The sequence below is a fragment of the Anomaloglossus baeobatrachus genome, chromosome 5, assembly GCF_048569485.1.
Source record: "Anomaloglossus baeobatrachus isolate aAnoBae1 chromosome 5, aAnoBae1.hap1, whole genome shotgun sequence".
Lineage (NCBI taxonomy): Eukaryota > Metazoa > Chordata > Amphibia > Anura > Aromobatidae > Anomaloglossus > Anomaloglossus baeobatrachus.
In genome coordinates, this window is record NC_134357.1 from 358,934,215 (window position 1) to 359,078,393 (window position 144,179).

The following is a 144,179-nucleotide window of genomic DNA, read 5'->3' on the forward strand; positions in this document are numbered from 1 at the left end:
GGCAATCTCCCCTCAGGGAAAGAAAAGAGCAAACCACCACAGGAAAAGAAAGGAAACCGAACACAAGGACACATTTTTCTGGCGAAGGGAAGTAAGGAGGGAAGAAAAAACAGGGTATTCCTGAGAATCGCCCCTGGAAGGGATTGTTGCTGGAAAAGCTTTCCGTTAGGCCCCTTTCACACGTCAGTGATTCTGGTATGTTTGTGCTTTTTTTTAAACGTACTAGAATCACTGACATACGCAGACCCATTATAATGAATGGGTCTGCTCACACATCAGTGATTTTTCACTGCACGTGTCTCCGTGCGGCGTACCCGCATGTGCGTGATTGCCGCACGGAGACATGTCCATTTTTTTCTGGCATCACTGATGTCCCACGGACCACGCAGTGGTGTGGTCCGTGAAACACGTGCCAGAAAAAAACGTGCTTCTAAAATAAAAATCATTTTTACTCACCCGGCTTCAGCCGCGCTCTCTGCAGCCCGTTCTGCTTGCTGCTTCTGAGCCGGCTAATTACTGTCGCGCATATTCATGATGCACGACACACCCGACCCGGATGCAGCTGCTGCGGGGGACAGCGTCAGCCGGATGCTGCACAGGTGAGTTAATCTCTAAGTGCAATCACGGGCCACGGAGAACGGATTGCACTTAGACAACCCACGTATGCCGTGATTCACGGCACACGGTGGGACATGTGCGTGTTTTACACGCCAGTGAAAAACGTCAGTGTTTTTCACTGACGTGTGAAACGGGCCTTAAGCAAGGAAAAAAAGACTAGAATGGGCGAAAACATAGGGCTCTATTGAACATTCAATACCAGAAGATTTCCTAGGGATCAAAGGGGGGCCGTCAGGGGATTACCAGGCGTGCCTGCTTTATAGGAATCTTATCCGAGAACGGAAACTAGATTCCTTCAAGAAAATTTAAAGGGAATCTGTAAGCAGATTTTTACTACCTCATCTGAGTGCAGCATTATGTAGGCAAAAAGGGCCTGATTCCAACAATTTATCACGTAGGGCTCATTCAGATTGTCCTGGTCAGTTCCAGTCTCGCGAGTGGCCTGACACTGACTAGCGGTGACGTCACGGGCTCACTTCGCTTGTGAACGTGGCGGACAATGGATGTAAGTGACGAGTGCTGACATCAGGAGTGCAGCGGCATCCAACACTGTAGGTAATGTACCTCTATAACCTCCTAAAGTCAGCGCGGGTCATGCCCTGCAGTGACTTGGGCTGAACACATGATGTTAGCACAGGGCACTGCACTGCTCTCCCAGGCACTGGGGAATATTCTGTTCTTCATTGACTGGGACAGTGAGTATGGATCATCGTGGAATCCCCTTATTGGATTACGCCGGACCTGGATTTGTTTTTTCTTTTCAATAAATTGATGAAAGGGGGAATGTGTTGGGGAGTGTTTTTTCAAATAATTTGTCATCTATTTTATTTTTATTACTGACTGGGATAGTGATGTTGGGTATCTGATAAACGCCGTGACCTTATACAGCTGGTATCAACCCCATATATTACCCCATTTGCCACCGCACCAGGGCATTCTGGATGAGCCGGGTAAGGTCCCAGGACTGTCACATCTAATGGCTGCGGCAATTCCGGCTGGCTGCTGGCTATTTTTAGGCTGTGGGGGGCTCCCAATAACGTGAGTCTCCCCAGCCTGAGAATACCAGCCCTCAGCTATGAGGCTTTATCTTGGCTGGTAGCAAAATCGGGTTGGGGACCGCACGCCGTTTTTTTTTATTATTTATTTATTGTACGATATAGGCCGACCCACCGGCAGTTGTGATGGGTTGCAGTCAGACAGGCATCCTCAGCGTGGGGGCGCGTCTGATTGTAACCAATCACAGACGGGGGGAGGAGTGAATATGTATGAGCCTAACGAGCGTCCGGCTCGGGAAGAACAAAGAGCTGCCAAGGGAGCAGTGTGACAGCCGCCTGGTCATCGGTGAGTATGTAGCGCTTGCTCCTACTCCTTTGCGCCAGATTCTGTTCCCCATAGACTTTATATGGGGACCAGCATCTGGCCAGATAACCCTTGACTGTATGTAACTCTCCTTCCGTTTATTTTTTTGCAGTCCGCAAAAAAGACGTAAGTCACACGGACCGTATACTGAACAGGACGGATGTGGTTGTCACATGGATGCATCCGTGGAAAAACGGGACCGTTGTTTGCGAAACGCAAAAATGAACGGTCATTTGAATGTAGTCTTGGATTGTGTCAAAATGGCTGCACCCAGTAATCTAAGATTTGAGATTTTACATGTAGCAGAGCCCATACAGCTGCCCCCACTCACACCAGGCTTTCAGTGTACATTTCCATAGACAGAAGCTGCTAACCACAGAAAGGTGGGAGGAGTACGACTACAGCCCACATGCTGCTCAGACCCACTAATGACCAAGCTAAGAGGCTAAAAATAACATTGCAAGTAAATAAAAACAGAGTTTGTGATAAGAGACAGGGCGGAGTTCTCCATTTTAACTCTTACAACATGCTGTCTTCACATTACGTAGCAGAAACCTGGTGACAGAGTCCCTTTAAGAGCAGAGACCAGATCTATTAAAAAAGCTGAGGAACAGACAGGTCTCAAGGTTTAAGAGCCAGCAAGGCAGGAATTAAGGGAGAAAGAGGACTTCCTGCTTTGATAAATGTCAATGACCTGATTGGAAAAAACAGAGGCACTTATAAAAATGGAGCCCAGGGAAACAAACTACCTGAAGAAGTGGGAGGCTGCCTCCAAAGACACAAATTCTTTGATCATTGCAGAACTAGGTGAAGATGGATGGAACAGGGATGCATGGTTAGTAAGGAGCCTGCTAGAGCATCAGAGACAACAGATGTGGGACGCTGGGAAACTAAGTTACTTACCGGTAATGGGGTTTTCCAGAGCCACGACAGCGCCACCAGGGCGATAGGTCCGCCCCTCAATTTGGTCAGGAAACCCACTAAAATAAAAGGGCGGCACCTGTCCACCGCATCAGTTAAGTTACAGAGCACAGAGAGGAATACCAGAAAAAGTTAGTCAATCCAACACCAAAAACGCACCCCCTAATTTGGAAAACCATGCGTGAGCAAAAGAGGGAGTGGGAAGCAGTGGCGCTGTCGTGGCTCTGGAAAACCCCATTACCGGTAAGTAACTTTGTTTTCCCTTCACCACAACAGCGCCACCAGAGAGATTTGAAAGAATACTACTAAGGAGGGACCACGCCTTCACTGTGGCAGCGCCACAGCACTTCTGGGTCTCCCATCCTGGGACAGGAAACCGAACTGATGCGGTGGAGAGGTGCCGCCCTTTTATTTTAGTGGGTTTCTTGTCCTAATTGAGGGGCGGACCTCTCTCTCTGGTGGCGCTGTCGTGGCGAAGGGAAAAAAAGAACTGAGGGACCCTGAAACGCACCATGAAGCAAACAGAACAATGTCAAGGGTGCTTTAGTGCCGACGTCCCTGCTCTGCCTCTCCCCAGCAGACTCACTCACCACCGTGGTGGATTGTGCTCTGCCTTGCCTCACTGGAGTCCTCCATGTGGGTCTCTCCTGCCTCCGGGAGTGCACTTAGAGTATGCTCATGTGCTTGCTCTCTTAAAGGACCAGCAGACCTATTTCCAGAAGTGCCTCCCAGCCTGTGGTTGAGGGGCACTAAGTACTTAAGGCATCCTCCACTGGAGAGGTGCCTGAGTAAGATGATCAGCTAATGTCAGTCTAGCTAGCGGTTAGGCTATGTGCCCACGTGTGCGCTCTGCACCGCAGCTAAAAGGTGCGCTTCAGAGCGCAGCTGAACAGCTGCGTTCTGAAGTGCATGGTGCCTGCAGAGAACGTGCGCTCTGCATGCAGCCTCTCCCTATAGACAGCATACAAACCGCACGGAAGAAGTGACATGTCACTTCTTAGAACGCGCGCTTCAGGCAGCAGCCGAAGCGCTGCGCTCTAATACGCCACGTGGGCATGGCTCCTGCACAATCTCCATAGATTGTGCAGGGGACGCAGGACGCATGCAGTTACGCTGCGGTGCAGATCGCAGCGTAACTGCATGTAAACACGCAACGTGGGCACATAGCCTTAGGTTCAGTTTGTTCACTGCCTGTTACCCGTACCCATGTGTCCCATACTTGTATGTATCTGCTCTGCCATCTGTCCCTGTCCTCATCTGCCATCCTGTCTGTACCAGCTGTCCCACCTGCACCTGTCAGCACTAGAGACTCTGCCTGTACCTGAGCCCACTCCTGCCCTTTGGGTTAGCTGTCACACTCCAGGACACTGCCCCAGGGAGTGGCACCTGCATCTACCCAGCATTCTCTTAATCAACCCACTCTCACGTCAGGGACCCATAGAAGAACAGCAGCGTAAAATGGCCATTGTCCTCTGTAGTACCAGCATCTGGTCTCGGATCCGCTCACCTATTATGCATTTATAATAAAGTAAGGACTTTTACATAGCAGCGTGTGCCACGATTCTACCTTCTCTTATGATGATCTTCGCTGGACTTTTTCCCTTCTGGTGAGCACCACTGTACAGAGCCTTGGTGGTTATTGTCGCTCCTCCTGTCTCCTTCAGTATTTAATTAGGTGACCTAGCGGTGCGGTATCGCAACAGTTTTTTCCTGTCTTGAAAAGTTTCTTATATTTGCCTGTACTATTGATTTATATGGCAAACTGAGTATGAATTTGAGGAAACAATAAAAGGTACGTATTTCAGAGAATGCTGCAATCTAACATATAATATCCACAAGTCTATTACTTCATGATGACTTTTTCTGTAACATGTGGTTCACTCCGGGATCGGTGACCGAATCCCCATGCACAAGCATGGTCTTATACAGAAGACCTAAAACTCTTAGCGTTAGTGTGGAACAATAGTGAGCGGATTAACAAAATATATAATGGAGCGTCTATGTAATTAACAAAGTAAACAGGATATTAATAAGTATTTGCTCTCTCTCTGTAATTACCTACATACAATCTGCCATCATCCATGCCTGGATTCTCTGCATGGAGTTTTGGAAGTACATAACCTATGGACATTATATTATAATTATGGCATAACAGAGAGAAAGGGAATGCATTTCAATATTTTTCATTATTAAAAGCAAAAAGTTGAAACTAGTTTGTTTTAATTGTATTTTCAGAAGGTGGATTTTTCTTATATTATTTTCCATACATAATTATGGGGGCAGCAAGCTGCACTGCTGCGAAAACCAGAGCCATGCTTTATACTACAGTAGACTAGAGATGTCCAATGACTTCTGTGGGTGAGTTATAGGCATGCTCTGAGCGGTGCAGAGGTCAGTCTACAGGAGGAGGTTGTAAGCGGTGTCCATCGCTTATTTATTGTGCATCCTGTAACAAAAAGTCAAGGCATTATTGAGGAAAGCTACATGTTTAACACTAGAATTCCCAGAAATTTTGAGCTCCCCCCTGAAGTCCCGAAAGAGGGTCAAATGAACTGAATAGAACTAACTAGAAACTAAATGGCTAAACTCAATGGAAAACAACAACCTCCTGTGGGGCGACAGTAATGGCCTTATTACAGAACAAAAGACTTATTATAGGATGTTAGCTAAAATCCTTCAGGTCATTCGACCCGTCTCTGGGTTCTAAAGGTAGAAATGTTAAATGACCCCTCTCTGGGACTTCTAGTGTTAAAACATCTTGTTTTATTCAATATTGAATATGAACATCTTGAATAAAAGAAGCTGCCAGCAGCATATTTTGATGATTTCAATGTCCAAGTGCATGCAGTGTGGCAGAACACTCCTCAGACCATTAATTACCTCTTTGATAGCAGCCAAGGGGTGTAAGTGCTAGTATTTCTGTATGTGGTGCTCATACTCTATACTAATATATTGATGTTTGTTTGCGCATCATTAACATGTGTAAATCATGTGATTTTAATAGCTCCACAACTTTTCCCACTCAGTGCTGCAATTTCAATATTACCTTTCATTACAATCCAGTATGACAATGAGCTGAGACGTGATCCATAAAAAACAGGGAGCATTCTAGACTACGATAGATGTCAGAAATAAGGGAATGTAAGAGGCAAAATCCTCAATGTGTACCAGAAACCTGGTGTAAACTGGTTTGAAGTGTTGTGAAATTTTTGCACAACTCGCAAAAATTATTATTTCAGCTCTGCCAATGTTTTTCAAAAGCAGGCGAAACAGAAATCCTTCATAATTTCTGCCACAGGAGTGGCAAAGTCAGATGGAAGACTACTTCACGCCAATTAACATACTGAAAGATTTACCAAATTAAACGGCACACATACAAGAAACTACAGCATAGGCTGCCAATAGGCAACGTGGTGTGCTGTTATCCAGAATTACTTTTTCCAGTTCATCAAGTCTAATAGTGGAAGCCTGGAGGTTCATGGTTGAAGCATCTGCCCTTTAGGTTTCTACATTTCCGATAAAGCTGTCAGACCTGCGGCTCCCATTCTCTAAATCGGCAGGGCTCTCATGAAGGACTCACTTCACACTTTTGCAAGTATTCTTGTTTTTCAACATGACTTCGGCAGGACTAGTTTGGATAGTAAGGTGCTGTGAACTGCCATGTGATTGGCAGTAAATGCATAATCAGTTTTTGCTATTGTCCACCTTCTTGGGTTGCTCCAGGACGTCCCATTGTTCTGTAATAACCAACATTAATAACGAGAATAATGATTTTTGTACCTACTGTGGAATCGCTCTCTCGTTGAATACATTGGAGGACATATATGCCACCCTATTCTGGCGTGCTACCTTACCAGGGTCAGAAATGGGGTCAAAATTTTTATGTATTTGCTAGGTTGCACTTCGGCATGACATTCCTGCTGTGTTTTTCCCCACTTATGACCTATTCCTGCTCTCGTGTCTATGTAGCACAGCATTAGAAGCAGCGGCATGAAGGAAATTTTAAAGTAGTACTAAGCAGTGTAGCTGTGCATCCAGAACTGGAGATAAGCACTTACTACCTGCCGGTCACCATAGTCGGCTGTAATGTGATACCTCAGTGAGCTCGAAGTCCGTCTTGCTTTGTCCCAGATGGATTTTAGCTTGTTTTTTTCCTGTGTATATGTTGAGCTCAGGAGGCAGAGAAAAAGTAAAGGCTCATAATTGGAGAAAAACATATTTCTCTGATATTTCCTATATTCATTTGTACTATTGAGCTATACAAAATTAGTTTAAACGATAGTGACCATTTAAGACGCAATGGATCTACAGCTTGAAGAACATAACCAGAAGAAAAACACATACATGTAAGAACACAAATATAATGTTATTGTTCTGTGAATGTTATAATAACTTTAATGTACTTTTGCATTTTACAGAAGTCTGGTTAAAAATGCATTTTCTTCCATTTATCCTCAACACAGCTGGTAAAACATTTTCTGCAAGTGATGCCATTATCAAATGAGCAGCTTCACTGTCGAATTTTTGCAATTCTTTGCGCAAGAACAGAAAAAATTAAGCCAATATTCTCTTGCCCAGTCTCACATCATTCTTTACAATATAAAGGGTTACCACTCCCTGACTGTCAGGTTGTGCCCTGGATCCATAAACAGCACTTGTAAAATCCAACCGGGTGGACAGGCAGGCTAGTTGGCTTTGGCGCGGAGCTGTGCTCTCTTGCCCGTGACAGCCTGGAATCCAGTTTTAATGCTAGCCACAGAACAGCGAGAATGGCAGGTTTCACACTGCAGGAAATATAGCCTGGTGTCCTTCTGCAGGATAGTGTCCGGCGACCGGCAGGTGTGACAAGTCACATACTCCTCTGTTAGACGGGAAACAAAAACAAAACACTCGTTAAAGAATTCATATTTAAAGGATTCCTTCACAACTCAAAAGTGCAAATTGCTGTTCTGTAGTTTATAAAATAGGTCACAAAATTAAGAAAATAGAAAGACAACAGAAAGGACACTTCACTCTGTGCTTTAAACCCTTAGGCTATGTGCCCACGCTGCGGAAAATGCGCGGATTTTGCCGCGGATTCCTCGCGGAAAAGCCGCGGATTTTCCAGAAATCTGCAGCACAGCTACTCCCCAGCCATTTCTATGTGTGGAAATCGTGCGGATTTTCGTGCAGAAAAATCTGCAGCATGTCAATTATTGTTGCGGATTTCTCCGCAGGGTCCCATATACTTACCTGCCTTGATAGACACCCGTGTCACTTTCTCCGTCCGGTGTAGCGGCAGCAGCGCGGTGGATCCAGCCAGGTACAGGAAGGAAGAGGTGGGCGGGGCCTGCACGAGCTCCGGTCATGTGACAGCCGGAGCTAGTTCAGGCCCGCCCACCTCCAGCACAGTGAACCAGACGCTGCCTGACAGTGACCCAGCCGCCGGAAAGCGAGGTGCTGCATGATGGAGGTAAGTATGAGCACCCTGATCACTGCAGCACTTGTTCTGCATTGAGGATGCAGTGCCGAAGCCATGGTACTGTATCCTGAATGCAGAATGCCCGCATCATATCTGCACGACATTCCGCTGTATATCTGCAGCATTGAAACAGAGAAAGTTCTGTTGCGGATTTCTGGGAGCACCTCCGGAATGTCGTGCGGATATATCCGCAGGACAATGTCCCCGTGGGCACATAGGAAAATCACTCAGGGTTGAAGGCTATTTTTTGCTCTCCTTCTTCCAAGAGACGTAACTTTTATATTTTTCCGTCAATCGTGCCATATGATGAGGGCTTGTTTTTTTGCGGGACGAGTTGTACTTTTGAATGAAACCATTAGCTTGCCCATATAGTGTACTTGGAAAATGGAAAAAAATTCCAAGAGCAGTGAAATTGCAAAACAAAAAGTGCAATTTCACGATTGTTTTGGGGGTATTTCATTCACCTGTGCTCACTATATGGTAGGTAAGCCTGACAAGTCAGTATGATGCCTCACGCCAGTACGAGTTCATAGACACCAAACATGTATAGGTTTACTTTTATCTAGGTGACGGAAAAAAATTCAGACGTTCGTACAAAAAAAAAAAAAACAAAAAAAACCAGTTGCGCTTTTGGCACCATATTCCACAACCCGTAGCGTTCTCATTTTTCGGATCTGGAGCTCAGTGATTGCTTATTTTTTGCGTCTTGAGCTGACGTTAATGATATTATTACATTTTAATGCAATGTTGTGGCAATCAAAAAAAGCACGATTCCCATCGTGGCCATTTAAACCGCATTTTGACAGCGCAATCTAAGTGGAAAGCAGGCGTGGGTGGATTGTGTATCCACCTGTGCCTGTTAGCCCACAAGTCTGCTGATCAAATCACCAGTCATGTGCGGGGATCACCGCAGCAGTTGGCGGTGATTACCCCTTCATGATTACCGCGACACAACCAATGACATGCCAATACGTCATTGGTCGTGAAACGGTTAAACAATGGGATGCACAATAATCTGCACCACGCTATCAGACGAGTGAACAAGGATGCAGTTACTTTAGCAAAATGGCTAAGGAGGAAAAGGGGAGAAAAAAAGAAAGGCGGCAAGGGGTTTAAGGGGGGAAAAAGCAGGTGGGGTATGTATATTTACATTTTCTCCTCAAAATGACTACACACCTGCCCATAGGTTGTATCTGGAACCGCAGCTCAGATCTATAGGCTACAATAACACCCTACAACAACATGTGGACAGGTTCAACAACATTTAAAAAAAAAAATAAAAAAAACAAACATACTTGTCTAATCGTGGTCAAACAACTTCAAGTCTACGGGAGTCGGGCTGCTTTCGGACATCAGTGAAACAAGGACCACCCTCAGAACATCGCCACGAAAACTGGATCTCCTGACCTGAGCCAACTGCGACATTTATGCCTATGAGGCAGTGAGCTCAGGTCAGGAGACCCCATGGGCAGGGCGGTTATTTCGATCTGAGCATTGGCCAGGTGTGTGAAGCATATAGGTGAGATTTTAACACCTTCACCCCAAACCTGTTTTCACTTTCCTGACCAGGCCATATCTTAGGATTCTGACCAGTGTCACCGACTCTGGAACGCTTCAACGGATCCCAGTGATTCTGAGTGTTTTTCGTGACATATTCTATTTCAGGATAGTGGTAAATTTAGGATGATATTTTTTGCATTTATTTGTGAAAACACAGGAAATTTGGCAAAAATTTAAATTGTTATACCCTTAAACCAGAGATATGTCACACAAAATAGTTAATAACTAACATTTCCCACATGTCTACTTTACATCAGCGCAATTTTTTAAGCATTTTTTTTTTTGTTAGGAAGTTACAAGAGTTCAAAGTTCATCAGCAATTTCTCATTTTGCCAACAAAATTTACAAAGCCATTTTGTTTTTTAGGGACCACATCATATTTGAAGTGACTTTAAGAGGCCTAGGTGACAGAAAATACCCAAAAGTGACACTATTCTGAAAACTGTACCCCTGCTCAAAACCACATCCAAGAAGTTTATTAACCCTTTGGGTGCTTTACAGGATCTAAAACGCAATGTGGAAGGAAAATATGAAAATTTTTACTTTTCTCCACAAAAATGTTACTTCAGCCCCAAATTTTGCATTTTAACAAGGGTATCAGGAGAAAACACCATACAATTTGTTGTACAGTTTCTTTTAAGTACAGAGATACGCCATAAGTGGAAGGAGCACCATTTGACTTTTAGAACGGAAAATCGTCTGGTCTGGAATCGATAGCGTACGCTATGTCACATTTGGCGAGCCCCTCACGTACTCCCCCTGGAGCTACGTTACAAGTGACCCTGTTTTCGAAACTGAACGCCTCAAGAAATTTATCTAGATGTTTGGTGAGCACTTTTAAAAAAAAAAAAATAGGTAAGTCACAATTTTATAACAATGAGCCATAGAAAAAAAAAATTTCAACCACAAATATGTTGCTTCAACTCAAATTGTTCATATTTGCTAGGATAATAGGAGATAATGGACTGTACGATTTCTCCTGAGTATACCAGTACCCATATGTGGTCAAAAAAGAGAATTCTGTTTTCTTACCGTAAATTCTTTTTCTTATAGTTCCGTAATGGGAGACCCAAACCCAGACCATGGGTGTATAGCTTCTGCCTCCGGAGGACACACAAAGTACTACACAAAAAAAGTGTAGCTCCTCCCTCCGAGCATATACACCCCCTGGATAACCAAATATAGCCAGTTTAGTGCAAAAGCTGAAGGAGAGTAGCCACCCACAAGTAGAGATAGAGCAAGAAGCGGAACAACCGGAGCCTCTGTCTACAACAACAGCCGGTGATAACACGCGGAACAAGAAACTGCCAACAGGCAACAGGGAGGGTGCTGGGTCTCCCATTACGGAACTATAAGAAAAAGAATTTACGGTAAGTAAACAAAATTCTCTTTTTCTTCATCGTTCCTATGGGAGACCCAGACCATGGGACGTCTCAAAGCAGTCCATGGGTGGGAATAAACAGAAAACTGAGAAGTAGGCGAACCTAACTTCACAAATGGGCGACAGCCGCCTGAAGGATGCGTCTGCCCAAGCTTGCATCTGCCGAAGCATGAGCATGCACTTGGTAGTGCTTCGAAAAGGTATGCAGACTAGTCCAAGTGGCAGCCTGACAGACCTGCTGAGCCGTAGCCTGGTGCCTGAAAGCCCAAGAGGCACCGACAGCTCTGGTCGAGTGTGCCTTGATCCCCGGCGGGGGAGGCACTTGAGTACACTGGTAGGCATCAGAAATGGCCGACCTAGTCCAACGAGCTAGGGTCGGCTTAGAAGCAGAGAGGCCCTTACGCCGACCTGTGGTCAGCACAAAAAGAGAGGTGCACCGCCTAAGAACAGCGGTGCGAGACACATAGATCCGGAGCGCCCGCACCAGATCCAGAGTATGCAACGCTTTTTCAAAGCGATGAACAGAAGCCGGACAAAAGGCAGGCAGGGAAATGTCCTGGTTAAGGTGGAAAGGAGAAACCACCTTAGGGAGAAAGTCCGGAGTGGGACGGAGAACCACCTTGTCTTGATCAAAAACCAAAAAAGGTGACTCCGAAGAGAGCGCAGCCAAATCAGAGACTCTCCTGAGGGAGTTATGGCCACTAGAAAGACCACTTTCTGTGAAAGACGAGACAAAGAAACCTCCCTAAGAGGCTCAAAGGGGGGTTTCTGGAAAGCCGTGAGGACCAGATTAAGGTCCCAGGGATCCAAAGGCCGCCGGTAAGGCGGAATGATGTGGGATGCGCCCTGCATGAAGGAGCGCACCTGAGCCAGCCGGGCGATACGCCGCTGGAAAAACACTGACACAGCCGAGACCTGTCCCTTGAGGGATAGTCCTAGCTGCAGACTGGACTGTAGAAAGGACAGGAGGGTCGGCAAGGAAAAAGGCCAAGAAGCATGGCCGGAAGAGCGACACCAGGACAGGAAAATTCTCCATGTCCTGTGATAGATCTTGGCCAAGGAATAGTTCCGAGCCCGAGTCATAGTGGACATGACTTCAGGAGGGATACCAGAAGTCGTCAAGATCCAGGACTCAAGATGAGAGAGGTCTGGACGGTCCGGGAGATGCCACGGCACCTCTACAGACAGATGGAGCAGGTCTGGGTACCAAGCTCGCCTGGGCCAGTCTGGAGCAATGAGAATGACCTGACGGCCCTCCATTCTGATCTTGCGCAGGACTCTGGGCAAGAACTAGAGGGGGAAACACGTAAGACAGACGAAACTGGGACCAATCTTGAACCAGCGCGTCCGCTGCAAAGGCCTGAGGATCGTGGGAGCGAAGATCCACTTCCGGAGTGCCCCACTTGCGGCAGATTGACCGAAACACTGCCGGATGCAGAGCCCACTCCACGCCTGGGATGTGGACTGTGGATATGGTGGACTTGGAGTCCTCCGTCCAGTGAAGGATGCGTTGAACCTCCAACATTGCCAGGCGGCTGAGTGTCCCGCCCTGGTGGTTGATGTAGGCAACCGCTGTCGCGTTGTCTGACTGGACTCGAATGTGCTTGCCTGCCAACAGGTGGTGAAAGGCTAAGAGAGCTAGAAGCACAGCTCTGATTTCCAGCACATTGATCGAGAGGGCTGATTCGGACGGAGTCCAAGTGCCCTGCGCTCTGTGGTGGAGATATACTGCTCCGCAGCCGGATAGACTGGCATCCGTGGTGAGGATCACCCAGGACGCGGCCAGGAAGGAGCGTCCCTGAAGAGAGAGGGGCCGAAGCCACCACTGAAGGGAGCCCCTGGTCTGTGGCGACAGAGCCACTAATCTGTGCAAGGAGGAAGTCCGCTTGTCCCAACAGCGGAGAATGTCCAGCTGCAGAGGACGCAGATGGAACTGGGCAAAGGGAACCGCTTCCATTGACGCCACCATCTGACCCAGCACCTGAATGAGGTGCCTGATGGAATGACGGCGGGGCCTCAACAGAGAGCGCACCGCCAGATGGAGGGACTGCTGTTTGACTAAGGGCAGCTTCACAAGTGCCGGCAGAGTCTCGAATTGCATCCCTAGGTACGTAAGTTTTTGGGTAGGGGTCAGAGTGGACTTGGGCAGAATGACAAGCCACCCGAATTGGACTAGAGTGGCGAGAGTGAGCGAGACACTCCGCTGACAGTCTGCACTGGATGAAGCCTTGACTAGAAGGCCGTCCAGGAAAAGGGATCACTGCCAACCCCTGTAGGTGCAGAACCACAACCACTGCTGCCATGACCTTGGTGAATACTCGAGGGGCCGTGGCTAACCCGAAGGAAAGAGCCACGAATTGGAAATGTTCCTCTCCGATTGCAAAACGTAGCCAACGCTGGTGTGAAACTGCAATTGGCACATGCAGATAGGCATCTCTGATGTCGATGGATGCTAGGAAATCTCCTTGGGTCATTGAGGCAATGACTGATCGCAGAGACTCCTGCGAAAATGCCGCACCTGAACATGCTTGTTGAGAAGCTTGAGATCCAGGATGGGCCGGAAGGAACCGTCCTTTTCGGGGACTAGGAAGAGATTTGAGTAGAAACCTCTGAACCGTTCCCAGGCGGGAACCGGTACAATTACTCCGTTGGCCTACAAGGATGCCACGGCCTGTGAGAAGGTGGCGGCCTTGGAGCAGGGGGGAGTTGACAGAAAAAAATCTGTTTGGCAGGCTGGATAGAATTCTATCCTGTAGCCGTGGGAGATGATATCCCGCACCCACTGATCGGAGACGTGTTGAAACCACACGTCACCAAAGTGGGAGAGCCTGCCACCGATCAAGGACGTTGCTGGCGGGGCCAGATAGTCAAGAGGAGGCTGCCTTAGTGGCAGCAGCTCCTGCGGTCTTCTGAGGACGCGGCTTAGTGCGCCAGTTGGGTTTTTTGGTCCTTGGCTGAGTTAGTGGACGAGGCCGAGGGCTTAGAGGACGACCAGTTGGAGGAACGAAAGGAACGAAACCTCGACTGGTTCCTGCCCTGGACAGGTTTCCTGGTTTTGGTTTGTGGCATGGAAGTACTCTTCCCGCCAGTAGCTTCCTGAATTTCATCCAGTTATTCACCGAACAGCCTGGGCCCAGCAAATGGGGGCCCAGCAAGGTACTTCTTTGAAGAAGCGTCTGCCTTCCACTCTCGAAGCCACAAGATCCTGCGGATAGCGAGGGAATTAGCCGAAGTCACCGCAGTGCGGTGAGAAGCCTCCAGCATGGCAGACATGGCATAGGATGAAAAGGCTGAAGCCTGGAAGTTAAGGCAACCATTTCGGGCATAGAGTCCCTGGTGAGGGAATGCATCTCCCTAGAGAAACAGAGATGGCTTTGAGAGCCCACACTGCTGCAAAAGGTGGGGAGAACGAGGCCCCTGCCGCCTCATATACAGATGGCGGTCAGTGGAATCCTTAAGAGAGGTGCCATCAGCCACTGATACAACTGTCTGGGCTGAGAGTCTAGACACCGGAGGGTCTACCTTTGGTGAATGAGCCCACTCCTTGACCACCTCTGGTGGAAACGGAAAACGGTCATCAGAACCACACTTTGGGAAGCGTCTGTCAGGACAGGCCCTAGGCTTGGTCACAGTGGCCTGAAAACTGGAGTGGTTAAGGAACACACTCCTTGTTCTCTTAGGCAAGGTAAACTGGTGCTTTTCTGCCAGAGAGGGTTGCTCCCCTGATACAGGCGGATTGAGGTTCAGTACAAAATTAATGAACGCAATCAAATCACTAGCATCTGCGTCACTTTCGGACAGAACAATGGGGTACATGGAGGTAGCGTCCGAGCCCCCAGTGAAGGCATCCTCCTCGTCCTGCGAGTCAGCTCGTGAATCAGAGCCGCGGGACGAGGAAGGAGAGGGGACCCTGCGTCTCCTTTTAGGAGGACGGGGTCTGAGACCAGATGAAGAATCCTCTGTGAGCTTTGCTGAGCGAGCCGTCGCAGCAGAAGCGCCCTGAGAAGGGGGCTGATGCATGCTCAGCCGAGTCCGGGACAGCTGTCCCATGGAGAGAAGGATTCTACCCAAGCCGGGGGTTCAGCCACCGGAGCCGGAGCAGCCGGAGGGACCACTGGGGATGAGCCTCCAGGCTGAGGCACCACCATGTTAGAGCAGGCATCACAATGTGGTTATGTGCTCGGTACAGGCAGTACGAGCCTACATGCAGTGCATATTGAGTACAGCCTTGCAGCCTTGCTCCTCGTGTGAGACATGCTGCTGAAGTGGGGGCTCTGAGCCAGAATGACCCCCAGCAGAGTATATAAGCAGGTCCACAACCGGAGGTTGTGGCTTGCCAGACCGTTTGACATTGGGACGTCTCTGTGCCCTCCAGATCTCACAGCCCGGACCCCCAGAGGGATGCTGCAGCCAGCGCCGATCGCTGTGCAGACATGGCATAAAAACGCTGATAAAATAGCGCCGGAGCGAGGAGAGGGGGCGGGGCCTACTCTAAGAGCGGGATCCGGAGGGCCAAGGAGATATACAGGGGAGGGAATATTTCCTCAGAGAGGAGTGTCCCTCCCCTATGTCGAACGGCCGCTGGGCGGAGCCGCACTGTCCCTCTGCATGATTGACATGCAGGGGCAGTGAAATCTAAACTAGGCCTCAGGCAAAGCCGGGGCCTAAATTTAACGATGCGGCCGGCGCGCAGGCACCATCGGCGCGGTTCTCAGGTGAAAACCAGAGAACCGGCCGGAAATGTCAGAATAAGTACACGGCCCACTCTCCCTAACAATAAAGTACAAGGAACCCCCCGACAATAACGTCTCAGATACTTAGCTTGTGAGACGCAGGGACAGGTCCCTGAGGGAAGAGTGCTCCGTCCGCCAGGATCCTGAAAGGGCTGCGGATGGAGACCGGTCTCCTGCAAGGCAGGGAGAACCGTGCTGGCTCCCACTTCAAGCCAGAGCCCGAGGGATGGTGAAGGAGCGCGGCATGTAAGGCTCCAGCCCTGAAATCAACCTTAACAACACCGCCGACACAGTGGGGTGAGAAGGGACATGCCGGGAGTCCTAGGCTTGGACCCGCTTTTCTTTAAACTCTTTCCAAAAATCAAAATCAGATGAGAATGAATGTGTGGATGTGTGCCTCCTGAACACAAAGCATTGAACTGAACTGGCTATATTTGGTTATCCAGGGGGTATATATGCTCGGAGGGAGGAGCTACACTTTTTAGTGTAGTACTTTGTGTGTCCTCCGGAGGCAGAAGCTATACACCCATGGTCTGGGTCTGGGTCTCCCATAGGAACGATGAAGAAAACTACTTTTGGAGGTATACTACAAAGTGAAGAAGGGAAGGAGCACCATATTTGAGTTCAGATATAGTTGGAATGGTTTGCAGATACCATGTCACATTGGCAGAGCCCTTGAGTTGCCAGAAAAGCAGAACTCCCCACAAGTGACCCCATTTTACAAACTGCACCCCTCAATGAGTTTATCTAGGGATACAGTGAGCATAGTAACACTACAGGTGTGTCACAAAGTTTTATATCATTGTGTGGTATAGAATAAAGAATTACATTTTTACCAGTAAAATGTGGTTTTGCTGGATTTTTTTTTGTGGTGGGAGCCATATCCCTTTTGCATTTCCTTTGTGCTGCCAGTAACATGGAAGCCACCTGTATTTCCGTTAACAGACCTGAGTGGGGACTTGTGTTTTTGTGGGTTAAGTTAAATGCTATTTGGTGGCAATTTGGGGTACAGAACATTTTGGATCAGTTCCCATTTATACTACGCTCTATGCTCAACACTTACATCAGGGTTTCTATTACATCTCTGAAATACGTGATTCATTTGAAACCTCCGAAAGATCCATTCACTAATGAGGAAGCAGAATTACTCAGGGCTCCATTTGGCCTCTGTTCAGCGGTTTCCATCTATTCAAAGGCGCACAAAGCTGTTGTCTTTTAAAGGTGTGTACAAAAGCGCAGTCAACAAGTAAAAAGATGGGACACCGCTGCACCACAGGCCAGACAGGAGTTCAAAGTGGCTCCCCCTCTGCTTCATTATAGCAAATTTTCAGGTGGGAATTTTGTCTGAATCCTGTTTTTCAGAGATTTACACGTAATCCTCAATGTAAGTGCGCAGTATAGAGAGCAAAATAAATGTGAGCTTTGGGAGGCAGAATTAACAAATCAACAGCAGTTGAAGAATTGGTTTTATTTTTTACACCGTTCATTTGCGGTATACGTGATTAGGCGGCTTTATTCTTCAGTTCAGTACGATCACAGCGATACCAGATTTATAGTTTTTTTTTTTTAGGTTTGGCTAATACAATAAAAAACACTTTTTTCACATATGAAAATAAGAAAATGGTATCTTGCATCAATTAAATTAGATTTTTTTTTTCCTGCCATGTGAGGGGTTTTTTTTTTGCAGGATGATATGGGAGTTTTTATTTGTACCATTTGGGCCATAATATTATTTGATCGGTTTATATTCTACTTTTTGTGAGCCAGAATCAAGAAAAGATAGCAATTCAGGAATTTGTTTTTTTATGCCGTTCAGAGTGTCAAAAAAGTGATGACAGCTTTATTCTTTGGGTCAGTACAAATACTGCAATACTACATTTATATATTTTTTTCTATGTTTTGCCACTTTTACAACATGAAAACAATTTTATAGAACAAAAAAAAAAAAAGAATTTTGTTTACTTACCGTAAATTCTTTTTCTTATAGTTCCGACATGGGAGGCCCAAACCATGGGTGTATAGCTTCTGCCTCCGGAGGACACACAAAGTACTACACTAAAAAGTGTAGCTCCTCCCTCCGAGCATATACACCCCCTGGATAACCAAATCTAGCCAGTTTAGTGCAAAAGCTGAAGGAGGACATCCACCCACAAGTAGAGACAGAGCAAAACCCGGAACAACCGGAACCTTTGTCTACAACAACAGCCGGTGAAAACACACGGAACAAGAAAACTGCCAACAGGCAACAGGGAGGGTGCTGGGTCTCCCATGTCGGAACTATAAGAAAAAGAATTTACGGTAAGTAAACAAAATTCTCTTTTTCTTCATCGTTCCTTATGGGAGACCCAGACCATGGGACGTCTCAAAGCAGTCCATGGGTGGGAAATAAACAAAACTGAGAAGTAGGCAAAACCTAACTTCACAAATGGGCGACAGCCGCCTGAAGGATGCGTCTGCCCAAGCTCGCATCTGCCGAAGCATGAGCATGCACTTGATAGTGCTTCGAAAAGGTGTGCAGTCTAGTCCAAGTGGCAGCCTGACAGACCTGCTGAGCCGTAGCCTGGTGCCTGAAAGCCCAAGAGGCACCGACAGCTCTGGTCGAATGCGCCTTGATCCCCGGCGGGGGAGGCACCTGAGTGCACTGGTAGGCATCGGATATGGCCGACCTAATCCAACGAGCTAGGGTCGGTTTAGAAGCCGAGAGACCCTTGCGCTGACCTGTGGTCAGCACAAAAAGAGAGGTGCACCGCCTAAGAACAGCGGTGCGTGACACATAGATCCGGAGCGCCCGCACCAGATCTAAAGTATGCAACGCTTTCTCAAAGCGATGCACAGGAGCCGGACTAAAGGAAGGCAATGAAATGTCCTGGTTAAGGTGGAAAGGAGACACCACCTTAGGGAGAAAGTCCGGAGTCGGACGGAGAACCACCTTGTCTTGGTGAAAAACCAAAAAAGGTGACTCCGAAGAGAGCGCAGTTAAATCAGAGACTCTCCTGAGAGAAGTTATGGCCACCAGAAAAACGACCTTCTGTGAAAGTCGAAACAAAGAACCTCCCTAAGAGGCTCAAAGGGGGGTTTCTGTAAGGCCGTGAGGACTAGATTAAGGTCCCAGGGATCCAAAAGGCCGCCGGTAAGGTGGAATGATGTGAGATGCGCCCTGCATGAAGGTGCGCACCTGGGCCAGTCGGGCGATACGCCGCTGGAACAACACTGACAGCGCCGAGACCTGTCCCTTAAGGGAATTGAGGGATAGTCCTAGCTGCAGACCGGACTGTAGAAAGGACAGGATGGTCGGCAAGGAAAAAAGGCCAAGGGGCATGCCCGGAAGAACGACACCAGGACAGGAAAATTCTCCAAGTCCTATGGTAAATCTTGGCCGAGGAAGACTTCCGAGCCTGAGTCATAGTGGAGATGACTTCGGGAGGAATGCCGGAAGCAGTCAGGATCCAGGACTCAAGAGCCACGCCGTCAATCTGAGAGCCGCAGAATTCTGGCGGAAAAACGGACCTTGTGAGAGAAGGTCTGGGCGGTCCGGGAGATGCCACGGCATCTCTACGGACAGACGGAGCAGGTCTGGGTACCAAGCTCGCCTGGGCCAGTCTGGAGCAATGAGTATGACCCGACGGCCCTCCATTCTGATCTTGCGCAGGACTCTGGGCAAGAGAGCTAGAGGAGGAAACACGTAAGACAGACGGAACTGGGACCAATCCTGAACCAGCGCGTCCGCTGCAAAGGCCTGAGGATCGTGGGAGCGAGCCACGTAAACCGGGACCTTGTTGTTGTGCCGGGATGCCATTAGATCCACTTCCGGAGTGCCCCACTTGCGGCAGATCGACCGGAACACTGCCGGATGCAGAGCCCACTCGCCGCTGTCCACTGTTTGACGGCTGAGATAATCTGCCTCCCAGTTTTCTACGCCTGGGATGTGGACTGCGGATATGGTGGACTTGGGAGTCCTCCGTCCACTGAAGGATGCGTTGAACCTCCAACATTGCCAGGCGGCTGCGAGTCCCGCCCTGGTGATTGATGTAGGCAACTGCTGTCGCGTTGTCTGACTGGACTCGAATGTGCTTGCCCGCCAACAGGTGGTGAAAGGCTACGAGAGCTAGGAGCACAGCTCTGATTTCCAGCACATTGATCGAGAGGGCTGATTCGGACGGAGTCCAAGTGCCCTGTGCTCGGTGGTGGAGAAATACTGCTCCCCAGCCGGATAGACTGGCATCCGTGGTGAGAATCACCCAGGACGGGATCAGGAAGGAGCGTCCCTGAGACAGAGAGAGGGGCCGAAGCCACCACTGCAGAGAGCTCTTGGTCTGTGGCGACAGAGCCACCAACTTGTGCAAGGAAGAAGTCCGCTTGTCCCAACAGCGGAGAATGTCCAGCTGCAGAGGGCGCAGATGGAACTGGGCAAAGGGAACCGCTTCAATTGACGCCACCATCTGACCCAGCACCTAAATGAGGTGCCTGATGGAATGACGGCGGGGCCTCAACAGAGAGCGCACCGCCAGATGGAGGGACTGCTGTTTGACTAAGGGCAGCTTCACAAGTGCCGGCAGTCTCGAATTGCATCCCTAGGTACGTAAGTTTTTGGGTCGGGGTCAGAGTGGACTTGGGCAGATTGACAAGAAACCCGAATTGAACAAGAGTGGCGAGAGTGAGCGAGACACTCCGTTGACAGTCTGCACTGGATGAAGCCTTGACAAGAAGGTCGTCCAGGTAAGGAATCACTGCCAACCCCTGGAGGTGCAGAACCGCAACCACTGCTGCCATGACCTTGGTGAATACTCGAGGGTCCGTGGCTAACCCGAAGGGAAGAGCCACGAATTGGAAATGTTCCTCTCCGATTGCAAAACGTAGCCAACGCTGGTGTGAAACTGCAATTGGCACATGCAGATAGGCATCTCTGATGTCGATGGATGTCAGGAAATCTCCTTGGGTCATTGAGGCAATGACCGATCGCAGAGACTCCATGCGAAAATGCCGCACCTGAACATGCTTGTTGAGAAGCTTGAGATCCAGGATGGGCCGGAAGGAACCGTCCTTTTTGGGGACTAGGAAGAGATTTGAGTAAAAACCTCTGAACCGTTCCCTGGCGGGAACCGGTACAATTACTCCGCTGGAAGAGAACTCTATCCTGTAGCCGTGGGAGATGATATCCCGCACCCACTGATCGGAGACGTGTTGAAACCACACGTCACCAAAGTGGGAGAGCCTGCCACCGACCAAGGACGTTGCTGGCTCGGCCAGATAGTCAAGAAGAGGCTGCCTTGGTGGCAGCAGCTCCTGCGGACCTTTGTGGACGAGGCTTCTTGCGCCAGGTGGGCTTCTGGTCCTTGGCTGAGTTAGTGGACGAGGCCGAGGGCTTAGAGGCCGCCCAGTTAGAGGAACGAAAGGAACGAAACCTCGACTGGTTCCTGCCCTGGACAGGTTTCCTGGTTTTAGTCTGTGGCAAGGAAGTACTCTTCCCGCCAGTAGCCTCCTTAATAATTTCATCCAGTTGTTCACCGAACAGCCTGGACCCGGCAAATGGGAGCCCAGCAAGGTACTTCTTTGAAGAAGCATCTGCCTTCCACTCTCGCAGCCACAAAATCCTGCGGATAGCGAGGGAATTAGCGGAGGCCCCCGCAGTGCAGTGAGAAGCCTCCAGCATGGCAGACATGGCGTAGGAGGCTGAAAAGGCTGAAGCCTGGGAAGTTAGGGCAACCAATTCAGGCATAGAGTCCCTAGTGAGGGAATGCATCTCCTCTAGGGAAGCAGAGATGGCTTTGAGAGCCCACACTGCTGCAAAGGATGGGGAGAACGAGGCCCCTGCCGCCTCATAGACAGACTTGGCCAGGAGGTCAACCTGGCGGTCAGTGGGATCCTTAAGGGAGGTGCCATCAGCTACAGATACAACTGTCCGGGCTGAGAGTCTAGACACCGGAGGGTCTACTTTTGGTGAGTGAGCCCACTCCTTGACCACCTCTGGTGGAAAAGGAAAACGGTCATCAGAACCACGCTTTGGGAAGCATTTTGTCAGGACAGACTCTGGGCTTGGACACAGTGGCTTGAAAACTGCAGTGGTTAAAGAACACACTCCTTGTTCTCTTAGGCAAGGTAAACTGGTGCTTTTCTGCCAGAGAGGGTTGCTCCTCTGATACTGGCGGATTGAGGTCCAGTACAGAATTAATGGACGCAATCAAATCACTAACATCCGCATCACCCTCGGTCAGATCAATGGGGCACATGGAGGTAGCGTCCGAGCCCCCAGTAAAGACGTCCTGCGAGTCGGCTCGTGAATCGGAGCCGCGGGACGAGGAAGGAGAGGGGACCCTGCGTCTCCTTTTAGGAGGACGGGGTCTGGGAGCAGATGAAGAATCCTCTGTGAGCTCTGCAGAGCGAGCCGAAGCAGCAGAGGCGCCCTGAGAAGGGGGCTGATGCATGCTCAGCAGAGTCCGGGACAACTCTCCCATGGAGTCGGCAAAGGACTGGGAGATAGCCTTAGAAAACGATTCTACCCAAGCCGGGGGTTCAGCCACCGGGGCCGGAGCAGCCGGAGGGACCACTGGGGAGACTCCAGGCTGAGGCACCACCATGTTAGAGCAGGCATCACAATGTGGATATGTGCTCGGTTCAGGCAGTACGAGCTTACATGCAGTGCATATCGAGTACAGCCTTGCAGCCTTGCTCCTAGTGTGAGACATGCTGCTGAGGTGGAGGCTCTGCAGTAAAGAACACACTCCTTCAGAATGATCCCCAGAGAGTGTATAATAAAGTCCACAACCAGAGGTTGTGGCTTACCAGACCGTTTTGTGTGCCCTCCGGATTCCACAGCTCGGACCCCCAGACAGGTTGCAGAGATGCAGCAGCCAGCGCCGATCAGTGTGAGAACGCTGATAAAATGGCGCTGGAGGGAGGAGGGGGGGCGGGGCCTAGTCCAAGAGCGGGAACCGGAGGGCCAAGGAGATATCCAGGGGAGGGAAACATCTCCTCAAAGAGAGGAGTGTCCTCCCCTGAGCTGAACGGCCGGTGGGCGGCGCCGCACTGTCCCTCTGCATGACTGACATGCAGGGGCAGTGAAAACGAAAGTAGGCTGCAGCCGAAGCCGGGGCCTAAATTTTACAATGCGGCCGGCGAGCAGGCACCCTCGGCGCGGTTCTCAGGTGAAAACCAGAGAACCGGCCGGAAATCACAGCAAAGTTAAATAACACACTCTCCCCACAATAAATGTACAAGGGACCCCTCAATAACGTCTCAAATACTTAGCTTATGAGACGCAGGGCCAGGTCCCTGAGGGATGAGTGCTCCGTCCGGCAGGGTCCTGAAAGGGCTGCGGATGGGGACCGGTCTCCTGCAAAGCAGGGAGAACCGTGCTGGCTCCCACTTCAAGCCAGAGCCCGAGGGATGGTGAAGGAGCGCGGCATGAAAGGCTCCAGCCTTGAAATCAACCTTAACAACACCGCCGACACAGTGGGGTGAGAAGGGACATGCCGGGAGTCCAGCTTGGATCCGCTTTTCTTCCAACTCTTTAAAATCAAAAATCATATGAGAATGCATGTGTGGATGTGTGCCTCCTGAACACAAAGCATTGAACTGGCTAGATTTGGTTATCCAGGGGGTGTATATGTTCGGAGGGAGGAGCTACACTTTTTAGTGTAGTACTTTGTGTGTCCTCCGGAGGCAGAAGCTATACACCCATGGTCTGGGTCTCCCATAAGGAACGATGAAGAAAAAATGTTTTTTTACAGCTGTATTGTGAAAGCTATAGCTTTTTTATTTGCTCACTGACGGAGCTGAATGGCAGTTTTGCTTTTCCGCGACAAGATGACCTTTTCAGCTGTACCATTTTTATTCACATATGACTTTTTGATCACATTTTATTCCAGTCAGCTGTATGATGAAAAGATATAGTTTGTTTTTTATTTAAGGTGTTCACTGAAGGGGTTGACTAGTGTGATGGATCAGATTTGAACCAGATGTGGAGATACCAAAATGTGTGTTATTTTTCAATAAAAATATATTTTTTTCATTGTTTTTGTTCTTTATGGGTTTTTTTTTTTAAATATTGTTTTAATTTTTTCTTTACTTAGTCCCTATACAGCCATTAGCTTTTATTACTCTGAACGCTGGTGTAATGTATTGCAATGTACCAGCATTTCAATACATTATACTTGTCAGTTTTACACAGACATAAGCGTCTTAGACCCAGCGCTCCTGGCATGGTCTAAGATGCTTGCCGTAGGTGGCTGACTGAAGTTGTATTGACGACCTTGGGTTGCCAAGGAAATGTTTGGGCCCCTGTGATCATGTTGCAGGGGTTCTGATCATGGGGGAGACTGAGCGTACTCCCTCTTACAGCCCCTAAATGTTGCGATCGCTACTGAAGTATTTAGGTGGTTAAACTACGAGGCGCGGTGCGGGGACCGTCCATTGCTGTGACAGCCGAAGCTTTACTAACTTACACTGAGCTCCCGGCAACAATTGCGCAAGTCCAGCCTCTGTGCCCAAGCAATCACCATGATGTAAGTTTATGTCATGGGTCGTGAACCCCTATCTGACCATGATGTAAACGTACGTCAAAGGTTGTCAAGGGTTTAATGTAATACTTAGAGGGAAGCAATCACAACACTAATCAATAAATAAATAAAAAGCACTTACTAATATATCTTCTCAACACATTCTCTATCTGTTTCTGTTGGAATCGACCCTTGATGACTAACTGGTTGTTACCATCTATAGAGCCACTGCAGGAAAGAGAAAAAAAACAAGGGAGTTAGAGAATTGATTAGCAGGGACCTGTTAGGCCGGTTTCACACATCCAGCTTTTCGCCAATTTGACGGATGCGGCGCACGCCAGTACAGTGTATACAGTACAGTGGCAGCGCAACAAGCTACGGTCACATGCTGTCATGTGACCGGAGCATGTGACCCAGAAGTTGCGGCACTGCCATTGTACTGTATCATACTGTACTGGCGTGCGCCGTATCCGCCAAACCGGCGAAAAGACGGATGTGTGAAACCGGCCTTAGTAAAGAGGTTTGGATGAAGATTAGCACAAAGTTCAGCCACCTGTTCCATGTTTTGGACCCACTCCTGGTTTCCTCATGTAAAATACTGACAAGTGACATTGTGGTTTATATACTTCCCAGTGTTCTGGAGAGGTCGATGTAAATCAAGATTATTGTGGAAATGACCAACAACAAACAACGTGTATGTTCATAAAATCATCAGTTCTGACCCATGAAAATGTTGTTCTTCCAGTTGCAAGAGGGTCCTTCCCTTATCCCCCTCCAACTACAAGTCTGTACAAAGTCTTGTACTCCTTTCGCACTGTACTCTGCAGTGTCCGTGCCAAACTTCCAGAAGGATTTCCTGTAGGAAACCTTTGATGGTTACTAGGTAGAATATATGTTTGATAAAGGCTAGGACGTAGTCAATATGTCACACCTTTGTGGATTATAATACAATTTTGTTTGCTTCTGACCTGGGGTGCTGACTTGTTCTTTATATTGATGTCTCCTGACAAGTCTGTTGTCATGTGAGTAAGCTCTGGCTTTGCCCACAACATAACACCAAAGCAACCTTTCGTAAAATTCTGTTGAACCATTTGTTATGCCTCATGGAAATGTAAGAATCCATTGTGGAAGTGTTTGGAAAATGTCAGGTCAAGCAGAGTGACCCCTTAGTTATCGGTGAGATGTAAAAATGTATATTTATCCATATATTTCACAGAATTAAAGGGACATACACATCAGAATTACTGTTACATGGAGAATAAAAGTATTTTCTAAGACATGTCATAGATGTGAGATGACTTCTTCAAATCTTAATATCACATTTGTTGCCCTAGCCATATGAGCCCTCTCTGCAGTAGTTGGAGGAAGGATATGCGTGTCCGAGACATACCTGGTACCCAATTCCGCTAATAGGAAAGCCAGTAAATGTTTAGGCTGACGATGTAATCTGAGAACAGTGAAATATACATAGAATTAATAATACTGGCTACTGAAAATGAGATTACAAATACTGCAATGTACTCAAGAAAGGAAGCACTTACAGTTTGCAAATATCTGTGAAGTTCACAAATGACGTTTTCTTGGTGCCTACTCGAACTACTTGGGGAGGCTTCATGACAAATTTTCTTTTTTCTCCGGCTACCATGTCTGGATTTTTCTCCCGCATTATGTTAAAAACTCTGTTAAGAAGCTGAAAAAAACCCAAAACGAATTGATGGTGAGTGACCATGCGGCCCTCATCAGAACATAAACGTCTGTTTCCAGATACTCTACAGTCTAGGTTCTCTAACTTTGGCCTCGTCTCCAGGGGACTTCACCAGTCTTTGCCCTGTAATTGTCACATGCTTTCACACTATACTACATCTTCCACGTGTGTTATTTAGCTGTACATAATTAATTTGCTGTGTATACACTGTATATTGAACGCTGGGAAGGCGTTGACCAGTTTGTTCATCAATGGTGTGAAAGGGAATCTAATTTATAGTTTCCAATCTAAGGCCAGCACAATTTAGAGCCATAGGGCACGATTCATCAAAGCTTTTACAGCAAAGTGAGCAGAGCTGGGGCCGGACAACCACTGCTCATAAAATTAATGATGGATGGTGGCATTTGCTACGCAACAAATCTTACTACAGCAGGGACTGGAAGGAGATTTGTGACGAGGTGCACACCACCCGTCAGACACTCCTGATTCATTAAGAGGTGGATGCCTCTTAATGAATCAAGAGCCTTCCTCTCTAAGCCACCACCTCATCAAGACCAGCGTGAAGATCACTAGTCTTGATGAATTGGGGTCAGAGACCTTTATTCTAGTAAGGCGTCTATTAGGTATTCATTGCTGTAATTCTGATAAAATTCACTGCTCTACTTGCTGTAGCTCTGCTAGTCCTCTCAGTTAGGAGCTCTGTATAACTGTGCCCCTGCCGCTTACTGACAATTTTCCACCTAGGCAGTGTTGGCAGAAGCTGTCAATCAATGGTGGGGTGTGGAGATAGTCAGCGCTCATGCATACAGAGGATATAGTGGGAGTTTCCAGTGAAGTTAAAACTTTAGCAAGGAGTACAGTTAATGACTTTGCACCATTAACCATTATATTAATGTGAACCTAGCTTAACTAGGTCAACTAGTCACTGTCTACCAAGTGTAAAATAAGCTAGCACACTTGTAAACCTTATTCTCATACTGACTACCTTGCAGAATCAATGCTGCTGTGATTGATCACTGGAATTTATAAGCTATACACCGACAGCCTATATTTTATATTTGAAGAGTTTAACCCCTTAAGGACGAAGCCAGTTTTGTCCTTAATGCCCAGGCCATTTTTTGCAATTCTGACCAGTGTCCCTTTATGAGGTTATAACTCTGGAACGCTTCAACGGATCCCAATGATTCTGACATTTTTTCGTGACATATTGGACTTCATGATAGTTATAAATTTAGAACGATATTTTTTGCTTTTGTGAAAAAAATCGGAAATTTGATGAAAATTTTGCAATTTTCAAACTTTTAATTTTTATGCCCTTAACCCAGAGAGTTATGTCACACAAAATAGTTAATAAATAACATTTCCCACATGTCTACTTTACATTAGCGCAATTTCTGAAACAAAATTTTTTGGGGTTAGGAAGTTAGAAGGGGTCAAAGTTCATCTGCAATTTCTCATTTTTTCAACAAAATTCACAAAACCATTTTTTTTAGGGACCACATCACATTTGAAGTGACTTTGAGAGGCCTAAGTGACAGAAAATACCTAAAAGTGACACCATTCTCAAAACAGCACCCCTCAAAGTACTCAAAACCACATCCAAGAAGTTTATTAACCCTTCAGGTGCTTCACAGGAACTAAAGCAAAGTGGAATGAAAAAAAGCAAAAAATAAAATTTTACCTAAAATTTTGCTCTACCCCAAATTTATTCACTTTTAGAAGAAATACAACAAACTGAACCCCAAAACGTGTTACCCACTTTCTTATGAGCGCGCTGATACCCCACATGTGGTCAGAAACCTTTGTTTGGACAAATGGGAGGGCTCGGAACAGAAGGAGCAATATTTGAATTTTGGAAAGCAAATTTGGCTGAAATAGATTGCGGGCACCATGTTGCATTTACATGTCCGCTAAGGTACCTAAGCAGCAGAAACCCCTCACAAGTGACACCATTTTGGAAACTAGACCCCTCAAGGCTTCTATCTAGGGGTATAGTGAGCATTTTGGAACCACAGGTACTTCACAGATTTTGATAACGTTACATTGTCACATTGAAAATTTTCATTTTTTTCTCAAAAATGTTGCTTTAGCATCAATTTTTTCACTTTTTCAAGAGGTAATTCCAAAAATTTGACCCCAATGTTTGTTACCCACTTTTTTATGAGCGCGGTGATACCTCACTTGTGGTCTGAAACCTTTGTTTGGAGAAATGGGAGGGCTTGGAACGAAAGGAGCAATATTTGAATTTTGGAAAGGAAATTTTGCTGAAAAAGATTGCGGGCACCATGTCGCATTTGGAGGACCCCTAAGGTACGTAAACAGCAAAAAAAAGCACCACAAGTGACCCCATATTGGAAACTAGGCCCCTCAAGGAATTTATCTAGATGTTTGGTGAGTACCCTAAACCTCCAGGTGCTTTCCAGAAGTTTATAATTTTGAGCCATGACAATAAAAAAAAAAAAAAAAAAAGAATTTTGTTTACTTACCGTAAATTCTTTTTCTTATAGTTCCGTATTGGGAGACCCAGACCATGGGGTGTTTAGCTTCTGCCTCCGGAGGACACACAAAGTACTACACTTAAAAGTGTAGCTCCTCCCTCTGAGCTTATACACCCCCTGGAGAACCAGATCTAGCCAGTTTAGTGCAAAAGCTGAAGGAGAATAGCCACCCACAAGTAAAACAGAGCAAGAACCGGAACAACCGGAGACTCTGTCCACGACAAAAGCCGGTGATAACACGCGGAACAAGAAATTGCCAACAGGCAACAGGGAGGGAGCTGGGTCTCCCATTACGGAACTATAAGAAAAAGAATTTACGGTAAGTAAACAAAATTCTCTTTTTCTTTATCGTTCCTATGGGAGACCCAGACCATGGGACGTCTCAAAGCAGTCCATGGGTGGGAAATAAACAGAAAAACTAAGAAGTAGGCGGAGCCTAACTTCACAAATGGGCAACAGCCGCCTGAAGGATGCGTCTGCCCAAGCTCGCATCTGCCGAAGCATGAGCATGCACTTGGTAGTGCTTCGAGAAGGTATGCAGGCTAGTCCAAGTGGCAGCCTGACAGACTTGTTGAGCCGTATCCTGGTGCCTGAAAGCCCAAGAGGCACCGACAGCTCTGGTCGAATGTGCCTTGATCCCTGGCGGGGGAGGCACCTGAGTACACTGGTAAACGTCCGAAATGGTCGACCTAATCCAACGGGCTAAGGTCGGCTTAGAAGCAGAGAGGCCCTTGCGCCGGCCTGTGATTAGCACAAAAAGAGAAGTGCACCGCCTAATTGCAGCGGTGCGAGACACATAGATCCGGAGAGCACGCACCAGATCCAGAGTATGCAACGCTTTTTCAAAGCGATGAACAGGAGCCGGACAAAAGGAAGGTAGGGTAATGTCCTGGTTAAGGTGGAAAGGAGAGACCACCTTAGGAAGAAAGTCCGGAGTTGGACGGAGAACCACCTTGTCTTGATGAAAAACCAAAAAAAGGTGACTCCGAAGAGAGCGCAGCCAAATCAGACACTCTCCTGAGGGAAGTTATGGCCACCAGAAAGGCCACTTTCTGTGAAAGACGAAACAAAGAAACCTCCCTAAGGGGCTCAAAGGGGGGTTTCTGCAAAACCGTGAGAACCAAATTAAGGTCCCAGGGATCTAAGGGCCGCCGGTAAGGCGGAATGATGTGAGACGCGCCCTGCATGAAGGTGCGGACCTGAGCCAGCCGAGCGAGACGCCGCTTGAACAGCACTGACAGAGCTGAGACTTGTCCCTTGAGAGAGTTGAGGGACGGTCCTAGCTGCAGACCGGACTGTAGAAAGGACAGAAGGATCGGCAAGGAGAATGGCCAAGGAGGATGGCCGGAAGAGCGACAACAGGACAGGAAAATTTTCCAAGTCCTGTGATAGATCTTGGCGGAGGAAGACTTACGGGCCCGAGTCATAGTGGAGATGACTTCAGGAGGAATACCAGAAGCCGTCAAGATCCAGGACTCAAAAGCCACGCCGTCAATTTGAGAGCCGCAGAATTCAGGTGGAAAAACGGACCTTGCGAGAGAAGGTCTGGACGGTCCGGGAGATGCCACAGCACCTCTACGGACAGATGGAGCAGGTCTGGGTACCAAGCTCGCCTGGGCCAGTCCGGTGCAATGAGGATGACTCGGCGGCCCTCCATTCTGATCTTGCGCAGGACTCTGGGCAAGAGAGCTAGAGGGGGAAACACGTAGGACAGACGAAACTGGGACCAGTCTTGAACCAGAACGTCCGCGGCGAAGGCCTGAGGATCGTGGGATCGAGCCACGTAAACCGGAACCTTGTTGTTGTGACGGGATGCCATTAGATCCACGTCCGGAGTGCCCCACTTACGGCAGATTGACAAACACTGCCGGGTGCAGGGACCACTCGCCACCGTCCACGGTTTGACGGCTGAGATAATCTGCCTCCCAGTTTTCTACGCCTGGGATGTGGACTGCGGATATGGTGGACTTGGAGTCCTCCGCCCAATGAAGAATGCGTTGGACCTCCAACATTGCCAGGCGGCTGCGTGTCCCGCCTTGGTGATTGATGTAGGCAACCGCTGTCGCGTTGTCTGACTGGGCTCGAATGTGCCTGCCCGCCAACAGGTGTTGAAAGACTAGGAGAGCTAGAAGCACAGCTCTGATTTCCAGCACATTGATCGAGAGGGCTGATTCGGACGGAGTCCAAGTGCCCTGTGCTCTGTGGTGGAGATATACCGCTCCCCAGCAGGATAGGCTGGCATCCGTGGTGAGAATCACCCAGGACGCGGCCAGGAAGGAGCGCCCCTCCGACAGAGAGAGGGGCCGAAGCCACCACTGAAGAGAGCTCCTGGTCTGTGGTGACCAACCTGTGCAAGGAGGAAGGCCGCTTGTCCCAACAGCGGAAAATGTCCAGCTGCAGGGGACGCAGATGGAACTGGGCAAAGGGAACAGCCTCCATTGACGCCACCATTTGACCCAGCACCTGCATCAGGCGCCTGAGGGAATAACAGCGGGGTCTCAGCAGAGAGCGCACCGCCAGTTGGAGGGACTGCTGTTTGACTAATGGCAACTTCACAAGTGCCGGCAAAGTCTCGAACTGCATCCCTAGGTAAGTGAGACTCTGGGTCGGAGACAGAGTGGATTTGGGAAGATTGACAAGCCACCCGAACTGGGCTAGAGTGGCGAGAGTGAGCGAGACACTCCGCTGACAGTCCACGCTGGATGACGCCTTGACTAGAAGGTCGTCCAGGTAAGGAATCACTGCCAACCCCTGTAGGTGCAGGACCGCAATCACTGCTGCCATGACCTTGGTGAATACCCGAGGAGCTGTGGCCAACCCGAAAGGAAGAGCCACGAATTGGAAATGATCTTCTCCGATTGCAAAACGTAGCCAACGCTGGTGTGAAACTGCAATTGGCACATGCAGATAGGCATCTCTGATGTCGATGGACGCCAGGAAATCTCCTTGGGTCATTGAGGCAATGACTGATCGCAGAGACTCCATGCGAAAGTGCCGCACCTGAACATGCTTGTTGAGAAGCTTGAGATCCAGGATGGGCCGGAAGGAACCGTCCTTTTTGGGAACTAGGAAGAGATTTGAGTAGAAACCTCTGAACCGTTCCCGTGCGGGAACCGGAACAATTACTCCGTTGGCCTGCAAGGATGCCACGGCCTGTGAGAAGGCGGCGGCCTTGGAGCAGGGGGGAGTTAAGAGAAAAAAATCTGTTTTGCGGGCTGGAAGAGAATTCTATACTGTAGCCGTGGGAGATGATATCCCTTACCCACTGATCGGAGACGTGTTGAAACCACGCGTCGCCAAAGTGGGAGAGCCTGCCACCGACTAAGGACGTTGCTGGCGCGGCCAGATAGTCACGAGGAGGCTGCCTTAGCGGCAGCACCTCCTGCGGTCTTCTGTGGACGCGCTTTTGGGCGCCAGTTGGATTTCTGGTCCTTGGCTGAGCTAGTGGACGAGGCCGAGGGCTTAGAGGACGACCAGTTGGAGGAACGAAAGGAACGAAACCTCGACTGATTCCTACCCTGGACAGGTTTCCTGGTTTTGGTTTGTGGCATGGAAGTACTCTTCCCGCCAGTAGCTTCCTTAATGATTTCATCCAGTTATTCACCGAACAGCCGGGACCCAGCAAAAGGGAGCCCCGCAAGGTACTTCTTAGAAGAAGCATCTGCCTTCCACTCTCGAAGCCACAAGATCCTGCGGATAGCGAGGGAATTAGCCGAAGCCACCGCAGTGCGGTGAGAAGCCTCCAGCATGGCAGACATGGCATAGGATGAAAAAGCTGAAGCTTGGGAAGTTAAGGCAACCAATTCAGGCATAGATTCCCTGGCGAGGGAATGCATCTCCTCTAGAGAAGCAGAGATGGCTTTGAGAGCCCACACTGCTGCAAAAGTCGGGGAAAACGAGGCCCCCGCCGCTTCATATACGGATTTGGCCAGAAGGTCAATCTGGCGGTCAGTGGAATCCTTAAGGGAGGTGCCATCAGCTACAGATACAACTGTCCGGGCTGAGAGTCTAGACACCGGAGGGTCTACCTTTGGGGAATAAGCCCACTCCTTGACCACCTCAGGTGGAAAGGGGAAGCGGTCATCAGAACCACGCTTTGGGAAGTATTTGTCAGGACAGGCCCTGGGCTTGGTCACAGCGGCCTGAAAACTGGAGTGGTTAAAGAACACACTCTTTGCTCTCTTAGGCGAGGTAAACTGGTGCTTTTCTGCCAGAGAGGGTTGCTCCTCTGATACTGGCGGATTGAGATCCAGTACAGAATTAATGGAGGCAATCAAGTCACTAACATCTGAGTCACTTTCGGACAGATCAATGGGGTGCATGGAGGTAGCCTCCGAGACCCCTGTAAAGGCATCCTCCTCATCCTGCGAGTCAGCTCCTGAATCAGAGCCGCGGGACGAGGAAGGAGAGGGAACCCTGCGTCTCTTCTTAGGAGGACGGGGTCTGGGACCAGATGATGAATCCTCTGTGAGCTCCGGTCCTGAGAGACCCCTAGCAGCAGAGGCACCCTGTGAAGGGGGCTGATGCATGTTCAGCAAAGTCCTGGACAGAAGTCCCATGGAGTCAGCAAAAGACTGGGAGATAGACCTAGAAAAAGATTCTACCCAAGCCGGGGGTTCAGCCACAGGAGCAGGAGCAGCCTGAGAGACCACTGGGGGTGAGACTCCAGGCTGAGGCACCGCCAGGTTAGAGCAGGCATCACAATGTGGGAATATGCTCGGTTCAGGCAGCAGGAGCTTACATGCAGTGCATACTGAATACAGCTTTGGAGCCTTGCTCCTCGTGTGAGACATGCTGCTGGAGTGGGGGCTCTGCCAGAGAATGAACCCCAGAGAGTATAAACAGAGGTCCACAACCGGAGACCGGTTGTGGCTTACCGGACCGCTGGAGCGGTGTTGTGTGCCCTCCAGATCCCAAAGCCCGGACCCCCAAGCACAGCACCTCAGCAGAGATGCTGCAGACCAGCGCTGCAATGACTGATCTCAGAGAGAACGCTGATAAAATGGCCGCCGGAGCGAAGAGAGGGGGCGGGACTTGCTTGAGGAGCGGGATCTGGAGGGCCATAGAGACCTACAGGGGAGAGGACACACACTGCAGTGGGGAGTGTCCCTCCCCTGTGCAGAACGGCCGCCGGGCGGAGCCGAGCCTGTCCCTCTGCATGAGTGACATGCGAGGGCAGTGAAACCAAAACTAGGCCTCCGGCGAAGCCGGGGCCTAAATTTGAGCGGCGCGGCCGGCGCGCAGGCACCATCGGCGCGGTTATCAGGCGACAGCTAGAGAACCCGCCGGAAATGTCAGAAAACACAATAAGCACACTCTCCCACAACAATAAAGTACAGGGACCCCGAAAAGTAAACGTCTCAGGTACTTAGCTTGCTGAGACGCAGGGCCAAGTCCCTGGGGATGAGTGCTCCAGTCCAGCAGGGTCCTGAAGGGCTGCGGATGGAGACCGGTCTCCTGCCAAGCATGGAGACCGTGCTGGCTCCCACTTCAAGCCAGAGCCCAGGAGGGATGGTGAAGGAGCACGGCATGTAAGGCTCCAGCCTAGGAATCAACCTTACAACACCGCCGACACAGTGGGGTGAGAAGGGACATGCCGGGAGTCCAGACATGGACCCGCTTTTCTTCAAACTCTTTCCAAAAATCAAAGAAATCAGATGAGAATGCATGTGTGGATGTATGCCTCCTGAACACAAAGCGATAAACTGGCTAGATCTGGTTCTCCAGGGGGTGTATAAGCTCAGAGTGAGGAGCTACACTTTTAAGTGTAGTACTTTGTGTGTCCTCCGGAGGCAGAAGCTAAACACCCCATGGTCTGGGCCTCCCATAGGAACGATAAAGAAATAAAATTTTACCACAAAATTGTTACTTCAACTAGGTAGCTTTTTTTTCACAAGGGTAACAGGAAAAAAATCACCATGAAATTTAATGCGCAATTTCTCCTGAGTTTGGTGATATCTTGTACATTGTGGAAATCAACTGTTTGGGCACACAGCAGGGCTTGGAAGGGAAAAAGTGCCATTTGACTGAACAATTGGCTGGAATAATTAGCAGACGCTATGTCGCATTTGGAAAGCCCCTAAGGTGCCTAAACAGTAGAGGTCCCCCACAAGTGACCCCATTCTGGAAACAAGACACCTCAAGGCTTTTATCTAGGTGTATATTGAGCATTTTGAATCCACGAATACTTCACAGAATTTGATAAGCTTAGGTTGCCATATTGAAGTTTTCATTTTTTTCACAAAAATGTTGATTTAGCGACATATTTCTCACTTTTTCAAGAGGCAACAACAAAACGTGTACAGGTTGTTATCTAATTTCTTGTGAGTGCAGGGATACCCCACATGTGGCCAAAAACCTTTGTTTGGATAAATGGGAGGGCTTGGAATGGAAGGAGCACCATTTGAATTTTGGAAAAGTTGAAGTAAATTGCGTGCACCATGTCACATGTTAGCAGGGCCCCTTGGGTACCTATACATCAGAAACCCCCTACAAGTGACCTCATTTTGGAAACTGGACCCCTCAAGGATTTTATTCAGGAGTATAGTAAGCATTTTGAATCCACAGGTACTTCACAAAAATGTTGCTGTAGCAACAAATTTCTCACTTTTAGGCTATGTGGCCATGATCCAGCGACACGGCATCTAGTACACAGTGTCAGCCTTCCTGCAGAGATGTGAGTGTTGTCCACGGGAGAACGCAGCTGCCCATGCCCACGATTTGGGTTCAGGCTGCTGTGGACTTTAGTTCTATTCTACCTGCAGAGAACACTCTTGTCTCCGCAGCATAAATTGACATGCTGAGGCTCGGGAAGCTGCGCCACAGGTCAGTGTATGCTGCTAAAAATCCTTCCACTGTGCTTCTACTGCACAACGCAGCGCTATGGACACAGGGAAAACACTCTGCCCAAAACGCTTCAAACCCTGATTGTGGCCACATAGCCTAAAATGCTACAGTGGATGATTGGATAGATGTCAAACATATATAACATCCCACCACCCTGCATATTCTAAGCTGGCGCCCTTTAGTGCCTTTCATGTGGCACTAAAGGATGCCTAGCCTTGTATTTAGCCCAAAAAAAAAAAAAAAATAATTAAAATAAATGACGTGGTGTCCCCCCTATTTTTGATAGCCAGCTAGGGTAAAGCAGACAGCTGTAGCCTGCAAACCACAGCTGACAGCTTCACCTTGGCTGGTGATTAATTTGGAGGGCTCCCCAAGCTGTTTTTTTTTTTTTTTAATTATTTATAAATAAATAATTAAAAAAAACAAAACAAACGTGGGGTCCCCCCAAATTAGATCTCCAGCCAAGGTGAAGCGGACAGCTGGGGTCTGGTATTCTCAGGGTGGGAAGAGCCATGGTTATTGGACTCTTGCCAGCCTAAAAATAGCAGGCCGCAGCCGCCCCAGAAGTGGCGCATCCATTAGATGCGCCAATCCTGGCGCTTCGCCCCAGCTCATCCCGTTGCCCTGATGCGGTGGCAAACGGGGTAATAAATGGGGTTGATACCAGATGTGTAATGTCACCTGGCATCAAGCCCAGCAATTAGTTATGTCACGGCGTCTATTTGATACCAGACATAACTAAATTGACCGTAATAAAAAAAAAATTAACAAAAAAAAAATTTGAAAAAAAACACTCCCCAAAAACATTCCCTGATTCACCAGTTTATTGAAAAGAAAAAAAAAATCCGCTGTAATCCATTTGGACGTCCCACGTCGCCTCTGGACCTTCTAGAATATGGGGGACACGTTCAGGGAACGTATCCCCCATTTTCTAGGAGAGCAGACCCTCCATTTGAGGAGAGTGGGTGCAAAGAATCTGCACCCACTCTCCCTGGGTCACAGCTGCAGTGTGCCGAGCAGCAGCAGCAGCAGCCAGCGTCTCTGAACACAGGAAGCTGACAGCCGCGCTCTGCACGTATGTCAGCGTCTGTTGTGAAGGAGCCGGAGGAGGGGGCCGCGGGGGATCAGCGCTCCGACAGGTATGTAGGACACCGGGGAACACCGGGGTGGGGATAGGGGGTGACTTGGCAGGGCCTGGGGAGCAGGTTTCTGTCGTATGTGTTATGGCACATACGACAGAAACCATAGGAACAGTGTGAATGTGGCCTGCGCGCTGCTGTGCGCGCGGCCATCTTGGATTTTCGGGAGGGGGTTGGGGGGGGCACTTTGGGGACACCAGAGGGAACCGGGAAAGAGATTTATCTCCCATCTGACATGTTTGATCATGCCAGATGGGAGATAAATCATTTTTTACCGGCGCGGTCATTTACTATAACTTGATGATCGGTATACGGTGTATACTGGTCATCACGTGACCGGTATACGGTGTATACTGGTCATCACGTGACTGGGGACCGGAAAAACCGGCCCGAATCATGATCTCCAGGGTCTCAGCTACCCCCGGTAGCTGAAACCCCGGAGATTTTCTGACGCTAGGGGGCGCTATACACTTATTTCTGCCCGCCGTTTTAAAACGGCAGAAAGGAACAAGGACCCTTTTTTGGTGCCGTTTTAAAACGTAACGCGGTCATAATGGGGTTAAGTTACCAACCCCCCATCCCGCAGTTCTGGCATTTTGCTTTTTACTCCAGTTACGGATTTTATCATATGGGTAAATCAATTTTATACCTTTACAGTCTAGACTTTTATGGATGACAGCGATGCCACTTCACCCATGGACGCACCTGTACGTCATATTGCATGAAGTGGTTAAGAACTGCTAATATTCATCATACACAAGTGTTAGCTTTACAAGCTTTTAGCAATGGGTTTAGGGGTATTTTAAATAAAGAAAAACAAAATATCATCTCTATACCAGGACAGTGATCTTGTCCTCACCTCATCATATGTGTAGTCCCTTTCCGTTCCAGCCCATGCAGGTCCATGCTGAGAGCTAAAGGAAATGCCATCATCTTTTTTAATGTCTTCCTCTTCAAAGGCTGTAATGTGGAACACAAAACGTCATACTATATCAAATGTAGTCATGTCACAAAAAGGGTTTCAGATGCTACCTCTGCACATACCTTCCTCTTTGTCATTGAGGTCATCATCCTCTGGGAATTTAACATTTTTCTTTTTTTTCTTCTTTGTTAACGTGAATTCCAACTCATCGTCTTGGGATTCTGAGGCATCCTGAGCATCAGCATCAATCTTTAGATTCTGTGATGTAAACATTAGGAAGATTTTATTTTGCAGGGGAACTTATAGGGAACCAATCAGCAGGATTTTCGTATATAACCTAAAGCCAGTGCTATACTGGCACTATCAGGCTGATTCTTTACATACCTGTAGTGGTCAGCTTGGATGTATAAATTTTGAAATCCAAGAAAGAAAAGTTTATAAAATCAGCGGCTTCTTGAGTGACAGCAGCTGAGCTGATCAGATAATAGCTGGGAGAATACATAGGTATAACCTCCGTTTGTTAGAATTAGCATAAGTATTATACAATCGACCTAGCAGGACCTCTGGTGAAGTCCTACCCGTGTGACCAGAAGGGGTGGGGTCTCATCCAACAGAAAAATGTTGTTGGCTGAGGTCCCACCCCTTCTGATCACATGGGTAGGACCTCACCACAGGTCCTAGTAGGTCGATTGTATAATACTTATGCTACTTCTAACAGGGGGAGGGGATAACTGAATATCCTCCCAGATATTATCTGATCCTCAGCTGCTGTCAATCAAAAAGCTGCTGATTTTATAAAACTTTACTTTCTTGGATTTCAAAACCTAAAACATCCGAGCTGACCACTAAAGGTATGTTCAGAATCAGCCTCATAGCACCAGTATAGCACTGGCTTTAGCTTATATATGAAAATTCTGGTGATTGGTTCCACTTAAGACCAATCTAAGTAGATCAGACAGCATTGATAGAATCTAAACTTATGACATGTATCAACTAGTTGATATTGAAATCCAGCCGTTCACTCCTGCAGCAATGAAGAGAAGTAAAGTGCTGCTGGGAAATGTAGTGTTCGTAGTATATGAATAGCACTACCCATTTAACTGTGAAACAGGATGCACAGAAGGGCTCATGAAGATGAAATAAGATACAAGAAGAAGGGAATTTTGTTACTTACCGTAAATTCCTTTTCTTCTAGCTCCTATTGGGAGACCCAGACGATTGGGGTGTATAGCACTGCCTCCGGAGGCCACACAAAGCAATTACACTAAAAAGTGTAAGGCCCCTCCCCTTCTGGCTATACACCCCCAGTGGGATCACTGGCTCACCAGTTTTAGTGCAAAAGCAAGAAGGAGGAAAGCCAATAACTGGTTTAAACAAATTCACTCCGAAGTAACGTCGGAGAACTGAAAAACCATTCAACATGAACAACATGTGTACCCGAAAAACCACCAAAAATCCCGAAGGACAACAGGGCGGGTGCTGGGTCTCCCAATAGGAGCTAGAAGAAAAGGAATTTACAGTAAGTAACAAAATTCCCTTCTTCTTCGGCGCTCCATTGGGAGACCCAGACGATTGGGACGTCCAAAAGCTGTCCCTGGGTGGGTAAAGAAATACCTCATGTTAGAGCTGCAAAGACAGCCCTCCCCTACGGGGAGGCAACTGCCGCCTGCAGGACTCTTCTACCTAGGCTGGCGTCCGCCGAAGCATAGGTATGCACCTGATAATGTTTGGTGAAAGTGTGCAGACTCGACCAGGTAGCTGCCTGGCACACCTGTTGAGCCGTAGCCTGGTGTGGTAATGCCCAGGACGCACCCACGGCTCTGGTAGAATGGGCCTTCAGCCCTGATGGAACCGGAAGCCCAGCAGAATGGTAGGCTTCAAGAATTGGTTCTTTGATCCATCGAGCCAGGGTGGCTTTGGAAGCCTGCGACCCCTTGCGCTGGCCAGCGACAAGGACAAAGAGTGCATCAGAGCGGCGCAGGGGCGCCGTGCGGGAAATGTAGATTCTGAGTGCTCTCACCAGATCTAACAAATGTAAATCCTTTTCATACCGGTGAACCGGATGAGGACAAAAAGAAGGTAAGGAGATATCCTGATTAATATGAAACGAGGATACTACCTTAGGGAGAAACTCCTGAATGGGGCGCAGCACTACCTTGTCCTGGTGGACCACCAGGAAGGGAGCCTTGGATGACAGCGCTGCTAGCTCAGCCACTCTCCGAAGAGACGTGATCGCTACCAGAAAGGCCACTTTCCGTGATAGTCGAGAGAGTGAAACATCCGTCAGAGACTCAAAAGGCGGCTTCTGTAGAGCAACTAGTACCCTGTTCAGATCCCATGGATCTAACGGCCGCTCGTACGGGGGGACGATATGACCAAACCCCCTGCAGGAACGTGCGTACCTGCGGACGTCGTGCTAGACGCTTCTGAAAAAAACACCAATAGCGCCGAGACTTGCCCTTTAAGGGAGCCGAGCGACAAGCCCTTTTCCAACCCAGATTGCAGGAAGGAAAGAAAAGTAGGCAATGCCAATGGCCAGGGGGACACTCCTTGTACAGAGCACCAGTAAAAGAAAATCTTCCACTTCCGTGGTAGATCTTAGCAGACGTGGACTTCATAGCCTGTCTCATAGTGGCAACGACCCCGTGGGATAATCCTGAGGACACTAGGATCTAGGACGCAATGGCCACACAGTAGGTTCAGGGCCGTAGAATTCAGATGGAAAAACGGCCCTTGGGACAGTAAGTCTGGCCGGTCTGGTAGTGCCCACGGTTGACCGACCGTGAGATGCCTGTCGCCAGAGCTCTTTGATCGTCATGAAAACCGGGACCTTGCTGTTGTGCCGATTCGTGAAACCCGTCCGGGTGCAGAGACCATTCTCCTGCGTCCACGCCCTGGTGACTGAGGAAGTCTGCTTCCCAGTTTTCTACGCCCGGGATGTGAACTGCGGATATGGTGTATGCTCTGTCTTCCACCCCTAGCAGAATCCGGCGGACTTCCTGGGAGGCTCGCCGACTGCGTAGTCCGCCTTGGTGGTTGATGTATGCCACCGCTGTGGATTGTCCGACTGAATTCGGATCTGTTTGCCTTCCAGCCACTGCAGGAAGTCTTGCAGGGCCATATGCACTGCCCAGAGCTCCAGACAATTGATCTGAAGAGTGGACTCCTCTGAAGAGAGTCCTTGATCGTCTGAGAAAGGGGGACGTTCCTGTGTAGGGACATCGACTTCCCCTCCCATTAGCGAAGAATGTTCTATTGAAGTGGACGCAGATGAAACTGCGTGAAAGGGACTGCCTCTGGATGAGGTGTCTCCTTGAAGGAGAGACTGCACCCCCGTCTGTAGTGACCGCTGTTTGTCCAGTGGAAGCTTCACCATCGCTGAGAGAGTGTGAAACCCCAAGCTAAGATATGCCAGCGATTGGGTTTAACTTTGAAAAGTTGAGGACCCACCCGAAACTCTGGGAAGTCTCCAGCGCCATGTTCAGGCTGTGTTGGCATGCCTCTTAAAAGAGTGCCTTGACAAGTAGATGGTCTAAGTAAGGGATCACAGGGTGACCCTGAGAGTGCGGGAGTGGTCCCACTGCTGCCATGAACTTGGTGAAAACCCGTGGGGCTGTCGCCAGACCGAAGGGTAGGGCTACGAACCGAAGATGCTCGTCTTCAATAACGAATCGTAGCAAACGCCGGTGCTCTGGAGCAATCGGCACGTGGAGATAAGCATCCTGATGTCTATTGATGCTAGGAAATCTCCTTGAGACATTGAGGCAATGACGGAGCGGAGGGATTCCATCCGGAACCGCCTGGTTTTCACGTGCTTGTTGAGCAGTTTAAGGTCCAGAACGGAACGGAAGGAGTCGTCCTATTTTGTCACCCCGACCAGATCGGAGTAAAAAGTGTCTCTTGTTCCTGAGGAGGAACCGGGATTACGACTCCTACTGCCTGCAGAAGAGCCTCGGCTCGGCCGGTGAGGAAGTTTTTGCGACAAACTGTCTCTCACCCACCGGCCATTGACCTGTGGCAGTTAAATGTCGCTAAAGCGGGGGAGTCTGCCACCGACCGCGGACGCGGAGAGAGAGGGCTGAAAGTCATGAGGAAACCGCCTTGGTAGCGGTTCCTCCGGCTGCCTTCTCCGGGCGTGATTGAGCCCGCCAGGAACCTGCGCCCCTCTGAGCCTTTTGAGTCCTGTTGGACGAGGGCAATTGGGACGTGCCCGAGCCTGGGAAGGACCGAAACCTCGACTGTCCCTTCTCCTGATGGGTCTTGTTTGATAGCTAGGGTAAGGAAGAATCCGTACCCTTGGACAGTTGAATGATTTAATCCAACCGCTCACGAAACAGTCTGTCACCAGATAAAGGCAATCTGGTTAAGCACTTTTGTGGAAGCAGCATCTGCTCCAATCCCTTAACACTAGGAGCGTAACAACACGGAGTTGGCGGACGCCACTGACGTACGGCTCGTAGAGTCCAGGACAGCATAAACAGCTTGAGTCGCAATGCCGACATTGCGAGGTGAAGGACGCTACTGCGGCCAAGATGTACATGTGACCGCGTCCCTCTGCGCAATACTAGCTGAAATAGCTTGGAGTGCCTCTATGGCTGCGAATGCCGGGGCAACCGACCCGCCGATAGGGCTATCTGTCTGGCAATGGCATCTTTAAGTGAAGTCCCATCTTCCACTGCAACTATAGATCTAGCCGCAAGCCTGGAGATTGGGGGATCCACCCTTGGAGCGCTTGAGCACGTCAGGGGGGAAGAGACAACGCGTATCTTCAATACGGTTGGAGAAACGCTTATCGGGATAAGCGTGGTGTTCCTGGACTGCTTCTCTGGAGTCAGAGTGACCAGAAAAGTACTCAATATACGCTTGAGATACCGAAATAGGGATTTCTTCTGCTGTGAAGCTGACCCCTCCACTGGAGGAGTTGAGGGAGAAATATCCAACCTTCCATTGATGGACGCTATAAGATTATTCACTATAGCGTCACCATCCGGTGTATCCGGATTGAGAGCGGTCTCAGGATCAGAGTCCTGAACAGCTACGTCTGCCTCATCATACAGAGAGTACTGTGATGAAGTCGAGGGCCGTTCTTAGGGAGCTCGCTTAGGCCGTCTGGGACTGTCGTCCGTGTCAGAGCCTGCACCCTGGGATGCATGGGACCCTCCTGGAGCCATGATTTGTTTCGAAATCAGGGTGGCCAGGGGCATTGAATCAACATTGCCCAAGGTCTGTCTGGACTGCAAAGTCTGTAAGATGTTAGTCATAGCCACAGACAATATATCAGCGGAAACTGCAACTCCGTCCCTGTCCCTGGACAGGGATCACAGGTGGTTCTTTTGGCCACCTGTAGCAGAGACCCCGTTGAGTAATTGCACACACTGGGGGTCCTGGAACAGTCGCATGCAGTACAAGCAGCATAGAAAGCCTGTGCCTTGGCACCCATGCTTTTTTTTTTTTTTTTTTTTTTTTGCTGTTGCTGTCTAGCCATCTAGGAGCATTAGCCAAGAATAGCGACCGTACAGTGCAATGTATAGCATACAAGCATGAAGTACAATAAACACTTCAGCACATGCAGTACAAGGAGCATAGAAAGCCTGTGCCTTGGCACCTTTGCTTTTCTGCTGCCGTTGTCTAGTTATTCAGGAGCATTAGCCAGGAAAAGCGACATACAGTGAATGTATAGCATACAAGCATGAAAATAACCACTGCAGCACATGCAATCCAAGCAGCATTGAAAGCTTGTGCCTTAGCACCCTTGCTTTTCTGCTGCTGTTGTCTAGTCATCAAGGAGCATTAGCCAAGAATAGCGACATGCAGTGAATGTACAAGCATGAAAATAAACTCTGCAGTACATGCCATCCAAGCAGCATTGAAAACTTGTGCCTTAGCACCATTGCTGTTTGCTGCCGCTGTCTAGCCATCTAGGCGGGTAGACAGCCAAGAATAGCCCTTACAGTGCAATGTAAAGCATACAAGCATAAAGGACACATGACACTGCAGCACATGCAAGACAAGCAGCATATAGAGTCTGTGCTTTAGCACCCCTGATCTTTTGCTGCTGTTTCTAGGTCTGCATCCTGAATAGCGACCGTACAAAAGTACAACAGGACACTTCGGCATTAGTGGGTCAGCACTTTAGTTGCCGCTTACCGCCCGCACAAAAGCGGGTGTGTGGCGCCAGAATCCTGCTGGTAGCTCAGTGTCTCCGTTTTCCCGCTCTGCGTGCCGGAATGGCTGCCGGCGTCCAGAGGAGAGGGGCGGGCCGAGGGCGTGCCCGAGACAAGAGCGGGAACCCGGCGCCCACTGTGTCTAGTGAAGGGGGCTGGAGAATGCAAATAAGGCTCCAGCCCTCGGCGCTGCTATAGAACAGCGTCTCTCCCTGTCCCTGAGTGACAGGGTGGGGGCGGGAACGAAGCGGCGCTAGGCCGCAAAAGCCGGGGACTAAAGTTAGAAGCGCCGCCGCCGTAAAAGCGCGGTCGGCGCGTCCCCGGCGCACTACAAGTCGCAGCTGCGCCGCCGCTCCAGGGGCGGTCGGCGCGGCGGTCCCCACACGTAAAGTCCCCCAGTAATCTGCAGGGACTATAAGCCCAGCGCACAGCGCTACAGTCCCCGGCGCACTAGCACACCCAGCAAGCCTGGAGTGTGCGTGGCCTGCCATACGGGGACACAGAGTACCTGAAAGTTGCAGGGCCTTGTCCCTGAACGGCACTCCCGCTCCACATCCAGCAGGTTCTATGGGTCTGTGGATGGAGCCCGGCCTCAGGGCTTGGTGGCCGGAAAGATCCCACTTCCTCAGAGCCCCTCAGGGGGATGGGGAAGGAAAACAGCATGTGGGCTCCAGCCTCCGTACCAGCAATAGGTACCTCAACCTTACAAACCGCAAGTGGGGTGAGAAGGGAGCATGCTGGGGGCCCTAGTATGGGCCCTCTTTTCTTCCATCCGATATAGTCAGCAGCTACTGCTGACTGAACAGTGGAGCTTATGCATGGATGTCTGACCTCCTTCGCACAAAGCAGAAAACTGGTGAGCCAGTGATCCCACTGGGGGTGTATAGCCAGAAGGGGAGGGGCCTTACACTTTTTAGTGTAATTGCTTTGTGTGGCCTCCGGAGGCAGTGCTATACACCCCAATCGTCTGGGTCTCCCAATGGAGCGCCGAAGAAATAAACTTATGTTGGGCTTAGTCCATATAACAATAGTAAGTATGCATTTATGCTGCACTGTTAAACATAATGTGATATTGAGAAAAACTAATGATTGTTATAGAATTTTTTTTTTTTTTTTGCAAACCTCTTTAAAAGCAATTACTTTAGGAAGTTAATCCGTTCTTTTCTGCATTTTAGCAAGTAGCAGACTATTATGAGGTTTAGTGGCCTTTGCCAGACTGTTTCAGCCTTGTGACATTGGTGACATCCTTAGGATAGGATATAGATTTCAAAATGGTTGTGGCCGCTAATCCCCACAGATCAGCCGTTATCACTGGTGTCGGTGGCCTGGCGTAAAGCGTGAACAGAGATAAACAGCATGGCTCAGTTCACTATGTAGTCATCATTGCAATAGGAGATGCACAGTTCTCTGCAGAAAGCACAAACCAGAAAAAGGAGACGGGCTGTTTCGGGTCCTTTGACTGTGTATATCCGGCCAGTGCAGAGCTGACAGCAGCTGATGGTTGGGGGGTGCTGCATGTCAGACTCCCACTGATCTAATATTAATTAATAATCCTGATTATAGGTCATTAATCTCAAAAAGGCCAATAAACTCACATTAACCAATTTGTCTTTTTTTATCAGAGTGTTATAGGGAAAAAGATAAACACCACCCAAAAAAAATGTTTGAACAATTTTTAGATGCCAGTACACCTATATAGTTTTTGTAAAACCAAGGCCCACCAAAGAACATATAAACCAAAATACTGGAACACCCTATGTGAATGATGTGAGGGTCACCAGACAGAGGGACCGATCGCAAAGGACCAAATAGAATAAAAAGAACACTGCTGGACGGCTTCTTTCAGAGTGGCTGTTATCTTCTCTGCTTGCTCCTTTTTATTATTGTTCATGTCACTTATGCTTACACTAAAAGTATTATTTTTATTTACTATTTGGTCCTTTGCTATTGGTGTCTGGTGACTGTCTCACATCATTGTTCCAGATTTTTGGTTTATACACTTTTAGATGCCATTTATATAGTGCACATCTCAATAATTACAACAAAGTTGCCAAAGAAATGTTCACGTTGTACAAATACAAGTTAATACTTCCAGAATACCTTAACACCTTCCTCTGCTTCATCCAAGTCAAACTTCTTAGTTTTCTTTTTCTTTTTTTTCTGGTTAAAGAAATTTAAATCATCCAGATCATCTGGTGCATCTAGGAAAGGAAGAATGGACTAAATTTACTTTTCCATAGATCAGGAGCAATAATGCAGCAGCAATCTTATTTGTTTGCTCGACTTTAATTATGCGTGGTCAGCTTAAAGGGAACCTGTCAGCTGTAATATGCAGCCAGTGCCACGAGCAGTTCTTGGTGCACATTACTAATCCCTGCCTAACCGTCCCTGTATACACTAGCATAGATAAAGTGATCTTTAGAAACAGTATTTCTAAAAATCGTTTCTTATATGTTAATGAGTGCAGGGACTAGTAGCAATTTGGGGGGATTGTTCCCTTGGCTAGCCAGCCCCCTTAGCTTGTTAGCTGCTGCATGTTGGGCATACTAACATGCTAATGAATGCGCAGCTTCGCCGCACATACCTCACTCTTCAAGGCGGCTGGCGGAGGATGGATGCACACTTCCGATCATGGGCACTGAATTGATGCCAGGTGTAAGCTTCCCAGCTTCAGTGAGGTATAGAGCGCACACAACCAGAAGTCCCGGGGACTCCGGATCATGCGCGATGCGTGTCCATCCTCGGCCAGCCGCCATCAAGACTTGGGTATGTGCGGCATCACTATGCATTCTTCAGCATTTTAGTACGCCCACAGGAGCGTGCTAACATGCTAATGAAGCAGGCTAGCCAAGGGAACTCATGCCGTTCAGACTAGTCCCCTCGCTCATTAGCGTATAATAAAGGATCTTTAGAAATCCTTTTTCTAAAGATCTCTTTATCTATGCTAGTGTATACAGGAACGGTTAGGCAGGAATTAATAATATACACCCAGAACTGCTCGTGGTTCAGGGTGCATATTACACCTGACAGCTTCCCGTTAAAGAGGTGGGCCACTTTATAATGTGTTGGGACATAATTTTGTGAAAGTTTCTCCGGTTCTCCCTCTCAGATTGAAGGGCTCTTATGCCCACTAAAATGCTGCTGATGGAGAGGTATAGGACCAGACTTGTCCACCAGTCTACTCGAGCTGAAAGACATTCATATGAAAAGAAGGGAATTTTGTTTACTTACCGTAAATTCCTTTTCTTCTAGCTCCTATTGGGAGACCCAGACAATTGGGGTGTCCTTCTGCTTCTGCCTCCGGAGGCCACACAAAGTATTACACTTTAAAAAGTGTAACCCCTCCCCTCTGCCTATACACCCTCCCGTGCATCACGGGCCCATCAGTTTTGGTGCCAAAGCAGGAAGGAGGAAACTTATAAATTGGTCTAAGGTAAATTCAATCCGAAGGATGTTCGGAGAACTGAAACCATGAACCAAGAGAACAATTCAACATGAACAACATGTGTACACAAAAGAACAACAGCCCGAAGGAAACAGGGGCGGGTGCTGGGTCTCCCAATAGGAGCTAGAAGAAAAGGAATTTACGGTAAGTAAACAAAATTTCTTTTTCGCTCCTAATTGGGAGACCCAGACAATTGGGTGTATAGCTATTGCCTCCGGAGGCCACACAAAGTATTACACTTAAAAGTGTAAGGCCCCTCCCCTTCTGGCTATACACCCCCAGTGGGATCACTGGCTCACCAGTTTTGTGCTTTGTGCGAAGGAGGCAACACATCCACGCATAGCTCCACTGTTTAGTCAGCAGCAGCTGCTGACTATGTCGGATGGAAGAAAAGAGGGCCCATACAGGGCTCCCAGCATGCTCCCTTCTCACCCCACTTCATGTCGGAGGTGTTTGTTAAGGTTGAGGTACCCATTGCGGGTACGGAGGCTGGAGCCCACATGCTGCTTCCTTCCCCATCCCTTTTTACAGGGCTCTGGGTGAAGTGGGATTCTATCGGTCTCCAGGCACTGAGACCGTGCTCCATCCACAGCCCCTGGTATCTGCTGGACATGGAGGAGTATCTTCAGGGACATGGCCCTGCTACATGGAGGTACTCTGTGTCCCTGTGGGGACCGCGCAGACACACGGCAGCACTGCTGGGTGTGTTAGTGCGCCAGGGACAGCGGCGCTGTCCGCACTAGTGCCATCGCACACCACAGCGTTGCTGGGTGTGTTAGTGTATTGGGTGACTATTGCGCTAACCGCCGCTGCCATTTTTATTTAAGGCGCCGCTGGGATTTGTGGTGCGCCGGGGACTTCCGCGCCGGCCAGCACTGATATGCCGGCCGCGCTTATTAACTCGAGTCCCCGGCTTCTGGGCCTAGTCTCCCTTCGTTACCGCCCACAGGCCTGACAGTCAGGGTAGGGGCGTGACGCTGCATAGCACAGCAGCGCTGAGAGCTGGAGTATGTTTTGCATACTCCACCCCTCTCACTGTGTGCACTGTGAAACCGGATTCCCGCACTCTCAGGCACGCCCACGGCTTCCTTCTCTACAAGGACGCCGGCAGCCATTAGTGTCAGTTTCTGTACGATACAGAGACAAGTGTGGAAGACCCTGGCATTCTGATAGTCACACAATCGCTGCAATAGGCGTTAAGCAGCACCTGTGGTGCTAACCCCACTAGTGCAGAAGTGCACTTATAGATATGCTTGTACTATATACATTGCACTGTTTGGTCGCACGTTGTATATACCCTCCTGGATTGTGCGGAGGAGTTATCAGCATATTCTCTGTGTAAAACAAAGGTGCAGAACCACATGTTTTTCTATGCAGCCGGTACAGCATGTACGGCTATACGGCCGGCAGGTTACATAGACCCCCATTATATCCAACTCAGCCGGAGTCTCTGCTAATGGCCAGAGGATGAGGACGGTGTCTGCAGTATTTACTGACAGATTTTCTGAGACTATGGCTATGATACTAGAAGCCTAGCAGTCCGGACATGTCTCTCACAACATGGGCACTGTTGAATCATTGATCCATGGCCCCCCTCAGTGTGAACAACTAACAGCTCCGGGAATGTCACACGCATCCCAGAGTCACGGCTCTGCACAGACGTCAGTCCCAGACAGCCTAAGCGGGCTCACTATGAGCGGCCCTCGGTTTCATCAGGGTCCTAGCAGAAGGACTCTCTGTGTAATGAGGCGGAAGTAGCGGCTCAGGATTCTGATCCTGAGACCGCTCTCAATCTGGATACACCTAATGGTGACGCCATAGTGAATAATCTTATAGCGTCCATCAATAGAATGTTGGTTATTTCTCCCAGCTCCTCCAGTGGAGGAGTCAGCTTCACGTATTTTTCTGGACCACTCTGCCTTCAGAGAGGCAGTCCAGGAACACCACACTTATCCAGATATGCGCTTCTCCAAACGGCTTAGGATACACGTTATCCCTGCCCCCTGACGTGGTCAAGGACTGGACCCAGTGTCCCAAGCGGCATCCTCCAATCTCCAGGCTTGTAGCTAGATCCATAGTTGCAGTGGGAGATGGAGCTGCACTTAAAGATGCCACTGACAGACAGATGGATCTCTGGTCTAAATCCATCTATGAGACTGTCGGCGCACCGTTGGCTCCAGCATTCTCACCCTTGGGGCACTCCAAGCTATTTCAGCTTGTCTTACACAGATTGACACGGTTACACGTACATCTGTGCCGCAGGTGGCATCCTTAACCTCTCAAATGTCTGCATTTGTTTCTTACGCGATTCAGGTTGCCCTAGACTCTGCGAACCGTACGGCAGTAGCCTCCGCTGCTCCGTGTTTTTAAGCAGAGCCTGGTCTGCTCGTTAAGTGAATGGAAGGCAGATTCTGCTTCCAAACAAGGTTGCTTAACCAGTTGCCTTTTTCTGCTGACCGACTGTTTGGTGAGCGTTTGGATGTAACCATTAAACAGTCCAGGGGTAAGGATTCATCCTTTCCTCAGCCCGGACACAACAAACCCCAACAGAGCAGGAGGCAGTCGTGGTTTCGGTCTTTTCGAGGCTCGGGCAGGTCCCATTTTTCCTCGTCCAATGTGGACTCAAAAGGATCAGAGGAGCTCAGATTCTTGGCGGGCTCAGTCACGCCCAAAAAAGAGACAGTCTGAAAACCCGCTTCCAAGGCGGCTTCCTCATGACTTGCGGCCTCCTCTCTCCGCATCCTCGGTCGGTAACAGGCTCACCCGCCTTGGCGATATTTAGCTGCCATAGGTCAATGACCGTTGGGTGTGAGACATTCTGTCTCACGGGTACAGGATAGAGCTCACTTCTCGTCCTTCAACTCGATTCTTCAGAACTTCTCCACCTCCCGGCCGAGCCGCTGCTCTTCTGCAAACAGGGTGCACTCTATAGGCAGAAAGAGTGATGACCCCCGTTCCTCTTCAGGAACAAGGTCACGGTTTTTACCCCAAATTATTTGCGGTGCCTATAAGAACGGGCCGTTCCGTCCCGTTCTGGATCTAAAACTGCTCAGCAAGCTCGTGGACACCAGGCGGTTCCGGATGGAATCCCTCCGCCATGTCATCGCCTCAATGTCCCAAGGAGATTTCCTAGCATCATTAGGCATCAAGGATGCTTATCCACACGTGCCGATTGATCCAGAGCACTAGCGTTTCTACGCTTCGTTATAGGAGACGAACACCTTCTGTTCGTAGCTCTACCTTCCGGCTAGCGACAGTCCCACTGGTCTTCGCCAAGGTCAGGGCAGCAGTAGTCACAGTCCTGCACTCTCAGGGTCACTCTGTGATCCCATATTTAGACGATCTACTTGTCAAGGCACTCTCTTAGGAAACATGCCGACACTGCCCGAACGTTGCGCTGGAGACTCTCTAGAGTTTTGGGTGGATCATCAACTTTTTGAAGTCAGATCCGACCCCGACCCTATCGCTAACATATCTAGGCATGGAGTTTCATACTCTCTCAGCGATAGTGAAGCTTCCGCTAGACAAACAGCATTCACTACGGGCTGCAATCTCTTCTTTAAGAACCAGTCGCACACATTGAGACGCCTCATGCACTTCCTACGTGAGATGGTAGCAATGGAGGCAGTTCTTTTCGCGCAGTTTCATCTGCGTCCACTACAATGTGACATTCTCCGCCAATGGGACGGGGAGTCGACCTCCCTCAACAGAGTCGTCTTTCTTTCTCAGGCGGCCAAGGAATCTCTACGGTGGTGGCTTCTTCCCACCTCATGGTCAAAAAGAAGGTCCTTCCTATCCCCATCCTGGGCGATAGTTACGACAGACGCGAGTCTATCAGGGTGGGGAGCAGTTTTTCTCCACCACAGCGCTCAGGGTACGTGGACTCAGCAAGAATCCACCCTTCAGATCAATGTTCTTGAACACAGAGCAGTGTATCTTGCCCTACAAACCTTCCAACAGCAGCTGGACAGCAAGCAGATCCGACTTCAGTCGGACAACTCCACAGCGGTGGCATACATCAACCACCAAGGAGAACGCGCAACCGGCAAGCCTTCCAGGAAGTCCGGCAGGTTCTGATGTGGGTGGAAGACACGGCATCCACCATATCCACAGTTCACATCCCAGGCGTGGAAAACTAGGAAGCTGACTTCCTAAGTCGCCGGGGTGTGGCCGAAAGGGTATGGTCTCTTCACCCGGACGGGTTTCGGGAGATCTGGCGCCGCTGACAGAGGCCGGACGTCGATCTAATGGCGTCACGGCACAACAACAATGTGCCAGCTTCATGGCACGGTTTCACAATCATCGAGCTCTGGCGGCAGAAGCCTTAGTTCAGCATTGGTCGCAGTTCCAGCTACCTTATGTGCCACCTCTGGCATTGTTGCCCAGAGTGCTGCGCTAGATCAGGACCGACTGCGGCCGCGCCATCCTCGTCGCTACAGATTGGCCGAGGATGTTGTGGTTCCCGGTTCTGTGGTGCCTCACGGTAGGCTAACCGGGGGCACTACCAGACCAATCAGACTGGCTGTCTCAAGGGCCATTCTTCCATTTGAATTCTACGGCCCTCAACCTGATGGTGTGGCATTGAGTCCTGGAACCTAGTGTCGTCAGGATTTCCTCAGGACGTGGTTGCCACCATGAGACAGGCTAGCATACCAACGTCCGCCAAGATTGACCACAGGACGTGGAAGATATTCTTATCTCGGTGCTCGGCGCAGGGTGTTTCTCCCTGGCCGGTTGCATCGTCTATGTTTCCTTCCTTCCTGCAATCTAGGTTGGAAAAAGGGTTGTCGCTCAGTTCCCTTTAGGGACAAGTCTCAGCGCTATCTGTATTTTTTCAGAAACGACTTCCTCAGGTACGCACGTTCCTACGGGGAGTTTGTCGTCTCAGCACTCCGTACAAGCGGCCGTTAGAGCCCTGGGATCTGAACAAGGTTCTAATTGCTCTCCAGATGCCGCCTTTCGAGCCTTTGAAAGAGGTCTCCCTTCCCGCTTTTCTCGGGAAGTGGCCTTCTAGTAACGGTCTCGTCTCTTAGGAGAGTTTCCGAGCTAGCAACGCTCTCATACAAATCTCCCTTCCTGGTCCTTCACCAGGACAGGGTAGTTCTGCGTCCGATTCCGGAATTTCTCCCTAAGGTGGTATCCCACTTTCATATCAATCAGGATATCACCTCACCTTCTTTGTGTCCTCGTCCAGTCCATCAATTTCAGAAGGATTTGCATCTGTTGGTTCTGGTGAGAGCACTCAGGTTCTACTTCCCGCATGGCGCTCCTGCGCCACCCGGATGCACTCTTTGTCCTTGTCGCTGGTCGGCGTAAACAGTCGCAAGCTTCTGAATCCACCCTGGCTCGGGGGATCGAGGAACCAATTCTTGAAACCTACAGTTCTACTGGGCTTCTGGTTCTCTCAAGGCTGAAGGCCCATTCTGCCAGAGCCGTGGGTGCATCCTGGGCATTACGGCACCAGGCTACGGCTCAGCAGGTGTGTCAGGCACCTACCTGATTGAGTCTGCATACTTTTACCAAGCATTTTCAGGTGCATACCTACGCTTCGGCAGACGCCAGCCTAGGTAGATAAGTCCTTCAGGCGGCGATTGCCCACCTGTAGGAAAGGGCTGTTTGACGGCCCTATCACGAGGTATTCTTTTACCCACCCAGGGACTGCTTTTGGACGTCCCAATTGTCTGGGTCTCCCAATTAGGAGCGAAAAAGAAGAAGGGAATTTTGTTTACTTACCGTAAATTCCTTTTCTTCTAGCTCCAATTGGGAGACCCAGCACCCGCCCTGTTTTCTCGGGGTTTTTCTGTTTTTTCGGGTACACATGTTGTTCATGTGGTATGGTTCAGTTCTCCGATGTTTCCTCGGATTGAATTGGTCTTTAAACCAGTTATTGGCTTTCCTCCTTCTTGCTTTGGCACTAAAACTGGTGAGCCAGTGATCCCACTGGGGGTGTATAGCCAGAAGGGGAGGGGCCTTACACTTTTAAGTGTAATACTTTGTGTGGCCTCCGGAGGCAATAGCTATACACCCAATTGTCTGGGTCTCCCAATTGGAGCTAGAAGAAAAGGAATTTACGGTAAGTAAACAAAATTCCCTTCTCCCTTCTTCTTTGTCGCTCCATTGGGAGACCCAGACAATTGGGACGTCCAAAAGCAGTCCCTGGGTGGGTAAAAGAATACCTCGATAAAAAGAGTCGAAAACGACCCTATCTTACAGGTGGGCAACCGCCGCCTGAAGGACTCGCCTACCTAGGCTGGCATCTGCCGAAGCATAGGCATGCACCTGATAGTGTTTCGTGAAAGTGTGCAGACTCGACCAGGTAGCCGCCTGACACACCTGCTGAGCCGTAGCCTGGTGCCGCAATGCCCAGGACGCACCCACGGCTCTGGTGGAATGGGCTTTCAGCCCTGAAGGAACCGGAAGCCCAGACGAACGGTAGGCTTCAAGAATCGGTTCCTTGATCCACCGAGTCAAGGTTGACTTGGAAGCCTGCGACCCCTTACGCTGGCCAGCGACAAGGACAAAGAGCGCATCAGAACGGCGCAGGGGCGCCGTGCGAGAAATGTAGAGCCTGAGTGCTCTCACGAGATCTAACAAGTGCAAATCCTTTTCACATTGGTGAACTGGATTAGGACAAAAAGAAGGTAAGGAGATATCCTGATTGAGATGAAAGGGGGATACCACCTTAGGGAGAAATTCCGGGACCGGACACTGAACCACCTTATCCTGGTGAAACACCAGGAAGGGGGCTTTGCATGACAGCGCTGCTAGCTCAGACACTCTCCGAAGTGATGTGACTGCCACTAGGAAGACCACCTTCTGCGAAAGGCGTGAAAGAGAGACATCCCTCATCGGCTCGAAAGGTGGTTTCTGAAGAGCCGTTAGCACCCTGTTAAGATCCCAGGGTTCTAGCGGACGCTTGTAAGGTGGGACTATGTGGCAAACCCCCTGCAGGAACGTGCGTACCTGCGGAAGCCTGGCTAGACGCTTTTGAAAAAAACACGGAAAGCGCCGATACTTGTCCCTTGAGAGAGCCGAGAGACAAACCCTTGTCCAGTCCGGATTGAAGGAAAGACAGAAAAGTGGGCAAGGCAAACGGCCAGGGAGTAAAACCCTGATCAGAGCACCAGGATAAGAAGATCCTCCACGTCCTGTGGTAGATCTTGGCGGACGTTGGTTTCCTGGCCTGTCTCATGGTGGCAATGACATCCTGAGATAACCCTGAGGACGCTAGGATCCAGGACTCAATGGCCACACAGTCAGGTTGAGGGCCGCAGAATTCAGATGGAAAAATGGCCCTTGAGACAGCAAGTCTGGTCGGTCTGGTAGTGCCCACGGTTGACCCACCGTGAGATGCCACAGATCCGGATACCACGACCTCCTCGGCCAGTCTGGGGCGATGGATGGCGAGGCGGCAGTCGGACCTGATCTTGTGTAACACTCTGGGCAGCAGTGCCAGAGGAGGAAATACATAAGGCAGTCGAAACTGCGACCAATCCTGAACTAAAGCGTCTGCCGCCAGAGCTCTGTGATCTTGAGACCGTGCCATGAATGCCGGGACCTTGTTGTTGTGCCGGGACGCCATTAGGTCGACGTCCGGCGTTCCCCAGCGGCAACAGATCTCTTGAAACACGTCCGGGTGAAGAGACCATTCCCCTGCGTCCATGCCCTGGCGACTGAGAAAGTCTGCTTCCCAGTTTTCTACGCCCGGGATGTGAACTGCGGAGATGGTGGAGGCTGTGGCTTCCACCCACAGCAGAATCCGCCGAACTTCTTGGAAGGCTTGACGACTGCGTGTGCCGCCTTGGTGGTTGATGTACGCCACCGCCGTGGCGTTGTCCGACTGAATTCGGATCTGCCTGCCCTCCAGCCACAGCTGGAACGCCTTTAGGGCTAGATACACTGCCCTTATCTCCAGAACATTGATCTGAAGGGAGGACTCTGTCGGAGTCCAGGTTCCCTGAGCCCTGTGGTGTAGGAAGACCGCTCCCCACCCTGACAGACTCGCGTCCGTCGTGACCACAGCCCAGGATGGGGGCAGGAAGGATTTTCCCTTCGACAAAGAAGTGGGAAGAAGCCACCACTGAAGAGAGGCTTTGGCTGCCCGAGAAAGGGAGACGTTCCTGTCGAGGGACGTCGACCTCCTGTCCCATTTGCGGAGAATGTCCCATTGGAGTGGACGCAGATGAAACTGCGCAAATGGAACTGCCTCCATTGCTGCCACCATCTTCCCTAGGAAGTGCATGAGGCGCCTCAAGGGGTGTGACTGGGCTCGAAGGAGAGATTGCACCCCTGTCCGTAGTGAACGCTGTTTGTCCAGCGGTAGCTTCACTATCGCTGAGAGAGTATGAAACTCCATCCCGAGGTAAGTTAGCGATTGGGTCGGTGTCAATTTTGACTTTGGGAAATTGATGATCCACCCGAACCTCTGGAGAGTCTCCAGAGCAGTGTTCAGGCTGTGTTGGCATGCCACCCGGGAGGGTGCCTTGACTAGAAGATCGTCTAAGTAAGGGAGTGTCCCTGAGAGTGTAGGACTGCCACCACTGTTGCCATGACCTTGGTGAAGACCCGTGGGCTGTTGCCAGGCCGAAAGGCAGTGCCACGAACTGAAGGTGTTCGTCTCCGATGGCGAAACGCAGGAAGCGTTGATGCTCTGGTGCAATCGGCACGTGGAGATAAGCATCCCTGATGTCGATTGATGCTAGGAATTCTCCTTGGGACATCGAGGCGATGACAGAGCGGAGAGATTCCATCCGGAACCGTCTGGTTTTCACGTGTCTGTTGAGCAGTTTGAGGTCCAGAACGGGAAGGAATGATCCGTCCTTTTTTGGCACCACGAACAAGTTGGAGTAAAAACCGCAACCACATTCTTGAAGGGGAACGGGGATCACCACTCCTTCTGCCTTCAGAGTGTTCACCGCCTGAAATATTGCATCGGCTCGCTCGGGGGGCGGAGATGTTCTGAAGAAACGAGTCGGAGGACGAGAGCTGAGCTCTATCCTGTAACCGTGAGACAGAATGTCTCTCACCCATCGGTCTTGGACATGTGGCAACCAGGCGTCGCAAAAGCGGGAGAGCCTGCCACCGACCGAGGATGCGGTTTGGGGAGGTCGAAAGTCATGAGGAGGCCGCCTTGGGGGCGGTTCCTCCGGCGGTCTTTTTAGGACGTGACTTAGACCGCCATGAATCAGGGTTCCTTTGGCCCTTCTGTGGCCTGTTGGACGTGGAGAATTGAGACCTGGCTGAGGGCCGAAAGGACCGAAACCTCGGTTGTATCTTCCGTTGCTGAGGTCTGTTTGGTTTGGACTGGGGTAAGGACGAGTCCTTTCCCTTGGATTGTTTAAAGGGAACCTGTCAGCAGAAATTTCCCCTAAAACCTAACAGATTCCCCCTCTGCAGCTCCTGGGCTGCATTCTAGAAAGGTCCCTGTTATTATTGGGCCCCCTTTCTGACCAAAAAAAAGAGTTTATAAAGAGGTACCTTTTTGGCTTCGGATTCTATAAATCAGACACGGGGGCGGGCAGCCTGATGGCCGTTATTCTGCCCCCTGGTCCTGTATGCCGCCCCCATCGCTGATTTCCATACTTTTGGACGCCGCCCACTGCTCCAGCCATCCCCGCGCATGCCCAGTGCCAGTCTCACGGGACTGAGCACTGTGACTGCTGGTGACGTGTGCGCAGGCAAGTGATTATGGGCGGGACTGTGACTGTTATCAGCAAGTACCCGCCCATAATCTCGTGAGCGCGCAAACCTCTCCAGCGTCACACTGTGCTCAGTGTAGATGCTAGACTGTATGGGCTGCTTCCAGGGATGACGTCCCTTTGTCACGTGATAGGGGCGTGTTCAAAATACTATCACGTGACAAAGGGATAGAATCCGAAGCCAAAAAGGTACCTCTTTATAAACTCTTTTTTTTGGTCAGAAAGGGGGCCCAATAATAACAGGGACCTTTCTAGAATTCAGCCCAGGAGCTGCAGAGGGGGAATCTGTTAGGTTTTAGGGGAAATTTCTGCTGACAGGTTCCCTTTAATAATTTCATCCAATTGCTCGCCAAACAGACTGTGATGAAGTCGAGGGAAGTTCCCAGCGAGCCCGCTTAGCCGGTCTGGGACTGCGGTCCGTGTCGGAGTCCTCACCGTGGGACCTAGGAGTCACCTCAGGAGCACTTTGCTGCGCCGACCGAGGGGGGCCTGGGGGCAATGATTCAACAGTGCCCGGGGCCTGAGTTACCGATCTGGACTGCAAAGCTTCTATTATCTTAGCAGACCATCTGTCCATAGACTGAGCCATGGATTGTGAAAGTGACTCAGAAAGTTTCTCAGCCAACACTGCAAACTCTGTCCCTGCCACCTGGCCAGTGGAAGCCGGTGGTTCTACCTGGGCCGAGGGTCCCACCAGTGCCTGAGGCTCCGGCTGAGTGAGTGTCACAGGGGCCGAGCATTGCACACAATGAGGGTAGGTGGAACCTGCAGGTAACATAGCCGCACAAGAGGTACATCTTGCAAAATAAGCCTGTGCCTTGGCACCCTTGCTTTTTGCGGACGACATGCTGTTGTCTCCTCTTAGAGCAATCAGTGAGGGTATATAGCCAAAAGCAAATAATGCGGCCGAACAGAGCAAATGTATACAATATATGGATATATATATATACACTTCGGCACCCAGGGGGGCCAGCACCTGGTAACCGGTGCGGCTTACCGACCGCCCAAAGCGGTTGTGTGTCCACCAGATTCCCTGCCTGGGCCTCCCAGAGCTGTTGGAGCTCGGTCTGAAGTTCTCCACCGGCAGAAGTGATGATAACAATGGCTGCCAGCGTTCTCAGAGGAGGAGGGGGCCGTGGGCGTGCCTCAAAGTGCGGGAATCTGGTGCCCCACAGTGCTCAGTGAGGGGGGAGGAGGATACCTAAGTATGCTCCAGCCCTCACCGCTGACGTGCAGTCTAGCGTCCCGCCCTTACCCCTGACTGGCAGGCCCGGGGGCGGGAGTATGCGGTACTAGGCCGCAGAAGCCGGGGACTAAATTTAGTAACGCGGCCGGGAAACAGGCGCGGTCGTCCCGGCGACAGAAAACACACAGCAGCCGCTGCAGCGTCTGTTACACAGGCGCTCTATGCGCCGTCCCCAAGGGGACACAGTTTCTCTAAGAAGCAGGGCCTGTCCCTGATGATACCCGGTCTCCTGTCCGTCAGATTCCCCCAGGGGCTGCGGAGGGAGCCCGGTCCCAGTGCATGGTGACCGGTTAGGATCCCACTTCTCCCAGAGCCTCCAAGGGATGGGGAAGGATAACGGCATGTGGCTCCAGCCTTTGTACCCGCAATGGGTACCTCAACCTTAACAACACCGCCGACCATAGTGGGGTGAGGAGGGAGCATGCCGGGAGCCCTGTTAGGGGCCCTCTTTTCTTCCATCCGATAAAGTCAGCAGCTGCTGCTGACTAAAATGTGGAGCTTGCGTGAATGTGTGCCTCCTTCAACACAAAGCATAAAAACTGATGGGCCCGTGATGCACGGGAGGGTGTATAGGCAGAGGGGAGGGGTTACACTTTTTAAAGTGTAATACTTTGTGTGGCCTCCGGAGGCAGAAGCTATACACCCCAATTGTCTGGGTCTCCCAATGGAGCGACAAAGAAAGCATTTTTTCAATTGGAAGGGTATGATGAAAAATGCCCGGTGACATAACTCCTCCTCCAGCAGCCATTGTATAGATGAGAGAGCTGCTCAGTTAGTAAATGTATACAAAATAGAGGCCCCCGTTAAAATAAGTGTCCCCTGTTAAATAAAGATTAGGTGGCCCTCTATGGTGCGTTACCACTGTCACATATTACATTGGCAAGTTCCCCTGATACATCTCAAAGAGCCAACAGATGTCCTACTGACATACATTTGGCCAGCATATACTGATACCCTGGTGGCCAACACAGCATACAAAATATCTATACAATACCTTTTTTCCTAAAGGACTCTTCATCCAGGTCAAAATCCTTCTCTTCCACAGGTTCTGGTTCCACTTCTTTCGTTTCGGGAACCTGTGTCTCCTCCACCGGCTGTTCACCTCCTTCTTCATCCAACATGAAGGGCTTCTTCTTCTTCTTTTTCTTCCTGGTCATGGTAGGGTCGAAGATCATCTAAAACACAAGACTTATCCGTTTATCATTTCTACACATAAAAAGCAAAAGGGGAAATTCATTAGGATTGATGTTCAGTTCGGCAGTCTAGATCCAGAGTCCACAGGAGGTCACTTAATAGGTTAAGGAGAACAGGGGTCCCACTATACATTACTAAACATGACATGACTGGAGTACATTTTCTGGCGCATGGGCAGGTAAAGCTTGATTAGATTAATATTTTTTTTTTCTTAATTCAGTCACACACTGATTGTATGAGGCCTCACATATATGTCCAAGTTAGGTCCCAAAAACATGAGTAGCTGTGGAGCCCAGTATATATGGAGGATAGCAACGCACAGGAGAACTCATTCAAGGGAAACAAAGCTTTAGGTCTCGCCCAGAAAGGATTTGTGCAAGTTACACCACGGGTAACATACAGTGCACATGAGAGAAAACCTGTCATTAGCTTCATGGTGCCCAAGCAATAGGTAGCAAGAATCAGAGCCTGGCTGCAATCCAGAGACGAGAGTTTGAAAGACTGAGGACTATAGGGAGATATGAGACCAGTCTGATGAAGTCCTTGGTCAGCTTCTCTCCACCCAACTCCAGATGATTGAAAGGTGTCTCCTATGTATACACATGGGACAGACCTGTCAATCAACTGGACAGGGAGGGAAGAAAAAATAAACCAAAACACCTGTATGATGATCTGGTGAGAGGATGCGCAGACCATCCTCTCAGGATCTCTGGGGGCTGACAGGCCAAACATTGCCGCTAGATAGGCCTACATTTACCAGGATGGATTTTTGGAGCCAAACTCGCTTGTTTCTAGATGAACCTAAACCAATAACTAACGTCACTTATCTGAAGCCATTCTACGGTTACGGGACATTACTTCGTATAAGGATGTCTCTCCCTATTAAAGGCCCGTAAATACTGCACTTTTTGGTAATATATGAAACTTTTCAAGCCATAAACTAGAATTATGGTTTGAAAAGGGCGGAATGTGGTTGAAATGTTGCGATAGTTAACTATTTTATGTCTCGAACAATAAAGTAGATTTCTTGAGGAATAAACATAATGCCTTGGATACTTTTGTTGGAGTTAGGCCTATGCCACAAGGCATGAAAATCGGAGCGAGTGGAATGCGATGTTTTATTGCATTCCACTCGGAACCAATATTAGCCTACGTGTCAGCACCCATGAGCGATTTTCTCAGCCCTAATTGGACTGAGAAAACAATCACAGCATACTGCGACTATAATGCGATCCTGTTTTCTCTCGCACTCCATTCAAGTCTATGGGGTGAGAGAAAAATCGCACTTCACTCGCGGTACACTGGTGTACCGCGAGTGCAGGGTGAGAATGGCAAAAGCCGGCAAGGGAGGAGAGAGGGAGATGAATCCCACCCACCCCTCTGCAGCGCATGCCCGCCCGCCCCTCCGCAGAGCCGGCCCGCCCCCCGCAGCTGAGGTCCGATAGCATGATTGGACCACAGTCACAGTGACACCCGCATGACACTCAACTCCTGCTGTGCAGTCAGCATGAGCCGAGTGTCATGCAAGGATCGCAGTAGATCCCCGTGTAGCCCCGGCCTTATAGGCAATATGATAGAGAGTTGTGCGAAGCAAGCACGGGTCTGATGAAGTAGTGCACGAGAATCGTACTGCAAAGTGTAAAGGATTATGGGAAGGAGTTGTTTCAGTAATCAATTATTATTAAAGGGTTATACATTTTATACAAAGGGTTAAAGTTCGCACTGTATGGATGATACTTGTTGCTAGTGTAATAAATATGGTGCGGGTTTTCCACCTGGAAAACATACACTGAAAAATCTATGATGGTGGGAAGTTTAGCAGTAGAGTGGCATCACTAGCCCCAAATTTGCCCTGTTTGTGACTGAGGTGGCGCAGGTAACTGCTCATTCTGTAGCCATCTACGTCACCATAGCAAGGAGTAGAATATTACAAGTAGCCTTGCAAAAAGAAAAACCATAATCAAAACATGGTGCTTTCAGCTTTTATCACCAAGTCACACACAGGTGGCAAATGTAGAGACATTGGGACGTCCCCATGGTGCCTCACCCTATGCCATTACCCAAATGGTAGCATTTCAGCAGAATTGTAAGCCAAACCTCAGCAGAAATGTGAACCTCACAATGATACGTTTCTCTCTGTAGAGTCTACTGCTGACAATGGCTTCCAAATACTGACAAGGGAATAAGGCCGCATCCTCCACCTTCTAGTAAGCACATTCAGCTTTAGGCCTCGCTCACACTGGAGTGTCCCATTCTCATCCAGAATAGTGGGACAAGTGAAATCAGTTTGATATTCCATATGCCATGTGAGTGTGATTATTTTCTCGCCTAGCATCCGTCTGTATCCCTTAAAACTAAACGTCACAAGGACGCCGATAGAAATGCGTGTGGCATCCGATTTTCTCTTGTACCCATTGATTTGCAATGACGAGTCGTGTATGGCAGAACAGTGCAATCACTGCATGCTGCAATTTTATCAGTCTGAATTGAGCTGAGAAAAAACCTCACAGATCTGCTCTGTCTCATTGACCAACATTGGGCTAAATGCAATGCGATTTGTTTCTTACACTGTACTCATTCATTTTATACGCCAGTGGGAGAGAACCCTTTCTGAAGGCAATTGTATTCAACAATGTGCAGTACAGCACAGTGTCCACTAGATGTCAGTACTTTTGGATGAATACTTGTAATAATGCTGCCTTAAAGGGAACCTGTCAGGTGCAATATGCACCCAGAACCATGAGCAGTTCTGGGTGCATATTGCTAATCCCTGCCTAATGCTGTATACACTAGCACAAAGGGATCTTTAGAAAAAGTATTTCTAAAGATCTTTTATGATATGCTAATGGCGCAGGGACTAGTGGCAAGGCCGTTCGTTCCCCCGAGTAGGCCTCCCTCTTAGCATGTTAGCACGCCCACAAGGGTGTGCTAACATGCTATTCAATGCCACGCGTCATCAGTGTTGATGTGTGCACCTGTGTCTGTTGTCACCACATCAGAACGCCAGACTTGGGGTCCGTGCACATGATCAGAATGCCCGCCACTTCTGGTCAAGTGCACTAGACCTCTCTGAATCTGGGGCGCATGACCAAAAGGGCGGCAACTACTGATCATGCGCACTGACCCTAAGCCCAGCGGTCTGAAGCGGTGACTATGGACACATGTACACACATCACCGCTGATGATGCTGGGCAATGGACATTGAATAGCATTGTTCGCATGCTCCAGTGGGTGTGCTAACATGCTAACAGGGCGGACTACTAGGAGAAACCAACGCCTTTGTGACTAGTCCCTGCACTCATTAGCATATCATAAAGGACCTTTATAAATACTTTTTCTAAAGATCTCTATGTATGCTACTAGATACATAACTGCTTGTGCTTCTGGGTGCACATAGGACCTGAAAGATTCACTTTAAAGGGAATCTGTCACCAGTTTTTGGGTTTATAAGCTGCAACCACCACCACTGGGCTCTTATATACAGCAGTCTAACATGCTGTATATAAGAGCCAAGGCCGCTTTGTAGAACATAAAAAACACTTTATAATACTCACCTAGAACGTCACTCCGGTGCACAACAGTCGGATGGGTGGCGCCGTTCTCCGAGCAGGGCAGATCAAAGTGCGCCTGCAGAGGACCTTAATGACAGTGCGTGTGTATGACAGAAAAGCATCATGCACCGCGGCTTCAGAATAGGGAAGATCAAGATGGGCAAAAGGGGAAACGCTGGTCCCGGAGAACGGCACCACCCATCCGACCGTTGTGCACCGGAGCGACCTTCTAGGTGAGCATTATAAAGTGTTTATGTTCTACACAGCGGTCTGGGCTCTTATATACAGTATGTTAGAATGCTGTATATAAGAGACCACTGGCGATGGCCGCAGCTTATAGGGCAAAAAACTGGTGACAGGTTCCCTTTAATATGGATGACAACTGAAACCAAATATAATGTGTCTTGAGTGTGTCCCTTTATTGGGCACTAAATCCAAAAGAGAGATAATAGGATTTCCTTATTTGATGTTCAATCTAGATGGCCACAGATGGACCAGGCATAGTGTGGCCCCATGATGGCCCCATATACCAGCCACTACACACCTAGATATATGCAGATCGACAGTGATGACACTGCTGCACAACAAAGTGCAATAGGAAGGTGCCTGATGTAACACTGAGAAACTGAGGACCGAGCCTGGGAAATGTCATTCTGCTTTACAGCCGTAATTCGTGGAGGAGTCCTAGTATGGGGCCAATTTTGCTCTACTATTAGCAAATATAAGCCATGCCAATTCTACAGCAGAATAAACAATAGACACAGATGATGTGCGATCGATCCCCCTCCCCAAAAGTTGTCAGGGGAGTCATTTAGCTGCATGTATACAGTGGGGTGAATCCCTCCAAACAGCACTGCTCATGAATACAATGGACTCCTAAACTAGGAGTCTGATCACTCATTCTGCTGGTGGCATGTGAATTTATTAAAGAGAACCTGACAGGAGATCCATGCTGCCTCAACCATGAGCATAATGAATCAGACCCTTACAGCACCATTATAGCGGGGTATACTGTCTCTGAAACGCTGCAGTGTAGCAGAGGAAACCACGCACGTCAGCAATAATGCAGCAGGGGTCGGAGTCACGCTGCCTGTGCTTGGGCCGCATGAATCTCCTGTTTAGTAAAGAATACTGATCATTGTACACTAGTCAGTCATGTTATAAAACGTGCTCACTGATGGAAACCCCTTCTTAAAGGGAACCTGTCAATAAATTTGTCCCCTGTAAGCTGTGGCGGCCACCAGTGACCTCTTATATACAGTATTCTAGAATACTGTATATAAAGCAGGCTTTACACGCTGCGATCTCGCTTGCGAGATCGCAAGCAATCGTACCTGCCCCCTTCGGTTGTGCAACACGGGCAAATCGATGCCCGTGGCACACAACATCGCTTACACCCGTCACACAGACTTACCTGTCCTGCGACGTCGCTCTGGCCGGCGACCCGCTTCCTTTCTAAGGGGGCGGGTCGTGCGGTGTCACAGCGACGTCATACGGCAGCCGTCCAATAGAAGCGGAGGGGCGGAGATGAGTGGGACGTAACATCCCGCCCACCTCCTTCCTTCCGCATTGCCGGTGGAGGCAGGTAAGGAGATGTTTGTCGCTCCTGCGGTGTCACACATAGCGACGTGTGCTGCCGCAGGAACGAGGAACAACATCGCTAATGAGAGATAAACGATTTTTTGTTTTAGGACGACCTCTCAGCGGTAAACTATTTTTGCAGCTTTTGCGATCGTTTTAGGTCGCACCTAAGTGAAACACAATGCGAGATCGTTAATGACGCCGGATGTGCGTCACAAACACCGTGACCCCGACGATAAATCATTAACGATATCGGAGCGTGTAAAGCCCGCTTAAGAGCCCAGGACACTCAGTAGAACATAAAAAACACCTATAGTCACCTAGGGGACGGTCCAGTCCAATGGGCATTGCTGCTCTCGGATCAGCACCTTCACTATCTCATGCAGTCACCCTCCTCCTGCCCAGCTCCATGTGCACGACATGTCCTACGTCATCCACACACAGGCCTCCACTGCTTTTCTGCGCATGCGCACTTTGATCTGCTCAGCTGAGGGCAGATCAAAGTATTACATTGTAGTGTAGTGCGCATGTGCAAGCGGTCTTTGACCTTTTCTCGCGCCTGCACAATACAGTACTTCGCTCTGCCCTCAGCATGGCAGCTCAAAGTGTGCATGCTCAGTATTGCAATGGTGGACTCTCTGTGAATGACGCATGACACGTCATGCACACGGGGCTGGGCAGGACGGCGATGGCAAGAAAAGCGGAGGTACTGCACCAAAAGCAGCGACGGCCATTGGACCGGACCGTCCCCCTAGGCGAATATTATAAAGGTGTTTTTTATGTTCTACACAGCAGCCTGGGCTCTTATATACAACATTCTGGAATGCTGTATATAAGCTCACTGGTGGTGGCAGCAGCTTATATGGGAAAATCCTGGTTATAGGTTCCTTTAATGGACTCAGGGAGGCGTGATAATTATATCCTGGACTGGTGCGATCCTCCGTACTCAGTGCTGTGTTCTCGCCACTCTGCTGGGAACAACATCTGCAGCAATAAGTACAGGAGACCAAAACCGGCCCATGAGATGTCAACGCAGACATGTGAAATGCTGTGGACAGCAAGCGCTATAGGGTCTCCTGCAAATATAAAGGGGAATACTGTGTTGGTAATGTGCTCAGCTTGTGAGGTTGTGGCACCCATAGTCAGCAGTTATGGTAAAAAACAGATGCTGCAAAATCCACAAGCCCAGAGGATGAAGCAGGGTGTGGAAACCAGAAGGAAAGGCGGATTATAACTGCGCTGCTGTAGATAAAGGAAGGTCCAAATCGCTGGAATGTACTGGAGGGGGCTTTATTCAATGCGTTTCTGGATGAAAAAGTAGGGTTATCAATTCGAAACGCGTTAGAGCACCCTCATCTACAATCCAGTGATTTGGACTTTATAATACTTACCTAAACGGTCGCTGCAGTGGACTTGGGTCAGATGGGTGTCTTCATTCTCCGATGCCGGCGCCTCCTCTTTCGGCCATCTTTGTCGTCCTTCTAAAGCCTGTGTGCATGACGCGTCCTACGTCATCCACACTCGCCGGTCCCGCGCATGCGCACTACAATACTTTGACCTGCCCTACTGAGGGCAGATCATACTGCGCCTGCGCAGGACCTCAATGCTGGCGAGTGTGGATGACGTAGGACGTGTCATGCACCCAGGCTACAGAAGGAGGACGACAAAGATGGCTGAAAGGAGATGCTGGCACCGGAGAGTGGAGACGCCCATATGACCCAACTGCACCGCGACTGTTAGGTATTATAAAGTCATTTTTATGTTCTACACAGTGGCCTGGGCTCTTATATAAAGCATGTCAGAATGCTCTATATAAGAGCCCACTGGTGGTGGCCGCAGCTTATAGGCCCCAAATCTACTGACATGTTCCCTTTAAATCTCAACCCCGTCTTATACTCATCCTCCTGTGGCTTTTGGGGTCTCTCCGGTCCCGAGGCGCCATCTTGTACCCATAATTTCAGACTTGCTGGAAGTCAGAAGTTACGTCACAAGGTCTCAATGCAAATCTATGAGAGCCAGATGGAAGCGCTCATAGAGATGTATTGAGTTGTGACCTCTTGCACGCTTCGTGTAATATTGGAGCAGCCGGCAAGTCACAGATCGTCACTGGAACGGCGAAGATGAAGACGCCGGAAGGTGAAGACAGAAGGCTTACATTTACAGCGAAGAAAAAGAAGCCGGAGTGGAGCTTAAACAGTGATTGCTGCAGACAATATGCCTCATACACAAGCCAGTATATAGGGCTCGGCGCCCACTGCCCGCCACATACACACTCGCCTGCCTGTAATTGCGGCCAGAGGGGTCTTTCCCCATTCCCCGGGCTGCAGGATCTGGTGATGCCGGCACCATTGGCTTCCCCGGTACACCCCACTCCCCAGGCTGTAATACCAGGGAACGGCTGGATCGGAGGGTGGCGCTGTTCTAGGGCCGCGCTCAGTACTGAGGAGTGCAGGCTGCTACCGTCCACACATGTACAGTGCACCGGTATAATGGCGAGCAGGGCCGGAGAGCAGCGGGGGGAAGCGGGCACAGCCGCCCCTAACCACCGCTCACATCCCTCAGCCATGCCGCACGGCTCAGGCCTCCTCCTCCCTCAACCGGCAGCGCACATGTGTCCTGCGCCCTCGTGTTTCCGCTTTCTCTCACCTCGTCTCCAGACATGATGGCGTCGGTTCCCGGTGCGGCCTCGGTCGGTATAGGTGAGCAGTCTGTACTCGGTCCGTGCGGCGCCTCGCTGAATGTCCGCTTTACCCGGTCTCCACTCTTACATCAGCTACAGCGACTCACACGCCTGTGCGCACGCGTACTGAAAGACCTGACGTCATCAGGACCGCGCCAAGTACAGTGTAATAAGCTTGAGCCGCCGCATTGCCACCTGGGAAGTGTAGTTTTTCCCCTCCTGTGCTCTAATAATGCAGTGTGATTATTTCACTTGTAGTGAATTATTCCTCCACATCCATCTATCGGTTTTATCACAGCTGACAACTGTAGAAGGGGTTATCCCCACAAAGTTCATTTTAATAAATAGATTTTGGAATAATTGGATGTGTTTAAAAAAATGTTCCTGTGCTGAGATAATCTTATATATGTGTCCCTGCTGTGTACTGTGTAATGGCCGTGTCTGACTGTATAGGGACGTGGTCTGATCATACAACATCTCCTGGGCCGAGAAGGAGGCAAAACATATATAGACATTACAGCATGGGATCACAAATAATTATTTCTTTGAAGTAAAACTTTAAAAAAAAATACAGGCAGCGTAATGTTTTACCTCACAGAAAACATCAGCTGTGAGGTAATGGTGTAATATCTGTAGACTGTTTTGATTTCTCCCCTGTCCAGGGCTGTGTAATGGCCGTGTCTGACCGTACAGGGACATGGTTTGATCACACCACATCTCCTGGGCAGGGGAGAAATAGGAAACATTGTCCAGGGCTTCAGTCTACTGAAATCTCATTTAGCAAAATAAAACAAGCTTCCTTCTCCCATGGAGGAGGATCGAGCGATTATTGTCACTGTCACACGCTTGGGAACTAATAAGCTGGCGAGGGTGATTACTGTGGCCCGCACAGAGCCTCACCTGAACTCTTCTGCCCTCATCATAGCCCATGTTATAGACCTCACCTTCCACCAACCGTCCTCCCACCCCGCAGCCATTCTCAGCCCCTCAGTGTGTGGTCTCCTATCGATGAAGGAAGAAACCTTCCAGAATCACTGGTCTCTAGAAGATTTTGTCTGGAGATTTGCCAACTCTTTCAAGAGTCCAGGAGGGCTCCATCTTTTGGGAAGAGATAGAATATGTTCCCTTTCAGAGGTTTACAATGTTAATAGGTACACACAGGAATCGTGCACAACTTGTACCAATGTGGGCCTGGTTCACACGAGCGTATGCAAAATCATCCATTTTTTTACTCAATAAAAATTAGGCATTTTTAACATGAACAATTTTAAGGGAACGTGTCACCTCGGAAGATGCTATTTACCTGGTGCAGTTAATCTGTAGTTAAATAGTGTTACAATGCTACTCATTCACTTAAGGCTGAATTTATATAGTGTTATAACCCATTCAAAACGAGATTCAGGCGTATGCATCGACTGTTATGAAGCCGATAGAGTCACATTGTGCATAATATTCATCCGTATACGTCTAGTTGACGTGGGCATCAAGGTTGCAGTCGACTACATGGCTGCCTCTTATAAAGCGTATGCGGCAAAGAAATGATGCACGTGTGGCGCCCCTGACCTGGTCAGGCACCACTGAGTACTGCACCCATGCTGGGGACAGTACAATACAGGTAATCCAGAAGGCTGACCGAGGTGTGACTACACAGGCGCATAGTGATCAGGTCTCACACATGTACCTTTGAGAGGACCCCTGGGGATCCCAGGAGGGGGAAAAGCCTTCACCTCCACTGGAATAGTGGAGGGGGCCAAAAGCCTCCATCTCCTCTCAAGGGGTGTGGTAAGAGAGCCTGGTTGCTAGGTGGCGTAGGCAAGAACAGGAGAGGAGGAGCAGTGAGCCGGTTCAGTGCAGAGTCCAGGGAGCTCAGAGAGGAGCAGACCCCTAGGGCTGTTGCAGTCTGACAGCGTCCACGCAGTGGCTACCGACGGGGGAGAACGGTCACCTAGGAGTGCTACCCGAAACCCATCTCCAGCTAGAGAGAGAGCACAGAGTGGGAAGTAAGGAGACTGCTAGGGAGAACCAGGCCCAAACGGGCGGCAGATCCCGGAGCGGGGATAGATCTACCTTTCCTCGCTAAACCTGCCGGTGTGGGGCCCTCAAAGCCCACACCACAACACCTAAAAGCCGCAGCCACGTAGCCACAGTTAGGGCCCATAGTTCACAGGAGGCAAGCAGCTGGAGTGATCTGGCCCAGGCAACAAGCAAACGGCAAACGAAGGGGAGAGAGGCACCAGCAACTTCCCTGGGTGACCCCCATAGGGACTAAAAGTCGGGGTTACCCCAAACCACCAAGGGCTAAGGAAGGCGAGTTGGTAGTCACCATCAGAAGTCAGCCTGAAGGATACCTGGTTCCAGCCTGGTTCATCCCAGCTACGCCCGGGTTACTCACCCTGCCATCTGAAGTGAGTAAAACCCCTGAAAGACATTCTGCGTGTGTGGAGTTATTCTGCGCCTTGTGGTACTACGCACCTACACAGGGCCCTGGGGCTTGCCTCACTCTCAGGAGGCTATTCCAACTAACTGCACTCACCATCAGCCCCAGGCGTCCCTCAACCTGCAGTGGCGGTCCCCACTGACCGCAATACTGAGAGTGGCGTCACGACAAATAGAAGATTCCCTACCAGTGACGAGATCCAGCCGAGTGGAGTCCCTGAAGGTAATGCACCGACACTGCACTTGTGGGGCTTCACATCTGGCGTCACGAACAGGATAAGGACTAGACCTGTTCAGACAGGTGACCATGTGCCTGGGCGGTCCGCTTGAAAAATTGGAAGCGCCGCCATATTGCCACCATGGAAAGCGCGCTGAAAAACAACAGCAGCCCGCGCTGGAAGAAGTTACCGCCCACGAAGAGGTGTGGCTACCCAGAGATCCCCTGCAGAGTTCTGACCTCGCTTGTGAAGAGAGCGGAAGCGTCCAGAGACGGCGGAACGGAAAAGAAGCCAGCAGCTTGTGGCTAGAGAAAATGGCGTCTGAATGCAGAGACCCAGAGCCAGGCTCCGCTGCCTGGTGGTGTCGGGAGCTTGCTGAGTTCTGCGACCAACTGGAAGCCAGGGTCGGAAGGCTGATTAGAGAGGGACGGACGGAGTTTCTGTGGATGACCGCGGCGGTTCAGGCCTATGAGGGAAGAGCCGCGCGCCGAGTGCCAGATCGGGCGGTGACGACCCAGACCCCGATGCTGCTACCGATGGGTGAGTCCAGTGATGCCCCTGCCGGCGCGAGTGCCCCGACCCCTGCTGCCACGCCCGCAGTCCCTGAAGAGGCGCCCGGCGCGGCGACGCTGAGCCAGGCCGCAACCACGCCAGGTGCGGCCCGCCAAGCCCCGGCCGCCGCAGCGATGCCCTGCTCGGCCCACCAAGACCCGGTCCCTGCAGCAACGCCCAGTCCGGCCCGCAGAGAACCGGCAGCCACCGCGACCCTCATCCACGCCGCAGGTGTGACGCTGACCCAGGCCGCCGCCATGCTAGGCCCGGCCCGCCGAGACCCTACCGCAGCCGCAACGCTCGTCCGCGCCGCAAGTGAGGTGCTGAACCAGGCCGCAGCCCCGCCAGGTGCGGCCCGCCAAGCTCCGATCGCTGCAGCGACGCCCAGCCCAGCCTGCACCGATCCCATCGTGACAGCGACGCCGAGCCAGGCCGCCGCCATGCAGGGCGCGGCCCGCCAAGACCAGGCCGCCGCCATGCCAGGCGCGGCCCGCCAAGATAAGATTGCATCACCATTTACCCCGGCCTGCAAGGCCAGAGCAGACACCGCTCCCCAGTCCAAGGAGGTCCCTGCTAGGAAGCCCACGCTGGGGGAGGACCCTGCATACTGGCAGCTGAAGGCTGACATGGAGGCCAAGTTCCCACAGGAGATGGTGGATCAGTACATGCTCCCTCCGCACACCCCCAAGAGGATTCCGACAACTCCTGCAGCAACCACGCCAAAGAGTCCCCCGCCTGGGCCTGCTGAAGAAAGTCCATCCCCAGCACTGCCACCGAAGGAGTGCTCAGAAGAACTAAGGGGGAGAGGAGGCCAGGAGGCTGAGGAGCTGACCCCGGAGACACCAGCAGTGGATCCATACCCAGAGCCGGAGATGTTGCCATATTCCCGCTGGGATGAGGAAGACCTGACACCGTCTGCTGAAGAAGATTTGCCTAAAAGCCTCACCTGGGAGCTTGTAAGCTGTACTTCGCAGAATCCAGCCCGCAAGACACGGCGCCGCAGCAGAACCCAGTTTTCCCCTGCACCGCCATCCCCAGAGCAGAGAGAAGTCACGGCCAGAGACCTAGAAGAAAAACGGTTCCTGAGAAGAGCCAAAGCACAGGTCAGAGGACCCCTTTGTAGAGGAATTGTGGAAGACTTTAGCCTGAAGTCAGGATACGGATTCATCGTTGCACCTGGTATAAAGGAAGGTATCTTCGTCAATAGAAGAGATGTGAGAGCTCATTTGCCCAGAGGACATCCTGGAAGAAACTTAAAGATGGGAGACTCCGTACAATTTACCATGCATCAAGGAGAAAGAGGGTGGTACGCGCTAGATGTAGCACCATGTCCTAAAGAAGAAGAAAGAAGAGACAGCGATAAAGAAAGAAAAGACAAAGGACCTACTGACGAGACTACCACAGATGAAGAAAAAGGTCAAGGAAGCAACAGGTGCCGCAGCCCTACAGGCCCAAGCCCTGGTGAGGAGGAATCCACATAAAGTACAGAAAGAAGCATAGAAGTTACCAGTTTGAAAAAGTTTGTTTTGCAACGTTTTACAAGTTTAAGAATGTGCCCACATAAACTGATGTGAGAAATAAACCTTAAGGCTATGAACTGGCTATAGCCACAAACTCTCGCAGTGTAAATAGTTACACCAGAGGGCACCACCACCACCAGAGTCAGCCTGTTTAGGGGCTTGGCTCGTCTGCAACCAGGGAGCACGTCCGTATATAGGGCCTTGGCTTACCTGCAACCAGAGAGCATGCCTGTTTATGGGGCCTGGCTTTCCACCACAAAGAGGGTACCTAGTCAGCACCAACTGTGGAGGCCGCCTCTACATCCTGCCAGAAGAGGCTGAAGGCGCGGATCCACCAGGCCAGGTATACCCTGAAGACCACCAGACCATGAAAGCCGCCTCTACATCCTGCCAGAAGTGGCTGAAGGCGCGGCCAACGTGAGAGGGTTTTGGGTGGGTTAACGGACTTGTGGGTGGAGGGTGGTGATGTATGGTACCTGGTGCTTTTAAATGTTTTACCATGTTTTAATGTTTTATGCATGCATTTTAAAATGTTGTCTTGCAGCCCGAGGACGTGCTGGTGATAACTAAGGGGGAATGTGGCGCCCCTGACCTGGTCAGGCACCACTGAGTACTGCACCCATGCTGGGGACAGTACAATACAGGTAATCCAGAAGGCTGACCGAGGTGTGACTACACAGGCGCATAGTGATCAGGTCTCACACATGTACCTTTGAGAGGACCCCTGGGGATCCCAGGAGGGGGAAAAGCCTTCACCTCCACTGGAATAGTGGAGGGGGCCAAAAGCCTCCATCTCCTCTCAAGGGGTGTGGTAAGAGAGCCTGGTTGCTAGGTGGCGTAGGCAAGAACAGGAGAGGAGGAGCAGTGAGCCGGTTCAGTGCAGAGTCCAGGGAGCTCAGAGAGGAGCAGACCCCTAGGGCTGTTGCAGTCTGACAGCGTCCACGCAGTGGCTACCGACGGGGGAGAACGGTCACCTAGGAGTGCTACCCGAAACCCATCTCCAGCTAGAGAGAGAGCACAGAGTGGGAAGTAAGGAGACTGCTAGGGAGAACCAGGCCCAAACGGGCGGCAGATCCCGGAGCGGGGATAGATCTACCTTTCCTCGCTAAACCTGCCGGTGTGGGGCCCTCAAAGCCCACACCACAACACCTAAAAGCCGCAGCCACGTAGCCACAGTTAGGGCCCATAGTTCACAGGAGGCAAGCAGCTGGAGTGATCTGGCCCAGGCAACAAGCAAACGGCAAACGAAGGGGAGAGAGGCACCAGCAACTTCCCTGGGTGACCCCCATAGGGACTAAAAGTCGGGGTTACCCCAAACCACCAAGGGCTAAGGAAGGCGAGTTGGTAGTCACCATCAGAAGTCAGCCTGAAGGATACCTGGTTCCAGCCTGGTTCATCCCAGCTACGCCCGGGTTACTCACCCTGCCATCTGAAGTGAGTAAAACCCCTGAAAGACATTCTGCGTGTGTGGAGTTATTCTGCGCCTTGTGGTACTACGCACCTACACAGGGCCCTGGGGCTTGCCTCACTCTCAGGAGGCTATTCCAACTAACTGCACTCACCATCAGCCCCAGGCGTCCCTCAACCTGCAGTGGCGGTCCCCACTGACCGCAATACTGAGAGTGGCGTCACGACAAATAGAAGATTCCCTACCAGTGACGAGATCCAGCCGAGTGGAGTCCCTGAAGGTAATGCACCGACACTGCACTTGTGGGGCTTCACACACGAAAGGGCATGATGTGACTCCTTCTGCATTATAAGTCAATGGCCCATACAACACATGTGCTTGAATTTCATTTTGCAAGGGGTTCGGATGTTAGCCTTGACGTGACGGAGTGTGCATAAAGCAGCTCACAGCACTATTCATTATATTATACCGCCAGTTTGAGTGACAGCAGCTCATCTGTGTACAGTACATGCAGGAGCATTCTCACAGTGCACACCCATGACTTATAGCTGATGGCTCTTGTCTGGACATAAGTTCCTTTTCTCAGTAGTAGAAAAAAGCGCGTCACTTCTGGGTATAGCTGCTCGAGTAGGATCCTGTCCACCACTGTAAAATGTGGTGGCCAATTATTGGGAAACGAGCGTTCTGTAAAAATGTGTTCATGAAAATCGGCTACTGGAAATGCACCCTTAGGCTGCTTTCACACTTCCTCCATGTTTTTCCATCAGTCACAATCCGTTTTGTGACTGATGCGACTAATCCATCGCAGACAGTGGCAAAAGTGATGCGACGGATGCTGTGAAAAAACGGATCCGTTGTATAATGTTTTTTAGCTAGCACAGGTTACTACACATCTGAGCATGCTTGGTTGCTAAAAGATGGATCCGTCATCGGAATCCGTCATTTGACGGATTCCAACAGATTCCGCCACCCATAGGCTTCTATTATAACACACGATGGACGCCGACGCATCCGTCGCTGTCAGTTTTTTAACTGCACACAAAAAACTTTACATTCAGCGTTGCTTCCGCCCAATGGTCAGTCACTCCACGACTGATCCGTCACGCGGCGGATGCAGCGCAAGGCCATCAGTCACAATCCGTCCTTAATACAAGTCTATAGGGAAAAAAACTGAATCTTGCATAATATTTTGCAGGATACCGTATTTTCTCAAGGCGATAGATTGTGACTGAAGGAAACAAACGGAAGTGTGAAAGCAGCCTTATACTGAATGTCCTGCAGTGTATTATACATAGCAGGATCCAATAGAATGAAGCCATGATGCAGTGGCGTAACTACAGTTTGATGGGCCCTGGTGCAAAGTTCAGACTTGGGCCCCCCCCTCCATGTACACCGACACTTGGGGTACGGGATAATAACACTGACACTCGGAGTACAGGATAATGAATTTCCCATAGTTCTCCATGTATTATAATTGACTCCATAGTACTCCATATATTATACTGCATCGCATAGTCCTCCATGTTTTATAATGCACCCCCATAGTCAATGTATAACATAGCCTCCATAGTCCTCCATATAATATAATGTAGCCCCCATGGTCCTATATATATTATAATGCAGCCCCATAAACTTTCATATTGTATTATGCAGCCCTATACTCCTCCATGTATAATGCACCCCTATATTCCATGTATAAGGTGTCCTTAATATTGTATTAGTCAGGCTCATACTACTCCATGTATAATGCACCTCAATAGTCCTTGTATAAGGTGTCCTTCATGTTGTATAATGCATCCCCATAGACCTCCATGTATAATGCACCCCTATAGTCCATGTGTGATGCCCTGGACAAGCCAGGATGTCACAGGCACTGCAACAACACACCCCACACCCCAGCTAGGCACATCTAGGTCAAACAAAAATCCTTGTTGCCTCCCTCCAGGGGCTGATGTCCACACCAGGGGGTGGAGCCAGGCGGTTGGCCCCACCCACCGAGGAGTTCACAGTCCTGGAGGCGGAAAAAGGAAGGGAGATTAGTTTTGAGAGGAGTTGAGAAGTGAAGTGGTAGTGGAGGAGACTGATCGTGTCCGGGTGCGTGGCCCGGGCACATACAGCAAGGTTGGCAGACGGTGGTGACCGTCTGCAGGAGGGGCTGATTGACGTGAACTGTAAGGACCGGGGACGGGCAGTGGCCCACGGGTACCGGATCGGGGAGCGAAGAGAAGCCAGCACCATTCGGCAGGGCTTACAGACCCCGACCAGGCAAGGAGTCGCCGTAAAACCAGTCAAATCCGTTAGCGAAGGGAACCTCCGGGGTTTCCCAGCAGTCAAGACCCGATTTAAGGCAACAGCTCAAACCGTAAAGGGAAATACAGTCACCGCCAAGGCTACAGTTCAAAGGGCCAGAGCCTGCGGGCAAAAGGGGCTCCCTCAGCCTCCATCCAAGCTGGGGAGCGGGTTACCGGTGGGAAGCCACCAGAACCGAGAACATAACACAGGTGCAGGGAAAGGCAGTCACCACCAACCTACCGGGAGAAGAACCACCACAGCCGTCTGTGGGACCCGTCCATCAAGCCGTTTGTTTTACCGGAGACTTTGCATTCGTCATTGGCTGAGTGAGTACCACCGTGCCATGCGGCACCGCGCTGCCCCCGCGACCCTGCACCTCACCAGGCCCCGTAGCCCGCCTGCCATCCCTCCCTCACCGGGCCCCGGGACAACCAATCCCCCTACCCACGGAGGGGAAGAACAACATCCAAGCTGCTCCCCGTCATCACTCCTGGGATCCCCGTCCAGAGCAGCAGTGGTGTCACAACCTCACCACAACCGTGGGTGGCGTCACGGACAATAAATCCCCAAAACAACCCCCCTTTTCACTTACGGGCGAGGAGCGCCGCTCGAGTCCCCAAATCCGGCCCACCGCTCGAGCCACCGAGCAGCAGGCAAAGCAGCAGCAGCGCCGGACCCGAGCGTGGTGAGCGCAGCGTCCCCTCCCCGCCCGCGACACATGTATAAGGTGTCCTTCATGTTTATAATGCAGCCCCATAGACCTCCATGTATAATGCAGCACCCAGGCCTCCATGTATAATGCAGCCCTCTAGACCTCCATGTATAATGCAGCCTCCCCTAGGCCTTCATGTATAATGCCACACCCCCAGGCCTCCATGCATAATGCAGCACCGCCAGGCCTCCATGTATAATGCAGCACCCCCGGTCTCCATGTATAATGCAGCCCCCTAGGCCTCTATGTATAATGCAACCCCCCAGGCCTCCATGTACAAGTACTCACCTCTCTCCTCGTTCCCCTGCTGCTCCACCGCCGCAGGTGCCGGTGTCAGCGGTAGTGGTATTGGGTCAAATAGCGGCCACGTAGTATACGACAGAATAGCACAGCTCCTCTATCACAGTAAGGAGCTGGCTGCTGATCTGCAGGGCGACCGCAGGCCCCTAACCTACCGGGCCCGGTCACAATGGCGACCTCAGCGACCGCGGTAATTACGTCCCTAGATATACTGTATTTCCTATTAGTGCCCTTTTGTCTGTAGGGTCCATACCTCCTAACTCAGGTGGTTTGACTCCAGCCTTTAGTAGCACGGTAGTACTTAATTGCTTGTCTTTTTTTCCATTATCTGACAGATCTGGACACGGAATCTGTCCTCTACCAGCGGCTACTTCCACTTACTTTTTTGCAATATAAAAAAAAGTATAATTACTTTTTACAGTGCTTGTGGCATTTATTTATTTAGTGCTTGAAAATAACTGGGAGCCACACATAGTATTGATACTATGGGCACAATTTGGCCATTTTCACATAGGGGTGTACTCACTTTTGTTGCCAGTGGTTTAGACATTATTGGCTGTGTTGAGTAATTTAGAGTGCACATTAAATCTACACTGTTATACAAGATGTACACTAACTACTTTACATTATATCAAAGTGTCCTATCTTCAGTGTTATCCCATGAAAAGATATAACACAATATTTGCAAAAATGGGAGTGGTGTACTCACTTTTGTCACAAAAAGTATTATAGCCAGGGGGACTGACTGCAGGAGAAAAGCCAAAAGGGACCTCAGTGCTCTGCCCCCTGATTGAACCCCAATGGTCTGATAGCTATGGCATCTCAACAGAAAGTTGATAGGAACACTGAGAAAAAAAATACTAATATTTGTTCTGAACATGAAACCACAATTTTCGGCCCATTACAGACACTACCAGGCCTTCTTTATACACTTACAATAGACAACACAAGTAATTTTACCCCAGAAATCTCTACAGCTCTTCTAAGCAAATGTACTTAATATATGAAGCGATACAGGAGCGTCTATTATCTGAACAGCGCCATGTAATATACAGTGTTATATATCTATGGTAAAATGTACTATAGCGCAAAGACTGATCCTGTTCCTTTAAAGCTGCAGATGCATCTGTCACCATGGTAACTGTATTTATAAACAGCCAATAGAACTGCTCAGTTTGGATAAACAAAAAAAAGTTGTTTGTCCTCAGTTTGCTACACCTCATCAGAGTGTGAAGACTTACACCAGTGAGCAGCGTGAGATATCAGGTATAAGACGTAATATAAGGTACCGGGTGGCGATACATCCATCACCCGCACTTACACCAGATACCGGGCGGCAATACATCCATCACTAGCACTCACACCAGATATCGGGTGGCGATACATCCATCACTAGCACTCACACCAGATAAAGGGTGGCGATACATCCATCACTAGCACTCACACCAGAAACCGGGCGACGATACATCCATCACTAGCACTCACACCAGATATCGGGTGGCGATACATCCATCACTAGCACTCACACCAGAAACCGGGCGACGATACTTCCATAACCACCGCACTCACACCAGATATCGGGCGGCGATACATCCATCACTAGCACTCACACCAGATATCGGGCGGCGATACATCCATCACTAGCACTCACACCAGATAACGGGCGTCGATACATCCATCACTAGCACTCACACCAGTGGGTATCGGCCATCACTTGTCCCATCAGGCAGCCCCTTCAGTAGAATTGATCACATATGTAACAGGAAATATCTTTCCATCTCCCAATCTCGCCAGTCCACAACAGCCACTGAATATAGAGACAATGTTCTTCAGTGTTTTCAGGAACTGTCACCCAAGTCCTAGAAATGTGGATCAAGTCCCTACAACCTCTACTCCTCTTTTATAGGATTTTGATACATTTCGACAAGCGAAGACGCCATGGATTCGACTGGATCTTGTGCCAACGTTGGACCAGGTAGTATCATCAGTCTGTGAGGGCCGACTGTTTCCTGGATTCAGGATTTCTGCTTTAAAGGGGTTATCCAGGAATATTTAATTGTTAGACTTTGGGCCTTTGACTTTGTAATCAGAAATCACCTATTATTTAAATCAGGTCTTTGTATTCAATCTATTTTTTAATAATATTTGTCATTGGTTTTTTTATCCATATCACAATCTTTAACCCCTTCAGCCCCCGGGCACTTTCCGTTTCTGCGTTTTTGTTTTTTGCTCCCCTTCTTCTGAGAGGCGTAATATTTTTATTTTTCCATCAATCTTGCCATATGAGGGCTTGTTTTTTGCGGGACGAGTTGTACTTTTAAATGAAACCATAAGTTTTACCATATAGTGTACTGGAAAACGGAAAAAAAATTCCAAGTGCGGAAAAATTGCAAAAAAAGTGTGATCGTACAATAGTTTTTGGGATATTTTATTCACTGTGTTCACTATATGGTAAAACTGAGGTATCTATGTGATGCCTCAGGTCGGTGCGAGTTTGTAGACACCAAACATGTATAGGTTTACTTGTATCTAAGGGGTTAAAAAAAATTCACAAGTTTGTCCAATAAAAGAGGCGCACGTTTTGCGCCATTTTCCAAAACACGTAGCGTTCTTATTTTTAAGGATCTATGGCTCAGTGATGGCTAATTTTTTGCGTCTCGAGCTGACGTTTATAATGGTACCATTTTTGCGCAGATGCTACGTTTTGATCGCCTGTTATTGCATTTTGCGTAAAACTTGCGGCGACCAAAAAACGTAATTTTGGCGTTTGGAATTTTTTTGCGACTACGCCGTTTACCAATCAGATTAATTGATTTTATATTTTGATAGATCGGGCATTTCTGAACGCGGCGATACCAAATATGTGTATATTTATTTATTTTTTAACCCTTTAATTTTCAATGGGGGGAAAGGGGGGTGATTTGAACTTTTAGGTTTTTTTTTTTTTTTTTATTTTTTAAAACTTTTTTTTTACTTTTTTTTTTTATTTTACTAGTCCCCCTAGGGGGCTATAGCGATCAGCAATCCGATCGCTGATCGCTATCTGCTGATCACAGCTATACCGCTGTAATCAGCAGATTCAGTCACTTTGGTTTTCCCTCTGCTCTCGGCCGAGGGAAAATGAAAGTGAAAAATCGTAGCAGCAGGCGTCATCACATGACCCTGTGCTACGATGGCAACCACCGATAGTCACGTGATAACACACGTGACTTCCGGTGGGGGCGGCGGTGAGTAACAAACATGGCCACGCGCATTTAAATCTTGCTGCCAGACTTTGGCAGCAAGATTTAAGGGGTTAATGGCCGCGGGTGGATGCGATTCCACCCGCGGCTAGCAGGCACACATGTCAGCTGTTGAAAACAGCTGATATGTGTGCCGATCCACGCCGCCTGCCCGCGGCAGGGGGCGGGGCTTAACGGGACACGATCCTGGACGGATAGATCCGTCCAGGGTCGTGAAGGGGTTAATGGAAACAGCACTTAAAAACCCTGCTGTTCTCACTGTGGTCACTGGGGCTTTTTTTTTTTTCTTTGGGGGGGGAGTGGCTTTAGTCTCTAATCAATCTGATCCTAATATCTGGTTGTTTCCTTTAGTTTGCGTTACACCTGAGGAAAAACTAAGAAGACTGGCTTATTGCATGAAGCTGCTATCTTCACCGCTGTTCAAGAAGGAGGTCTGTAAGAAAACTAAGGGCAACATTGTTGTTTATTTTCATACAGTTAGGTCCAGAAATATTTGGACAGTGACACAAGTTTTGTTATTTTAGCTGTTTACAAAAACATGTTCAGAAATACAATTATATATATAATATGGGCTGAAAGTGCACACTCCCAGCTGCAATATGAGAGTTTTCACATGCAAATCGGAGAAAGGGTTTAGGAATCATAGCTCTGTAATGCATAGCCTCCTCTTTTTCAAAGGACCAAAAGTAATTGGACAAGGGACTCTAAGGGCTGCAATTAACTCTGAAGGCGTCTCCTTCGTTAACCTGTAATCAATGAAGTAGTTAAAAGGTCTGTGGTTGATTACAGGTGTGTGGTTTTGCATTTGGAAGCTGTTGCTGTGACCAGACAGCATGCGGTCTAAGGAACTCTCAATTGAGGTGAAGCAGAACATCCTGAGGCTGAAAAACAAGAAAAAATCCATCAGAGAGATAGCAGACATGCTTGGAGTAGCAAAATCAACAGTCGGGTACATTCTGAGGAAAAAGGAATTGACTGGTGAGCTTGGGAACTCAAAAAGGCCTGGGCGTCCACGGATGACAACAGTGGTGGATGATCGCCGCATACTTTCTTTGGTGAAGAAGAACCCGTTCACAACATCAACTGAAGTCCAGAACACTCTCAGTGAAGTAGGTGTATCTGTCTCTAAGTCAACAGTAAAGAGAAGACTCCATGAAAGTAAATACAAAGGGTTCACATCTAGATTCAAACCATTCATCAATTCCAAAAATAGACAGGCCAGAGTTAAATTTGCTGAAAAACACCTCATGAAGCCAGCTCAGTTCTGGAAAAGTATTCTATGGACAGATGAGACCAAGATCAACCTGTACCAGAATGATGGGAAGAAAAAAGTTTGGAGAAGAAAGGGATCGGCACATGATCCAAGGCACACCACATCCTCTGTAAAACATGGTGGAGGCAACGTGATGGCATGGGCATGCATGGCTTTCAATGGCACTGGGTCACTTGTGTTTATTGATGACATAACAGCAGACAAGAGTAGCCGGATGAATTCTGAAGTGTACTGGGATATACTTTCAGCCCAGATTCAGCCAAATGCCGCAAAGTTGATCGGACGGCGCTTCATAGTACAGATGGACAATGACCCCAAGCATACAGCCAAAGCTACCCAGGAGTTCATGAGTGCAAAAAAGTGGAACATTCTGCAATGGCCAAGTCAATCACCAGATCTTAACCCAATTGAGCATGCATTTCACTTGCTCAAATCCAGACTTAAGACGGAATTACCCACAAACAAGCAAGACCTGAAGGCTGCGTCTGTAACGGCCTGGCAAAGCATTAAGAAGGAGGAAACCCAGCGTTTGGTGATGTCCATGGGTTCCAGACTTAAGGCAGTGATTGCCTCCAAAGGATTCGCAACAAAATATTGAAACTAAAAATTTTTTTTTGGGTTTGGTTTATTTGTCCAATTACTTTTGACCTCCTAAAAGGAGTGTTTGTAAAGAAATGTGTACAATTCCTACAATTTCTATCATATATTTTTGTTCAAACCTTCAAATTAAACGTTACAATCTGCACTTGAATTCTGTTGTAGAGGTTTCATTTCAAATCCAATGTGGTGGCATGCAGAGCCCAACTCGCGAAAATTGTGTCACTGTCCAAATGTTTCTGGACCTAACTGTATAAGGTGGTTGTGTATGCGGATGTTCCTATTAATCCTTGTAACTTAATTTCTTGTCTTCCCAGCGCCTGATGCCAACCAGCCCCAATGCCCAGAAAATATATTCAGTCACCCAGGACAATCGATGTCAGAAGAAAAAGGAAGAGGGAAGAAGATGAAAATATTTTGGAGAGAATTATGCGACTACCTGGATGAAGAAGAAGAACACATGCCAAAAAAGTCGGTTAAGAAGCTAAAACTGGACATCCACATCCCTGCAAGGAGGAGACAACAAGGAAGGATCCAGCAGGACAACATCCGCCAATACATCAACTGGTTCATGGGAGGAAGATGAAACATCATATGGACCTTCCTGCTGGGGCCTCTAGACTGAAACATCAAAGTTGGCAGTGGTAAGTATAATAATAAGAACAATAATAGGAGTTATAATAAGAAAGTAGTAAAAATATGAAGAAAATAGCAGTAGTAAAAGGTAGAACAGCAGTTTGATCCAGGGTTCTAGGACTGATCGCCTTTTCTCGGGGTCGAGAAGGAATTTTTCCCCTGTGACACAAATTGGCTGAATGTGTCCTGGGGTTTTCTTTTGCCTTTTTCTGGATCAACATTGTAGGGATAGTGTAGTACTAATAGTTATAGAAAAGTTAGAATTATACTGTAATAGGATAGCAGAATAATAATAGTAATAAAATAGTAATATCTGTAAAAATAAAACACTAAATTAGAAAAAATATAAAGGTTAAAATAATAATGTAATAAGAGAGCAGGATAATAATAGTAATATAAATAGTTATTTCTATAAAAATAAAACACTAACTTAGAAAAAAATATAAAAGTTAGACTAATACTGTAATGAGAGCAGGATAAGAATAGTATAACACCTAAAATCTATAAACACTATAGCCCTACTTTAATTAGCACTGTAATATTAATTACTTAGTTAATTACTTAGTTAGAAATAACATCAGTAGCTTTGATCCAGGGTTCTATCACTGATTGCCTTTTCTCGGGGTCGAGAAGGAATTTTTCCACTGTGACACAATATGGCTGAATGTGTCCTCAGGTTTTTGCCTTCTTCTGGATCAACATTGTAGGGATAGAGTAGTATTAATAGTTATAGAAAAGTTAGAATTATACTGTAATAAGATAGCAGGAAAATAATAGTAACAAAATAGTTATATCTATTAAAATAAAACACTAAATTAGAAAAAATATTAAAGTTAGAATAATACTGTAATAAGAGAGCAGAATTCGAATAGTATAACACCTAATATCTATAAACACTATAGTCCTAGTTTAATTAGCTCCTTAATATTAAATACTTAACTTGAAAGAACATCATTAGTTTTGATCCAGTGTCCTAGGGCTGATTGCCTTTTCCCGGGGTTGAGAAGGAATTTTTCCCCTGTGACACAAATTGGCTGAACATGTCCTGGGGTTTGTGCCTTTTTCTGGATCAAAAACTATTAGGCATAATTTATTACAATTTTTTTAATACAACAATTTGAACAAAGGTAAGAAAAATGATAAAAAAATAAAGAAAATTATAATAACAGATGGACGTTTAAAAAAGTAATAGTGCAGTAATAGTAAAAATAGTAGTAATAATATTAGATGTGACTTAATCCCAGTTAGTCAGTAATTTAGTGACAAGTTGTGTGTTAAGAACATGCATTTTTAGAGAAAATCTAGTATCTATGTAGAGCTACTGGCAGCCTAACCCCTCATATGCCTAAGTCCGCATCTAGGTGGTTAGTCAGGAGAGGGCTATCTCTACACTGAATGGCTTCCCAACGATGAGACTGCAGGTGCTGATGGATTGCTAAGGCCCACCATGTCTGCCAACTTACTCCTCATATTTGACCCCGACAGAGACCTAATAGGATACCTGCCAGAGTTCCTCCCACTGCTCTGCAGCTGTTAGTTGTACTGCTCTGACACTGCTGGTACATACAATGTCATGAGCCCAGCACCTTACAGTGAGTCGGCCGACATCACGCACAGCGGCTGGCACAAGTAGTTTAAAACCAATCTCAGAAATGACAGATCATGGAATTAATTTATAGACCTTGAGCTGGTAAACTAACTTGATAAATAAAAATTGTTACATAAGTCGCCTCCTCTGTTTTGGTGATAATTGTCCTCTGTCATATCTGCTCTAATAAAATACTAAGCGTAAACTTCATATTACTGTTTTTGAGGGTCTGGGGGCGCTGTCGTTTCTTCATTTGTTTCAGCGTCTAATACAAATTAACCTTTGTACCTCCGTCATTTCTGGATTCAGTGGAGCTCCAATCAGCTCAGTGACCCAACATGCGGCGGAGTGCGCAAGCTCCAAAGGTCATGACAGCGTGATGAGTTTACATAATCACGCTGCCAGCATCTGTGCAGAGCGCCACTGAGAAGGAGAGGTCGCTCGAGCCAGGAGCAGGTAAGCACTCCTTGAGCTGAAGATACTGTAAGCTCTGGTTTGGAAACTGTATGGAAAAAGGGGCAGCTTGGGTGGGGTCTGTATGGAAAAGGGGGCTGCATGCGATGGGATCTGTATGGCAAAGGGGGCAGCCTGTGAGTGGGATCTGTATGAATAAGGGGGCAGCCTGCGAGGTGGAATTTCTATGGAAAAATGGGCAGCTTTGGGGTAATTCTGTATGGAAAAGAGGGCTGCATGGGGTGGGATCTGTATGGAAAAGGGGGAAGGCTGTGGGATGGGATGAATATGTAAAGGTGGCAGCATTTGGTGGGATGACTATGGAAAAAGGGGCAGCCTGCAGGGTGGGATCTGTATGGCGAAGCGGTCAGTCTGTGAGGTGAGATCTGTATAGAAATGGGGCAGACTGCAGGATGGGATCTATATGAATAAGGTGGCAGCCTGCGAGGTTGGATTTGTATAGAAAAAGGGGGAGCCTGGGAGTAAATCTGTATGGAAAAGTGGCTGCATGGGGTGGGATCTACGTCCCCCATTTTATTCGGCATGTCCGTGAGACCCCCGGGTCCGGAGACCCTCGAGCCACCACCCCTGAAGGTCCGGGCCCGAGCAGCTGTGGAGCCCCGCATTATCTTCTTGTGCAGGTCACCGCAGGGTCTCCACGGGCTTGGAAATCTTCTGGTCACAGGTAGGTTAACTTCAATGGGGATTCGTGACGCCACTCTCGGTAATTGCGGTCAGGGTGACCGCCACTGCAGATTAGGGGACGCCTGGGGTAGGTGTTGGGTGCACTTAGATGTGGTGGCCTCCCGAGAGTGAGGCTGTCCCCAAGGCCCGGTATAGGTGTGTAGTACCACAGGTCGCTGAATAACTCACACACAAAGCAGCAGTGTCTTTGAGGGTTTTTACTCACTTCAGATGGCAGGGGTGAGATAACCTGGGTGATTCTCTGGTGGACCAGGAGGAACCAGGTATCCCTTCTGCTGTTGTAGGGGTGACTGCTGACTCGCCTTCCTAGCCCTTCTTGTTTTGAGGTGACCCTGACCTGAAGTCCTGCTGGGGTCACCCAGGGAAGTCGCCTATGCCGTTATCTTGTTTCTGGCCCGTTTGCGGGCAGCGTGGACCAAGTAATTCTGGCTGCTTGCCATCAGTCACTTATGGGCCCCTCATTGCTGCTGTAGCTGCGGACTCTGTGTAAGTTTGGTGAGGCGGATAAAGTGCCCTCACCGGCAGGTTGAGCAGGCCAACTGAATGGGCCCCTGCTCTGGGGACCTGTACTCCATATGGGCAGGGTCTCTACTCGCAGTCCCCGTACTCAGCCACCTCTCTGCACTAGGTGGTTTTCGGGCGGCACTACCAAGTAGCGCTTTCTCCCCCGCTAGCAGCCACGAATGGTGCAGTGTCGGTTTAGCTTCTCTGCACTCCACTTCCTTACTCTCTCAGCTCCACTAGCCGACTCGACTCACTACTACCTCCCCTCTGTGCCTGCCTCTGCACACTCCCTTGTTCCCAGTGACACCACCCACCACTAGCTGGGAGGCGACGGCCATGCCCCTTCCCTGAGTCTGTTCAGGGATCCCCTCTAGCTGTGTGTGTTCCTGGTTACTGGTGTCTGTGTGTCCACACCCTAGTCAGCCTCTGGGATTACCTGTATTGTACTGCCCCCAGCATGGGTGCAGTACTCAGTGGTGCCTGACCAGGTCAGGGGCGCCACACAGCGACCGGCTGCTGGCACGGGGGCGGCACAGGTGCCCTTAAAAATAAGAGTGACATTAAAATGCCATATGCATAAAAATATCTGTCCATAATATGACCTAAATAAATCTTCAATGGTATATGGCCTCCACACTGTACTCCGTAATGAGCTATAATCACCTGTCCAACCACCATTATCAGCTATAACAGCCATGCCGTTCACTCTTATGAACCTAGGCCTATACTATAGCTCTCACCTCTCCACTGTTTTCCCTGTGCTCTCTATCACTACACTGTCTCCACGCCATGCTAACCTCTATCAATACTGTGCCCCCATTTCACGCTGCTCTTTTCATATCCCTCATACGGCCCACTATGCTGTCCTCTCTATACTTTCCACTCTCCTCACACTGTCACTCTATTCACCACAGACCCCAATATAAAATATAATGTCACCACAGCCCCCTATACAGTATAATGCCCCCACACCACCCTATACAGTATGGTCACTACAGACTCTAATATAACGTCTCCAACAGCCCTCTACACAGTATACTCACCACAGCCCCCAGTATGATGTCCCCCACACGCCCCAGTATAATATCCCCTATAGGGCCCTGTATAATGTCCTTTATAAACCCCAGTGTAATGTCCCCATAGCTTAACTAACAGGTAACACAGGACCTACAGTAATTTACGATCTCTCAGTGATAGCTCTGCCAATAGAACCTCTGGAGGATCCACTCCTGAGTCTTGTCTACCCCTAGATGTCCACCTAAGACATGAGTGTGGGGAATGTCTAGAACCCTATGCCAATATGGCCCTGGTATCAGCAATTGTTCTATTACCTCACCTTTCAGCCTGGTAACCCAATATAGCAAGTATCCATTCACTGCAAAGTTAGGGAATCTAGTGTCAGCCACTGGCTCCTGAGCGACCCCGTTTAGAACAGTTTCAAATGCCCCTTTAAAGGGAACCTGTCACCAGTTTTTTCACTATTAAACTAAACGTATCACTTTCTGCAGCACCTGGGCTGCATTCAATGCACCTGCACCTTGTTCCTGACTAAAATTGTAAACCCCTGAAATAAATTTATAAAATCTGACCATTTTGTATGCTAATGACCTGTGTGGGCCAGATGGGCGTGCTCATTTTCGGCTACTTTCCCTCCTTCTGGCCTTGCTCACCGTCCTCCTTTCATGATTGACATGATTGACGTGGATAATGCTCTGTCATCATCCACATTGCTCTGCCAAATCCTGCGCCTGTGCAAAGTAATTTGTGCCGCCCCGTGCCAACAGCCGGCGCTGCACGGATCCAGACCCGCTGTGTGGCTCAAGGGATCCTCCAGACCCGGGGGTCACGCGGACACGCCGAATGAAAAGGGAGACGTAGTTGTACGGCCTTGGCCATATTTGGCTCCTTACGCCACCCACGGTGTGTGGTGAAGTGGGACACCACCGCTGCTGTTGTGGGATACCCGGGGATGATGTAGTGGCAGCCGGATGTTAACCCCTCCGTGAGTAGGGATGGTTGCCCAGAGTCCAGTGTCTCTGTGCAGGGTATGGCGATGGAAGGGGCTTGCCGGATGGACGAGGGGATGTTTGGTTACTCACAATTAAATGAATCACACGAGTCTCTTGGTAAACCAAGGTGCTGGTGGTTGGCCGCCGCGACCGGTTGTACTCTGATCCCCCACCCGGGCTGGTGGTCGCCGTCTTTTCCTATGCACTGGTTGTGGTTGTGTATTTAGACTTCCCGGTATGGAACACGGTAATCCGCTCCCGGCTTTCTGTGTTCCTGAGGAGCCATGCCTGCTGATGCTGACCCTTGGGATCTATGGGCCCTGGCGGTTGCCCAATCCCTCTCTGTGGGTGGTTGTCTGCTTTTGGGACTTTGGTTGGGACAGGACCTATAATCCTGCCCTCAATCAGTTGATTAGCTAGGTCGTTGGTTCTGGTCTTGGCTTCAGGGTCCAAGTACCCCCTGTCTGTGCACGGTTTCCGGTCGGGTATCCGGTGTCGGTACCGGTGAGCTCCAACCCTGCTCCGATCCTCCTCGGATCTGCCGAGCCGTCTTCCCGTCTCCTGCTGACGGAGACCACCGTCTGTCACCTAGCCAAGGTATCAGGGCTCCGACCCTGGCACCGTTCAACTTGAACTTCTCCTCCACCGGAGCTACACCTAGCTCCAGCCTCCACTCCTCTCAACTTGAACTACAACTTCATCTGTTTGTTTTCCCGCCCCGGGCTGTCTAGATCCCTAGTTGGGCGTTTCCTAACTGCCTGGTCCCGCCCCCTGGTGTGCCTGTCTTGCCCTGAGGGGGGTGACTAGGGTTTCAGGTCGGCTGTGTGTAACCTAGGTGAGAGAAGGTGTTATGCGGGGCCTATTGTGTGACTACCTGATTTTGCCAGGGCGTCACACATTCCCGGCTTGCGCAGGCGCAGTTCACTCTGCCCCATCACTGACGGAGCTGAAAACATAGTTGTCCTCGCGCGCGCCAGTGAGGTATTTGCGCAAGCGCAAGATTATGGTTGGGTGCGAGGATGACGCAGGTGAGGTCATGCACAGCGCCGACCATGATCTCACGCCTGCGGAAATACCTCACCGGCGCGCGCGAGGGCAACTATGTTTTCAGCTCTGCCAGCGATGGGGCAGAGCGAACTGTGCCTGCACGAGCCAGGAATGACTCTGCACAGGTGTGATATTTGGCAGAGCAACGTGGATGATGACTGAGCGTCATCCACCTCAATCATGAAAGGAGGACAGCGAGCAAGTCCAGAAGGAGGGAAAGTAGCCGAAAATGAGCATGCCCTTCTGGCCCACATAGGTCATTAGCATACGAAACGGTCAGATTTTATAAAGTTATTTCAGTGGTTTACAATTTTAGTCAGAAAAAAGGTGCATCTTCATAGAATGCAGCCCAGGAGCTTCAGAAGGTGATACTTTTAGTTTAATAGTGAAACAACTGGTGACAGGTTTACTTTAAGTGTAAGATCCCTCATTTAAGCAGTTGCAAAGTTAACCCTGGAAACCCCCAACTCAAAGATGTTGGTCTCATGGGTCGCCGCCTCGTCCTCAGTGCCAACAAGCACACACAATGGAAACTCCTCCACCTAAAGGTGTGATTGGGTTCCTTTACCAGCCAACCGTCTCTAATTTGAGTAACTGGGCAGATCTTCGACCACTCCAACCTCATGGCACTCAGTGTGGCCCTTACAAGTATCACCAAACTCCCCAAGTCCAAAAGTTTAGTCACTAGTACGCCATTTATTATCACAAGACATACCTGTGGCCCTTCGCCAGGTTGACAATCCATACCGCAGGCCGGATAGGCATAATACGAACATCGCCACCCAAAGCTGCAGTCCATCTGTTTGGTGGTCATGGGACAACGGGCAGCTATTTTCCTGAGGCCATGACACCTCCAATAAATTAAGTATGTAACAGAGGCCCTCTATTGCCCCTTGGGTCCTTAGACAACCCATTGGTGGTTCTAATACACCTCCTTTACGAGTCAGCCACCCTTTTGAAACCCCAGTATGGTGATGCGATGCCTCTCAGTTTCCCCAAGGAATTTTCAACCACCTGGTACCTTTCTGCTAGGCCAACCAGGTCATCAGTTAGAGGTAGGTGGAAGGTCCTTAAAGATGATTTCAGGGAATTAGGTTGTAAGTTTAAAGCATGGACCTCAAAGGTGGTATTTTCGGAAATACTACCTGTGCCACGAGCCACACCAGAGAGGCAAAGAGAGATCAGGGAGGTTAACAGGTGGCTCAGGAATTGGTGTAGGAAAGAGGGTTTTGGGTTCCTGGAGAATTGGGCCGACTTTTCAGTTGGCTACAGATTCTATGCTAGGGATGGGCTGCATCTTAATGGGGAAGGTGCAGCTCTGCTGGGGCAGAAAATGGCTAGAAGGTTGGAGGAGTGTTTAAACTAGGAATGGGGGTCGAGGGTATTCACTTTATAGAAGGGGAATGTAGTGCAGATAGTGACCAGGGCACAAGTAATGAAATTGGGGGTGGTACGGGGGGAAGGGTTAGGACAGTTAATACAGTAAGCAGGAATACAGGTACAGAGTCATACGTAACATGCATGTACACTAATGCCCGAAGCCTCACAAATAAGGTGGAGGAATTAGAATTAATATTGTTGGAAGAAAATTATGATATAGTGGGGATATCAGAGACATGGCTGGATGAGAGCTATGACTGGGCTGTTAATTTACAGGGTTATAGCCTATTCAGGAATGACCGTACAAATAAGCGAGGGGGAGGTGTGTGTCTGTATGTAAAATCATCCTTAAAACCCATCCTGCGTGACAACATATGTGAGGGTACTGAGAATGTAGAGTCCCTATGGGTGGAGATAAGGGGGGGGGAGAATGAATAATAAAATACTGATAGGGGTGTGTTATAAGACGCCGAATATTATGGGAGAGGTAGAGAATCTCCTCATAAAGCAAATTGATAAAGCAGCGAGTCTCGGAGAGGTAATTATTATGGGGGACTTTAACTATCCTGATATAAATCGGGGAACAGAAACTTGCAGTTCCAGCAAAGGAAATAGATTTTTGATAACAATGAAAGATAATTACCTTTCACAAATGGTACAGGACCCCACAAGAGGGGGAGCACTACTAGACCTTGTACTAACCAATAGGCCAGACCGCATATCAAATATACAAGTTGGGGGTTACTTGGGGAATAGTGATCACAAAATAATAAGTTTTCATGTATTCTTTAGTAAGATGTCTAGTAGAGGGGCTACAAGGACACTAAACTTCAGGAAAGCAAATTTTAAATGGTTGAGAGATGATCTTAGTGCAATAAACTGGGATGATGTACTAAGTAATAAAAGTACACAAAGCAAATGGGAGACTTTTATGAGCATCCTGAATAGGGCTTGTGCAGAAAATATACCCTATGGGAACAAACATGCTAGAAATAGGAGGAAACCCCTATGGCTAAATAGAGCTGTAAGGGAAGCAATAAAAGAAAAACAGAAAGCCTTAAAAGAATTAAAGAGGGTAGGTAGTGATGAGGCATTATATAATTATAGAAAATTAAATAAAATATGTAAAAAGCAAATTAAGTTAGCTAAGTTTGAGACAGAGAGACTCATTGCGAGAGAAAGTAAAAATAATCATAAAATATTCTTTAACTACATAAACAGTAAAAAACTGAAAAGCGATAGTGTTGGCCCCCTTAAAAATAGTCTTGGTGAAATGGTGGAAGGGGATGAGGGTAAAGCCAACCTGCTGAATGACTTTTTTTCTACGGTTTTTATACAAGAAAATGCCATGGCAGATGACATGACCAGTGGTACCATAAATTCATCCTTGAATATTACCTGCTTAACCCAGCAGGAAGTACGCTGCCGCCTCGAAATCACTAAGGTTGACAAATCTCCGGGCCCGGATGGCATACAACCCAGAGTACTACAGGAATTGAGTTCTGTGATAGATAGACCATTATTTTTAATCTTCTCAGATTCCTTAATAACAGGGTCGGTACCGCAGGACTGGCGCATAGCAAATGTGGTGCCAATATTCAAAAAGGGGACAAAAACTGAGCTGGGAAATTATAGGCCGGTAAGTTTAACCTCTACGGTTGGTAAAATCCTTGAGGGTTTCTTGAGAGATACTATACTGGAGTATCTCAAGAAAAATAACCTTATGACAGAGTATCAACATGGGTTTATGAGGGATCGATCCTGTCAAACTAATTTGATCGGCTTCTATGAAGAGGTAAGTTCAAGTCTGGACCAGGGAAATGCAGTGGATGTTGTGTATATGGACTTTTCAAAAGCTTTTGATACGGTGCCACACAAAAGGTTGGTACATAAAATGAGAATAATGGGGATAGGGGAAAATATGTGTAACTGGGTTAAAAACTGGCTCAGTGATAGGAAACAAAGGGTGGTTATTAATGGTACGTACTCGGACTGGGTCTCAGTTCATAGTGGGGTACCACAGGGGTCAGTATTGGGCCCGCTTCTTTTCAACATATTTATAAATGACCTTGTTGGGGGCATGCGGAGTAGAATTTCAATATTTGCAGATGATACTAAACTCGGCAGGGTAATCAATACAGAGGAGGATAATTTTATATTACAGGGAGATTTATGTAAATTGGAGGATTGGGCTGAGAAGTGGCAATTGAAGTTTAATGTAGATAAATGTAAGGTCATGCACTTGGGTAGAGGAAATAACATTTATGATTATGTACTTCATTGTAGAACACTGGGTAAAACAGACACAGAAAAAGACTTGGGTGTATGGGTGGATGGTAAACTTCACTTTAGTGGACAGTGTCAGGCAGCTGTTGCCAGGGCTAATAAAATAATGGGATGTATTAAAAGAGGTATAAGTGTTCATGAAAAAAATATAGTTCTACCTCTGTACAAGTCACTAGTGCGACCGCACTTAGAATACTGTGTACAATTCTGGTCACCGATATATAAGAAGGACATAGCTGAACTGGAGAGGGTGCAGAGAAGAGCGTCCAAGATTATTAGAGGAATGGGTGGGCTGCAATACCAAGACAGGTTATTAAACTTGGGGTTATTTAGTTTGGAAAAACGAAGGCTTAGGGGGGATCTAATCACAATGTATAATATATGAGGGGACAGTTGTTAGGGCCAGGTGGACGGGCAGACCCAGGAGGTGGATCCACTGGGCCGAACACCTTAATGAAGGCAAGGGGTCCGGTAGCCGGACCACTACGGGTAGCAGGACAGTCCGTGCAAAAGAGTGGAATGGAGAAGTCCCTGGGACCACGGAGTCACTGATGGTAGTCCGGGTGACGGAGCTCAGGTTCGGAGGCCGAGATGTTGTCAGGCAGAGTCCGGAACCCATGGAGCGAGAGGACGGGTCACCACAGGGATCAGAGATGGTACAGACTGACGGGATGGCAGATAGTCAGCGTTCGGGGTTCGGGAATCGGCAGGACCGGATGGCAACGCAGGAGCGGCTCTAGAAGAGAGATAGGTAAGTATATCACAGAGACACAAGGAGACCTGACTCCTAGCTTAGGAAACACGAAGAACAGGCCCCGCCCACTTGGACATTAAACCCCTTTATACCCTGTACCTGTGTGTTCAATATCCTGTCCGTGGACGCTGGCCCTTTAAGAAAGGGTCAATGACCGCGCGCGCGCCCTAATGCGCATGCGCGAGGCCCGGGTGCCAGAAGCCAGGACAGGGAGTGGCGAACAGGAGGCAGGGGAGCCGGGCTGGAGCGAAGCTGCCGGCGGACGCTGGGAGCGGGGACCGGGACGCCTGGGGATCATAGGTGAGGGGGCCTGGAGGCTGTGGAGCGGGGGACGCCGGACAGAGGAGCCGGGGAGCGAGCCAGGGAAGCCGGGGAGCGTGGCAGGGGAGCCGGGGAGCTGGACAGGGGACCCGGGGAGCGTGACAGTACCCCCTCCCCCACGCCTCCCTCCCCGCAACCGGGACAGGAAGGCATGAATCAGAGGAGTACCCACATTCTCCCGGGGTTCCCAGGACCTATCCTCAGGACCATACCCCGCCCAGTCCACCAAGAAGAACTGCCGGCCCCGTACGGTTTTCATGGCCACGATATCCCTTACCGCATAGATGTCATCAAGATACACCACCACACAGATGTAGAGAAGGTCCCGGAACACGTCGTTCACCAATTCCTGAAAGACTGCTGGTGCGTTACACAGGCCGAAGGGCATCACACAGTATTCATAGTGCCCATCGCGAGTATTGAACGCGGTCTTCCATTCGTCCCCAGAGCGGATGCGGACCAGGTTGTAGGCACCCCGAAGATCCAACTTGGTAAACACACGAGCTCCTCTAAGCCGATCAAACAATTCGGGGATGAGCGGCAGGGGGTATTTATTTTGCACGGTGATTTGGTTCAATCCCCGGTAGTCAATGCATGGGCGTAGGTCGCCCTCTTTCTTCTTAACGAAGAAGAAGCCTGCTCCAGCAGGAGAGGAGGATCTCCGAATGAATCCCCTTGCCAGGTTCTCTGTGATGTAGGTTGACATGGCCCTTGTTTCGGCAGGAGACAGCGGATATATCCGTCCTCGAGGTGGTGTAGTTCCCGGGAGCAGGTCGATGGCACAATCGTAAGGACGATGTGGCGGCAGTACCTCTGACTCCTTTTTATCAAAGACGTCCGCGAAGGACCAATAGGCCGAGGGCAGTCCCGGTAGGGACTCTGGAACCGGAGGTCGTCGGATGGGTTGAATAGTCTTCAGACAGTTCTCGTGGCAAGAGGAGCCCCATCGGGTGATTTCACCAGTACCCCAGCTGACTGAGGGTTCGTGTGTCCATAACCAGGGGAGTCCCAGCAGGATTTGATGGGACATGTGTGGGAGGACATAGAGAGCGATGTTCTCGGTGTGCAGGGCACCGATACGCAGTTCCACCGGCTTGGTGATCCACGAGATGGTGTCAGAGAGGGGTCTCCCATCCACAGAGGCAATCACTAGGGGTTTGTCGAGTGGAGTAACAGGCACCTGGTACTTGTCCACCGTGGCCTGCTGGATGAAATTGCCTGCTGCCCCGGAATCGAGGTACGCCTCGGCCGTGAACCGCGTCTCTCCCGTTGTCACTTGAACAGTCCACGTAACCGGGTCTGAGAGAATCCCAGCACCTAGGGTGGCCTCTCTTACCAACCCTAGGCTTTGGAGTTTCCCGGCCTCTCTGGACAGGAGCGTAGAAGGTGTGTGCCCTCTCCGCAGTAGAAGCAGAGGCCCTTGGCGAGCCGTTCTGCTCGGCGTTGTTCAGACTGCCGCAAACGGTCGATCTGCATGGGCTCGTGGACGGAGACACCAGATGACGTTGACTGAAGTACGGCGGGCTTCTGCGGAGGAGAGGAATGCCGTATCGGACGTCTCTCACGGGACACCTCTTTGGATCGTTCCTGAAAACGAAGATCCACTCGAGTCGCTAGGGCAATCAGGGCATCCAGGGTGGACGGCACGTCACGACCAGCCAGCTCATCTTTGATACGACCCGAGAGGCCTTCCCAGAAGGCGGCGGTTAGAGCCTCATTGTTCCACCCGAGTTCCGAAGCCAAGGTACGAAAACGGATGGCATATTGACCCACCGTCAGAGTCCCCTGACGTAGCCGGAGGAGAGATGAGGCAGACGCGGAGGCGCGTCCGGGCTCGTCAAAGGTGCCACGAAATGCCTGCAGGAACTCCTGGATGTTGGTGGTCACCGGATCCTCCTTCTCCCACAAGGGGTTCATCCAGGCCAGCGCCTCACCCTCTAGATGGGACATCATGAACGCGACCTTGGCTTGGTCGGAGGCAAACAAGTGCGGCAGCTGCTTGAAATGGAGGGAGCATTGGTTTATGAATCCCCTGCAGGTCTTGGGATCTCCGGCGTACCGGGGTGGTGAGGCCAAACGAAGTCTGGAAGCATCCGAGGAGGCTACCACGGGAGCTGTGGCCGTGGATTGTACAGTGGAAGCTCGAGATGCCGAAGATGTTACCGACGCTTGCAGCGTGTTCAGGCGGGCATCCACAGAAGACATGAAGTTCAGCATGCGGGTCTGGGTCTCACGCTGGCGTGTGAGTTCCTCCTGCAAGGCCGTTAGTGCTTGGGCAGGATCCATGGCCTGTTCTTACTGTTAGGGCCAGGTGGACGGGCAGACCCAGGAGGTGGATCCACTGGGCCGAACACCTTAATGAAGGCAAGGGGTCCAGTAGCCGGATCACTACGGGTAGCAGGACAGTCCGTGCAAAAGAGTGGAATGGAGAAGTCCCTGGGACCACGGAGTCACTGATGGTAGTCCGGGTGACGGAGCTCAGGTTCGGAGGCCGAGATGTTGTCAGGCAGAGTCCGGAACCGATGGAGCGAGAGGACGGGTCACCACAGGGATCAGAGATGGTACGGACTGATGGGATGGCAGATAGTCAGCGTTCGGGGTTCGGGAATCGGCAGGACCGGATGGCGAGGCAGGAGCGGCTCTAGAAGAGAGATAGGTAAGTATATCACAGAGACACAAGGAGACCTGACTCCTAGCTTAGGAAACACGAAGAACAGGCCCCGCCCACTTGGACATTAAACCCCTTTATACCCTGTACCTGTGTGTTCAATATCCTGTCCGTGGACGCTGGCCCTTTAAGAAAGGGTCAATGACCGCGCGCGCGCCCTAATGCGCATGCGCGAGGCCCGGGTGCCAGAAGCCAGGGCAGGTAGCGGCGAACAGGAGGCAGGGGAGCCGGGCTGGAGCGAAGCTGCCGGCGGACGCTGGGAGCGGGGACCGGGACGCCTGGGGATCATAGGTGAGGGGGCCTGGAGGCTGTGGAGCGGGGGACGCCGGACAGAGGAGCCGGGGAGCGAGCCAGGGAAGCCGGGGAGCATGGCAGGGGAGCCGGGGAGCTGGACAGGGGACCCGGGGAGCGTGACAACAGTGCAGAGACCTATCCAAAGATCTTTTTACACCTAGGCCTGCGATTGGAACACGGGGGCATCCGCTACGTCTTGAGGAAAGAAGGTTTAATCATAATCACAGACGAGGATTCTTTACTGTACGAGCAGTGAGACTATGGAACTCTCTGCCGCATGATGTTGTAATGAGTGATTCACTACTAACATTTAAGCAGAGCCTGGATGCCTTTCTTGAAAAATTTAATATTATCAGTTATGTATATTAGATTTTATGACAGGGTATTGATCCAGGGAACTAGTCTGATTGCCGGATGTGGAGTCAGGAAGGAAATTTTTTCCCCATTGGAACTTGTTTGCCACATTGGGGTTTTTTTTGCCTTCCTCTGGATCAACATGTTAGGCTACGGGTTGAACTAGATGGACTTAGAGTCTCCCTTCAACCTTAAAAACTATGATACTATGATCAGCATCCTGGAGATCTTCCTGGGCAACCCAGGTCTGCATGTGTACCGCCCCGTGCTCGGCTGCAGCCGAGCCGCTCGGATCTGGGCTCTTTGGTGGGTGGCTCGATCGCCTCCGGACCCGGGGTCACTTCGCTCTGAAAGGGGATGCTGGTGCTTTTGGTGGGGGTTAGGTAGGTGCAGGGCTGGAGCCGCACTTGAGTTCATAACGCCACCCATGGGATGTGGTGAAGGTGTAGACACCACCGCTGCAGTTACGGGGCACCTGGAGGAGATGGTTATGCAGCAAGATGTTAACCCCTCCGTGGGCAGGGATGATGGCCCCGGGACCCATTGGGGGTTATAGCTGGGCGGTGCAGGGCGGTGCGCGGCCGGGTTGCACTGTTGTACTCACTGTTATTGACACACACAAGTCTCTGGTAAACAAAGTTGATGGTGGTCGGTGCCCGCAGCCGGCTGCGTCTGGTCCCCCACCCGGTTCGGTGGTCTTTGCCTTTCTCCTACACCGTGTTGTGTAACTGTGGACTGCCTGCGCTTCAGCGACGGGAGTCCACTCCCCAGCTATGTGTGAATGTCGGGAGAGCCCTTTTGCCCGCAGATGCTGGCCCATGGGATCTCTCTGCCTGTGCGGTGGCTTTCTATCCCCCTCGGTGGGCTGTTGTCTTCAGCCGGGACTTGGGTGGGAAAGGACCTATAGTCCAAACCGCAATCAGTCAATTAACTCAGTCCAGTCGGTTCTGGACCTCCTTTCAGGGTCTGAGTACCCCCCTGTGTGCTCCGGTTTACGAGTCGGTTCCCCGGGTCGGTACCGGCGGGCCACTACCCTGTCCCGGTCCACCACGGTTCCACCGAGCCGTCTTCCTGGCTCCTGCAGGCTAAGGCCACCGTATGCCTCCTAGCCAAAGGTGCCCGGGCTCCAACCCCGACACCTGTCAGACTCCTTCACTCCTCACTCACTACAACTGATCTCTCTACTTTTTCCTGCCTCAGGCCCTCTGAACGCCTCGGTGGGTGTGGCCAACCGCCTGGCTCCACCCCCTGGTGTGCCCAACAAGCCCTGAGGGAGGTGACTAGGTTTTCATGGTTGGCTGATGTTACCTTATTGGGGGACAGGTGTAATGCGGGGGTCTACCTGTGACTACCCGGCTAGTCCAGGGCGTCACACATGGCCACGGAAGGAGTGAACAAATTGGTGCATAACAACAAGCTCTACCATCTATGCCAGGGTGGATGACTCTGACTACAACTGGAGTAGAGGGACCTTGGTCACAGCTATATCTGTCAACATTCTTGAGGTATTTGCAATTCAATAGATTGTTTACATCATACTGTGCACTTTACAGTGTGTGTTTGACACTGAACTTCCTTATCTACCTTATATTTGGATCACGATGTTATATTTTGCACATATTTCAAAGAATATTGGGGTATACATTTGGCCTTAGAGCCTTTTATATGTCATAATTATGATTATAATTAGAGATGAGCGAACCGGTCCCGGTTCGGCTCGAGGTCGGTTCGTCGAACGGAGGTCCCGTTCGAGTTCAGTTCGTCGAACGTTCGACGAACCGAACTCGAACCGCATAGGAAACAATGGCAGGCATTCACAAACACATAAAAACACCTAGAAAACACCCTCAAATGTGTCCAAAAGGTGACAAACAACTCACAACACAACACAAACACATGGGAAAGTGACAAGGACATATACTCATGCGAAAACAAAAGAGCTGGACAAGGAAAAAGAGGAGGACACACAGATATATGAGTATATGCAAGGAAACGTCGATGCCATTACTGTGCAACTTGAGCCCTGCTCATTTTAGGCTTCCAATCTGGATAAATTGCCTGAGCTTGCCACGTACGCCTTGGGGATCTTGTCGTGTCCTGCAGCCAGCGTTCTCTCGGAACCTGTCTTCAGTGCTGCTGGGGGTCTGCTGGCAGATAAGCACACGTGTCTGTCCACTGACAATGTGGACATGGCTCTCAGAGGACTTTTCTTCCCCTGGGTCAGCCAGGGGAGGAGAAAGGCACGCGTATTTTTGAGAGTGCTTCATGCAAAGCATCTGTTTCATTTTGAAAAGGGGGATCAAGTGATGCCAGTCAAGTGGGGTGTGTGTGGCCCAATTAGTGGCAACGAGGGACACTGTGGTTGGAGTCCCCTTGCTGTGTTTGTAAAAGAACCAAGATGAACAAGTCATAGCTGTCAGAGGACTTTTCTTCCCCTGGGTCAGCCAGGGGAGGCGAAAGGCACGCGTATTTTTGATAGTGCTTCATGCAAAGCATCTTTTTCTTTTTCAAAAGGGGGGTCAACTGATGCCAGTCAAGTGGGGTGTGTGTGGCCCAATTAGTGGCAACGAGGGAGACTGTGGTTGGAGTCCCCTCGCTGTGTTTCTAAAAGAACCAAGATGAACAAGTCATGGCTCTCAGAGGACTTTTCTTCCCCTGGGTCATCCAGGGGAGGCGTAAGGCACGCGTATTTTTGATAGTGCTTCATGCAAAGCATCTTTGTAAGCTTGAAAATGGGGGTCAACTGATGCCAGTCAAGTGGGGTGTGTGTGGCCCAGTTAGTGGAAATGAGGGAGACTGTGGTTAGAGTCCCCTCGCTGTGTTTCTAAAAGAACCAAGATGAACAAGTCATGGCTCTCAGAGGACTTTTCTTCCCCTGGGTCATCCAGGGGAGGCGAAAAGCATGCGTATTTTTGATAGTGCTTCATGCAAAGCATCTTTGTAAGCTTGAAAATGGGGGTTAACTGATGCCAGTCAAGTGGGGTGTGTGTGGCCCAATTAGTGGAAACAAGGGAGACTGTGGTTGGAGTCCCCTTGCTGTGTTTTACATGCTTTTAGAAGGGCATGACATGGCTTAGAGGTTGACTTTCAGCATCTGGAAACTGTTGGCTACCAAAATGCTGCCTTTCCAACCTTTTTAACCGAGGATTTTCGAGACCTTATGCCCATCGCAGTGCCCCAAGAGCCGATGCCCAGGCGCCACTCCTTCTCCAACAAAGGCGTGCACGCGCTACACTAGCATGTCGCACTAAACATCACTGATTCCTTGAGAAACTCTGTGTGACAGGGTGCATTTCACCACAGATAATTGGCCCAGTAAGCATGGACAGGGGCGTTACATGTCGCTGACTGGGCAATGGGTTACTGTGGGGAGAGATGGAGAAGGGTCTGCTGTACAAGTCTTGCCGTCCCCACGAGTTGTGTCAATCCTTCTTCTGTATGTAGAAGTTAATACACTGCTTCTGCCTCTTCACCCTCGTGTGGGTCCTCCACCTTGGCTCAAACCCTGTGTGGTCAGGCCACCCTTCCTTGTAACTGCGCACAAGGAATACCACACACCTCCTTACCATGCTGGCAGCAGAGCTCAATGCCATCAGGCGGTCAAAGGTTTACTTTGAAATGTATGGGAAATGTGAGTCACACCGCTGAGAAGTTGTGGACGGTTAGCTCTGGAGACCGAGTTTCATCAATGGTTGTCTCCACTCAACCAGCAGCCAGGGAAGGCCGGGTGCGACAATGATGCAAACATGGGTGCGGCCCTTTGCTGTGACAATGTGACACACGTGCCTTGTGTGGCTCACGTGTTGAACCTGGTTGTCCAGCAATTTTTAAAGCACTATCCTGGCCCACATGGCCTTCTGCAGAGAGCACGGTGTAACGCCTTCCTTGATCCACACACTCAGATGGGCTGTAAATGATAGGCTAGAGGGAAGCCACCCACCAGGCAGGAACCCTAGAACCCTGAAACCCTTTAACCCCTATACAGGGATTAGGAATTACACAGGGCCCAAGGTGATCAATACCTGTGGAAGGTTGCAGTTCCAGAGAATAGTAGTCAGGCAGGGTCAAAACATTAATTGAGGAACAGGAACAGAATGGGACGGCCAGGACTTAATCAGAAAACAAGCAGAGGTGAAATGCAGATCGGCCAACAAGGTACATAAACAGCAAGCAGGAAAAGTAGTCAGGTAACAAGCACACAAAATCATAAAACTGAACTGGGGGTAAAAGTAACTAGAGGTTCATAGCTATGTCTGGCAGTGGTCTGCAGACAGGATGGGCATAAAAAAGGGTGTGGTGTCTTCCCATTGGTTGTAGCTGAATGATGGTACTTCATCTGTGAGATACCCACCAGCTACATTCAGCCTGTGGTTCTGTATCTGTCAAGGTAATGCAGCCCAGTGGGTGAGCATAACCTGCGTCCACCTGCACCGCTGGCATCGACTCCTCTCCCATCATCAACACTATGCATGAAAGGAACACGTTGTCACCTGGCGACCGGAGTACAAATTGACGGAGCGGACTCCGTTGGTGACTTAACAACCGTGTGCGGCAATGATGCAAACCTGGCTGCGGGCCATCAGCATGGCAATGTGACACACGTGCCTTGTATGGCTCACGTGTTGAACCTAATTCTCCAGCAATTTTTAAAACACCATCCCGGCCTACATGGCCTTGTGCAGCGGGCACGCTCGCTATGTGCTCACTTCCATCGTGCGCACACAGCAGCTCAACAACTTTCGTCGCTACAGAAGTCTTTAGGTCTGGTGGTTAAACGCCTGAAATGCGATGTGCCGACATGCAGGAATTTGAATCTGCACATGTTGCAGCATTTGTGGCAGCACCGCCGAACCCTGCTGCAATACGTTATGACATATAGCCTGGGATAACTTGATCCAGAGGTGGTGCAGATCACGCTGCTGGAGTGGTGTCAGATCAAGGACCTATGCACCCTTCTACACAGTTTACAAATGTCGACGAAGATGTTTAGCACTGGCAATGCCATTCTCAGCGTGACAATTCTGGTCATCTACATGATGGAGCACACTGTAATTATTATTCGGAGTCAGGTGTTGGGACAAGAGGAAGGGGAGGAAGTACAGGAGGAGTCATATGCGGAAGGGATAACAAGATCTACGAGGTCCAGATGGTCAGCGGCACCTAGGCGGCAGTCATGGTGAGGGAGAGGGATTAACAAGGGCGCATAGTATCAGCAAAAAGTGTTGAGGAAGGTGCAGGAGCCCATGAAGAAATGGAGGATGAACTGGCGATGGGCATGGAAGACTCAGCAGATGAGTGAGAGCTTGCTCACATATTGGTTGTGCGAGGTTGTGGGGAGAGGGCAGAGGAAGGAGGCACGATTCTCACCTCTCTGCCACCAACACACCAAGGACTTGGTCCTCCTGGATGCACAAGACACATGAGCGCCTTCTTTATGCACTACCTACAACATGACCCTCGGATTGTACGAATTCAAAGTAATCCTGAATACTGGGTTGCCACACTGTTAGATCCCCGGTACAAGACAAAATTTGGCGAAATAATTCCTGCCATAGAAATGGACGCACGTATACAGGAGTATCTGCAGAAGGTGGTATGCAATCTTAGATCTGCTTTTCCACTAAACACCAGTGCGGCACAGAGTGAATCTCAACGCTTTGTCATGGATAGGAGGAAATGGTCTTTTACTTGTCCACATCTGAGGGACCGAGGGCTGGCTGCTGTGCTGAGATGGCGTTGAGTACGGTGTCCCTGCAGAGTTGCACTTTTGGTCATATACCAAAATGAGTTGAAAAAGGACAGATGCTGGTGGAAAGGGGAACAGGTGTGTTGGAAAGGGGAAAAAAGTTTTGGTTCGTGGATTTGGTGGTTAAGCAACAGTAACATTTGCTGAAGAAACACCATCTGTTACGGTGGGACTGGCAGATTTGGATAAGGTGGTATATACTATGTTACCGCTATATAACGAAAATGAATAAGAAAAGAAAGAGAAAGGTATATATCCCCATCAGCAGTCAGTGTCCACCGTGCTCCCAGATGGAAAAGGAGAGGTTGGCAACTGGAAGGTTTGGTGGAGGATACAGAGCTGTGTGGCTATGAAACTAATAGTAGCCTGAACCGAGTTAGACGCCATTCGGACCTGGAGACTGGGAGCCCTGTTAGCGTCACAGGGTCCACATGCCCACCCAGCCCAGGAACTCCCTGTTAACAACACAGGGGCCATTGAGTACGCTGACCGTGTGCGTAGGGGCCACACCTGTGGACAGCAGGCGCATCAGCAGCAGCAGGCCTGTTAATGCCACTGGGCTGCACAAGCAGGACTGGTAGGACAGGAGCTGGTCTTAACCGTTCTGCATTACCAACTGTGGTGGTGGCCTGCATCGACACCCTATCCCTGCCTACCTCTGGCCTAAAGCCGCAATGGGTTCAACACATGGAGGTGTGCTCTTTCGGAGCATAATAGAAGACTGCGCACCTCCTTGTTGGCTCCAGCCCCTTTTATAACCTGGGTCCGCCCCAAACCAGGGTGAACCACAATGCACCTCCTGGAGACAAAAGCAGAGTGACACGTCATGAGTGGCATAACTAGCGTCCTATTTGGAACCGCAACTTCAATGATGACCTCATGGCTGCCATGACCCAAACACCTCACCAGTCATCGTCTGACCATCAATAATGCGGTGACAAGTCATAGGGGCGGGCCTCTGCAAGCCATTTGGGAGTGGCCTGGCCACATCGTCAGGACACCTGATGCCCTGTGGTCTATATGGGACCCCCACATCAGGGGCAGGGCCAAAGAGTTCATTACCGGACCTAGTCTCTGATGCAGTAAGTGCCTGAGCATGCTCAGTAGCATGAAATACAGTCTCTGAAAAAAAGACTATCAACTTTAGCATGGTGTCTAGGCACAAAACAGGACTTAGACCCGGCACGGAATGCAAGTACCTGTGCAAAGAGGCTTTTCGCACTAAGTGTGGGAGCATGCGCTGTATCCCGAAATGAAGACTTAGCCTCAGCAATGGCACAGTCAGGCAGAGCATACTTACTAGGCGAAACACTGTAGTTATGCTGCGGCTGGGGTAAATCGGCACACGCATGCGCACTAGCTGCCTCTCCACACTTAGACGTGGAGGAGAAAGTAGCCAGCTGGACAACCCAAGGCACAGCCCTAAATGGCAGCTGACGCCTGGGCGCAAATGAAACCGCAGCAGGCTTCAGGTTACAGGTTTTGTAACAACAAATACCATTCAAAAGAACAGGTGTACTTCCCATGGATAATCTGATATGATCCTTTTTTTCACGGACACAACCATCACTAACAAATGTAGATGAGGCCAAAACAGCAGCTGCTTCAATGGATCTCAAGTGCTCCATAAAGTGGCCTCTCCTCCACCCCAATTTCAAGATCCCAAATACTCCATTCCTCTGTGGTGTCAATCCAATCGCACTTGCTTCCTAACAGCTCTCAAGTTTCCACCAGCCCTGCTTAGTATGGGGTAACAGAGATGGTTGAGTTTGCATAGCTGTTCAGTCGCACTATAGCCTGGGAATCAGAGGTCTGCTCCAAAGCTGCAATGAGTACAGACAAGGAAGTTATTATTATTTTTACTATTATTGATTTATAGAGCACCATTGATTCCATGGTGCTGTACATGAGAAGGGGGTTACATACAGAATACATATACAAGTAACTAAAGACAGACTGGTACAGAGGGAAGAGGGCCCTGCCCTTGCGGGATTACATTCTAAAGGATTTTTGGTAGGAGACAGTAGGAGTGGTGTAGGTTGAGCGTCAAGTACGTATGGTGGAGGTGTCATTGAAGGTTATAGTCATTTCTGAACAGATGAGTTTTCAGATTCAGTTTGAAGCTTGCGGGTGTAGCAGATAATCTGACGTGTTGAGGTAGCGAGTTCCATGAGACAGGGGAAATGATCTGCGCAGATGGCCAGAAGCTTTGTGAGTGGGATCCAGGCCCCAATGAAGAAGGTGCTGAGCCTAATCTACACCCTCATTTCCAAAAAGTAAATCCTCCTGGTGGAGACAATGGGGAACATGATGAGGAGCACAGATACCTGATTGGAATGACAACTTTACTATTCGGTCAGGGCAGGAAGAGGTTGTCTCGGAGGACTCAGGACGAGGGGAATGAAAACACACAGGGTTATTGATGAGGTTGGAGACCACACTTACTGTCAAACCAAAGTCAGCCAGTCGATGAGGTCAGCAGAGGAGGTGGAGGAGGATGCTACTGACGACGAGGTTACGTTGCGTCTTCCTGGCCAGAGACAAAGTACTGGAAGCACGTCAACAACTGAATCCTGGACCACAACTTTGACTCTGAGCAGAAGTCGTGTTGGCTATGCAGGTCGCATGGGCTGTAAGCCTTGCCTAGCCTGTGAATTTTTGGACATCGCAAAGGATCACCTGAGTCATGGAATCTGTAAGATTTGTCAACTATCTGTAAGTAGAAGGCAAAAACTCACACCTTTCAGTAGTTCCTCCATGAAGTGTCACATGGATATGAATTGATAGCGTGAAGGTGTATTGCTCAGCTTTAGCCACTGTCAATGCAACATGCTTATTTGCCATTGCATGCATTGTTGCAGACTACACACAAGGGGCTGCTGTTATTTTGGATCTGCCTTTGTTTGGTCACTATAGCAATATCAAATTGCTCTTCGGGTGTGGACTTGGAGATGCTGTCTATGAACAGAAGGAAAAGCTAAAGGTGTGTGTTACAGCAAGGAGCCACCGCGGAAACACTTCGTTCAATTGTGAGGGGAGTCATGTTGTACTTTGATGATGAGCCCCGTAATGCCAGTGAGCAGCATCCTGTGCTACAGACCAACATTCTTACAGTGCTGTCTATACTGTTTACCGTGAGAGGAGCGTAAAGTCTGTATTTCTGGCAACTGGACATCAGAGTACACGGGTACGGTAGGCTGTGCCCAGACAATAATGCGGGCACGCAACACTTTGTTTTATTAGCAAAACACATATCTGTTCTGGGTAGGCCGACTATTTATAGACAATAAGACTTGCTGCCTCTGCACTGTCAAATTGTCACGTACAGTTTAAATCATAGAGGGACAGCAACACATGTTTGCATTGACTGTTGCTTTTCAAGATTTCCATGACTGTGTTGCAGAGCTGTGTGGTTTGCATTCACACTGTTATCATCTGCATTATCTGTGAGGCTTCAGCTAACAAGGGTATTCAGGGGGGGTAATGTGTTTTGTCTATGTTTAGTGTGAGGCAGTGACAGGGGTAATATTTGAAGACTGCTATGTGTCCCCCAGAATGTGTCTGGAAACCCTCTGAGTTTGCTATAGCTATTACTGGGAGTATAGCACAAAGGGTAACAGGGAGACAGATCCCTCCTCCCAGTCCAGGTTTTGTAGCAATTCTCATGTCCGGCATTTTCATTTAAACTCATGCAGAGCACAGCAGGGTGTGTCTCAGTTGAGAGCCAGGCTTGGTGAAGCTAACACATGCGGTGTGAGCTAGGCTGGCTCTGTGTGGAGTGAACACAGGCCAAGAGTGTCAGCCTAGGAGAACCTTATACAGATCCCTGCGGTTATCGGGGTCCTAAGGTAACAAGACTTTTTGATACAAAGAATTTGTCTATATGCACCGGCTGTGATCCGGAAGAGACTTTGACTGTGGGAAATTGGATCTATTTATGCTGCAACAATAAATAGACTGTTGGTGTGAACACGCTGCTGCCTCACTGCCTCACGTTTTTGCCCAAACAACGCTGCTACCTCACATTATGGTGGAGAATGCGGGCATGGCAGCCTTGTTGCTAAGGGCAATGGCCTAAGAGGTACTTACCCGGAAGAAAAAAAAAAATGTTTTTTTTTTTACTGACTGTTTGCGGTGGATCGGCGGGTCCACGAAGCCTGCAGGCGTTGCAGCCTGGTTGCTAGGGGCAACAACCCAGTTTTCACATGTTTATGGTCACTGTGGGGAGATAAGGTATGCACACCAGTGACTATGGAAGGGGAATAGATGCAATAGCAGAAACTGCCGTGTGAATACTGACATGAAAAATTCAATAGCTATGTGTAAGAATGAAATGTGAAAAATGGAACCTGCATTACTGCCATGAATATATGAATAAAGAGAAATTTAGCTACTGAATTGATCAATGCAATAGAGCCCCAACACTACGCCAAAGTATTTCTCTACGTTGGGGTCCCTAGCTTGTGTGTGTCCTCTCATGCAGTTAAAAAACTTACTGTGTATGGGAAGCTGAGACCCAGGCTATATATACGATGTGGATTGGCAATAGGTTTTTTGCACCCAGTTCAGACATAGAATGGAGTTCCAAACGTTATTCCTTAATGTTAGTAGTTTTTCGTTTGTGAACCCTCCCCATACACACCTATTGCCAATCCACATCGTATATATAGCCTGGGTCTCAGCTTCCCATACACAGTAAGTTTTTTAACTGCATGAGAGGACACACACAAGCTAGGGACCCCAACGTAGAGAAATACTTTGGCGTAGTGTTGGGGCTCTATTGCATTGATCAATTCAGTAGCTAAATTTCTCTTTATTCATATATTCATGGCTGTAATGCAGGTTCCATTTTTCACATTTCATTCTTACACATAGCTATTGAATTTTTCATGTCAGTATTCACACGGCAGTTTCTGCTATTGCATGTATTCCCCTTCCATAGTCACTGGTGTGCATACCTTATCTCCCCATAGTGATGTTTTTTAGGTTTTTTGCACCCAGTTCAGACATAGAATGGAGTTCCAAACGTTATTCCTTAATGTTAGTAGTTTTTCGTTTGTGAACCCTCCCCATACACACCTATTGCCAATCCACATCGTATATATAGCCTGGGTCTCAGCTTCCCATACACAGTAAGTTTTTTAACTGCATGAGAGGACACACACAAGCTAGGGACCCCAACGTAGAGAAATACTTTGGCGTAGTGTTGGGGCTCTATTGCATTGATCAATTCAGTAGCTAAATTTCTCTTTATTCATATATTCATGGCAGTAATTCAGGTTCCATTTTTCACATTTCATTCTTACACATAGCTATTGAATTTTTCATGTCAGTATTCACACGGCAGTTTCTGCTATTGCATGTATTCCCCTTCCATAGTCACTGGTGTGCATACCTTATCTCCCCATAGTGATGTTTTTTAGGTTTTTTGCACCCAGTTCAGACATAGAATGGAGTTCCAAACGTTATTCCTTAATGTTTATGGTCAAGCCTGCAAAGTTACAGTTTAACTCAGCAGCCACCATGGAGGATCTTGTAAAGCAGCTGGCCCAGACTAATGCTCAGCAGCAACAAACCAATGTCCAGCTCCAGCGGGCGTTCATTCAGCAACAGGAGACAAACAGCTTGTTGGCTAAGCAGCTTTCTGCTCTGCGAGAAGCACTCCCAGCGGTAACTCCAGGTCATCCAGTCCTTCCTGCGGCCCAGGACAGAGTAAGGGCAGCACTTACGAGGATGAGTGCAGAGGATGACCCAGAAGCCTTTCTCTCCGTGTTTGAGAGGACCGCTGAGCGAGAGAAATTGTCTATCGACCGTTGGACTGATGTCGTGGCCCCGTTCTTGGTAGGTGAACCCCAAAAAGCCTACCTGGATCTCAGCACGGAGGATGCCAAGGACTATGGCACACTGAAAGGTGAGATCCTTGCACGAATGGGGGTTAACACTTATCTCCGGGCCCAACGAGTGAATCAGTGGTCCTTTGAGGAGGGAAAACCTGCACGCTCACAGGCCCATGTCTTACTGGACCTTGTAAAAAAATGGCTGCAGCCGGAGACCTTGAACCCCGGACAGATGATTGAGCGGGTGGTGATTGAACGGTTTGTGCGGACTTTGCCAGCCCCCATTCAACGGTGGGTGGGACAGGGGGACCTCGGTACCCTAGACCAGCTAGTGAATTTGGTGGAACGCTACACAGCTACCCAGGAGTTGGTCCGGGACTCTGCTTCACGGCGGGCACGCCGTAGGGATACGCCCCCTTCACAGTTGGTAAAAGACTCCCGTCCCTCCTCGGGTGCTGCCCCGTCTTCAGCCCTGGCAGAGAGTAAACTCCAGACTAAGGTCAGCAGGAGTCCCGGTTCCCCAAAGTCAGACACCCGAAACAGGGACACCTCTGCTGTTATGTGCTGGTGGTGCCATCAGCTCGGGCATGTGATGGTACAGTGCCCACTCACATCAGAACCCATGGACTGCCGGTACGCTCGCCGGGTATCAATGTATGCCCATACTGTTTGTACCGTAAGCACTGTTACTATGGGGGAGGAGCCCCATCTCTGCAAAGTACGTGTTAATGGCTATACAGCAGAGGCTTTGTTGGACTCAGGAAGTGTAGTGACTCTTGTACATGCCTCCTTGGTCTCCGGGGAAAACCCTACGGGACATAAAGTAGGGGTACTTTGTATTCATGGAGACCTACGTGAATACCCTATGGAAAGGGTCACCATTGCTACCTCGTGTGTAGAGGTACAACATGAAGTGGGGGTGATGAAAAGACTTCCATATGCTGTTATTTTGGGAAGAGACTTGCCCCTGTTCTGGACATTATGTGGGAGGCGACCTAGCCCTCCGAGGTGTATGATTGAACCAGGCCCTGAGCCGGACGATCCCGACTCAGGGATACCTGCCGTAGGGGTCACCAGTATAGGGACAGCGTGTAACCCTGCCAGGTTCCCCCTAGAGGTAATGGCAGGAGAGGTTGAGCCACCAGAGGCAATCCCGGAGTTGAACGTGTCTCCAGATAATTTCGGAACAGCACAGCTCCGGGACCCCACATTGGCTCCTGGACGTGGAAATGTACAGGTAATTGATGGGGTACCCCAGCGGCCTGGTGCCAGGCTGGAAACTCCCTACATGGCTCTAAAGCGAGAGTCGCTCTATCGGGTTGATACAATCCGGGGGAAATAGTGGAACAGTTGGTGGTCCCTCAGCCGTACCGCCGTCAGACCTTGGAATTGGCTCATAACCACCTAATGAGTGAGCACCTAGGTGAAGAGAAAACACGGGAACGCATGTTTCAGCGGTTTTACTGGCCAGGGGTCGGCGCAGAAATTAAGAGGTTCTGTGAGTCCTGCCCAGTTTGTCAGTTGACCGCACCAACGCACCGTTTCCGTAGTCCTCTGATACCTTTACCCATTATAGAGGTGCCTTTTGAGTGGATTGCTATGGATCTGATCGGACCCATTGTAAAATCAGCCCGTGGTCACCAGCACATCCTGGTAGTGATGGATTACGCGACACGTTATCCGGAGGCCATTCCACTACGTCACACCTCGGCGAGGCTTATTGCTCGGGAGTTGTTTGCTATGTTCTGTCTCGTGGGGTTACCCAAAGAAATCCTGACCGATCAGGGCACTCCCTTTATGTCTAAAATTACAAAGGAACTGTGCAAACTCCTCCAGATAAAGCAGCTACGCACGTCGGTGTACCATCCCCAGACTGATGGTCTAGTGGAACGTTTTAATAAAACTCTAAAGGCTATGTTGAAAAAGGTGGTCTCCAAAGAGGGGAAAGATTGGGACATGTTATTGCCCTATTTAATGTTCGCTATCCGCGAGGTCCCACAATCTTCCACCGGGTTCTCGCCATTTGAATTACTGTATGGCAGACATCCGCGGGGACTGCTGGATATAGTTAAGGAAACTTGGGAACAGGAGCCCACCCCTCACAAAATCACAGTGGAATACGTTATGGGTATGCAGGATCGTATCACGGCAATAATGCCCATTGTTAAAGAGCATTTGCTGGATGCTCAGGCAGCCCAAAGTACTCAGTATAATAGAAAGGCCTCCATCAGGTCTTTTAAACCGGGAGATCGTGTCTTAGTCCTAATACCTACTGCAGAAAGTAAGTTCTTAGCCAAATGGCAAGGTCCCTATGAGATCCGGGAGAAAGCGGAGGAGGTAAAAAAGATGCTCCAACTAGGGGTTATTGAAAAATCCACGAGCGAATGGGCCAGTCCCAATGTGCTGATCCCGAAACCAGACGGTTCTTTAAGATTCTGTAATGACTTCCGAAAGTTAAATGAGGTATCGAAGTTTGATATGTATCCCATGCCCAGGGTCGACGAGCTGATAGAGAGACTGGGACGGGCCCAGTACTTCACGACTCTCGATCTCACTAAAGGTTACTGGCAGGTGCCACTGACAGAGGCGGCAAAAGAAAAGACCGCTTTTGTCACGCCAGGGGGGCTCTATCACTATGTCGTCTTGCCATTTGGTTTACATGGGGCCCCGGCCACGTTTCAGAGATTAATGGACATAGTGTTAGAACCCCATCAACCATATGCCTCTGCATATTTGGATGACATCATCATCTATAGCAGTGACTGGAGCACCCACTTATCTCAGGTACAAGCGGTAGTGGATTCGCTCAGAGCGGCTGGTCTGACGGCGAATCCAAGCAAATGTGCTATGGGTCTCAAAGAAGCCCGTTACTTGGGGTATGTGGTAGGCCAAGGGTTATCAAGCCACAAGTAAACAAAATCAAAGCCATTCAAAACTGGCCTTGTCCCCTTACCACAAAACAGGTAAGAGCCTTTCTGGGTATAATGGGGTATTACCGACGATTCATACCCAATTTTGCTGGAAAGTCGGCGCCTTTGTCCGATCTTTTAAAAGGGAAGAAGTTGGTCATGGTCCACTGGAATACACAAGCAGAGGAAGCCTTTCAGGTGCTAAAGGTAGTCCTATGTGGTCAGCCTGTCCTTGTCAACCCTGACTTTCAAAAGGAGTTTATAGTACAGGCAGATGCCTCTGAGGTGGGTCTGGGTGCGGTTCTGTCCCAGGAGGTAGATGGAGAAGAGCACCCGGTCACCTATTTGAGTAGAAAACTCACCCCAGCAGAGAAGAACTATAGCATAGTGGAGAAGGAGTGCCTGGCCATAAAATGGGCTCTGGAATCCCTACGCTACTACCTGCTGGGGCGACACTTTTGCCTGGTGACAGACCACTCCCCTTTGGTCTGGATGAGGAATGCTAAGGAGAGAAATGCTAGAGTCACCAGGTGGTTTCTCTCCTTGCAGAACTTTCACTTTTCTGTGGAACACCGGGCTGGTAGGTTGCAGGGCAATGCGGATGCCCTGTCCAGAGGTCCCTGTATGTTGGCAAAAGTTCAACCCCGCCCGTTTGAACTGAGGGGGGGGGATATGTGAGGCAGTGACAGGGGTAATATTTGAAGACCGCTATGTGTCCCCCAGAATGTGTCTGGAAACCCTCTGAGTTTGCTATAGCTATTACTGGGAGTATAGCACAAAGGGTAACAGGGAGACAGATCCCTCCTCCCAGTCCAGGTTTTGTAGCAATTCTCATGTCCGGCATTTTCATTTAAACTCATGCAGAGCACAGCAGGGTGTGTCTCAGTTGAGAGCCAGGCTTGGTGAAGCTAACACATGCCGTGTGAGCTGGGCTGGCTCTGTGTGGAGTGAACACAGGCCAAGAGTGTCAGCCTAGGAGAACCTTATACAGATCCCTGCGGTTATCGGGGTCCTAAGGTAACAAGACTTTTTTGATGCAAAGAATTTGTCTATATGCACCGGCTGTGATCCGGAAGAGACTTTGACTGTGGGAAATTGGATCTATTTGTGCTGCAACAATAAATAGACTGTTGGTGTGAACACGCTGCTGCCTCACTGCCTCGTGTTTTTGCCCAAACAACGCTGCTACCTCACATTAGGTAGATAACTTGGAAGCTCTTGTGATGCGCCACTGGTAAGTCGTGTTCGCACACACACACACACACACACACACACACACACAATTACTGCTACACAGAGGGATTAGCAGGTAGTAGGCAACAGAATAGATTGTTCAATTATTTAAATTGTATGCATGGTTCTTATTGTTTGTTTTGGTAAAGTTAAACAATCATTTATTAACCCAACTGCCTAGAGTCCTTTTCCTGTTGCCTGGTTTTGCTGCATACTGGGGAGCACACCCTGTACACGACTTAAAATGAAGCATAAGTCGCAATGTGAATTTCACTGTGCTACAATGCGGCCTAGCGTGCCTGTGCAACCACCGCCTGCCCCATCAAGTGCATCTGCGTTCTCTTCATCCTCTGTGACTGTGGGGACAGCAGTCACACATGGTTTTTCACACTGAACTTCCACTCCTTTACCCGCAACAGGGAGTGTGATTGGCAGGTCATCACTTGTTTTGGAAGTGAAAACAGAAGGTATTGTTGAGCTGTCAGACATCGAGAGAACCATCATTGGATGCAGGCTACATTATATCCACGGAGAAACCAAGGAAAAAAAAAAAAAAAAAAAAAAAAAAAATTGTGAAAACATACCCTGCTGTAACTAAATAAAAGCATAGTGCATATAAACATAGGGTACTTAGTAAACACTGTTTTTGATCAAAAAAAGCATAAAGCTATCCCACCAACGCCAAGGTGTACCCAGTTGGGATAGTACCTACACTCTCTAATATTAAAACCTTACCATGGGTCTAAAATAGGCCTCAATGTGGCTAAGGGCTGAGAGCGACCGGGTCCCAACAGGACACACAGTCAGGGGGATTCACAGAATGAAATGTCCAGCTCGCTGAGAAGGGGGCCACTCCCTGTTTGTACTGAATACAAAAAAACTACATAAAAACAAAAAAGTGAGCCGGAGTACGAGATGGTATACATGGAACTTGTGTGTGTTTTTTTTTTTTTTTTTTTTTTGTATTCAGTACAAACAGGGAGTGGCCCCCTTCTCAGCGAGCTGGACATTTCATTCTGTGAATCCCCCTGACTGTGTGTCCTGTTGGGACCCGGTCGCTCTCAGCCCTTAGCCACATTGAGGCCTATTTTAGACCCATGGTAAGGTTTTAATATTAGAGAGTGTAGGTACTATCCCAACTGGGTACACCTTGGCGTTGGTGGGATAGCTTTATGCTTTTTTTGATCAAAAACAGTGTTCACTAAGTACCCTATGTTTATATGCACTATGCTTTTATTTAGTTACAGCAGGGTATGTTTTCACTTTTTTTTTTTTTTTTTTTTCCTTGGTTTCTCTTTGTCTCATGGCCAGTGTGAACATGGTCTCACAAGTTCCATGTATACCATCTCGTACTCCGGCTCACTTTTTTGTTTTTACATTATATCCACGCCTGCACCTTCGTCACAGATTGGCTGGACTACCTGCAGTTAATAATTGCATTCCAGAAATGGAAAGGAGTGTAGAATGCACATGTGTTGTACCTTGCTTAGTAGCAAAGGAACACTAACTTAGTATTCCAGACAATTTTAGGATGGCAGAAAAAGAGTCAGCTCTTTGGGCAAATTAAATAGCGTGGCAAAAGTGGACAGATGGGTACAGTGGCCGTGTTCTGTGGATACCAGGACAGTAAAAGAAGCCTCACTTTCTATCCCTCCGAATGATCAAATGCAGCAAGGAATTCCCTGAGTTTGCTATAAAAATAGCGTAGCAAAATGTGCATGATGGTAGAATGCAGAGGTGCTTGAGATTGCTTGGCACAAGTGGCACAATAAAGGAGTCCAACAGCCACTTTTTGTATGCCACTAAGTTGCAGTATTTTTTGCTATCATTATAGCTTATTAAAAACAGAGTAGGAGGGTGTCCTGCACAGGTGATAGAAATAGCTTGGCACCAGTGGGGCACTAATGGAATACAACAGCCAGTTCTATGATGCCACTAAATGGCAGTATTTTTTGCTATCATTATAGCTTATTAAAAACAGAGCAGGAGGGTGTCATGCACAGGTGCTAGAAATAGCTTGGCACCAGTGGGGCACTAATGGAATACAACAGCCACTTCTTGTATGCCACTAAGTTTACTCAATTTTTGGTATTATAACGTCTTAGTAAGTAACAATGAGTTTGAGTGTGCAATGCAGGCAGACGTGCTGCAAAAATCTTTGCACTAGTGGGACTATACAGAAGTCCAATAGCCACGTTTAGGATGCCACTAGGTTCAATCAGTGTTTGCTAGTATAATGGCTTAGTAACAATGAGTTTGAGTGTGCAATGCAGGCAGAGGTGCTGCAAATATCTTTGTACTAGTAGGACTATACAGAAGTCCAATAGCCACGTTAAGGATGCCACTAGGTTCACTCAGTGTTTGCTAGTATAATGGCTTAGTAACAATGAGTTTGAGTGTGCAATGCAGGCAGACGTGCTGCAAATATCTTTGCACTAGTGGGACTATACAGAAGTCCAATAGCCACGTTAAGGATGCCACTAAGTTCACTCAGTGTTTGCTAGTATAATGGCTTATTAACAATGAGTTTGAGTGTGCAATGCAGGCAGAGGTGCTGCAAATATCTTTGCACTACTGGGACTATACAGAAGTCCAATAGCCACATTTGAGATGCCATTAGGTTCACTCAGTGTTTGGTAGTATAATGGCTTAGTAACAATGAGTTGGAGTGTGCAAAGGGCAGGCGGGTACAGTGGCAGGGTTGTGGGTCTCTGGGTAGAGGAAAGGAAGCCTGCCTTTCTATCCCTCCTAATGGGGAAATGCAGCGAGGAAATCCCTGACCTTAGCTACACAGACGCTGTCATCTTGTGTAGCTGTTAAACTCTTCTTTCAGGACCTGTCACCTATGGCTCTGACCCTGCCGGTACGAGCCCTTAAAAGGACTGATAGAAAGTGCTCTCCCTCAGCTGTCCAGCGCTGTGTATGGAGCGTAATACAGCTGTATCGGCGATAGGAGCTGCGCCAGTGATGTCTGACACCAAGGACGCAGAAGGCAGATAATGGCGTGCTGGAGGAAAATGTCCGTTTTTATAATGCAGGGACATGTGACATGGACATCCTATCACACATGCCGTTGCTTCTCTGGCTAAAAGTACACTTAGCTGTGTGTGTGTCTGGGATTGGCTGACATGCTGGCCCTCCCCACTACACGCGCGCGCTTAGGGAAGGAAGACAAGGAAAAAAAAAAAAAAATGGCGATCGCCATTATCCAAAACAGCAGTGATCTGAATGCGCTGTTTCCGCACACTATACACTGAAATGTCATAATAGTGTGAGTCACAGAGTGACTTACACTATTACAGCGGAAAGCCAGCTATGAATTAGCTGTTTTTTTTGCTGTTAGAACCGTTCTCGAACGTATCTAGAACTATCGAGCTTTTGCAAAAAGCTCGAGTTCTAGTTCGATCTAGAACAGCCCCCAAAATCACTCGAGCCTCGAACTGGAGAACCTCGAACCGCGAACGGCGCTCAACTCTAATCCTAATCAATTTATGGATTAATTTATACTCACTGAAGTATGATTTATGATTTTGATCTCTTACACTTTACATGTATTCATATTGTTCTACCTCACTGATTACTAGAGTTGAGCGCGGTTCGCGATTCGAGGTTCTCCAGTTCGCGGCTCGAGTGATTTTGGGGGCTGTTCTAGATAGAACTAGAACTCGAGGTTTTTGCTAAAGCTCGATAGTTTTAGATACGTTCGAGTACGGTTCTAGCAGCAAAAAGCAGGGCTTTTTACAGCTACAGTGTGCAGGAGCCATCGCTGGCAGCCTGCCAGAAGCTGGTAACCAAGCTAAACATCGGGTATCCAAGCAAAGCGCTTTGGTTAATAACCCGATGTTTATCCTAGTTACGTGCAGGAAGCCCACACTTCCCAGATCAGCTCCCTCCGCCCCCTCCTGCACGCGGCATGTACACATACATACACACACACACACACACACACGTCCCCAGCCATGCAGTCCACGACACTGACGTCCTCTTGGCACTCTGCACACATGGTCCCGCTCGGCTTACCTGCGGTGATGAAGTCCCGACCTCAGCGCTGTCACTACTTTCCTCCATGGCCGCCGCTTGTCACATCACCTTCTCTCGCTTCCGACCCGAGACTGACTAGCGGTGACGTCACGGGCCTCTCGCGATACTTGGCTGTGAAGGCGGCGGTCATTGAACTCAGTGACAGGTGCTGTCGGCAGTGCAGGAGATCAGCGCAGGTAATGTACCTCGCTGACAGCAGCACTTGTCATGCCCTGCAGTGACCTGGGCTGACCCATTGATGTTAGCTCAGGTCACTGCACTGCTCTCCCAGCCAATGGGGAACATCCTGCTCTTCATTGACTGGGACAGTGTGGATCATCATGGCAACCCCTTGGATTACACCAGACCTGGATTTGTTTTTCTTTCTAATAAATTTTTTAAAGAGGGAATGTATCGGGGAGTATTTTTTCAAATAAAAATGTGTTTGTCGTCTATTTTTTTTTATTACTGACTGGGTTGGTGATGTCGGGTATCTGATAGACGCCTGACCTCACCAACCCCAGGGCTTGATGCCAGGTGACATTACACATCTGGTATTAACCCCATATATTACCCCGTTTGCCACCGCACCAGGGCGCGGGATGAGCTGGGGCGAAGCACCAGGATTGGCACATCTAATGGATGCGCCACTTCTGGGGCGGCTGCGGCCTGCTATTTTTAGGCTGGGGAGAGTCCAATAACCATGGACCTCCCTAGTCTGAGAATATCAGACCCCAGCTGTCTGCTTTACCTTGGCTGGTGATCCAATTTTGGGGGGACCCGTACGTGGTTTTTTTTTTTTTAATTATTTATTTAAATTAAAATAACAGCATGGGGTGCCCTCAGTTTTGGATTACCAGCCAAGGTGATGTTGTCAGCTGTGGTCTGCAGGCTGCAGCCGTCTGCTTTACCCTATCTGGCTACAAAAATAGGGGGAACCCTACGTCATTTTTTTTTCATTTTTTTGGCTAAATACAAAGCTAATCACCCCTTAGTGCCACATGAAAGGCACCAAAGGGTGCAAAATTACAAAATGCAGGAGAGTGGGACATTATGTGTCTTTCTGCCATTATAATGACAGAAAAGACTGATATGAAGTGCACAAGCACAAGAAAATCACCAGAGCGCTCTACGCTGTGAAAAGCAGTAGAAAATGGCACTGGAGTGAACATGTAGGATGAAGCTATGGATCCTGGGTAAATTTATGTATTTACCCTCCTTCAGTTTTTTTGCAGTACACAAAAAAAACGGAAGGCACACGGATGACAAACAGATGACATACGGACCGTCTACGGAACAGAAACGGATGCCACACGGATGCACCCGTGAAAAAAAACGCACTGTTTTTTGCAGACCGCAAAAATGGATCGGTCGTGTTAATGTAGCCTTATTCTGATCTGCCGTTTATAAACAGCAGGCAGAAATAAGTGAATAACGCCCCCCAGCGTCAGAAAATCTCCGTGGTTTCAGGGCTAGCTGAGACCCTGGAGATCATGATTCAGGACGGTTTTTCCGGTCCCCGCTCACGGGATCACAGGTATACACCGTACACCGATGATCACGTTACAGTAAATGACAGCGCCGGTAAAAAATTATTTATCTCCCATCTGGCATGAACAAACATGATAAATCTCCTCCCCGGTCCCCTCCGGTCCCCCGGTGTCGCCAAAGTGCCCCTCCTGATGCCCTTCCAGAAATCCAAGATGGTCGCGCGCACAGCAGCGCGCCGGCCGCATTCACCCTACTCCTCTGATTTCTGTCGCATGTTCCATGACACATGCGAGAGAAAACTCCTCCCCAGGCCCTGCCAGGTCACCCCCTATAAACCCACCGGTGTTCCCCGGTGTCCCACGGTACCTGTGCAGCGTTGATCCCCCCACGGCCCTCTCCTTCACAATAGACGCTGCCGCATGCACAGAGCGGCTGTCAGCTCAGCTTCCTGTGTTCAGACACAGTGAGTGGTGGTTATGCATCTGTAAGCTAAATGGGCGGCACGGTGGCTCAGTGGTTAGCACTGCAGTCTTGCAGCGCTGAGGTCCTGGGTTCAATTCTCACCAAGGACACCATCTGCAAGGAGTTTGTATGTTCTCCCCGTGTTTGCGTGGGTTTCCTCCGGGTACTCCGGTTTCCTCCCACACTCCAAAGACATACAGCGCTATGGAATTAATAACGCTATATAAATGAATAAATTATTATTATTACTGCAATGCCCTGCTCATGAGGTAAGGAACATAATTGATCAGGAGAGCTATATACTACATTTCCAAATGGAGGGATTTGCTTTTATAGTTTCCCTGCTGAACGACTACCAAACATGAGAGTCCATTATACGCCACAACAAAACACATCTAAATAGCGAGCTCTGTTGTTAAGTATTCATTCAGCTGGATAACTGGACTTAAAGGGGTATTCCATCTCCAAGATCCTATCTCCAATATATAGTAGGTGGAATAGCAATAATCAGCAAATACCAATATTTGGAAATGTAGAATAGTTCTCCTGATTAGGCATGCCCCTACCTCATGAGCAGGGCATTGCAGCTTTGGTAGCAACCATTACGACATGGACTCTGCTGCTGTGGACCCAGGGAGAGTGAGTGCAGATTCATTGCACCCACACTCCTCACATGAAGGGTCTGCACTCCTAGAAAATGGGGGATACGTTCCCTGAGTGTCTCCCCCCCCCATATTCTAGACGGTCCAGAGTCGTCGTGGGACCCCTTTATTTTTTTTCTTACAAGAAATTGGTGAAAGAGGAAATGTTTTGGGGACTGTTTTTTCAAATAAATTTCTTTTGTCGATTTTTTTTTTTTTTTTTTTTTTTTTTTGTTAGTACTGACAGTTTATGATGTTGGGTATCTAATAGACGCCATGACATCACAAACTGCTGGGCTTGATGTCAGGTGACCTTACAGCTAGTATCAACCCAATTTTATTACCCCGTTTTCCTCTGCACCAGGGCACAGGATGAGTTGGGGTGAAGCGCCAGGATTGGCACATCTAGTGGATGCGCCACGTCTGGGGTGCCTGCGGCCTGCTATTTTTAGGCTGTGAAGGCCCAATAACTATGGACCTTCCCACCCTGAGAATACCAGACCACAGCTGTCCGCTTTACCTTGGCTGGTGATCCAATTTGGGGGGGACCCTACTTTTTTTTTGTGTAATTATTAATATTTATAAAATAATTATAAAAAAAGAGCCTGGGGTGACCTCCACATTGGATCCCCAACCACGGTAAAGCTGCCAGCTGTGGTTTTCAGGCTACAGCCGTCTGCTTTACCCTAGCTGGCTATCAAAAATGGGGGGACCCAACGTCATTTTTTTTTTAACTATTTTTTAAATAGAAAAAATTAATGGGCTTCCCTGTATTTTTATTGCCAACCAAGGTAACGGCAGGCAGATGGGGGTGGCAACCCATAGCTCTCTGCTTTATCTGCGCTGACAGCAAACCTCAAACAGAGGGAGGCCACTTATCAGTTAATAGTGAATGTAGCAATAAGAGGCTAAAATTTAACTTTTAATTCTAAAATATTAAAAGCCCAAGAGGGATACATGTAACCATGAAACTCCAGTGCTCTAGAATATGAGATAATAACTTGTCATAGCACAAGGAGTCAATGATGTATAACAAACATAACAAAAAAACACAAAATACATAAATCATGAATTGAGTAGATTATATCCACCCATAGGACAGTGGTCCACTTACTAGGGAAGAAAAAATAATAATCAAAAAAACTCAATATACCTAAATCAAGAGCTAAATATTGGTCCTCAATGGAAAGACCAGTACAATTACTATTGCTCAATATACAAATAAATGAGAACAATCTCACCCATGTTCAGTGGTCTAGGGCAAAACAGGATCTCCTCCGTGTAGGTCCTCTTTATGTCGTCAGGTTGTCACTGACCCTACATAAACCTAGGAGATAGATTAAACCTGTTGCCCAAACTTCTGTCCTGACAAGGACAGACCACAGCTGGCCCTCTCTATATACCCCTACACCGATCCTATCCACGTCCCGACGCGTTTCGTCATATAAGACTCATCAGGGGACTCCGGTGTTTAGATAGAGGCCAGAGGTCCTAAGCCCTCGCTCCCAGAATAACATGAAGGAACCAGAGCCACAGTGACAAAGGGTATATAAATGGTAACGGTCCAATAAGGATTGTAGGTTAATTAAGAGACTCACCAGTGGTGATTCAGTTACGCAGGTGGATGTATATCTAATATGATGCATATTGATGTCCCATGATGACGCCACCTCCTGTATCAACCTCGTGTACACGTGGAACGCAAACAGCGTCCACGTTAAGATCCCAGCAACGTACTTCCGGTCTCGCGGCGAAAAACCGGAAGTGCGTCATAACAAAGGCGGGACCATTGCTACACACTAATATGCACGCTCCAAGCCACAGGCCCAGGGCGGCGTTCAATCCGCCTACCGGAAGTGAGGTAACGCGATCAAAAGGCGGTGGGAGTGGCAAATGCGTCATGCAGATGTCAAATCACCCACCGCCCATTCAATGAGATCACGGATCATGATGACACGCCCTACACTCCCAGCGCTCAGGATGCATGTAGGGAAGCAAGCCCCGGTCCACTACACATCCCGTGCACCGGATCGAGTAACGGCATCACATACAAAGCAAAAAGAGGCGCAAAACACATCATCCTCAGGATGGGGGCACCATGCAAATCGCAGTATTCATGCCCCAATAAAAAACACAGAACCCGATAGATGGGGGGTACCTCATTAGCACATGAAGAGGGGATCATGGGGCAGGATCACATTGCTAAGTGCACCTAAATCACCACACATCCTAGTGTGAGTCATCTTAATAATCTTATTCAGTGTAATCAGCTTTCATCACACATAGAGTTATAGTCATGTTACCCAGATATTACAAGTGTGTATAAATCCAGGATTCCACATATATGGAGGGATTATTCACTGTATTTACTGTCCCTCCAGGACTATACAGGTTACATCTACTTCAAAGAAATTGATCAAGGTTATCATTGGCTAGTGATTCTCCTAATGTCTAGATAAAGCTGGCAAATTGAAGCTGTTCATTTAGGCCCCCCGGGGACGAGGTGCCTAATCTAAATATCCATTTCGTTTCCTGTTGGAGGACACACCTGTCCCAGTCGCCACCCCCGTTTTGGTCTGGGGACGACATCAATACCTACAAAACGGATGGCAGTGGGATTGCCACCATGTTTAGCCCAAATATGTCTGGCTAGTGGTTTGTCCCTCTTGTGTTCGATGTCGCCAAGGTGGTCTCCAATTCTTCGCCTAAATTCACGGATCGTTTTCCCCACATACTCCAAGCCACAGTTACAGGTAGCTTTGTAAATCACTCCTTGAGTGCGACAATTTATGAAATGACGTATTTCAAAATTCCTGTCCAGCACCATACTTCTGAACGTTTTCCCAACTTCCAGGTAGGGGCATGCTATGCATTTAGAGCATCTAAAGCAGCCCTTCACCTCCCTGGACAGCCAATTGGTCTCCTGGTGTCGTTCAAAGTGGCTGTGCACCAGCCTGTCACCAAGGGATCTCCCTTTTTTATAGGTGATCAATGGTCGTTCAGGCAAGGAGGGGCCCACATCTCTATCCATTAAAAGAATAGGCCAGTGGTTCTCCAGTATTTTATGGACTTCAGTGGCTCCGTTGTTGAAAGTAGTGATGAAGCGAGGGAAACCATTCTGCTCCAATGGCCTCTCCCGGTCCATCAACAATTCCATTCTAGGGGTGTTTTTCGCTTCATTATAGGCTCTTTTAAGTATCTCCCCAGGGTAGCCCCTCTCTTTAAAACGGTCACGGAGCTCCCTTGATTGACTTTCAAAGACCTTTTTATCCGAACAGTTCCTCCGTAAACGGAGGAACTGTCCTTTGGGGATCCCCCTCCTCATGTGGAAGGGGTGACAGCTCTCCCACATGAGGAGAGAGTTGGTGGCTGTGGGTTTACGGTAGGTTGAGGTGGAGATCTCACCATTCCCACTTTTCTGGATAAGAATGTCCAGGAAGGGGAGATTGTCTTCCCCAATGACGTGTGTAAAGGTCAGCCCAATATCGTTTTGATTAAGGCCCGCTACATAGTTAGACAGTTCCATCCTCGACCCTGTCCATACAATCAGTATGTCATCTATGTAGCGGGCCCATATCTCAAATTTAGATGTAGAATCTTCCATTCCTTCCACAAAGATCCGCGTCTCCTCCCACCAACCCAGGAGCAAATTGGCGTAAGAGGGGGCACATGGGCTCCCCATGGCCGTGCCCCTGAGTTGGTGGTAGATCCGCCCATCGAAGGTGAAGATATTTCTCGTCAAGCAAAACTCCAAAAGTTTCAGGACGAATCTGTTGTGCTCCCTAAACTGACAGCCCCGCGTATTCAGAAAATAATCCACCGCCTCGAGTCCCTTCGTATGGGGAATAGAGGAGTAGAGAGCTTCAACGTCCACACTTCCAAGAAGAGTGCCCTCACTAACTGATATACCGTCTAGTTTCCTCAATAAATCTGGTGTATCTTTCACAAATGAGGGTAGGGCTGCGACAAATGGCTTAAGAATTCTATCCAAGTATGTTCCACAATTTTGGGTCAGGTTGTTGATCCCAGAAACTATTGGCCTACCCTTCAAGGGGCAAAGGCCCTTATGAACCTTTGGTAGGCAATAGAAGGTCGCCATTGTTGGTTCTTTTGGGAGAAGAAACTCATACTCAGTTTTACTGATTACTTCAGACAAAAGGCCTTCATCCAGGATACCTTTGAGTTCACTCAAATACTGCTTTGTCGGATTTGGAAGAAGTCTTTCATACCCAGTCCTGTCGTTCAGGATCTTGATACACATTTCCGCATACTGGTCAGTATCCATGACAACCACATTGCCCCCTTTGTCCGAGGGTTTGATGACAATGTGGTTGTCATGTTCCAATTCTCTCAAAATCCCCATCTCTTCCTTCGTGAGATTATATGGTGTATAGAGAGAGGATTGAGAGATAGATCTAATTTCACGAGTGACAAGTTCCTCAAAAACATCAATTGCCGATTGATCCCCAGAGGGGGGAGGAAATTTCGTGCTCTTATTTTTTAGATCGGTAAAAGGTCCCCTACCCTGGAGACTGGGGTCAATGGTACCGATACTTTCCAGTAAGCGTATATCTGGTAAAAGGTCAGGTGGAATATCAAGATCCTGACACAGTCTGGTATCCTGACGTAAAAAATGTTTCCTCCACCTGACCTTTCGCAGGAAAAGATTCAGATCTTTGATGGCTTCAAAGGTGTCGAAATTAGAGGTGGGGACAAAGGATAGCCCCCTCTTGAGGAGTTCAACCTCCATGCTACCCAAAGTTTTTTTAGACAGGTTAATAACCTGTACACTGGAGATTAACTCCTGGGCTGCTGGAGCCGGTTCCTGAGGGGGTAGGGTTCTAAAAAAGGGCTCAATGGTAGATTACCTCCCCTATCACCAGATCTGGAGCCTCTTCTTCCCCTCCCTCTCCCCCTTCCTCTATTCCTGTTATTCCGCTGTCTCCTATAGTTGTCACTATCCGAGAAATCAGTATCTGTGGAGGATGGCTCACATTCAGTCAGTTGGCCAGGCAACTGGTTATTAACTACCTGGTAGGCCCGATTATCCTTAAAGTCAGAGTAATCCCTCATATACTGCTTATGCTTCCTCTCTTTTAGTCTGTATTGGAAACGTTCCAATTCGTCCTTCAGTTTATTCTCTTTGGTGGTAAAGTCAGATTCACCTGAAAACTTTTTAGTTATGTCAATGCTTTCCTTTAATCTGTCATCCAGCTGGGGGAGGTTGGCTCGTTCCTCCTCCAACATCAATTGCATCAAACGTATTGAGCTATTGGTTGCTTCTCTCTCCCAGTTGGTGACAAAATCTGGATTTCTGTATCTAGAACCCGCCGTGAGGTGAATACGGAGGCCACGTGGAACTATGCCTGCCTTAATGTAGCTCTCTAAACTCTTCACCTCCCACCAAGACACCACCTGGTCCTTATACACCTGTGTTAGTTCCTTAAATGCCACTCCATAGGAGGGAGTATATCTCTTTTGTACAAATCCTTGATCGGAAAATATTTGTTGTGCTTCAGCCAACCAATCCTCGGTGTTTAGTCCAGTAGTCAAAAAACTATTTTAGCCTCTTATTGCTACATTCACTATTAACTGATAAGTGGCCTCCCTCTGTTTGAGGTTTGCTGACAGTACTATTTTGTAACGAGGTATGGCTGGTTTTTTGACTACTGGACTAAACACCGAGGATTGGTTGGCTGAAGCACAACAAATATTTTCCGATCAAGGATTTGTACAAAAGAGATAAATGCCACTCCATAGGAGGGAGTATAAGGAACTAACACAGGTGTATAAGGACCAGGTGGTGTCTTGGTGGGAGGTGAAGAGTTTAGAGAGCTACATTAAGGCAGGCATAGTTCCACGTGGCCTCCGTATTCACCTCACGGCGGGTTCTAGATACAGAAATCCAGATTTTGTCACCAACTGGGAGAGAGAAGCAACCAATAGCTCAATACGTTTGATGCAATTGATGTTGGAGGAGGAACGAGCCAACCTCTCCCAGCTGGATGACAGATTAAAGGAAAGCATTGACATAACTAAAACGTTTTCAGGTGAATCTGACTTTACCACCAAAGAGAATAAACTGAAGGACGAATTGGAACGTTTCCAATACAGACTAAAAGAGAGGAAGCATAAGCAGTATATGAGGGATTACTCTGACTTTAAGGATAATCGGGCCTACCAGGTAGTTAATAACCAGTTGCCTGGCCAACTGACTGAATGTGAGCCATCCTCCACAGATACTGATTTCTCGGATAGTGACAACTATAGGAGACAGCGGAATAACAGGAATAGAGGAAGGGGGAGAGGGAGGGGAAGAAGAGGCTCCAGATCTGGTGATAGGGGAGGTAATCTACCATTGAGCCCTTTTTTAGAACCCTACCCCCTCAGGAACCGGCTCCAGCAGCCCAGGAGTTAATCTCCAGTGTACAGGTTATTAACCTGTCTAAAAAAACTTTGGGTAGCATGGAGGTTGAACTCCTCAAGAGGGGGCTATCCTTTGTCCCCACCTCTAATTTCGACACCTTTGAAGCCATCAAAGATCTGAATCTTTTCCTGCGAAAGGTCAGGTGGAGGAAACATTTTTTACGTCAGGATACCAGACTGTGTCAGGATCTTGATATTCCACCTGACCTTTTACCAGATATACGCTTACTGGAAAGTATCGGTACCATTGACCCCAGTCTCCAGGGTAGGGGACCTTTTACCGATCTAAAAAATAAGAGCACGAAATTTCCTCCCCCCTCTGGGGATCAATCGGCAATTGATGTTTTTGAGGAACTTGTCACTCGTGAAATTAGATCTATCTCTCAATCCTCTCTCTATACACCATATAATCTCACGAAGGAAGAGATGGGGATTTTGAGAGAATTGGAACATGACAACCACATTGTCATCAAACCCTCGGACAAAGGGGGCAATGTGGTTGTCATGGATACTGACCAGTATGCGGAAATGTGTATCAAGATCCTGAACGACAGGACTGGGTATGAAAGACTTCTTGCAAATCCGACAAAGCAGTATTTGAGTGAACTCAAAGGTATCCTGGATGAAGGCCTTTTGTCTGAAGTAATCAGTAAAACTGAGTATGAGTTTCTTCTCCCAAAAGAACCAACAATGGCGACCTTCTATTGCCTACCAAAGGTTCATAAGGGCCTTTGCCCCTTGAAGGGTAGGCCAATAGTTTCTGGGATCAACAACCTGACCCAAAATTGTGGAACATACTTGGATAGAATTCTTAAGCCATTTGTCGCAGCCCTACCCTCATTTGTGAAAGATACACCAGATTTATTGAGGAAACTAGACGGTATATCAGTTAGTGAGGGCACTCTTCTTGGAAGTGTGGACGTTGAAGCTCTCTACTCCTCTATTCCCCATACGAAGGGACTCGAGGCGGTGGATTATTTTCTGAATACGCGGGGCTGTCAGTTTAGGGAGCACAACAGATTCGTCCTGAAACTTTTGGAGTTTTGCTTGACGAGAAATATCTTCACCTTCGATGGGCGGATCTACCACCAACTCAGGGGCACGGCCATGGGGAGCCCATGTGCCCCCTCTTACGCCAATTTGCTCCTGGGTTGGTGGGAGGAGACGCGGATCTTTGTGGAAGGAATGGAAGATTCTACATCTAAATTTGAGATATGGGCCCGCTACATAGATGACATACTGATTGTATGGACAGGGTCGAGGATGGAACTGTCTAACTATGTAGCGGGCCTTAATCAAAACGATATTGGGCTGACCTTTACACACGTCATTGGGGAAGACAATCTCCCCTTCCTGGACATTCTTATCCAGAAAAGTGGGAATGGTGAGATCTCCACCTCAACCTACCGTAAACCCACAGCCACCAACTCTCTCCTCATGTGGGAGAGCTGTCACCCCTTCCACATGAGGAGGGGGATCCCCAAAGGACAGTTCCTCCGTTTACGGAGGAACTGTTCGGATAAAAAGGTCTTTGAAAGTCAATCAAGGGAGCTCCGTGACCGTTTTAAAGAGAGGGGCTACCCTGGGGAGATACTTAAAAGAGCCTATAATGAAGCGAAAAACACCCCTAGAATGGAATTGTTGATGGACCGGGAGAGGCCATTGGAGCAGAATGGTTTCTCTCGCTTCATCACTACTTTCATCAACGGAGCCACTGAAGTCCGTAAAATACTGGAGAACCACTGGCCTATTCTTTTAATGGATAGAGATGTGGGCCCCTCCTTGCCTGAACGACCATTGATCACCTATAAAAAAGGGAGATCCCTTGGTGACAGGCTGGTGCACAGCCACTTTGAACGACACCAGGAGACCAATTGGCTGTCCAGGGAGGTGAAGGGCTGCTTTAGATGCTCTAAATGCATAGCATGCCCCTACCTGGAAGTTGGGAAAACGTTCAGAAGTATGGTGCTGGACAGGAATTTTGAAATACGTCATTTCATAAATTGTCGCACTCAAGGAGTGATTTACAAAGCTACCTGTAACTGTGGCTTGGAGTATGTGGGGAAAACGATCCGTGAATTTAGGCGAAGAATTGGAGACCACCTTGGCGACATCGAACACAAGAGGGACAAACCACTAGCCAGACACATTTGGGCTAAACATGGTGGCAATCCCACTGCCATCCGTTTTGTAGGTATTGATGTCGTCCCAAGACCAAAACGGGGTGGCGACTGGGACAGGTGTGTCCTCCAACAGGAAACGAAATGGATATTTAGATTAGGCACCTCGTCCCCGGGGGGCCTAAATGAACAGCTTCAATTTGCCAGCTTTATCTAGACATTAGGAGAATCACTAGCCAATGATAACCTTGATCAATTTCTTTGAAGTAGATGTAACCTGTATAGTCCTGGAGGGACAGTAAATACAGTGAATAATCCCTCCATATATGTGGAATCCTGGATTTATACACACTTGTAATATCTGGGTAACATGACTATAACTCTATGTGTGATGAAAGCTGATTACACTGAATAAGATTATTAAGATGACTCACACTAGGATGTGTGGTGATTTAGGTGCACTTAGCAATGTGATCCTGCCCCATGATCCCCTCTTCATGTGCTAATGAGGTACCCCCCATCTATCGGGTTCTGTGTTTTTTATTGGGGCATGAATACTGCGATTTGCATGGTGCCCCCATCCTGAGGATGATGTGTTTTGCGCCTCTTTTTGCTTTGTATGTGATGCCGTTACTCGATCCGGTGCACGGGATGTGTAGTGGACCGGGGCTTGCTTCCCTACATGCATCCTGAGCGCTGGGAGTGTAGGGCGTGTCATCATGATCCGTGATCTCATTGAATGGGCGGTGGGTGATTTGACGTCTGCATGACGCATTTGCCACTCCCACCGCCTTTTGATCGCGTTACCTCACTTCCGGTAGGCGGATTGAATGCCGCCCTGGGCCTGTGGCTTGGAGCGTGCATATTAGTGTGTAGCAATGGTCCCGCCTTTGTTATGACGCACTTCCGGTTTTTCACCGCGAGACCGGAAGTGCGTTGCTGGGATCTTAACGTGGACGCTGTTTGCGTTCCACGTGTACACGAGGTTGATACAGGAGGTGGCGTCATCATGGGACATCAATATGCATCATATTAGATATACATCCACCTGCGTAACTGAATCACCACTGGTGAGTCTCTTAATTAACCTACAATCCTTATTGGACCGTTACCATTTATATACCCTTTGTCACTGTGGCTCTGGTTCCTTCATGTTATTCTGGGAGCGAGGGCTTAGAACCTCTGGCCTCTATCTAAACACCGGAGTCCCCTGATGAGTCTTATATGACGAAACGCGTCGGGACGTGGATAGGATCGGTGTAGGGGTATATAGAGAGGGCCAGCTGTGGTCTGTCCTTGTCAGGACAGAAGTTTGGGCAACAGGTTTAATCTATCTCCTAGGTTTATGTAGGGTCAGTGACAACCTGACGACATAAAGAGGACCTACACGGAGGAGATCCTGTTTTGCCCTAGACCACTGAACATGGGTGAGATTGTTCTCATTTATTTGTATATTGAGCAATAGTAATTGTACTGGTCTTTCCATTGAGGACCAATATTTAGCTCTTGATTTAGGTATATTGAGTTTTTTTGATTATTATTTTTTCTTCCCTAGTAAGTGGACCACTGTCCTATGGGTGGATATAATCTACTCAATTCATGATTTATGTATTTTGTGTTTTTTTGTTATGTTTGTTATACATCATTGACTCCTTGTGCTATGACAAGTTATTATCTCATATTCTAGAGCACTGGAGTTTCATGGTTACATGTATCCCTCTTGGGCTTTTAATATTTTAGAATTAAAAGTTAAATTTTAGCCTCTTATTGCTACATTCACTTTATCTGCGCTGAGAATCAAAAATACCGCGGAGCGCTACGTCATTTTTTTTAAAGATTTATTTTTACAGCACTGTGATGTCCAGCAATCAAAATACAGGGAAGCCCATTTTGTTTTTAGTTATTTAAATAAATAATTAAAAAAATATATATGGGCTCCCGCTGCATTTTTTGTATTGCTAGCTAAGGGTAATCCAAGCAGCTACTGGCTGCTAACCCCCACTGCTTGGTGTTACCTTCACTGGCAATGGAAAATCCAGGGAAGCATTTTTTATTTTTTTTGCCAAAAAACTACAAAAAAAGGACGTGAGCTTCGCCATATTTTTGTATGCTAGCCAGGTATAGCAGGCAGGTGCTGGAAGAGTTGGATACAGCGCCAGAAGATGGCGCTTCTATGAGAGTGCCATTTTCTGAGGCGGCTGCAGACTGCAATTCGCAGCAGTGGGGCCCAGAAAGCTCAGGCCAACCTGTGCTGCGGATTCCAATCCCCAGCTGCCTAGTTGTACCTGGCTGGACACAAAAATGGGGCGAAGCCTACGTCATTTGTTTTCTAATTATTTCATGAAATTCATGAAATAACAAAAAAAAGGGCTTCCCTTTATTTTTGGTTCCCAGCCGGGTACAAATAGGCAACTGGGGGTTGGGGGCAGCCGTACCTGCCTGCTGTACCTGGCTAGCATACAAAAATATGGCGAAGCCCACATAATTTTTTCAGGGGGCAAAAAACTTCTGCATAGAGTCCTGGATGGAGTATGCTGAGCCTTGTAGTTCTGCAGCTGCTGTCTGTCTGTATGGACGCGTTACCATAGCAACGGTGCTCCCAGAGCCGCGGTTAGCGGTGACGTCACCGCTAACTGCGTTGCTATGGCAACGGTGATCCCTGTTAATGACCGGCTGTGTCAGCCGGTCCCTAACGGAACGGGGAGTCGACCGTGTGCTACAGCATGTCGCTGGTACACGGCGATACACAAATGTGCACCGTGTACCGGAGAGATGCACTCGCAGGTCCTACATGACGCGTCATAGTCATGTGACCAGTCTGTAGCCAATGAGATAATAGCCACGTGACTGGTCACATGGCTATTTTGACGTCACGATAGGTCCTGCATCACTGCTGGCAGTGCTGGTCACCGGGAGGATTCAGCGATCATCGGATGGAATAGCGGCAGGAGACAGAGTGCAGAAGGGATCGCAGGGACCGGTAAGTGTTATGGCAATGTCTGTTTGTGTACATTTATCATTCATTTTTATGTGTTTGTGATTGCCTCCCATTATATCCTTTAGGTTCGAGTTTGGTTTGTCGAACGTTCGACGAACCGAACTCAAATGAGACCTCCGTTCGGCGAACCGAACTTGAGCCGAACCACGGCCAGTTCGCTAACCTTTACATACAGTACTTTGCACTTTATATTGACCCACATTGTTTTACCTCATTGAGTATTTGTCAATCCGTGACATAATTACCTTGGTATATTCTTTGGCATATTTTTCCCCTGATCCATTTTCTGTCTTTTAATTGTTGTATTTTAATATACATCAAATATAATTTATGTTTTATACATTTGAAAGCTTCTTGTTGAGGTGACAAATTCTTCTCCTTAAGTATATATATATATATATATATATATATATATATATATATATATATATATATATATATATATATATATATATATATATATATGCAAAAAACATTTTACCAGGAAATATTCATGTCCTTATAGAGAATCTTCACTGGCCAGTAAGTAATGTCACAGTAATGTAAGTACCAAACAGGTTATTCAGCCTGCATCTGCCTCTGATACCCCACTCTAACATGTGACTCAGACACCTCACCCTACTGTGATCCTCACATTTGACGTTAATATATTATATCACCTATATGTATATTGGAACTGTTGAGCAGCTTTTATTATTTCAGAAAACAGAAGACCATATTCTCAGTTCCAGTATGCTTTACCATATATAAGACCTATAAAAGAGCACTGAAACTCATATTCAAAACAATAATTTTTATTATTGATAATTATAAAATATTACAAAGGGTATCAATGGGGGGAAGGGAGGTTTGGAAAAGAAAAGAGGGCAGCGTGTAATTAATCCTGATTTGTTCACCCAGTAATTGTACAAGAATTATATGTAATACAGTACATGGATTGGAAAATGAAATTCATGACATGGGCAACAATACAATGTATTGAATCAATTATCAGTATACATTATTTGCCTATTACATATCAAAAAGTGATTAGTGCAAAAATTTGATTAGTTCCTCATAAAGCTTGGAACAAAATACCTATGTAGCTACAATGCCATTGTCCTCACCACCGGGAATATGGTAAGCAAAATATAAGTATAAAGTGCCTAGTGCTCTCTATTAGACCTCAAATGCCTATGGGACAAAAACAGCTCATCACTGGATATTTAATCACTGTATTTCCAAAAGGGTGAGCTACGGTTAGTTGCAACTACTCATATGGATTACACAAAATTCCATGTAACTATGAAATAGAAAATTCCTCTCCACATAAGTTCACCACGTAAGTTGACAGGCAAGACACTTATATATTCTGTATAATTGACCGTGCTGATGGTTGTAGATGAGGGGTAATGCTGGTATAAACAATACATGCACATGCCCCACCAGGGGCTAAGGCATGCAGTGATGTATCCTTAAGGTATAGGACATTCAGCAAAAGGCCGCTCATCCCCAAAGCATCAGCATTGATCATAAAACAACATGTACAATGTCCTAGCTGTCAAAGATGTACGAACTTTTCAATAATTCATATCAGCCCATAATGGGTAATCATGCCTGCCTGAACACGTTTCCATATAATACACTCAATAGTAGGAATACTTAGTGGTATAATATGTAACTTGCAGAAGGAAATTACTTACATATCAATCACTGGGGACCACTGGAAGGCTTCCCGACGCGCGTTTCGCCGTTCTTTGTCAAGGGAAACAGCTTTTATTATTGACAGATTTGGTTTGTTGATATTATAGCATTGTCTGATTTTGTAGTTTTCACCAACAGATATTCTCATCTTCTGCATTTGTTAGAATCATCTATATATATAATTGCCTTATTCTGTCTGTCTGTCTGTCTGTCTGTCTTGCTCCAAAATTCTGTCGTTACCGCGACAAGCGTCTCATTGGCCACTCGCCTCGCCTCGCCTCCACCCCCCCCGCACGGATTGGCCGCTCGCCCAGGCTCCGCACCCCACACGGATTGGCCTCTCACCCCGGCCCCCTGCATGCATTGGCAACTCGGCCACGCCCCGCCCCCCTCACGCATTGCACGCTCACTCTGGCCCCGCCCCCCGCACGCATTCCCCGAACCGACACGGAGCTCCGACTCCCAGGTGAGTGCTGTACCCCCGGGAGCCCACACCAGCGTACGCCGGCAACCCAGCCGACACATACCCTCGAATTGCTGGGGTTGCTGGCGTACGCTGGTGTGGGCTCCCGTGCATGTGGGGGGCGGGGTACGCTGGTAACCATGGTACACATTGGCTAATATTGTGTAGCATGGTTACCAGTGTACACAGTGAGCGCATCAAGGTCCTGCAGCGGCGGAACACACACACACACACGCACACACATAAGAACAGACACACACAAACACGCACATCAGATCACACTCAGTCTCACACACACCTCACACACACATCAGATCGCATCCACACACTCACAACATCCAGTAATATCTCTTGCTTCTCGGTGGCGATACTGTGCGTGCAGTGACCTTCCAGGGCCTGCCGGAGGATCACATGGCCGGAAGCATGTGGTATCTCCGGATGTTGTGAGTGTGAGCGCGTATGTGCGATATCGTCAATGTGTGTGTGCGTGTATGCGATCGTGTGTGTGCGTGTATGCGATCGGGTGTGTGCGTGTATGCGATCGGATGTGTGCGTGTCAGCAGAAGGTAGAGGAGCACTGCGTGCAGCACAGCTGCTGGGACTGCCCACCGGAGGGCACAGACAGAAGTGGGGTGTGAGTGTATGCGATCAGATGTGTGCGTGTATACTGTCTGATGTGTGACTGTGGAGCACGATGGGGGGTGCACAGCATGGGGGATGGAGCACGATGGGGAGTGCGCAGCATGGGGGATGGAGCATGATGGGGAGTGCGCAGTATGGGGGATGGAGCACGATGGGGAGTGCGCAGCATGGGGGATGGAGCACGATGGGGAGTGCGCAGCATGGGGGATGGAGCATGATGGGGAGTGCGCAGCATGGGGGATGGAGCATGATGGGGAGTGCGCAGCATGGGGGGATGGAGCATGATGGGGAGTGCGCAGCATGGGGGATACAGCACGATGGGGGGTGCGCAGCATGGGGGATGGAGCACGATGGGGAGTGCGCAGCATGGGGGATGGAGCACGATGAGGAGTGCGCAGCATGGGGGATGGAGCACGATGGGGGGGTGCGCAGCATGGGGGATGGAGCACGATGGGGGGTGCACAGCATGGGGGATGGAGCACGATGGGGGATGTGCAGCATGGGGGATGGAGCACAATGGGGGGTGCGCAGCATGGGGGATGGAGCACGATGGGGGATGCGCAGCATGGGGGATGGAGCACGATGGGGGATGCGCAGCATGGGGGATGGAGCACGATGGGGGGTGCGCAGCATGGGGGATGGAGCACGATGGGGGGTGCGCAGCATGGGGGATGGAGCACGATGGGGGTGCACACCTCCCCCCAAAACACACACACACTTCCACACGCGCACCGCACAACACACCACACACATACTGGGAACCACAAATACCGCCCTACACAGACACCCACACACACAGACAACGCCGCACACACACAACACCCAACACACAAACACCGCAGCATACACAAAATATATGCACATACCGCGCAACACACACACATTGCACAAAACATACCTCCCCCCAAAACACACACATGCACCCCACACCCACACAAACCGCGCAACACACACAGCACCACACACAGACAACACTGCAGACACACAGCGCTCCACAAACAACACAACACACACAGCGCTCCACACAAACAACACCGCTCTCACACACCCCCACCCAGACAACACCCAGAACATTTACAGCCCCTACACAAACACTTGGCAACTACACACAACAACATCTATATATATAACAAAAATCACACATTAACTACACAATAAATTCTAGAATACCCGATGCGTTAGAATCGGGCCACCTTCTAGTCCTCAATAAATACCTTCCTATTCCTTAAATAGTGGAGTTGTCTTTCAGATATTTGCTCTAAACTACAATCATGTTTGGCAGACAGACTGACTGCTCTAACTGTAAAAAAACCTTTTCCGATTAGATGCCGCAATCACCTTTCCTCCACACTTAATGAATTTTACCTAGTCTTTTGTAAGTTATAAGCCATGTGCCAAGATCAAAAGGGTAAAAATCAGGTATTATAGGTGATATAGTATAATAACGTCAAATGTGAGGATCACAGTAGGGTGAGATGTCTGAGTCACATGTCAGAGTGGGGTATCAGAGGCAGATGTCAGGCTGAATAACTTATTTGGTACTTACACTATATATATATATATATATATATATATATATATAATCAAACACTTGCAAAAGATAAGGGTCAGGAAAGGCAAAAAAGCCCAACCAAGTATTTGACCCTCTGTCAGCGCTAACCAATAGAACATCAAACAACACATTGCGCAAAATGACATGAAATAATTCAATTTATTATTACAGAATTCAATAAACAAAAAATGCTATTTTGGTAGGCATGACATCGGTTAAAAATATAGACACTGATTGCCAAAGTAACCAGGCTGAAATGTGGTTTTCACCCTGACTACTTTATTACAATTATAATCATGCACTGTGATCCCTTTTCAGCCTGGTTACTTTGGCAATCAGTGTCTATATTTTTAACCCCTGATGACCACATATGGATTAGCTAATTAAGATTGGGCTTTACTGTATAATTGTCCCTGTTAAATGTTTGATATCTCTTGGGGTGACCTGTTTACTGTGATACCTGGGTATCTTACTAATAATTGCACCAGTAATTCATGGTTTCATTTACATTGTTTGCCTAGTGGTTTATACAACTGATGGGGTTTTTCTCAGCCCCCTTGTGTACCTAGCCTTACGTATGTGGATCTTTTCCACTTTCAATTATTCTTAATTACGTTGTGCATGTATTTATTAAGTAATATTTTGGCAATTTGCCTTTAACTGCATTATAATGACCTGTTGTGAATAGAGATGAGCGAACCGGTCCCGGTTCGGCTCGAGGCCGGTTCGCCGAACGGAGGTCCCGTTCGAGTTCGGCTCGTCGAACGTTCGACGAACCGAACTCGAACTGCATAGGAAACTATGGCAGGCAATCACAAACACAGAAAAACACCTAGAAAACACCCTCAAAGGTGTCCAAAAGGTGACAAACAACTCACAACACAACACAAACACATGGGAAAGTGACAAGGACATATACTCATGCGAAAACAAAACAGCTGGACAAGGAAAAAGAGGAGGACACACAGATATATGAGTATATGCAAGGAAACATCGATTCCATTATTGTGCAACTTGAGCCCTGCTCATTTTAGACTTCCAATCTGGATAAATTGCCTGAGCTCGCCACGTACGCCTTGGGGATCTTGTCGTGTCCTGCAGCCAGCGTTCTCTCGGAACCTGTCTTCAGTGCTGCTGGGGGTCTGCTGGCAGATAAGCACACGTGTCTGTCCACTGACAATGTGGACATGGCTCTCAGAGGACTTTTCTTCCCATGGGTCAGCCAGGGGACGGGAAAGGCACGCGTATTTTTGAGAGTGCTTCATGCAAAGCATCTTTTTCTTTTTCAAAAGGAGGCTCAACCGATGCCAGTCAAGTGGGGTGTGTGGGGCCCAGTTAGTGGAAACGAGGGAGACTGTGGTTGCAGTCCCCTCGCTGTGTCTCTAAAAGAACCAAGATGAACAAGTCATGGCTCTCAGAGGACTTTTCTTCCCCTGGGTCAGCCAGGGGATGGGAAAGGCACGCGTATTTTTGAGAGTGCTTCATGCAAAGCATCTTTTTCTTTTTCAAAAGGGGGCTCAACCGATGCCAGTCAAGTGGGGTGTGTGGGGCCCAGTTAGTGGAAACGAGGGAGACTGTGGTTGCAGTCCCCTCGCTGTGTCTCTAAAAGAACCAAGATGAACAAGTCATGGCTCTCAGAGGACTTTTCTTCCCCTGGGTCAGCCAGGGGACGGGAAAGGCACGCGTATTTTTGAGAGTGCTTCATGCAAAGCATCTTTTTCTTTTTCAAAAGGGGGCTCAACCGATGCCAGTCAAGTGGGGTGTGTGGGGCCCAGTTAGTGGAAACGAGGGAGACTGTGGTTGCAGTCCCCTCGCTGTGTCTCTAAAAGAACCAAGATGAACAAGTCATGGCTCTCAGAGGACTTTTCTTCCCCTGGGTCAGCCAGGGGACGTGAAAGGCACGCGTATTTTTGAGAGTGCTTCATGCAAAGCATCTTTTTCTTTTTCAAAAGGGGGCTCAACCGATGCCAGTCAAGTGGGGTGTGTGTGGCCCAGTTAGTGGAAACGAGGGAGACTGTGGTTGGAGTCCCCTCGCTGTGTCTCTAAAAGAACCAAGATGAACAAGTCATGGCTCTCAGAGGACTTTTCTTCCCCTGGGTCAGCCAGGGGACGGGAAAGGCACGCGTATTTTTGAGAGTGCTTCATGCAAAGCATCTTTTTCTTTTTCAAAAGGGGGCTCAACCGATGCCAGTCAAGTGGGGTGTGTGGGGCCCAGTTAGTGGAAACGAGGGAGACTGTGGTTGCAGTCCCCTCGCTGTGTCTCTAAAAGAACCAAGATGAACAAGTCATGGCTCTCAGAGGACTTTTCTTCCCCTGGGTCAGCCAGGGGACGGGAAAGGCACGCGTATTTTTGAGAGTGCTTCATGCAAAGCATCTTTTTCTTTTTCAAAAGGGGGCTCAACCGATGCCAGTCAAGTGGGGTGTGTGGGGCCCAGTTAGTGGAAACGAGGGAGACTGTGGTTGCAGTCCCCTCGCTGTGTCTCTAAAAGAACCAAGATGAACAAGTCATGGCTCTCAGAGGACTTTTCTTCCCCTGGGTCAGCCAGGGGACGGGAAAGGCACGCGTATTTTTGAGAGTGCTTCATGCAAAGCATCTTTTTCTTTTTCAAAAGGGGGCTCAACCGATGCCAGTCAAGTGGGGTGTGTGTGGCCCAGTTAGTGGAAACGAGGGAGACTGTGGTTGGAGTCCCCTCGCTGTGTCTCTAAAAGAACCAAGATGAACAAGTCATGGCTCTCAGAGGACTTTTCTTCCCCTGGGTCAGCCAGGGGATGGGAAAGGCATGCGTATTTTTGAGAGTGCTTCATGCAAAGCATCTTTTTCTTTTTCAAAAGGGGGCTCAACCGATGCCAGTCAAGTGGGGTGTGTGTGGCCCAGTTAGTGGAAACGAGGGAGACTGTGGTTGGAGTCCCCTCGCTGTGTCTCTAAAAGAACCAAGATGAACAAGTCATGGCTCTCAGAGGACTTTTCTTCCCCTGGGTCAGCCAGGGGACGGGAAAGGCACGCGTATTTTTGAGAGTGCTTCATGCAAAGCATCTTTTTCTTTTTCAAAAGGGGGCTCAACCGATGCCAGTCAAGTGGGGTGTGTGTGGCCCAGTTAGTGGAAACGAGGGAGACTGTGGTTGCAGTCCCCTCGCTGTGTCTCTAAAAGAACCAAGATGAACAAGTCATGGCTCTCAGAGGACTTTTCTTCCCCTGGGTCAGCCAGGGGACGGGAAAGGCACGCGTATTTTTGAGAGTGCTTCATGCAAAGCATCTTTTTCTTTTTCAAAAGGGGGCTCAACCGATGCCAGTCAAGTGGGGTGTGTATGGCCCAGTTAGTGGAAACGAGGGAGACTGTGGTTGCAGTCCCCTCGCTGTGTCTCTAAAAGAACCAAGATGAACAAGTCATGGCTCTCAGAGGACTTTTCTTCCCCTGGGTCAGCCAGGGGACGGGAAAGGCACACGTATTTTTGAGAGTGCTTCATGCAAAGCATCTTTTTCTTTTTCAAAAGGGGGCTCAACCGATGCCAGTCAAGTGGGGTGTGTGGGGCCCAGTTAGTGGAAACGAGGGAGACTGTGGTTGGAGTCCCCTCGCTGTGTTTTATATGCTTTTAGAAGGGCATGACATGGCTTGGAGGTTGACTTTCATCATCTGCAAACTGTTGGCTACCAAAATGCTGCCTTTCCAACAACTGTGGTTATAGACAATGAGGAACATACTGATGAAGATGAGACGCAGATACCCGATTGGGATGACAACTTAAATATTCGGTCAGGGCAAGAAGAGGCTCGGTCTGAGGGGGAGGGGAGTGCAAACACAACAATTGATGATGAAGTTCTAGATCCCACCTACTGTCAACCCACAGTCAGACACTCGAGGAGGTCAACAGAGGCGGTGGAGGAGGATGCAACCGACGACGAAGTAACCTTGCGTCTTCCTGGACACAGTCGGAGCACTGGTAGCACGTCTACAACTGCATCCTCAGCCACCACTCTGCCTCTGAGCATTATTCGGGGTGGATCAACAGGTCGCATGGCCTCTAAGCCTTGCCTAGCCTGGTCTTTTTTGACATAAAAAAAGATTGCCCAAATTATGTGATCTGTAACATTTGGCATGGTTATCTTAGTAGAGGTCAAAACCTCAGCAGTTTGACAACTTCTTCCATGAATCGTCACATGAATAAATATCATATGGCCTGGTGGGAAGCTCACCGTGCTGCAATGCGGCCTAGCGGAGCCAACCATCCACCGCCTGCCCCTTCCAGTGCATCCGCGCGCTCGTCATCTTCTAGGACTGTGGGGACAGCTGTCACACATGTTTTTCCACCCACAACTTCCACCACTGTAACCGCAACAGGCAGTTTGCTTGGTAGGTCGTCAGTTGGTTTGGAAGGGGAACCAAGTGATTGTGTACAGCTCTCTCAAACATCGATAGCACCAACGTTGGATGAAGGCAACATCATGTCTCCGCCTGCACTTTCCTCACAAACCTGCATTTTTCCAGGGACACCCTACTCAACACCGTCTACACACAGCAGCCAGATCTCTGTCCCTCAGATGTGGTCAAATAAAAGGCCATTTCCTGCGACCCATGACAAAGCTAAGAGGTTGACTCTATCCCTCTGTAAGCTGTTGGCTACCGAAATGCTGCCTTTCCGCCTAGTGGACACACAGGATTTTAGAGACCTTATGTCTGTCGCTGTGCCCCAGTACCAGATGCCTAGTCGCCACTACTTCTCTAAGAAAGGTGTGCCCGCGCTACACCAGCATGTCGCACACAACATCACCGCTTCCTTGAGAAACTCTGTGTGTGAACGGGTGCATTTCACCACCGATACTTGGACCAGTAAGCATGGACAGGGACGTTACATGTCGCTGACTGGCCACTGGGTAACTATGGTGATAGATGGTGAAGGGTCTGCTGCAAAAGTCTTGCCGTCCCCACGATTTGTGTGTCAATCCTCTGTCTGTCCAAGTTCCGCCACTGCTTCTGCATCCTCCACCTCATCTGGGTCCTCCACCTCCGCCCCAAGCCTGCCTGGTCAGGCCACCAGCGTTCTCACTGCGCAGAAGGAATCACGCAACCCTCATTACTATGCTGGCAGCAGAGCGCAACGGCATCAGGCGGTCTTTAGCTTGACATGTCTTGGGAATAAGAGTCACACAGCTGAGGAGTTGTGGTCAGCTCTGCGGTCCGAGTTTAATAAATGGTTGTCTCCACTCAACCTGCAGCCTGGTAAGGCCGTGTGCGACAATGCTGCAAACCTGGGTGCGGCCCTTCGCCTGGGCAAGCTGGCACACGTGCCTTGTATGGCTCACGTGTTTAACCTTGTTGTCCAGCAATTTTAACCCACTATCACGGCCTAGATGGGCTTCTGCACAGGGCATGGTCACTCTCTGCTCACTTCTGCCGTTTAAACGCCGCAGCTGACTTGACTTGCATTGCTCCAGAAGTCTTTCAGCCTGCCGGTTCATCACCTGAAATGCGATGTATCGACACGCTGGAATTTGACTCTCCACATGATACAGAGACAGCACCACCGAGCCCTGGTGCATTACGTCATGACGTATAGCCTAGGCCAATGAGATGCAGAGGTGGGTCAGATTACACTGCTAGAGTGGTCTCAGATCAAGGACCTATGCACCCTTCTGCACAGTTTCGACATGGCGACGAATATGTTTAGCGCTGACAATGCCATTATCAGCATGACGATTCCAGTCATTTACATGCTGGAGCACACGCTAAACACTATTCGGAGTCAGGGGGTGGGACAACAGGAAGGGGAGGAACTACAGGAGGATTCATATGCGCAAGACACAACAACATCACCAAGGTCCAGACGTTCATCATCACCAAGGCGCCAGGCATGGGACCATGGGGGACAGGGATCAACAAGGGCGCATGGTAGCAGGCGAGATGTTGAGGAAGGTGCAGGAGGACATGAAGATATGGAGGACGAACTGTCCATGGACATGGAAGACTCAGCAGATGAGGGGGACCTTGGTCAAATTTCAGTTGAAAGAGGTTGGGGGGAGATGTCAGAGGAAGACAGAACGGTTAGCACCTCTATGCCACAAACACAGCGTGGACTTGGTCGGCATGGCTGCGCAAGACACATGAGTGCCTTCTTGTTGCACTACCTCCAACATGACCCTCGTATTGTCAAAATTAGAAGTGATGATGACTACTGGCTTGCCACACTATTAGATCCCCGGTACAAGTCCAAATTTTGTGACATAATTCCAGCCATAGAAAGGGACGCACTTATGCAGGAGTATCAGCAGAAGCTGTTACTCGATCTTAGATCCGCTTTTCCACCAAACAACCATGCAGGTGCAGGGAGTGAATCTCCCAGTTGTAACTTGACAAACATGGGACGGTCTCGTCATCTTCAACAGTCTACACGTACCAGTAGGACCGTATCTGGTGCTGGTAACAGCAATTTAATGGAATCTTTTCATAATTTTTTTAGACCCTCCTTTGCAAGGCCACCAGAGACAACAAGTCTGACACATAGTCAACGGCTGGAGAGGATGATACAGGAGTATCTACAAATGAACATCGATGCCATGACTTTGCAAATAGAGCCTTGCTCATTTTGGGCTTCAAATCTAGAAAAATGGCCAGAGCTATCCAGTTACGCCTTGGAGATTTTGTCGTGTCCAGCTGCCAGCGTTGTCTCTGAACGTGTCTTCAGTGCTGCTGGGTGTGTGCTGACAGATAAGCGCACGCGTCTGTCCAGTGACAATGTGGACAGACTGACGTTCATCAAAATTAACAAGTCATGGATCCAGAAGGAATTTACAACCCCTGTGTCATCCTGGGTAGAGTAAATGCTTGTGGATTTGGAATGTGCTTGATGCAAATCTAGCTGTGAAGTGTACAACTATGGCACAACTGCTGCCACTGAATGGGTGGGTGTGTGTGGGGCACAATTTTTGGAAAAATGGGAGGCTCCGCTTGGAGTAACCCTTGCTTACATTGTTTTTAAAAGGAGGCAAGATGACCAAGTCATGGTTCAGCAAAGACTTTATCTACCTACCCCGGTGTCATGCTGGGGACGGTTAATTATGGCGTATTTTTGAATGTGCTTGATGCAAATCAAAACATCTTGTTTGCAACTAGGGCACAAGTGCTGCCACTGATGGGGTGTCTGTGTGCCCAATTTTTGGGAAAAAGGGAGACTTCGCTTGGAGTAACCCTTGCTTGCTGTGTTTTTTAAAAATGATACAAGATGAACAGGTCTGAAGGCAAGATGAAGGCAACATCATGTCTCCGCCTGCACTTTCCTCACAAACCTGCATTTTTCCAGGAACACCCTACTCAACACCATCTACAGACAGCAGCCAGATCTCTGTCCCTCAGATGTGGTCAAATAAAAGGCCACTTCCTGCGACCCATGACAAAGCTAAGAGGTTGACTCTATCCCTCTGTAAGCTGTTGGCTACCGAAATGCTGCCTTTCCGCCGAGTGGACACACAGGATTTTAGAGACCTTATGTCTGTCGCTGTGCCCCAGTACCAGATGCCCAATCACCACTGCTTCTCCAAGAAAAGCATGCCCGCGCTACACCAGCATGTCGCACACAACATCACCACTTCCTTGAGAAAATCTGTGTGCGACAGGGTGCATTTCAACACAGATACTTGGACCAGTAAGCATAGACAGGGTCATTACATGTCACTGACTGGGCACTGGCAAACTATGGTGAGAGATGGAGAAGGGTCTGCTGTACAAGTCTTGCCGTCCCCACGAGTGGTTTCAATCCTTCTTCTGTATGTAGAAGTTAATACACTGCTTCTGCCTCTTCAACCTCGTGTGGGTCCTCCACCTTGGCGCAAACCCTGTGTGGTCAGGCCACCCTTCCTTGCAACTGCGCACAAGGACTACCACACACCTCCTTACTATGCTGGCAGCAGAGCTCAATGCCATCAGGCGGTCAAAGTTTTACTTTGAAATGTATGGGAAATGTGAGTCACACCGCTATTCCAGAGAATAGTAGTCAGGCAGGGTCAAAACATTAATTGAGGAACAGGAACAGAATGGGACGACCAGGACTTAATCAGAAAACAAGCAGAGGTGAAATGCGGATCGGCCAACAAGGTACATAAACAGCAAGCAGGAAAAGTAGTCAGGTAACAAGCACACAAAATCATAAAACTGAACTGGGGGTAAAATTAACCAGAGGTTCATAGCTATGTCTGGCAGTGGTCTGCAGACAGGATGGGCATAAAAAAGGGTGTGGTGTCTTCCCATTGGTTGTAGCTGAATGATGGTATTTCATCTGTGAGATACCCATCAGCAACATTCAGCCAGAGATTCTGCATCTGTCAAGGTAATGCAGCCCAGTGGGTGAGCATAACCTGTGTCCACCTGCGCCGCTGGCATCGACTACTCTCCCATCATCAGCACTATTCATGAAAGGAACACGTTGTCACCTGGCGACCGCAGTACAAATTGACGTAGCGGACTCCGTTGGTGACTTAACAGCCGTGTGCGGCAATGATGCAAACCTGGCTGCGGGCCATCGTCAGGGCAATGTGACACACGTGCCTTGTATGGCTCACGTGTTGAACCGAATTCTCCAGCAATTTTTAAAACACCATCACGGCCTACATGGCCTTGTGCAGCGTGCACGCTCGCTATGTGCTCACTTCCATCGTGCACACACAGCAGCTCAACAACTTTCATCACTCCGGAAGTCTTAGGGTCTGGCAGTTAAACGCCGGAAATGCGATGTTCCGACACGCAGGAATTGGAATCTGCACATGTTGCAGCGTGTGTGGCAGCACCGCAGAGCCCTGCTGAAATACGGTATGACATATAGCCTGGGATAACTTGATCAAGAGGTGGTGCAGATCACGCTGCTGGAGTGGTGTCAGATCAAGGACCTATGCACCCTGCTACACAGTTCACAAATGTCGATGAAGATGTTTAGCACTGGCAATGTCATTCTCAGCGTGACAATTCTGGTCATCTACATGATGGAGCACACTGTAATTATTATTCGGAGTCAGGTGTTGGGACAAGAGGAAGGGGAGGAAGTACAGGAGGAGTCATATGCGGAAGGGATAACAAGATCTACGAGGTCCAGATGGTCAGCGGCACCTATGCGGCATTCATGGTGAGGGAGAGGGATTAACAAGGGCGCATAGTATCAGCAAAAAGTGTTGATGAAAGTGCAGGAGCCCATGAAGAAATGGAGGACGAACTGGCGATGGGCATGGAA

General features: G+C 48.8%; 1 protein-coding gene across 1 annotated transcript; it reads right to left on the reverse strand.

Annotated features, from left to right (window-relative positions):
• Positions 1-7,264: 7,264 nt before the first annotated feature.
• On the reverse strand, positions 7,265-67,333 carry EIF2S2 (eukaryotic translation initiation factor 2 subunit beta). The gene is made up of 9 exons (XM_075349940.1): positions 67,164-67,333; positions 59,186-59,366; positions 45,903-46,003; positions 37,761-37,896; positions 37,576-37,676; positions 26,070-26,218; positions 25,919-25,975; positions 24,671-24,756; positions 7,265-7,759 (listed from the first exon to the last, which is right to left on the reverse strand). Exons 1-9 carry the CDS (start codon positions 67,176-67,178, stop codon positions 7,584-7,586), a joined length of 1,002 nt encoding a protein of 333 aa, XP_075206055.1. The 5' UTR covers positions 67,179-67,333; the 3' UTR covers positions 7,265-7,583.
• Between the last annotated feature and the right edge of the window lie 76,846 nt (positions 67,334-144,179).

Excerpts from the sequence above, each read along its gene's own strand:
- EIF2S2 (XM_075349940.1), bottom strand. Across the intron at positions 26,219-37,575 it reads GGGACTACACATATGATGAG|CTTCTTAACAGAGTTTTTAA; the intron begins GTGAGGACAAGA and ends GGTTTTTTTCAG. Across the intron at positions 25,976-26,069 it reads TTCACAGATATTTGCAAACT|ATTACATCGTCAGCCTAAAC; the intron begins GTAAGTGCTTCC and ends CACTGTTCTCAG.